Consider the following 144,179-nt stretch of genomic DNA (forward strand, 5'->3'; position numbering starts at 1 on the left):
CTTAGAAATCAAAATCCTGAACTACAAATATTTCACTATATGGATGATGTATTATTAGCACACAAAGATAAAAACACATTGCTAGAATGTTATGCCACACTTACAAATTTATTAAAAAATTATAATCTAGAGATAGCAATAGATAAAGTACAATTAAATTTTCCAATTAATTATTTAGGAGTTCTATTATCCTCAACCATGGTCTGTCCACCAAAAATTCAAATACAAGTAGATCAACTCAAATCACTTAACGACTTTCAAAAGTTATTAGGAGACATAAATTGGATAAGGCCTTATCTAGGCATACCAACAGGAGAGTTGGAACCTTTATTTGATATCCTAAAAGGTCCATCAGATCCAAATTCACCCCAAATGTTAATGTCTGAAGCAAGAAAGGCATTAAAAATTATTGAAACATATATGGAAAATATGCATTTGGATAGAATTGATATAAGTTTGCCTTTATTATTTATTGTAATACCAACAAAAAATATTCTACAGGAGTATTTTGGCAAGAAGGTCCATTATTGTGGATACATTTATCTTATTCTCCTAACACTATTCTTACTAGGTATCCTGAGGCTGTAGGACAATTAATACTCAAAGGAATAAAAGCAGCAAAAGGAGTGTTTGGAATTTCTCCCAATAAAATTATTACTCCATATACTATGGAGCAAATTGATGAGTTAGCTAATGAGTTAAATACTTGGGCAATAATCATGTGTAAATCTAATGTTTCATTTGATAATCACTTACCATCTAATCCTTTATTGTCTTTTGGTCTTCGCATCCTGTAGTTTTTCCAAAAATGACAAGAAAAACACCTATCATGAATGCTCCAAATATATTCACTGATGGGTCAAATAATGGTACAGCAGCAGTAGTTACCCCTGATCAAACTTTTACATTTTTAGTACCCAAACAATCAGCTCAAAAGGTAGAGCTTAATGCAATATTACAAGCTTTTGTGATGTTTAAAAATTCTGTATTTAATTTATTTTCTGATAGTCAGTATATAGTTAATGCTATAGTATCCCTTGAAGATGCTGGTAGGATTTCCCCTTCCTCTACTGTTTTCTCTTTGTTTTCCACTATACAAAGTCTAATCTGGGACAGAAAAGATTCATTCTTTATAGGACATATCAGGGCACATACAGGATTGCCTGGAGCCCTTAGTTTGGGCAATGATTTAGCAGATAAAACTACACATGACATATTTTCTCTACACTAGAGGAAGCTACAAATTTTCACAAAAGGTTCCATGTCAATGCTAATACTTTACAAAAGCGTTTTAAAATAACTAAGGAACAAGCTAGACAAATAATAGAACAATGTCAAAATTGTGTTACCTTTTTACCACATGTTAATCTTGGAGTCAATCCTAGAGGACTGATACCTAACCATATTTGGCAGATGGACGTCACACACTTGCCAGAATTTGGAAAATTAAAATATTTGCATGTTAACAGTTGATACTTCTTCCAGATTTTTGATGGGCTCCCTTCATGCCAGAGAAAAAACTAAAGATATTGTAGCTCATTGCTTACAAAATTTTGCCACTGTGGGTGTTCCAAAACAGTTAAAAACAGATAATGCCCCTGGTATACCTCTACCTCTTTTAAACAATTTTGCTTATTATTTGGCATTACTCATATAACAGGAATCCCATACAATCCACAGGGACAAGGCATAGTTGAAAGAGCTCATCAAACTATTAAAATGTACTTATTAAAGCAAAAAGAGGGAATTGGAAAGGGATATATATCCCCCGAAGATAAACTTAAAATAACCCTTTTTACTCTAAACTTTTAAAATTTGGATTCATCAGGGCTTAGTGCTGTGGAAAGGCATATGTGTCCAAAAAATGTACATAAGCCCAAGGTACTTTGGAAGGATATTCTAACAGGACAATGGAAAGGTCCTGACCCAGTGATTGTCTGGAGTCGGAGGTCTGTTTGTGTGTTTCCACAGGGAGAACATCAGCCAATTTGGATTCCAGAGAGACTAACCAAAGCGATTTCTACAGACCAAAAAGAAGATGATTTGACTCAAATCCATAACAGCTGATATCCAGAACTCCAGCTTGGCTATTCTTACATCTGCGACAGTGATTCTCCCACACCTGGAAGATAATGAATAATGAACACCATTAAGGCCTATTTCAAATGTAAAAAACCTTGGGGCTTGCTTGTGGGAATACCTTCAGACCCATATGCAAGTTATAGGAAGAAGGATGGGATAACAAACAAACAAAAAAAGTCAAACCCAGGTGGTAACCAGGATGCTTTTTAAAAAATATCTATTTTATTATTGCCTTTTCCCACATCATAAAGTTTTATATTGTTTTTTGAGCTCATACAGACCTAGGTTAATGTTTTTCTGATCAGTTCTACTTTTTGACTGTGGAGTTTTTAAACATTGCAATGGAGATTTCACCTGTGAAAAGCTACAAGGCCTTTACTATTATATTATGTGTTGTATGTTATGTGTGCACACTTGTGTTTTGTGTTGTATGTCTGTATATGCATATTTCATATATCATATATGAGGAACGCTCATGAAAAAATTTTTTCTTATTCACGTGATTTAAATGGTTTAATTTAAATTGGGTAAACAGCTGTTGAGGATTGTTTTAATATGTGAACAAAAAAGGAGGTTAACAGATCTGTTTGTTTACTTTCACCTTTCCTTTTCATTATATTTAATAATTCTGTTCAGGATAATGTAAATTGCTCAGAAAAATGTTTTCTTAGTGCCTGCTGGAATGTTACATAATTTTTTTTTATCCATCATTGCTAGAATTCCTATCTTCATCCCAGTGCCAGTGAAGACAAAGATAAGCTTCTACTATAGCTATTACAACAAACTGTATAAACTGATGCATCAATGAATAATAACTCAACAAGTGATGCTCAATCAAGGAGTCGATTTACTTTGGGAGGAAATGGACATATTGACAGATTCCTCTGCTTTGAACTGCTTGTAGAACTTGTCTGGACTATGTATCACTTTTATGCATTGTGAACTATCTGTTGGTGCAGCGAATTGTGGTAGTGTTGGGGCATCTTTGCTGATGGTGTCATCGGTGGTACAATCTTTCCAAAAGGAACCGTCATTTGACTTGGTGTCGTGGCATTTCTGTATCCTCCTCCCTTCTGCCTGTGATGGTCTAAAATTTGGGAGCCAACTGAGGTGAGGCAAAGAACCTCACCCCCCCACTGTTGCAAAGGCCTATCCACAAGTATGGTTGTATGCTGGACCGATAGTCAATGACGGGTAAGATCCAATTGCAATGGTACCAACCTAAGACAAGAGGCTGATGCCTTGAGGTCAGCTCATCTGATGACAGGTAAGGACCATATGTAGATTTGGACAACCTAAGACAGGCACGGTCCCTAAGCCACATGCTCGATGTTTAATTAAACAGAAGTGGGGAGATGTTGAGAGCCACAGCCGAGTCAGAATGATGCCTGGCATATTGCCAGAGGGAATGGTTGAAAGGTGATGCCAGCGAACCATTGAGATGATGATTTGAGTTAAGCTGTATATAACTGCTGTGATGCTGGATTGATTGAGTTGTATATGGACCCTGCTCCTGGGGAAAGGGCGGCTCCGGGACCTCGGGCGCCCGCTACTTTGGAGTTCCCATGCAGTCCTCGTGGGGGTTTGGAGAGATTGGGCGTGCGGAGCCTGGTGGAAGGAGTGTGTTCCCGAGTAGTGTGTGTGCAGTGCCGGTGAGAGTTGGGGAATAAAGAGTTGCTGTTTGAACCTATAAGGCTTTGTGGTGGCTCAGTTATTTGTGCCCAGCCAGACTGTGACAGCTCATTTTATTACTATAGCTCTTTGTACAATTTAAGATCTGGTATTGTGAAGATTCCTCTGTCATTTTTCTCACTGAGGATTTCTTTGTGTATTCTGGGCCTGTTATTTTTCCAAATGAATTTCATGATTTCTTTTTCTATTTCTATGAAGAATGTCATTGGAACATTAATAGGAATTGTATTATATCTCTATGGTGCTTTTGGTAGTATGACCATTTTGACAATGTGAATTCTGCCTCTTCAAAAACATGGGAGACCTTTCCATCTTCTAAGGACTTCTTTAATTTCTTTCTTTAGTGTTCTGTAGTTTTCATTTGTAGAGATCTTTCACCTCTTTTGTTAGATTGAATCCTACCTATTTTTGGCTATTTTAAATAGGATAGTTTTCTTAATTTCTCCTTCTGTTGATTCATCACTAATATATAGAAATGTAATAGTTATATGGGTGTTGATTTTATATCCTACTACTTTGCTGAATTAATTTATGAGTTCTAGAAATTTTCTGGTGGAGTTTTGGGGTCGTTTAAGTATAGAATCATGTCATTGGCAAATAGGGATAGTTTGAGCTCTTCTGTGGGAAGCCATTCATGAACTGTATGTGAACTAAAGCGATGTTCAAGCCATTGCACAGGAAGCCTGGTATCAGGAACTCCCAGGAGAAACTCACTGGTTTGAGAATGCTTGGTTCATGTGGTGTCCTGCCTAACCCACCACTCAAGTTCTAGCATAGCACTGGAGGTGGGCGTGACCTGCTAAGAGCCATACAGTCTGCTTACCCCTGCCCACATCCTGTTCTTTGTGAAGAAGCAAGCATGGAGTCAAGATTCCTCCCACACTGAAACCTTATGCCTACCAATCCCCTTTGATCTGTTCTGTTATTAATAAAACAAGCTCAAGCTCCATCTTTATTAGATGTTGCACCCCTCTGGTTGGCTTAACCCATAACTGCACCTGCTCTACAAAATATATTTCTGGTCTTTTGTGTCTATTTTGTGGTTCTTCCAGAGCTTTTATTTTATAGCCAGCCCATCCCTCTAATCAGAACCCATTCCCTGGCCCACATGCAACTTGAGCAAGACTTTCCATTTCCTATTCATATTTCTTTAATTTCTTTCATCTGTCTAATTGCTCTGACTAGAGTTTCAAAGACTATGTTGATTAGAAGTGTTGAAAAGGGCATCTCTGTATTGTTCCAGTTTTTAAAGGGAATATTTTTAATTTTTCTCCAGTTAGAATGATATTGGCCTTGGGCTTAGCATATATAATTTTTACAATGTTGAGGTATGTTTCTATAGCCCTAGTTTTTACAATGTTGAGATATGTTCCTAATATCCCTAATTTTTCTAGTGTTTTAAACATGAATAGATGCTGTATTTTATAAAATGCTTTTTCTGTATCTACTGAGATAAATATGTGATTCTTGTCTGGAAGTGTATTGATATGATAAATTTTACTTATTGATTTCCATATGTTGAACCAACATTGCATGCGTGAAATTAACCCCATGTGATCACAGTTCACTAATTTTTTAATATGTTTTTGCATGTAACTTGCCAATATTAAGAATTTTTGCATCTATGTTCACTTGGGATATTGGTCTGAAATTTTCTTTCTTTGGTGTATCAGTATCTGGTTTTGGTATCAGGGTGATGCTAGCTTAATAAAATGAGTTTGGAAAGTTTCCCTTCTTTATTATTTCATGCAATAATTTGAGGGGAATTGGTGTTAGTTCTTCCTTAAAGGTCTGGTAGAACTCAGCTAAGAATCTCTCTGATCCTAGGATTTTCTTTGTTGGTAGATTTGATAACATCTTCAATTTTGTTGCTTGAAATTAATCTAGTGTAGTTCTTTCCTTTCTGGTTTTCATTTTTATTTTTCATTTCCTCTTTATGAGATATCTTATTGGGTATGTTTTGGAGAGCAGTCATGAATTCTCTAAAGCTTTATATATTGTGGAAAGTTTTTATTTAATCATCAATTCTGAAGCTTAATTTGGTGGGTATAGTATTCCTGGCTGGTCTCCATTTTCTTTCAGAACTTGGTATATATTATTCCAAGACCTCCTAGTTTTTTTTTTTTTAAAGGAGAGAGAAAGAGAGAGAGAGAGAGAGAGAGAGAGAGAGAGAGAGAGAGAATATCTTTTTTTTTTTTTTGTAGATGGACACAACACAATGCCTTTATTTTTTTAATGTGGTGTTGAGAATCGAACCTGGGTCCTGCTGGTGCTAAGTGAGCGCTCTACCGCTGAGCCACAATCCCAGCCCATGACCTCCTAGTTTTAAATATCTGTTGATTATGAAATTAGCTGAGATCTGGATTGGTTTCCCTCTAAATGTGATCAGTTATTTTTCTCTGGCAGTCTTTAAAATTTTATCTTTATTCTGTATGTTAGTCATTTTTATAATAATTTGCATTTGTGTGGGTCTGTTGTAATTTTAGAATTTGCGGTCCTATAAGTCTGCTGTTTCCATTTAATTCTGTAGGTTTGGAATAATTTTTGATAGTATATCATTGAAAATAGTGTGCATTCCTTTGGTTTGTATTTTGGTTCCTTCATCTATCCTAATAACTCTTAAGTTTAGTCTTTTCATGTTTTCCCATAATTCTTGGAAGTTCTGTTCATGATTTTTAACATCTTTTCTCCACAATTAACTTTATTTTCAAGATTATTTATTTTGTCTTATTTGCTTGAAACTCTATTTCCAAGTGGTCTAGTCTGCTGGTGACACTTTCCATTTAATTTTTAATTTAGTTTATTGATTCCTTCATTCAAGGATTTCTGTTTGACTTTTTTTCCCAGAATCTCTCTCTTTATTGAAGTGATCATTTACTTCCTATATTTTCTTTCTGATTTTATTCCTTACATTATCCTTTAACTTGCAGATTAGTTTAACTATGTACATTCTAAACTCCTTCTCTGGCATTTCTTCCACTGTGGTGCCCATGGATTCTGTTATTGAAGTATTTTGGTTTGTTTGGGGTGATTTTTCCCCTTGTTTTTTCATGCTTTTTGTGTTTCTACCCATCTTACACTATGGATCTGAGGCATCAGAGTTTCTATCCTGTGTACTTAAAATGTCTCTGAAGGTTTCTAGTACCTCACTGTTTGGGGACAGATAAACAGCCAATACAAATCATACACAGCATTAAGCCAAATAGTTCTGGCTATGACATCTGCAATGTTATTTGTTATAATAAGCAAAATGATGTGATTGGTTATTGTGCAAAGTAATAGCAATAAGTTTGCAAAAGTGTTTATACTTTCAAATGTTGAACAGGGAAGGGAGAGAACAGAAGAGATATAAGATGTGATGATTATGAGGGATTAGAGAGAAAATATAAGTAAAAATTAAAGGAAGAATGAAAGAGAACAATAATGTTTGGATGTTAGCAGAATAAAAAAAGAATCTAGGGAAACAGATAAATAAGAATATATATATATATATACATATACGTATATGTATACATATACGTATATGTATATATATATGATTAAAATTAAAAAAAATATATAAATATAAAATAGAACCAAAATATACTATTTAAACATTCTAGTCCTCAAAATACTAATTCATAAAAAATAACTGCCTTCAGAAATTCTAGAAATGGGAAAATAGAAACAAGTATGCATAAGTGTTCATGAATCATTCAGGTCACAATTAAACACAGAAAAAAAATTGTGATTAAAAATTTAATGCTTCCTTTGGAGTTCAGAAAATTCTCAGCTTCCTTTCTCAGCATTGTTAGGTGGGGTGGACGAGAGTGTGATATCTGCTTCTCCTAAAGGGTGGGGTTGCTAAAGTGTGAGAAGAAATCCTGTTAACTGGCTTCCTGGTGCTGGGTTTTTTGCTTAGGTAGGCTCCAGATCCTTCATTTAAGGGCAATTTTTTTTTTTGAAGATTTTAAGTCAGTACACTAGCAGGGCTGAGCAGTTGCTGGTCCACACTAGGAGACTGCACCTCAGGAATCTCCCCTGGGTTCCACTCATGTGGTGGAGGTGCCAATCCTTAGTCCTCTCCATCATTCACAGACCCCCATGTTTCCTGGTCTCTTGGGTTCAGTCTCCAGACTCAATCACTCCCACCCCTGCCCTTTTGAATTCCTGGCCAGCCACATCTCTCCCAGCTGGTCCTGAAAGCCACTGGACTCAAGGGGTTGGGAGTCCTGGGTGGGTTTCCATGATCTGTATTCCTCTGTGTAAATCCCTCTCCATGTTTGATTTTCTCCTGGTCACTTAGGCACTGTCTATGGCATGCAGTGTGGGTTTGCCAGGCCTGTATTTTGGCCCCACTTTTGATTTTCCAGGAATTTGGCTCCCCCACCTGCTGTCCCCGAGCTGCAGCTGCAAAATGGCTATTTCCTCTGTCCTCCATAGGCAGCCGGGAGTGATGTGGTTTCTTTCCTGCACTAGGATATTTTGCAGCATGCCTTTCAGGTTAGTCCATACCCAGATAAATCACAGGCCTCCTAAAAATGCATGCTCCTTTAATTTCCTTATCCATTCCCTTTTCTCACTGGGGAACCACTCTAGCGGGCACCACTACTGTTAGGGGAAGCAGTGGCACTGGGGATTTTTTTCTTATTATATCCGACCTTCTGAGTCCCCAATTTGTTGATCATTTTGAATGTCCACTGTTAATTCCCAATAAAGCTCCCCTTTTATTCACCCACGTTGCTGAGAAACTGCCCATCTGCTTTCTTGGTTTCATACCACAGAGAAGCCAGAAAAGTGAACCTCCTCTATTCTACCATTTGAAACTCCTCTTTCACTTTCTTTGTGTGAGTAGTAGTAGTAGTAGTAGCTCTTGTGAGTGAATTTCTTTCTCCATGAATTAATTATTATTGTATACAAAAGCTACTGATTTCTGTATGTTCATTTTTGTGTTCTGCCACTTCGCTGAATTTGTTTATCAGTTCTAATATTATTTTTCTGTATGGAATCTTTAGGCTTTTCTACATACAGAATCATATAATCTACAAACAGGGATAGTTTGACTTCCTCCCTAGCTATATGTCTTATTTGCTTTGGCTGAAACTTCTAGTACTATATTGAATAACAGCAATGAGAGTTGACATCCTGGTCTTGTTTCTGATCTTAGAGGAAATACTTTCAGTTTTTCCCAGTTTGGTGTTTTCTGTGGGTTTGCCATATACATACAGCCTTTATTATTTTGAGGTCTGAAACTTCTATTTGCTCAGAAATTTTTTTAATGAAGAAATGTTGAATTTCATTGAATGCTTTTCTGCATTTATTGATGATCCTATGATTTTTATCCTTCATTTTTAAATGGGATACTGATTTGTGTATGTTTAAACATCCTTATATCCTTTAAACATACCTTGCATCCCTGAAAGGTAACCCACTTGATTATGGTGAATGGTATTTTTGATGTGCTGTGGAATTTAATTTGTTAGTATTTGGTTAAGAACATGTATATCTATGTTCATCAGGGATATTGGTCTATCTAAAAGTTTGTTGATTTTTGTTTGTCTTTTAAAAAAACAAAACTCTTTGTTATGCTGATATTTCATATATATGTAGTTTTTAGTTTATATATTTCTGCTCTAATCTTTCTTCTACTTATTTTGGGGTTGGCTTTTTCTTTCTTTTCTAAATCCTTGATATGCCTTATCAGTTTATTTGGAATCTTTTTTTTTAATGCAGACACTTATTGCCATAAATTTCCATCTTATTACTGCTTTTGCTGTATCCCTTAAGTTTTGGTATGTCATCTCTAGCAGTCAGAGAAATGCAAATCAAAACCACCCTAAGATACCATCTCACTCCAGTAAGATTGGCAGCCATTATGAAGTCAAGCAACAACAAGTGCTGGCAAGGATGTGGGGAAAAGGGTACTCTTGTACATTGCTGGTGGGACTGCCAATTGGTGCGGCCAATATGGAAAGCAGTATGGAGATTCCTGGGAAAGCTGGGAATGGAACCACCATTTGACCCAGCTATTGCCCTTCTTGGACTATTCCCTGAAGACCTTAAAAGAGCACACTACAGGGATACTGCCACATCGATGTTCATAGCAGCACAATTCACAATAGCTAGACTGTGGAACCAACCCCGATGCCCCTTAATAGATGAATGGATAAAAAAAAATGTGGCATTTATACACAATGGAGTACTACGCAGCACTAAAAATGACAAAAATCATGGAATCTGCAGGGAAATGGATGGCATTAGAGCAGATTATGCAAAGTGAAGCTAGCCAATCCCTAAAAAACAAATGCCAAATGTCTTCTTTGATATAATGAGAACAACCAAGAACAGAGCAGGGAGGAAGAGCAGGAGGAAAAGATTAACATTAAATAGAGTCATGAGGTGGGAGGGAAAGGGAGAGAAAAGGGAAATTGAATGGAAATGGAAGGAGACTATCATTGTTATACAAAATTACATGTAAGAGGTTGTGAGGGGAAGGGGAAAAAATAAGGAGAGAAATGAATTACAGTAGATGGGGTAGAGAGAGAAGATGGGAGGGGAGGGGAGGGGGGATAGTAGAGGATAGGAAAGGTAGTAGAACACAACAGTTACTAATATGGCATTATGTAAAAATGTGGATATGTAACCGATGTGATTCTGCAATCTTTGTTAATGTTTTGAATAACCAATAAAAAAAAAACCAAAAAAAAAAGAAATGAAAAAAAAAGTTTTGGTATGTTGTATGTCCATTTTTATTTGTCTTGAGATACTTTAAAAAATTCTTTTTGATTCCTTTAATGATCCTTTTTTCATTCAAAAGTGTTGTCCAGTCTCTATATATTACTATAATTTCAAAAATTTCTTTAGTTTTTGACTTGTAGTTTTATTTAATTGAGATCATAAAAGCTACAGGAAATTATTTTTTCAAATTTGTTTAGACTTGTTCTATATCCTAATAAATGATCTATTCTAAAGAATTTTTCATGTTTAAGGATGTGTAGTCTGAAGCTGTTGGCATGTTCTGTAAATGTCTAAATTCATTTGATTTATAATATAGTTTGTTTCTTTATTGATTTTTTTTTTTTTTGGCTTCATGGTCTGTTCCTTGATGAAGATGGGGTATTGAAAGCCCCCACTGTTAGCATACTGTAGCTGTCTTCCTTTCTCCCACCCCCACTTTATGAATACTGCTCTTATTCCCAAGAAATAGACCAAGATAAAACCTACCTGCCTGGAGACATGCTGGTCTCTCCCTGTTCTCTCATTGAGAGATAGCAGACAACTTACAGGCCCCTGAGATGGGGATGTACTGGTTTCCCTGTTCTTTCCTTGAGAAGATAAAGGAACACGCCTATTTCCTTGTTCCCCTTTCTGAAAGATATGAAAACTGCCTGTCTCTGTTCCCCAGAAACAAACTTGGCTTCCACAAGATCTGGGGATGCTTAGTATATCAGTCACTAAACCCGCCTCTAGTGCTCAGGGATGATTCTAGCCTATAAAAGGTAATATTCAAGAGGGGAGTTGCTGCTGCTCTCCCTCCCTCCTTGCTGCTGCTTTCCCTCTCTTTGTGCAGGGCAGCCTTGTCAGGCTCCTGACAGTACACCTGCTTCTTATCCCAGGTGTGTGAGCAGTCCTGCACCAGTTTTCTTTCACTCACTATTATTGTATCGGAGCCTATCACTTCATGTAGGGTTTGATTTGATAAAACTGGGTGCTCTGTCATTGGGAGCATATAGATTTACATTTGTTCTGTCTTTGTGTTGAATTGTTCCCTTGATCATTATATAGTGAATATCTCTGCCTTGCCAGCCTGTTAATTAGAGAATTTAGTCTGTTTATGTTCAAGGTTATTATTGATAGATAAGGATTTACTCTTGCCATTTTATTTTCTTCTAGTTGTTTTACATATTATTTGATCTTTTCTTCCTCTCTTGTTCATATTTGTGCTTTGATGGTTCACTGCATTGATGGGTTTTGATTATTTTCTATTTGTTTATCTAATCTAATGGATTGTACTTTCACATGCTTTCATGATAGTAGCTATCTTTCTTTCACTGTTGGATGCAAGACTTCCTCAAACACCTTTTGTAAAGTTGGTTGGTGACCATGAATTACCTGTTTTTGCTTCACTTGGGAAAACTTTATTTCTGAAGGGTAGCCTTGCTGGGGATAGTATTCTTGGTTGGCAGCAATTTTGTTTCAGGACTTGAAATATGGAATTCCATTCCCTCCTGGCCTGTACAATTTCTGCTGAGAGATCTACTATTAATTTAATGAGGATACCCTTAAATGTGACTTGGAGCTTTTCTATTGCAGATTTTAGATTTTTTTTCTTTGTCTTATACTTTTCACCATTTAACATGGAATCCTGTAAGCCTACTCTACATGGATGTCTGTGTCTTTCCCAAGATTAGGGAAGTTTTATGCTACTATTTCATTAAATGGGTTTTCTATGCCATTAGCTTTTTTTTCTCCTCACTTTTGGGTATTCTAGAAATGTTGATATTTATTCAGTTAACGTGTGTGACTGGAATATTTCAAAAGACTTGTCTTTAAGTTCTTTCTTCCACTTGATCTAGTCTGTTGTTAAGGCTTTCAACCGTACTTTTTGAATTATTGATTTTTTCATTTCTAAGATTTCTATTTGGTTCTTTTGTAAAATCTCTCTTTGCTGAATTTCTTTTTTATATCCTGCATTGTATAGTTTTCTTTAACTGTTTATCTGTATTCTATTTGGTTTCCTTGAGTTTTTTTTAAAAATAATTCTTATAAATTCTTTTTTTTAAGAGAGAGTGAGAGAGGGAGAGAGAGAGAGAGAATTTTAATATTTATTTTTTAGTTATTGGTGGACACAACATCTTTGTTGGTATGTGGTGCTGAGAATTGAACCCGGGCCGCACACATGCCAGGCGAGCGCGCTACCGCTTGAGCCACATCCCCAGCCCCTATAAATTCTTCATTAGACATTTATTCATATTGATCTCTCTGGGAATCTGTTGTTAATTATTATGTTCTTTTGGAGGCATGATATTACCTTGTTTTTTTCTTGTGTTCTTGTGTTGAGATTTTCACATCTGGTAGATCAGGTATTTCTACCACTTTTGTGAAGTGGCCTTAGCAAGTGGATTTTTCTTGGAAATGTGTCTGGGGTATTGGTTTGTTATGCAATTTGGCTTTATTTTTAGCCAGATGCCATAGTGTAGTCTCTCTATAGCTTCTTTGGCTATGATTAATGACTTTGGGCATGATGTGTATTATGGTGGAGTAAGATCTACTGTCCTTGCAGCTACACAAAGGTGGGGACACTCTAGCCATTCAGGCAGGTGTGCTACAGATAGCAGTGGATATGGGGTTCTCACTGTGTGACTACTTTGACAACAGTAGTGGTAGCCCTATAAGGTCCACAGTTACCTCTGATTTCCTCAGGCACCACTGATGTTAACTCTGCTACTACTAAGGGCTTCTGGCACTATTGCCAGTCCCAGCAGTGGTGGGGGACCTGAAGCATTGTCCTTTGAGCAATTAGTGACGGGGACCCAGACGCCAACGGGTGTGGTAGAAACCACAGTATCCTTCCTGTGTTGCCCACACCCAGTCCTGATAGCAGTGGATGTGGAGGAAGGATGTCAGCAGGAGCTATGATGTTCCTCTCTGCTGGTGGCAGTGAATGCCCAGGAGTTGGACAGTGGCTGTCAATAGGCAAAATCCTCTTGGCTCTCTGACCACATTGCCAGGGCTGAGGGATGGCTGAAGCTGGGGCTCCTTCTCCACACTACTGCAGCAGTAGCTTGTATCTGGGGGTAGGTTGGCAGCTGGAGCCATGAGAGTTGCTCAAGTCTCCCTAAGCATGCTCCTGTGGGCAGGGCAGTGGAAACCACTGTGTTCCCTCCCTGTCCTGTCAGTAAGAGAAACCTGAGTGAGGTGCAGGGAGAGGGGTGGCAGGAACTATGTGGGTGTCTGCCTTCAGTCCTAGCACTGGTCTCAAGGAACCAGACCTTGTTCTCCGGGGTGGTGCTTTCCATTCCCCTTTGCATCAAAATACCAGCCCTACATTGCAGGTCACCCAGATGGCTTAGGTCACCTAGATCAAGTTAGGTTCACAAAGCAGGCAATCCTCAAGCCAGTGTGGTGGAATGTCTATGAAGTCACAGAGATGGAATATGTGGGAGTTTCTGACCCCTACAGCAGTCTAAACTCAGACAGTAGCTTACTTTTCAAGATGACTCTGGGCCACTGACAGATGATGTGAGGTCCTTTTCCAAAGCAAGGCTATTGTGCCATTTTCACGTTACTTATCTAAGTGGGCTGCCAGCCTGTGAGGATTGTGTAACTTTCTGGTATCTAAAATTGCTAACATCTGCGTCAATGGAGTTTTCTGGAATTCTCTTTCACCCTTATCCCTGTGAAGAGGAGATTGCCCTCCCCTGGCTGTGGAGCAGGGTGGCAGATGCTGGGATATTTTGTTTCTATACTGTTATCCCAGATCTCTGAATCTTAGAAGGTTCTGGTCTCTCTTGCTGACTTCGCGTTCTCCCATGGTCATTCACCTTGAAATGTAGCTACATACTTGTTAGCTTTAGTTCTCCTTTGTGGAGGAGGAGATGAGCGCTAGGCACATCTATTTTACCACCTTGGATTGTCCCCTTTACTCCCAGGAATGTTTTATGTTTTTCTTGAGAGCACACTGTACATGAATCAACATCAATTAAATGTTCTTCCAGAAATAGGAGTTGATCCAAATGTCGCAGCACATTAACAGACAAACCTGGGAGTCCTGAGTCCATTACTTAGTTAGCACTGTGGCTTTCAGGAAACTACAACTTTGCCAAGCTTCAGTTTTCTCATCTGTAAAGTGAGGATCATAGTTCCTGCCTCCTAAAAGCAGTGTAAGGTTGACATAAAATCTTTGAAAACAAAGCAGAGTTCCTAAGATGAGTCTAGTTTGGCTGACATTTTCATTCCACATCAGCAGTCAGCCTATTAATAATATGCCTTCAACATTTAAAAAATTTTTTTTCTTGTAGTTGTAGATGGACAGCATACCTTTATTTTATTTGTTTATATTTATGTGGTGCTGATGATTGAACGCTGTGCCTCACACTTACGAGGCAAGTGCGCTGCCACCGAGCTACAGGCCCAGCCCCTCAGGTTAACTTTTGTATCTCTAATTAAATCTATCTCATCACTCATGAGCAGCCAAATTAACAAAGTCCAAACCATCCACCCATAATGATGGCAAAGTGAAATAAAGCCACCTCTGAAACATCCAAAATCCCAAGTAGGCCCTGGCCTGAGGTCAAGTCAGAATTCTGCTGGGGAATATACACTACCACAGTGTGTGGGACCCCAAACTGCCATCACTTCTTGGACAGTAACAGAATCCCAATGCTCTAAATCACAAACACATCACTGGGGGATCACATTAAAACAAAGATTCTAGTTTAGCACATCTGGAACAGGGCCTGAATTTTGGCATTTGTAGAAAGTGTTTAGTGTGATATTTTGATGCGTTCTTGCTCAAGACTAAGGATAAACACATTGAAACTGTTTATAAAAGTTCAGGGTAGATATAAAACAAGAAGTATATTTGTAAAATTATTTATTTACATTTTAAGCTCACATTAAAATCTTTCTAGGATAGAATGGCTAAGATGAAATATACAAAGCTGATATAAACACATACACTCAACTTTATTGGAAGAAAGTTCTATGGATTTTAGATGAATTCAGGTTTTCTTTTACAAAACCAGTGTTTTCTTAAACCATGCTGTGATAGTGTGTCTCCTCAATGAGAATAAATCGAATTTGTATCATTTAAAAAAGTTGAGAAACAAAAAGCTTTGACTTGTTGAATAGTTATCCATAAAAAATTATGCTGTAAAGTCAAAATTATTTTACAGTGCTGAGATGTTTAAACAGGTCCAAACAAGATATAATGAATATATTTTAAACATGAGTACTTTGGTTGTTAGGCTTTGACTTGGTTTTGGCATTACTTATATAATTACATTATTCAAATGAATCATTCATTACAGGTAATCCATTCAAAACATGACTTGCTTAATATTACAGTATTGCAAAGCACTCAGACTTGCCTTGATTTGGAATACCTTCAAAGATGTTGACAATAGCTACATGTTTCCTTTTCTTCATTTAACAAAATAAAAAGAGAAATCACAAATTCGTTTTCCATGTGTTAAAAAGCCTAAATCTGTCACAAAACCTTATTCATTTCATTAAAATTTTTCCCCTCAAAACAATACCTGTTCTAGGTACTGGTGCATTATTAAAATACTAGACCCGTAAGATCTCTTTCTATGCCTCAAAAGCCTATTATTTCATGATCTATTTATGTAAAATGCACTGATGAATATATCAATAGTACACTGATACTTCAGGGGTGGATTCACATTTAAAACAACTTTCAAAGCCTAGATTTACTAAGAGTCTTAGAAAAATAAATAAAACAAAATGCTGTGGTTGGTTCTACACCTCTCCTCCACTTTTCTCCCTTCATAGTTCTGAGCTTGAATTCAAACTTCAAAATAGCAGAAGAAAGCAAAATAGGATAATAAAGGCTTTACTACCCACAGTTTCCTTTTCTTATGTAATGTATTATCCCCAAGGTAAACTTGATTTTTCTTTAAAATGAAGATCTAGTCTTGTAAGACTATTTTAAATAACTGTACATAGATAAAAATAAAGTTTAAAAAACAGTGCTTTTAATAAAAAAGCAGCTGAATGCCTATAAAATACAGAACTTGTGATTATGAAGAGTGCCATTAAGAAGTCTAAAAGCAGATGGGCACAGTGGGTAACATCTGTAATGGCTTGAGAGGCAAGGAGGATCACACGTTTGAGGCCAGCCTCAGTAACTTAGCAAGACCCTAAGCAACTCAGTGAGACTCTTCTAAAAATAAAAAAAAGCTGTGCATGTAGCTGAGTAGTGAAGTGCCCCCTGGCTTAAATCCCAAGTTCCAAACAACAATAACAACAAATCTGTAAACAAAAGCTAAACATAATTTGAAGTTTACATTTAATCTCTTTGAAATTCTGTTTAAACTCTAAGTTATATCATAAATGATCTCTTAAAACTCCCACTCTAAACTTTCTCAAAAATAAACTGTCACAAAAAAGTATAAATTTAAGGTATCCCTGATGTTTCTTATATTCATCTTTTTTCCAATTTTGTGGTGGAAAAGCAGGAAATTAAGTTCCGATATGTGGCTAAATTTACTTGCATCTGATTTTGGATTAAGTATTTTGTATAAAGGGATTCTATGTGCAGTCTAAAACTTTCCCCAAAGCCATATTTACATTAATCATACAACATTTTATATACACATAATACAAATTCATAGGAAACAAATTAACCTACACTTTTCATAATGTAAAAAATAAAAATAAAAAATACAAATGTAACCACATGCTAAGTTGACTGAGAAATATGCGTGGTGTCTGGTTCCAGTGGTTCCTGGGGTAACTTCAAGCATGTCACATAAACACACTACAGATGCTTAGTTTATTGTTGACCTCAGCCTAGGCCAACCCACAGTTTTAAGTGAAAAGTTTTCTGTTAAAGCTAGTGCCATATAAGTACTTGAGTTTGCTGAGAATATCTGCACAGGACAGAAAAGATTTAGGGAAGGCATGATAGTAGATGGCAAATGTTTGGAAGCATATTATAGGGAAGGATTAAAATTCTTTTTCCAGGGGGAAATCAGAGCTTTCCAATAAGAGCTATGCAAATCCTGAAAGTTCTGCTTCACCAGTGTGAACTCCTAGTCCTGTGAGTAGCAGGGCCTTTTCAAGGGCCTGGTAGTGAGGACTCCTGGACTGACAAGTGGTTAGCCTGTTAGGATCTCTGAAGTTCCTTGATGGAAATTATTTTGTTGAGATTGATTTTCTGGCATTATATGACTTCTTAGGCAGCTGGCTTTATCTTGTGTTTCTGCCTATAAAGCAGTGTTTGATTTCTGTTATACTCTTTGTAAATAGAAAGAACCTCCTGAAATAGATCAAAGTAAAAATTTCTGATCTCATTACTCTCCCATGAAGACAAGTAGGTGGCTGTGATGAGCTTTGGTAGCATTCTGCACCTTGTAAGTCTTCCGCCATCCACTGAAGGAAGTAGGCTAGAAGCAAAGAATTAAACTGGAGGTGGTGGGGGTGTTATCCAGTTTAAAATGTTTACTGTTCCATGATTCCTGATCTTGAGAAAGAATGGGAAGTCCTGTTTGACATTCCTTTGCTTCAGATGCCATGCCAGTACTTACCACAGTAAGGAATTCTTAGGGTCAGATTTGAGGTATAGTAGAGTAAGAAGCATGGACAATTTTGACCTATATTTAACAAACAATAACAACTCTCCTATAAGTTGGAAAAAGTTTTTAACTCTAAAATCAAGGCCTTTTTCAAACACTTAAATGCACTAAAATGTACATGAAAACCCTATGGCTGGAAATATATAAGACAAATAAATAAGGTCACATGGTTTATACATCTCAAATTCTTAGAGAGGCCTGGCAGTAGTTCAGGAAGACAGTTTAAAGAAATGTTCCCTGAGTTCTTGAGGCAACCTCATAGATAAGTCCATGACCTCCAAGACTCTTGAGATAGGAAAACTCACATGGACCGCATATCCCTTCTCCAAGAGTGAGTGTGTAGTCCAAAGTGGTTTGTTCAGTGCTTTTCCTACAGTTCAAATGCTTTAAGAATGTGGCTTTATCCATTTTTTTAGAAAACGAGGGACCAAATGAAACTTCTAAGAGGAGGAAGAAAAAGACTGTTTAAAGAAAAGTGAAGCTTCACCATTAGTTAAGAGTGCAGTTGAATAAATCAGTTCTAAACCTCTCACATAGCAAGAGTAGTAATAGTAAGTGGAAGAAGGTAGAGCTCCATGGACTTGGGTTTTTCTGGTCTCAATTACTGAGCCCAGCCTTCCTATCAAAGAACCAAAACTATTAAAAGCAGAATGATTTTTCAGTATTTAAATGTGCAATACCTAAATTTGTTTTTAAATAAAGTCCCTAATAACCATTTTAGTAAGGTCTCAAACTTAAATATATGGAATTTATATGTATACATATTGGCATACAATGGTGCTTTAAAAACACATTGAAAACTGGGATTTAAAGTTTCTTAAATTGTTTTCATATATTAATTTTCTTGGTACCTACTAGAATACTTAAAAAATAAATTATTTGTAAGTGTTAAATTTAAACAGTCAAATTGTTACAATGAATAGACTCCAAAATTTAGGTTGGCTTAATTTTAAGCCATTGAAAGTTTTTTTTGTTTTTGTTTTTTTGTTTCTTTTTTTTAAACAGGGTTAAGAGATACTACTGAAATGTTCCTTCTCTTTCGTAAAGTGCACAAAAATGAGTGCATCCTTTGGTGTGGCTATGACCTCAAGGGAGGCATAGAAGTCAGTGGTGCTGGTGTCAGGTTCCTGACTATAGTACTGAGGCTGGCAATCTTTTCTTCTAGGAGGTAATTTTTCTTCTCTGCTGTTTTCTGTCGCTGTTCGGTCATTTCCAGAGCTTTCAGCAACTGGGCATTTTCAACATACAAATCCTTCACCATTGCATCAGCTTTAGTATTCTTGCAGAGCTAGAAACAGAACCAGAAACACTGTGACTCCATTTCTGTAATTAATCTTTTAAATTTAAGGAAAGATATCAGGATATGCATTATAAAGGCAAATCATGCCTACCAGTTACATGATTATCTTTTACAGTACAGCTTTAACATCAGATTCAGCATCAGGGAAACAAGAACAAACCCACTTTTTCCAAGCTCTTTGCATGTTTGTAGAAGTTACTAATAGAAAGAATAGATTGCTGTTCGAAGGCTCCAAAATGAAAGACTTGTTTCCCACCTAAATAAACTAGATGTATTCCTTTATTTCTTTAAACATCACAAATATTTTTGTAACTTTAATTTTTGAGGTGTAAGGAGTGAGTGAATTGTATTAAACTCCACTCTTAATAGTAGAGCCTGAAGCTTTCCATTCGTAACTACAGCCTATTATTCATTTCAAAAACGGGCTCACAAATTACAACAAAGAGATGAGATGTGAGCAGTTGTTTTTCGTCAGCTTCTCCCTTTTTGCATGGGGCCTTGCTTAGAAGGTATATACTAATCCTTATGGTTAGAACATATCATCTAGGTTGGGGTGGGAAAACTTTTTAGCAGACATGGAATACTTTTACTTTTGCTCCTTTAATATCTTCAATCTCCTTTCCCATGTTAACTCTTCACTCGACTCCCAATTTCAAGCAGAGCATCTTAAAGAATAAATGTTTAAGGGAATAAAGACCAACTACAAAATGGCTAAATTATTAGCATTTCAAAGGTCAATGATAATTTAGATGACTGGCAGGTATAACATACTAGCATTTCAGAACCTACTCTCTTTTGAAATACCACCTGTCTTCTTTCCTTTTTCCCTCCCTTCTTTCACTTAGGAAACAATACAATGGTTCCTCATGACCTACAGAATAAAATTCCCTTTTGGGATACCAAGCAAGGCCCTCTTTTCCTGTCCTTTCTCGTCTTTTCTCCCAGGACAGTAGGAACTTGCAATATCCATGTATCTATAGATATCCACACCCCACATGGTGACCCAACTTCATGATGCTCTCATAGCCTAGAACTGCCCTTCCCACAGTTATTCACTTGTTCAAATCTCACTCAACCCTCAAGATTTGATTTAAGAGACTTCAAGGAAGCTTTCTTTAAATCTCTGGGTTTTATCAAGTGTCTCTTCTCTTGTGTGCCATTTACTGAAACAGGGCTGACCCTATTTTATATATTTTTGAACCTATCATTTGGTGGAATACTTGGTACCTTGTAGGTGTGATAGAATTCACCTTCCATAGGGGCAGGGATGTAATTTTGTTCACTGCTGCATCTCTAGTGCCCCATATAGGACATGGCCCAAAGTAACTATGTGTTGAACAAATGAGTACTTAAAGGATTGAAGGGGAAAATGCTCACTGATAGGACTTTCTCTTTCTCCTCTGTTCATTAAGATATAGGGCAAGGAACATTCCTGTCTACACCTATTTCCAGACCCTCTCTTGGGGTTATCATTCTCAGGTTTTATTTATCTAGAAAAACAAGTTGGGCAATTTCCCCTGCCCCAGTCTGTCTCAATCTTGGTTTCCAGAGAAGCTGATAATACTTTCCTAGGAGGTGGTTCTCTTTGCATAGTTTTTTTTCTTGGGGAGGAGTTTTGGGGATTGAACTCAGGGGCACTCGATCATTGAGCCACATCCCCAGCCCTATTTTGTATTTTATTTAGAGACAGGGTCTCAGTGAGTTGCTAAGTGCCTTGCTTTTACTGAGGTTGGCTTTGAACTTGTGATCCTCCTGCTTTAGCCTCTCAAGCTGATGGGATTATAGGCATTTGCCATGAGTTCCCAGCTCCCTCCTTGCCTCCTTGCATAGCTCTTTGGAAGATGCACAACTAACCTCTAACCACTGAAGTCACTTCTGCCACCAGCAGTTGGAAAGGATAAGGCTTCTTAGTGGTCTGGCATTTGGGGTCCAGACTTTATACAAGGCACATCCTTTTAGGACAATGAGATACTTTTTGAGTTTGTCATAGCTGTTGGAAACAGGAAAGCTAAATCTCCATTCATTATCCACCAATATCATTTTTCTGTTTGTTTAAATGGCATATTGCTTATGTTGGACAGAAAAAGATCTGTTAAGTATTCATTTTGAGCCACTGAACCTCATCAGGAATGCTTTAGATCCATGTTAACCACTGTTAGCAGATATTTATTTTTTAAACTTGGGGTGGACAAACATATACCTAGAAGAGTTTTGGAAAAATATAGAATATAGAATTTACCTTTTGTGGGCATGTGAGGGAGAGTGAATCCTAAGTTCTTCTAGACATCTATAGAATTTGCCTTTATTAGACAACACGAGTTAGCAAGTTAATGGCAAGAAAGGAATGTTAAAACTGGAATGTGGGGTGGGTGGAAGATGTGTCTGGGGAGGCTCACTTGTTCTTTGAGCTGATTCACTTTCTCTTGAAGAAGCCTTTTCACCAGTTTCAGTTTCTGTTCAACTTCTATCATTCGTTCCTCCATGACAGTTACCAGCTGTTCCTGGCTTCCCTGAAGGGAAGAAAAAAAATATATCATCATTTGAAAATCATGCTACATTTAAAGCACTAGTTGTTTATTCTCCCCACAAGATGCCTAGAGGAAGTACAGCCAATGTTTCACCTTTTAAACAGGAAGGATGGATTTCTGATGAAATGAGGGAGTTCTGAGCACTGCATTGATTGCACATGTCAGAAAAGTAGTCCTATCAGAGAAAGAATCAAAGAGAAAACAAAGAATCTTACCTGTGGTATACCATTGTCCCCTGATAAAAAGAAAAATTCTTAAAACCCATAGTTGAATATCTGTGTGCACTTCATATATAGTAAAATGGGTATCCAAAGTAAATTAAAAGAGGGTGATCAACTCCCATCCTGATTTGGGTATTTATAATATTGTGGGTCTCTCGACAACAAAACAAACACTGAGTTTATTCAGGGTTGCTTAATGTTTCCATTCAGCTTGCAACACATGTCTGTTTTTCTTCAGAAATAACTGATTACTTTTTTGAGGGTGTTAGGGTTTTTTTCTTCATAGTAATCATATCTTCCTGACAGTTTTTCTAGTCATCTGTTGACTTGTCAATGTGAAGCAAACATCTGGATTGGAGGATAGATTTATCATCAGAGTAAATTGAAAATTAAGAAGCTTCCCTCCACAGACAACTCCTAGATAAAACCATTGGGCAGGAAGGGGCCCTAACTTTCTCCCTCTCCTCACACAACAGGGCTAGGTGTGTGGGTTTCTGGAAGCAGAGTGATGTAAACAGAGATCAGAGTCTGACTGATTGTCCCTCTCCTCTGCTGGCTCCTAACCCCTCAAAATTTCCAGAGAAGGAAGTTCATATTTCAAAAGGTGCTTCAAATCTTGTAGTTCAGGTGTTAATGGCTGATGGAACTTAAATATTCCTTTTTTTAAAAATTATTTTTTAAAGTATTGGGGATTGAACCTAGGGGTGCTGTACCACTGAGCTACATCCCCAACCCTTTATATTTTCTTTTGAGACAGGACCTCCCTAAGTTGCCCTGTCCTTGAACTTTCCACCTCCTGCTTCAGCCAGTTGCTGGGATTACAAGGGTGTGCCACGCCACATACTGGCTGCTCTTAAATATTCTTAAAAAGGCATACTTTAAAAAATACTCAGAATGACCAAATGTGTTAAAGCCAAAGTTTGCTTGGATATTAAATAATTTAATTATAAAAGAAATAATTAACTCATGTGACTAATTTGAAGATAAAAGTTATAGGAGGCAAAGTCTAATGCAAAAAACTGAATTTCAATAAATTGGGCCTTGAACATCTAGGCCCAACAACAACTTTAAAAAAGTTCTATTTATTTTAAAAGACATATGGCTTTTTAAAGTTCAAATACAAATAAAAATGTTTGATTCCACTTGCATAAAAAATCAAAATATAAAACCACAGTTACAGAAAATTCAAAGTATACAGAGTACAGCAAAAGAGTGGGGGAAAAGAGGAAAAACAACGGCAGGCATATATTTAAAACTTATTTTATTGTTTCATCAAAAATTTCCTTTTTTTCTGGCAAAAAAAGTATTATACATCGTATACAAAACAGTATAAATAACCCTGATTCTCTTCAAATTCCATATATAAAAGTAGTACCTTTTGTTAAAAATAATTACAACTTATGGAATGAGAAAATATATAGAATACATCCTTTCAAGAATCTTAAATCCACACTCTTTAAATGGTATAAATAAAATGATTTGTAACAAGCAGAAATTTGTGAATTTGATTCACAAGATCTGTCATTTCTACATAAATAAATAATACTGCAAAGGCTTAACAGTAAAAATCATAATAGAATAATTTTAAAGAGCACTTATTTCATGTCTCAGCTTATGCCTCTGTTAGTGTGGTTTATGTGTGTGTGTGTGGGTGTGTGCATTTGAGAGTCTGCCATAGTAACAAATGCCATCAATAGCAGCCCAGTTTTCACAGGTGCCCAATCCTTCTGTAGGAATCTGCATGCACTGCTCGCTGCTCCGGTAGCAAGGCCTAGAGAAAGAAGGCAAGTGGTATACTTCACCCTGATGTCAAGATTATGTATTTTTAGGGAGTCTAAATTCACACATTTATGATGCAATTTTTCAAAGCACACACATTAACACTACACTACACTACACATGCAAGCAAAGCAACACAAGGCAGAAGACATTACATCACTCCACACAGACAACGTGCAGATTCCAATAATATTTTGTATTCTTAGAATTAGTGTCAGCTGGGCGATCAGAAATGAGAGAGTCTGAAGTGGTGATCTAGTCAGGGTAGCAGCACCCTTTGCTCTGGCTGGTTTTTTTTTTTTTTTTTTTGATATGAAAATTTTAAGTTTTGGTCTAATCCTGAAGCAAATAGAGTAAAAGGATGTTTTTAATTTTTAAATACGGGTGGGTGGGTGCGTTGGGAAGAGCGTGCTTTGAAAATAGTATTTATGAGAAGTCAATGAATAGAATCTTAGTCAAATCATTTAGTTTAGACAGTCCATTAGAAATGGAAGTTAAGGTTGTATAGTTCAATGATATAATGAAGAGTTGAAGCATCGACCATTGCAATTTTAATTTGCAAATTTAATTTTAATACTGGGAAGTTGAAAGCATAAACTTTAAAGTTTTGTTAGGAAGAATAGGTAGCAGGAGTACCAAAAAAAAAAAAATACTAACAAAGCCCAGATATATATTAGTAGTAGAGAAAAACAACCGTTCCTATGGATAATTACAGTGCTCATATAAGTTTGCCAAGCTACTCTGAAGGGATTAAGAAAGAGTTGGGAAATTCCTTATCAAACATTTTTGGAGAGGTAAGGTGTATAGAAACAGAAGTGCATCTAAAGCAGAAGGAATTTAGAATCCCACAAAAAAATATTTGTTCTTTTTATTCCTAATTGTGAATTAACTACATGGGCAAGACCAAAGAGTTATGAAACTTCTGAAAAAGGATGATTATGAATGAAGCACCAAAGAGAAATAACTGTTTGAAAACCTAGGTAATATAAGATGGTATTTGGTAGTGACCCAGAATAAGGCTAATTCAAAGCCAATGGGAAGATCTTTATTTTCCTAAAAATAATTTTTCAAACTAGATTATAAAAAAAATTGAGCTTAATGATCATATCAACTAAAAAATGTCACCAACTACACTTTCTTCTACCTTAATTGTGAAACGCCCTACCTGTAAATTCCATGGATGTTGGTGGGCCCCACCCGTCTGCTGCAGGAAAGTTAAGTATGTTTTGTTCCTAATGTAAATCCTAGAGCTACACTTGCATTTTTGTAGTATTTTTGACATGAGATGAGAATGATGGCCAAGTGTACACTATGCTCAAGTGATTCTGATGCTTTGTCTTCTACTACAAGTATGCAAAGGAGACCCAGAACATCTTAGAAGTGAAGAGCTGGAAAGTAGTGCTACAAAAACAAAACAAAACCCAGCGCTGCAGAACTCTGGATTTGTGATACAGGGAAGTTGTCACTCTCTGAGAGTAGATTTAGGTTTGTTGTCCCCACCTTTGAACTAGTTTTATTTGAACTTTCAAATAAAAGTAAAATTAATTAGGCGATCTGAGTTTACTACTAGAGGAAAAGAACACTTCATACCTGTGGTGTGTTGGTTTCGGAGGTCCTGTTGTCAAGTTCCTCCTGTAGGTGCTCATTTCTCCTTTCTGCCTGTAGTAGCTGGTGTTGAAGCTGCAGAAAGTGCTCCCTGGGCACCATCGGACAGGCTTGCTGCTGGAGCAGCTGCAGATCCCAGTGAGGGGATGGGCTAAGCATCACAGTGGACCTCAGGTGCTGCATCTGAAGGACAAGGGCAAAAGCCTGGTCAGCAGCAGTGCCTTCTATCACAGAGCTGCCCTTGAATGTGTCAAGCAATAGTGAAGCCTATAAATTTGTTAATGGCCCCACACCCACCCATATCTTGGAAACAGGACAGCACATGAGCCCGAGAGAGATGTAAATGTGAAGAGCCATTTTGCTTAGGAACATAATATAATCAAGAGCAGGCTTTCTCAAGATTATTAGACTTTAAAAAACAGCACTTCCTCATCTTGAGTGACTGTGGGGGTCTGGGGCACAATAGTATATCTGAATTCCATCTCATTTTTTCTTATGTTTGATAACCCTCCTTTAAACAAAAAAAACCTGAAGTTAGACTAGGGAAATAAGGGGAGTAAGTGATTATGTTTTAGGCTTGTGCTACTTTACTTACCATTCATAAAGATTCTTATTTTCCAAACCCAAGTAAACAAATTTTTAAAGAATCTTTTCCTGAACTTAAAATTATTTTAACCCATCATTGATTTATCAATAGATAGTGAAACCCTTAAATAGCACAAGACAGGCAATTCTGGGGTATAAGGCCATATCCTAGAATATCTGGGAACTGGAGGACAAGACAATGAGGAAATGTTACGTCAACATGAGAATCAAATTTAGGGAGAGAAAAAGGGGGAGACTGCATTTTGGCCAATGGAGCACGCCACCTCACATCTGTCAACACACACAACAGACACAGGGCTCAAGGGAAGGCATGCAACAGCATGAGAAGAAGCACCTCCAGGCTTGAGTGGGGAAAAAAGGACTTCTAAAACTCAAACACAATTAAATGCTAAGATGAAACTTCAGAGCCACTATTCATTTCTTTAACTTTCTGAGGTGTGCCATTACCCATTTTGAAATACTTCTAGTTGATTCAGAAAAGCTACCACTTTATTTTCATGAATAAAAAAAATATGGAGAACTATGATCCCATGATTTTATACCAGTGGGATAATTTTCTTCATATAATGTTTTTAATACTGATGAAAATCCTAATGTAAATGCAGAAACGTATTCTATAATTAAAACAAAATAAAAATGAATACTGGCTCTTACCAGAAGTATTTATTCACTGGTATAGTCATCAGAAATGATTACATGAACAAAGAGTTTAATGAGATGGCCCCATGCTATGAAAATTCATTGAAAGAGAATGTTCTACCTTCACACACTATCTCAGGCAGAGCACTGCACCCTTCTCTGCCACTTCCAACCACTGAGTTCTAGATACAGGTTAGCCATAGACAAAAACAAACAAAAGAAAATCACAGGAGTTAGAAAAAGAGGAAGAAAAGTAAGAGTTACAAAAAGAGAAGGAACAGTATCATTTGGTTATGTTATATTCATGAATAAGAGCATATGAAGAGCCAACATTTACATTTTCCTATACATAAATTAAATAGACATTAAAATGTCTTAATAGCTTTACTTTTGCAACTGCATCCTCATTGTTATAATTTGGTTGATTTTGTGTGTGTGAGAGAAAGAGAAGAGAGGAGAGAGAGACCATGGGGTATCTATCCCACTATAATTATTTAAAAAATTCCAGGTCTAGTATGGAATGGATCTGATGTTAAAACCCTTGCCACTGGAGATGCAGAATTTATTTATTAAATTTTTTTTTGGTTGTCAATGGACCTATATTTTATTTATTTATATGCGGTGCTGAGAATCAAACCCAGTGTCTTGCACATGCTAGGCAGGCACTTTACCACTGAGCCACCACTCCAGCCCTAGAATTTAAACTAAAACATTTTTGTTCCACTGTCTAAGTTATTGGCTCTTACAGTGGTATATAGCAGACTTGAGAACTGCTAAGATGGTCTGTACCACCTCCCTCTTCTTCTTTCAATGTTCAAACTGAATTGTTTATTGAATGCTGCCTCATCTAGTTAAATCCCTGGAGTAGAAGTCAAATTCTAGCCCTAATTCTTCCATCTTCTACTCTGGTAATTTGCACACTTTCATTACACTGGAGTAGGATATGTATTGGATTACATCAGGGACTTTCCAACTTGTATATAGAGAGGAAGAGAGACTTCCCCTCAAGGGAACTTGTACATCAGTTTGCTCAAATTCCTTTGCTCAAATTCCTTTGCTCAAATTCCCTGAAACCACAGACGTATCTCTGATGTAGACACATCTCCTTGCCTGCACACCACCCCTAACCTCACCAGGTGAGAATCTCTGCCAGAGAGGAAGGACTACACAGATCCCTCAGATAAGCTTAAAAAAAAAAGATGATGTGAAAGCCATGGCACATCCCCAAACTCGCTTAATGTATAAATACTGTACTCTAATAATCTAATTTATAAGGCCAGAAGTAGGAATGGTTAATGCTTAATGGTTATTCTGTTTAGAGTGATAAAAAGGTTTTGGAAATGGTTGTATAACATTGTGAATGTAATTAATGCCATTGAATTTTAAACTTAAAATTGGTTAAAACAGCAAATTTTATGTTATGTACATATTTACCACAGTTTAAAAAATTAATAAGGTAATATACCCCAAACCATTTAACTGTTTACTTTAAACATGTGAACACCATATGTGAATTTATAGCTCAACAGAGTTGTTAAAAAATCCAATCTGTATAAATCTAGAGTTAACAGTTCTTATTTCCTAATGGAAGTTTCATTAGAAGAGTGTACGAAATGTTCTCTTTAGTGTTTGAATAGAACATTCATGCTTTTTCCTTATTCAGTTCCAGTGCCAAGAATACTCAATTTTCCTTATTTATTAGCAAATATTTACTACTGATCAGGGGAAAAATCATAGGGAATTGATTATGATGGCTAATAATATAAAGTGGGACTGAGAGATAAGGGGGCTTCCCAGGCTTGGGGAACAGGTGGAGAATCAGCCTCTTGGCAGAGCATTTGGAAAGCATCCAAAGGTGTAATCACCATAGTAAGTATACCCTGTTACTTCTGAATTTATTACCAGACACATTGGGCTTGGCTTCAGATATCTTATTCATTGGAATATATACTTATTTTGTCAGAAAAAAATACCTACATCTAAGTGTAGCCTGCAACTCAAGATTCTGAGTGCATTTATTATATGCTGTCAGAAAACATGGTTTGGGTTTCACTATTTATAATTTCACTAATCTCCCTATTAGTGGATAAATCGGAGAACATAAAATTGCCAGAAACCTCAGTGGTCATTTAAATGCAAATGTGATATGTTTGCCCTTATTTCCCACATTATAAAACTAAGCATTAATTTTTAAAGTCAGCTAGCATGTATTCAGCCTTATAAAAAATATTTAAATATCTCTTCTGTTCCATAATTCTGGCTTAAAGATATTTCTAAACAATTTTTAAGAGCATAAAAGATATTTTCTATACATACTTCTCTACCTTATATAAAATTTACAGTTAACTAAATGTTGGATTAATTAAAATGCTTTTATCTATCCAATGCAAAATATCTCAGTCTAAGTTTTACTTATTAAGGAGGGCTTATATATAAGTCGTTTTCAATGGTATTCAGTATGTATCACTAGGTAAACTGACTGGAATTCAATGTCCAAGCTGATAAGTTTTCCAAACATTTTTACATTGATCAGATGTACCTCCCAAAAGGCAGTGCTGTGGTATAAGTGCAGTAATGAACAAAGGCAATTCCCGCCCCCCCGTCCCCCCAGGGCTTGGGAGTGAACCTAGGGCCTTGCACATACTAGTGAACCTCGGCCTTGCACATACCCAGTCCTACAATGGCAATTCTTGAAAATGAACTTAAAAATGCAAATGCTCTCGGATTCCCTGGATAGATTTCCTAACTGAAGAGGTTGTTAGTGAAATACAGGAGTATCAGGACACTGTTAAACACACACCTATGCTGAGAGCTCTAGGCCCCTTGGCCAATATCAGGCAGAAGTTATTGCCACTGAATTTGTTGAGGTACAGGTCTTGGCATTTTAGGATATTATTTCCTCTTCTGAAAAGCATTATGGAGTTACCTGATCATGTAATTAAGCAAAAATGTCTATTAAACTTGCTAAGATAGATCAAAGAATGCAGCTTGGAAGTATACTCAGATTTTCAGGACAGGAATTCAATGCCAGGTCTAGTTTCTTCCAACAAATGGCTCATTCATGGATTAAAATATTCTTCATAGTTAAGGCCATTTGCTTAAAAACTTACCTCCAGTAGCTGCTCATCCAGTTTCACTTGTTTCTTTTTCAGGCCTTCATTTTCCAAATGAATTGTTTCTAATTCTCGTTCAAGGGAATTCATCTGATTAACCTGTTAAAAAATAAAATTCTTTAATAAGAGAAAACAAACAAACATGAATCGCTCTATTTCATTTTGGTAAATTTGTATTAGTCAGAAATCTTGATTCTTGGAAGAAAATCAAGATAATTCAGCAAAGAAAAACAATAATGCAATTCAGTTCAATGCTGATATTTAAGTCATCTGGGTTGAACTAAAATTTAAGTAATGTAGATATCTAAAAAAATATATTTTTAGTTGTAGATGGGCACAATACCTTTATTTATTTAGTTATTTTTATGTGATGCCGAGGATTAAACCTGGTGCCTCACACATGCTAGGCATGTGCTCCACCACTGAGCTACCATTGCAGCTCCAGTAATGTATGTTTAATCACTACTTCTTGCATGTAACAGATTCTTTAAGGTAGTTGACTTTTAACCTCTGTGTTATCCACTGTAAGAAATACGTTTTATTCTATAACCCCAAACCCACACTGTATGTGTATATGTGTGTGCGCACAGTTACTAGTACATGTCACAAAAAGAAAATGTTTATTAGGTAGTAATTATCCTTACCAGGATCCCTATACTGATATTTCCCATTATATTTCATTAATAAAAAAATGCTGATTTTTAACTCAGTTGATTTAATGATCCTCTACTATAGATCTGCAGTGGGGAAATCACTGTCTTGAGAGTATATAAATATTGGTTTATATAACTCCTTTTTCAATTTTAAAGATGAAATTATAAGATTTTATGGGTATCCACTTTTGGAATTCTCTTTATTACAATAGAATCTAATAAGCTACAGGACACTGGGATTCAGAGGATTGCTAAGTAGAAAACATGACACTATTCTAGATGATTTTTGCTTCTATTAAAAAGAGCCAAGGACAGCAGCTAACATTTCTAGGTCCATTTAATATTCACTGTTATTTTAAAACCCATCTTAAGATTATAGATGAAACCTACTCTTTTTCTGACAACTTTACTTAAAAGTAACTGTTATTTCAACTGATATTTCAACTTAGCATACCAATTTTCTTACTACAAATGGTTATACTTTCACAAGTAAAAAATATGAATATAACAAAATATTGCTCATTCTTCCCATAATTTTAAGCAAATTTTTTAAAAATATGCATCTGTTCCATTGGCTCTTTTTTAAAAATATACCTTTATTTTATTCATTTATTTTTATGTGGTGCTGAGGATTGAACCCAGTGCCTCACATGTGCTAGGTAAGCACTCTACCACTGAGACACAACCCCAACTCCTTAAATGGTTTTTAAGAAGAGGAGGGTATTAGAGAAAACTGAGTTTAAGTTTAGGAAAAGAAAAACAAGTAACAACAGAAATCATGAGAATAACATGATCTAGAACCCTAACTCCATGAGAAAAGTATAGAAAGCAACTGGAGCTGGGCTACAAAAGTTTGGCCATGTGGTACCCAGCCTCTAAGATGGCACCCAATGGTTCCCACCTTACAGTCTGAATCTGTCATGTAGACTTCTCTCAGACCATATCAGGACTAATCTGGGTATGTACAGACAACAGCAAAAGTGATGGTATGCCACTTCCAAGATTATGTTATGAAAGGCAGTATAGCTTCTCTCTTGGTCTTTTGGTGCCGTCTGTCTCTTATCATCACCTCAAGAAGAAATCAGCTGCCACATTTGGGCTGGGGTTGTGGCTCAGCAGTAGAGGGCTCACTTAGCAGGTGTGAGGCACTGGGTTCGATCCTCAGCACCACATAAAAATAAATAAATAAAATAAAGTCATTATGTTCATCTACAACTAAAAGAAAAATTAAAAAGAAAAACAAATAGCCCAGGTATACACATAGTGTATACCTCCCCAAACTCACCTTCTTATTAGTAGGAGATTGTTCTTTCTGAAACTGATCACATTCTCTCTTTAAGTTCAACTTTTCTTGCTCTGTGGGTTTCACAGTACCTGATGGGTTTAGATGTTTTTGGTGCTTGGAGGGAAGAAGGTTGGATTCCAACTGACGAACCTAGCAAAAACAAATATTAAGAGGAAAAAATGGTTATGTAATCATGTAGCCAGAAAAAAATAAAAAATAAACATATGGGGCTGGGGTTGTGGCTCAGTGGTAAAGTGCTTGCCTGGCATGTGTGAGGCCCTGGATTCAATTCTCAGCACCTCATAACAATAAATGAATAAAATAAAGGTCCATCAACAACTAAAAAATATTAAAAAAAATAAACATGCAAATAAAGTTTTAATTCAGTACTTGGGTTCTGTGTCATTAAAAGTCTTTTCTTAGCAGGGTGCCTGTATTCCTAGCTTTAGGGAGTCTGAGGTGGGAGATCATTTGAGCCTAGGAGTTGGAGATCAGTCTAGCTAGGCAAGATAGCAAACTTGACCACATATCAGAAACCAAAAATGAGAGCAATAAAAAATGTTTTTCAGTCTAGCTTGCCAATTTTTTTTTTTTTTTTTTTTTTTGTACCAGGGATTGAAGCTAGGGGTGCTTAACCACTGAGCCACATCCCTAGCCCTTTTTAAATATTTTTTTTAGAGTCAGGGTGTTGCTAAGTTGCTTAGGGCCTCACTAAGTTGCTGAGGCTGGCTTTGAACTTGTGATCCTTCGGCCTCAGCCTCCTGACAGGCTGGGATCACAGGCATGCGCCATCGCACCTGGCTTAGCTTGCCAATTGTTGAAGCTTACTTTTATGGATTTCCAATGATCCTTTCTAGGTAAATCTGGTTGGGTCTATAAACCCAACATCGGACAAGGTAGAAGGGATCTATCAAGACTCCAAGAGTCAAATTGTGATGTGATTATCAAGATCACAGACATAGCAGTCCTAGTCCCTGCAGCTCTGGCATGAGTAAAACTTTCAGAAGTGAACAGTCCCATCTGTTCTGTATCAGACTGCTTGTACCTGAAACAGTACATTCGCACTATTAAGTTCCATGAGGACAGGGACCATGTCTCTCTTGTCCCCCACCATGGCTTCAGTGACAACAGTTTCTAAAGGAAAATCTGTGACTCTCTAGTTTTTCCTCAGTAGAGGTCCTGAAGCACAGATTAGATATAAACAGTGAACTTAAGAGCAGAGGTAAGGAATTCAAGCATAGTTTGTTGGTTGGAAAAGATCTTTAAAAATCACTTTAACCTTGAAATGCTGACTCTAACTAACTCCTTATAAGGAGCTAGACCCATAAGATCTGAGTCTAATTTTGTCATTTTTGTAACTTCTGGTCTGGGCAGCTATCCAATTGGAATAAGAACTATATGGTTGACATAATTTCTACGAGTCTATATTTTTTATAACAGGATTAAAATCACAGACTTATTTTAATATAGAACTCCTTATACAAAATGAAAAAAATATTTTCTAAACATACTTGGATAAAATTATATGTAAGTAAATGATAAATGATACACTCTTAAAATAAGTCTTCTTTCACAGGCTACTCAAATCTGTACCCTAGAACCACTTCAATCATATCACACATTCATTTTCATATCAAACTAATCCTTTTCAGACATATGTCATGATGTGCCAGCCTTTGGAGTTACCTTTTCCCGGGAGTGTGTGAGTTCTGCTTTGGTGTTCTGTACCACAGTCTGGAGTCTCTCATTCTCTTGCCAAAGCAGCTGTTGTTCCTCATTTATCAGATGATCCAACTTGTCCCAAGACAGCCTTTTCTGCTGGCTATGGAGCCCTGATGGATGGGTGGCTTTTTCTGGGTCCCAGTTCTTAAGAGAGAATTGCAGAGGTAAGCCTTAAAATGACCCTGATGGGTCATTTCTGTTTTAAGAATTGTATCCTATTTACCTAATGACACCAATACTCATTAAGCACCTTTCAACCTTTTTTGTGTGCCTAATGTGTATAGATATGAATAAACTATATTCTTAGAATATAGATATGATATGAATATAGATATGAATAAAACTATATTCTTGGAATTTAATTTTAAAAATCAGGATTGGAAATTCTCTGTTAAAAATGGCCTTTGGGAAAACTGGCCAGTCAGGTTCAATAGCAAATAGGATTATAGAGCAAATCCCAGTTACTAATAGGACCCAAGTATATGGAAGTTGGTGGCATGAAAATTGCCTTGTTCTTAGGAAGTTATCTTTGAACCCATATAATACTCTTTTTCAAAAAATATACATATATTTGGATAGATATATACAAATGGACACAATGGCTTTATTTATTTATTTAATGTGGTACCAGGGATCAACCCCAGTGCCTAACGCATGCTAGGCTAGTGCTCTACTACTCAGCCCTAGCCCCAGCTCCTGAACCCAGATTATACCCTTTTGACTAACAGAAAACACAAAAGGAACTCTGAAAGGCACTTCCAACCTGAAACCTTTTACCAGCCAAACTTTTTTGTTTTCACATATGCAATCATATCCCTTTTTAGAATCCCAAAACACATATTGTCCATGTAATTGAGGCTTGGACTCAGGAATGTGCTTTAAATTACCAGAGAGATATATTTTTTGAATCTAAAAATAATTTTAAAAAACAAAAACAAAAAAGCATACACCTAAGTAAGTCTCCTGCCTTTTAAGCTAAATATGAAAAATAAAAAAGGTAGAATCTCATTTAGAAAAAGTCAGCCCAAAAGTAATTTTTAAAATACAAACTACATTATTTTTAAAAAGTACCACCAAGAGATAAAAATAACTGAATTAGTGCCTACTTTCACTATAGACAAAATCTTAACATCCACCTAAAGACTAGCATCTATAAAATTCTTAATTTACTTGTATACAGATTGATTAGCATTTGTGATAGTTTAAGATGAGACACTTTTTTTTTTAGTTGTTGATAGACCTTTATTTTGTTTACTTATTTTTATGTGGTGCCGAGGATTGAACCCAGTGCCTCACACATGCTAGGCAAGTGCTCTACAACTGAGCCACAACCCCAGCCACTTTCTAACAACACTGTAATGTGCCAGCTAAGGCTTTAACTAGCTCTTCCTGGTCTTCCTGGTACCATAGGTGAAACCCATTAGGTAGCAATGAATTATCTCCTGAAATTCACCATTGTTGTATTATGCAATAGTTTTCCTTCTCAGGAAAAGCTTACTTTTCTTGCAGCCCTTGTGTGTGTTTCTTGATTAATTTCTTGTAATGTTTTTCTTGACTTAATTTTTTTAGTCACACTAAAAAATAGGATGCTCTTACATATCAAAGTTTGGAAGTGTTTTAATTTCATTACTACAAAACTCAACTCAGCTATGGTCTTTTGACTTGTTCAATACCAAAAAAATTACCTTTTGATATACTTTATATTTTCACTTATATGATGTTCAGAAACAAGCATCTCTGACCTATGGTGACAGAAGGTACATAAATCCGTCCCTTCCCAAGAGCCTCTCCTCTCACTGGTTCAGTGGGCACCCACATGGAAAGTCAGTTTGGCCCCAGAAAAGTGACCGTGAAACATATTTGCTGAGAACTTTAGGCAGTGGGAAGAGTGATCTGCTCGGCAGAGGGAGGCAGAAAGTGCTTCCATTCAAAAGTGTAACTTTGCCCTTTGTGACAAGGAGTGAGACTAGCTGTGTGTGGATCTATGAAGGGGCTGGGACTGGTGGATGCTTGGAGTCCCTCAGCTTGCCACCCCAGCTCCCTTTGGCTTGGTCACCTCCTGCAAGCTTAGAGGAATTCAGAGGCTACAACTGCTGTAGTTTGGACACTTGCCATATCCCTGAGCACATCGACTGGGGGTCTCAGGTCCAAGAGGGCACAATCCAGATAGATCCACAGGCTTGTTTGGTGGCCATGCTCCACCTTCAAAGTACAAAAAAATAAGCATTGGGAGTGAATGTAGCTGAGCTGTGGATAACTTTGCCCTAGCACAAGCTAGTGGGCAAGGAAGGGTGGAGCTCAGCCTACAGACTGCCCTAACTGGTTTGGCCCCTTTGTGTTGGAGCTGAGGAGGAACACACAGGACTGAAGCTGTAGCCTGCAACCTCACCCCCCCATACCTGGTGGATTCCAAAATTAGAAATCCCAGAAAAAAGTATATCCACTTAAAATACTTTGGACAAAAGGAATCTTAGCCTCTTTTTGTTTCTGCCTTCATTATATTCTATATTGTTTTGTTTTCCCCCATTTTATACTTTTATCTAATTTTATATTAAATTTAAATTTTAAAAAATTATTTAATTAGATTTTTTCTTTCCTTCTCATTTTTATTTCCTCTTTTCTTTCTTCTTCTTCTTCTTCTCATTTCTTCTCTTTTCCCTCCCTTCCCCATTTTTCAATATTTTAGTACTAATTTTACTTTAATTAATATGTCCTAGTGTAGCTTATTCTATATTATTTCCTCTCTTTGATTAGTAGACCTGTAGAGGTCATTTCTAATAGGTTTTTTTTTTCTTTTTAGATGGACACAGTATCTTTATTTTATTATTTTTTTATGTGGTGCTGAGAATCGAACCCAGTGCCTCATGCAGGCAAGGCAAGCGCTCTACCACTGAGTTACAATCCCAGCCCTCAAATAGGTTTTTATTATATGTTGATATCTGATTTGTTTTTAAATTGTTTCTGTTTCTGGTGGTAATTCTCTTTTCTCAAAGTGGTGCTGGGGACTGAACATGTTGGGTAGTTGCTTTGATACCAAAATATACCCTAAGCCCAGGGTACATTTTAAAGATAAAGCCACTCACTAAAGACCCCAAACATGGTAGTGGAAGAGCTATCCATCTAAACAGATGCATACATCTCAACATGGAAACACACACACACATACAAACAACAACAACAACAACATGAGAAAACAAGGGAACATAATGTCTCCAATTTACTAGCTCTTGATAACTGATTACCCATAAATACTGAATTAAGTGAAATGCCAAAGATATAAAAAAGATTGTTAAAATGACTAAAATGTTCCAAGATATAAATAAATAGATGAATGAAGGAAGGAAAACAATGAAGGATATGAAGGAGATTATGAAAAAGCATCTAATAGAAATCTTGGCAATGTAAAGACATTAAGTCAAATAAAAACTCAGTTGCAAGTCCAACCAATAAATGAGATCAAGTAGAAGAAAAAATATCATGGCTTGAAAATAAGGCTGAACTAGAACCATCAGATGATATTAAAGAAAAAAATATATAAGAAACTATGAATAGAATATACAAGATATCTGGGACAACTTTGAAATACCAAACTCAAAGATTCATATGTCTTGAGGTAGGAATGGAGATACAGGTTAATGGCGCAGAAAATTCCCCAAATCTTGTGAATGAGATGGACATTCTGGTACTGAAGACATTTATAATAATAAAACAACAACAACAAAAAAAAACACAAAGAAAAATACCCCTCCACAACATATTAATTAGAATGTTAAAAATTCAGAATGACCAAAGTATTAAAAGCTGTGAGAAGTGCCAAATAAATAATAAAGGCAAACCTAATAGAATAACAGCAGATTTCTCAACAGAAACTCTAAAGGACAGGAAGGCATGGAATGATGTATTACAAACCCTGAAAGAAAATAAAAGTCAACCTAGATGACTATCTGGCAAGGCTATCCTTCAGAAGAAATAAAGACCTGCCAAGATAAGCATAAACTAAAGGAAAGCATGACCACTAAGCCAGTACCGCAGAGATACTTAAAGGAGTCCTACACAGAGAAGAGGAAGAAAGAATATCAGGGCTTCAAAATAAGGTGGATGAACTAGAACATTCACACAGAAATGAAAAAAAAATCAAGGAAACACAGGAAAGAATAAATCTCATTAGAAGAATAGATGAGCAAATGAAAATTAGGAATGAAAAAAAAATTAGAAAAAAAGAAAATGACAGAAATTAGTACATGCCTTTCTACCATAACCTTAAATGTAAATGGTCTTACTTTTCCAATTAAAAGAAACATACTTGTGGATTGGATTAAAAATGTTTCCTAATGAATTGTAAAAAGTCATCTGAAAATAATGGCAGTTGTATTTCTTCCAATATAATTATTATGCGTTTTAAGAAAATGTTGCCTACAAGAAATATCTCACCAGGATGGAAAATAATAGTCTATTCAAATGAAATCATAAAGCAAGAAGGAGTACCTATGTTCATATCTGACAAAACAAACTTCAAGCTAAAATTAGAAGAGACAAAGAAGGTCATTACATATGGCAAATGGAACAATCCACCAAGAACATATAATGATTGTAAATATATATACCCTAAATACAGGTGCATCCAATTTCACAAAACAAACACTACTCAACATAAAAGGACAAAGAGACCCCCAACTCAATGAAAGCCGAAGACTTTAATACACCACTTTCACAAATGGATAGATCATCCAGATAGAAAAAATCATCATCATCATCAACAACAACAAAAACAGTTAAGCTGTGCCCTACATCAAATGGACTTAACAAGCACCTGCAGAATATTCCATCTAAGGACAACAGAATAAACTTTCTTTTCAGCAGCTCATGGAACTTTTTCCAAAGTAGATCATATTTTAGGCCAAAGCAAGTCTTAACAAATAAAAAAAATTGAAATAACCTTGCAACTTATCAGAATACAATGGAATGAAATCAGAAATCAAATGCAAGAGAAACAAATGAACACATGGCAATCAAACAGTACATTTCTGAACAATTAGTGGATATTGAAGAAATTAAGAGGGAGCATTGAAGAATTCCTAAAACTAGATGAAAAAAGAAACAATATCCTAGTACACATGTGATCTTGAAAAGTTCACATACACATATTTTATAGCTATGAGTGTCTATATTGAACAAATCAGAGAAATCTCAAATAAATAACCAATGCTACACTTCTTGGTCTTTAAAAACAAGAACAAGCCAAATCCCCAAATAAAGAAATAATAAAGGTAAGAGGTAAACCTAATGAAACAGACAGAAAGAACAATAGAAAGGATCAAGGATACAAAGAATTGGTTCTTTGCAAAAATAACTACCGATAAGCTCTCAGCCAAATAAATGAGAAAGAAAGAGAAAAATAGATTAAGAGAGAGATTGAGAGATAGACAGAGAGACCCAAATTAAATAAAATTAGAGACAAAAAAGGAGATACTATAATAGATACCACTCAAATCCTGATGCGCATTAGGGACTACTGTGACTATTCTAATAAATTGGACAGTCTAGTAAAAAGTGAATAAATTTCAATACCCTACAACCAACTAAAATCAAACCAAGAGGATATAAAAACCCTAAATAGACCAAGAATAAGCAATGAGATTGAAATAGTAATAAAAAGTCACCCAACAAAGAAAAGCTCAGGAACATACAGATTCAATTTTGAATTTTATCAGACCTTTAAAGAATATCAGTGTTCCTTAAACTGTTCCATGAAATTAAATGGGAAGGAATTCCTCCAAATTCAGTCTACAAAGACAGTAACATCCTGATACCAAAACTAGAAAAGGATACAATAAAATAACAAATGAAAACAACAGACCAATATCTTTGATGAACATAGATGCAAAAACCATCAATAGAATACTTACAAACCAAATTTAATTACACATTAAAAAGATCACATACCATGATCAAATCCCAGGAATGCAAGGATGGTTCAACATAGGCAAATCAATAAAGGCAATACACCACATATATAGATCAAGGACAAAAATCACATGATCATCTCAACATATGCAGAAAAAGCCAAAAAAAAAACAAAACCCAAAGTTCAACAAAGTTCAACATCCCTTCATAATAAAAGCCCTGAAGAAACTAGGTATAGGAGGATCATACTTCAATATAATAAAACTATATATGACAAACCCCAAGTCAACATCATACCAAATGGGAAAAAAAAAAAAGTGTTTCCTTTAAAATCAGATGCAAGATAAGGAGGTTCATTCTCACCAATCCTATTCAATTTTGTACTTGAAAAGCCAGAGGTATTAGATAAGATAAAGAAATATAAGGAACATAAATACAGAAGGAAGAAGTCAAATTATTCCTATTTGCAAATATGATCCTATGCTTAGAAGACCCTAAAGACTCTACAAGGAAGGAGACTTTAAGATTTGATAAATTCAGCAAAGTAGCATATGAAAAACAATAACTTTCCTATACACCAATAACAAATCTGATGAAAAAGAATCAGGAAAATAATTCCATTGACAATCATTTAAAATAAATAAATAAAACAACTAGGAACCAACCTAACAAAGAAGGTGAAAATTACAGAACAGTGAAGAAAGAAATGGAAAAATACTGTAGAAAGTGGAAAAGCCTCCATATTCCTGAATCAGCAGAATTAAAACAGTTTAAAAGTTTGTATTACAGAAAGTAATATACAAATTCAATGCAATTCCTATCAAAATACTGATGACATTCTACACATAACTAGGAAAAACAATTCTAAAATTCATATGGAATCACAAAAGGCCCACAATAACCATAGAAATCTTGAGCAAAACAAGCAATGCCAGAGGTATCATTATACCCAATTTCAAAATATACTACAGAGCTATACTAACAAACACAACATGTTTGTTATTATAACAAAATAAAAACAGACATGTAGATCAATGGTATAGAATAGAGGACCCAGAAGTAAATCCCCACAGCTATGGCCATCTGATCCTTGACAAACGTGTCAAAAACATATTTTGGAGAACACACAGACAGCCTGTTTAACAAATGGTACTGGGAAAACTGAATACAGACATGTAGAAGATTGAAACTAGGTCTCTATCTCTCAACCTTAAACAAAAGTCAATTCAAAATGGATCAAAGTCCTAAGTATAAGACCTGAAACTTTAAAACTTCTAAAAGAAAACATAAGGGGAACATTTCAAAATATATGCATAGGCAATGACTTCCTGAAAGGACTCCAGTAACTTAGGAAATGAAAGGAAGAATCAACAAGTGTGATTACATCAAGTTAAAAAGCTTCTGCACAGCAAGAGAAACAATAAAGACAGACTTAAAAAATTAGGAAAATCTTTGCTAGTTACTCTCCCAACAGAGTATTAATATCAAGAATGTGTAAAGAACTCAAAAAACTACCCCCTCCAAAAACAAACAAACAAACAAACAAACAATACATGGGCAAATGAATTGAACAGACACTTCTCAAAAAAAAGTACAAATGGAATAATTACATGAAAAAATGTTCAACATCTTTAGCCATCAAGGAAATGCAAATCAAAACTACACTGAAATTCCATCTCACCCAATCTTTTATTTTATTTTTTTAATATTTTTTAGTTGTTGGTGGATCTTTATTTTATTTATTTGTATGTGGTGCCTCATGCATGCTAGGCAAGCGCACTACCACTGAGCCACAACCCCAGTCCCTCACCTGATCTCTTATATCTCAGTCAGAATGGCGATCATAAAAAAAAAAAAAAAAAAAAAAAAAAAGAGAAGAAAAAGGAATACAAAAATTAAGTACTGGAAAGGATGTGGGAAGAAAGGAAAGGAAAGAAAACCCTTATACACTGTTGATGGGAAGTAAATTAGTATAGCCAGTAAGGAAATTGAGCACGGAAGTCTTTTTAAAAAAATGAAAAATAGAACTATCACATCATCCAGCTATATCTTCTTGATATATACCCAAAGAAATTAAAGTCACATACTATAGTGATACCTGTATACCCACATTTATCAACATACAGTTCATAACAGGCAACTTATAAAGTATTATTCAGCCATAAAGAAAAATGAAATTATGACATTTGCAGTTAACTGAATGGAATTGGAGATTATCATGTTAAGAGAAATAAACCAGACTCAGAAAGATAAACATGCATGTTCTCTCTCATGTGGAATGAAGGGGAAAATAAAAAGATGACACGAAAGTAGAAGACTGAGAGGAGGAAGCATATGAGGGAGGGGAGAGAGGTAGATGCATATAGAGGAGGGAGACAGGAGGATACCGGGGGTAATGGGTGGGTAGAAATGCACAAAAATATGTTATATGCATTTACAAATACATCACAATGAAATCCACATAAGTAATAAGCATTAATAAAACAACTATTTCAAAGGAACTTCTCTTTATAAAACAAGTGGGTATCAGTATTATCAACTCAAGAGGACACAAAAGCCAGCTGGGTGCCAGAAATGTTCTATATTTTGACTAGTGGTAGTTACACAAACACATTCACAAAAATACAACTATATGTAAAATTATATATATATCTATATGATCACATTATAGAAGAAAAAGGTGTGCCTCAATAAAAAAAAAAATTACCTTGTCACCCACATTCTGAAGTTGTTTGTGTAAAGACATCACTTCCTGTTTCAAAGCTTCCTTTTCCTGCTGAGTCACTCGGAGGTCGGATTTAATCCGAGACATTTGAAGATTCACATTCTGCAGGGTTTCCTCTAAATTCTGAACCTGCATGAAAAGAATAAGCTTACACTGCTACCCAAACCTCATGGTCTTACCGCCACCATATCCAGGAACGAATAAACAGGGACTAGAGAACTCCAAGGCTCCTGCTTCTGCTTACTATATCCAGTTCTCTTTTCAGTAGTTTGGTGGAATCCCAGGATATTATGTAGGTTTACAAGATGCTAAATTATGTTTAGGAAAATGGTAAAGTGTGCCTGGAGCAAGGTAGTGCTGATAGTCACCTGGTAGATCGCCAAGTGATAGCTGACAAAGGAGAGTGCCGACTGGCATCACAAAAGGTGGCTTCACTGTGTCCTGGAGAAATCGAGTTTCAAGTTTACCAGCTTGTGGTATTGGTTTGTAAATGATCTCTTCATTGAAAATAATAATATATGCTTGTAGAATCCTATTTTGCACTGATATCTCATATATATTTCAATTAAAACTTTAAATTTTGTAAAAGGAATGTTGATAGAGATCTTTAATAGGGCATGGACGTGCTTCAGAAATCCTATTTCTAAATTGGGAACAAACACTGATTTCAATATACTATTCTCAAGGTTTCATAATAAGTAATCTCATAACTAAAGAACTTTGAAGGAAATGTTGTTTGCAATATATGGACATACTATATAACATGTATGTAAAATTGGATACTATGTGATCATTCTGAGCCCACCTGGAGTATTCTTTCCACTGGGATTTCTATTGGAAGACATAGGAAAATATTCATGTGGTAATGAAACAGGAATTGTCCACATACCTTTTCCTGAGAAGCCACCAGCTGTGACTTCAAGCTCTCGCTCTGGTGCTCCCAAGACTTTTGTTCTTGCTTCATTGTAGCAATTCTGTGCTCTAAACGTCTTGATTTTGCCACCTGTTTTAGGAAGAGAAGCAGGTGAGAAGGCATTTTTGCAAACATACCTAGCCTCAGTTTATCACCCTTTGCTTACACTGTCAAGAACAAGTACCACCTACATGGGAGATCAGGGAAAGGAAAAATAAAGTAGAAGTTTTCCTGACTCTGTTCTACTTCTAATTTTGAGCCTTTTCATTTTTGGGTTTTCCCATTGTTTTTTCCCCCCTTACTGCCTCATTTTTTTTTTTTTTGTAGTTGTAGATGGACAGAATGCTTTTATGTTATTTGTTTATTTTTATGTGGTGCTGAGGATGGAACCTAGTGCCTCATGCCTGCTAGGCAAGCGCTCTGCCGCTGAGCTACAGCCCCAGCCCCATGCCTCATATTTTGATGGTAGGAAATGTTGGGCTGGAAGGCAATTAGAAATCTCAGGAGTGTACTGTAACAGGAAAACACAGAATAAGGCAGGTAGGGAGAAAGAAAGAAGAGGTTTTGGATCTGCTAAGGAAACTAATAGAAAAAATTGTCTATGAAATAGATTTCAGATTATTAAAAACAATGTATTAGTTATAGCATACAGAACAGTATCATTATTGTATGTAGATATTATATATATTAATCAGTATCCCAATATACTAAAATGAGACAAAGTCACAATCTTGGCTTCATGAGATCTAAGGTAATGTAAGACCAGCTGAAATGCTGTTCCAGGAAACTCTGGAACAGGAAGGCTAACATGGGAGGCCCGTGGTTGAGTACCTCTAGAGAAATGCTCTTTAGGGAACACATTCCATGATGTGGTAAAGTCTTATTGTTTTTACTACCTTATCCACGTAGCTATTTAATTCTTCACTCAGAGCTTCTTTTTCTTTTAGCAGTTGTTCATTGTAGCTTAGAACACTAGAAATTTTTTGCTGGAAGTCAGAGAGATCAGGACATCTGTGCAGCTGTAAGAGATAAACAAATGAGCCCCACCATCATCTCCTGGCTGTGTTCATAAAGAGGTATTTATAAACAGGGAGTTTTCATGACTGCTGAGATTTCCCTATCTGTAGATATTTCAGAGGACATATAAACTCTTGCAGACTATAATTAACTCTAACAAACCGTTCCCTGCTGGCTTCTCTTTCACTCCCCAGTTCAGTGCTGCAATGTCTGCTCAGATGGACTCAGACAGATGTTGTTAAATAATGATCCCAGCTTTCAATTTCACCTTCAGGGTAACATAACTGTACTGCCATTCTGCCATCCATCTAACTTGTGCACAGTGACACATTATATTGTCCTCATGCTTTTTCAACTAGAAAAAAATCTTTTTTCAAAAAATGTGGGTCAAGAATATAGCATCACCATGAAACAAATACAAGGTATCAACACAAGGGCTGTTTAAGAATATAACAATCTGTGTTTTCTAGCTTGTTTCATGTGCCCTTTCCTTTGGAGGATGCTTAAGTTGACTTCCCAGTAGAGTGTTGCTAATGTGAATGCTCGGGCTTCTTCCTCTCCACGTTACAAACCAGGAGGTTTCTTTGCAGCATCAATGTTGGTATTATTGACACTTTGGGCTGAATTAATTCTTTTGGCAGCAGGAGTGGGAGGGTGGGGAAAGGAAAACTGTTCTGTACATTATAGGTTGTTTTACAGCATCTCCAGCTTTATCCCCATTTGTGAAAACCAGAAGAGTCCTAGACATTGCTAAATGTGCCAGGGTCAGGGAATAAGCCCCCCATCTAATCCTGTTGATAATCATGGATTTAAAGAGGCCACTTGTTTCTTACACCTCTTAACCCTTCCCCACATTTTATAAATGTTTAATTTTCCACCCTTGCACTTGACTTTCACATTTTTCAGTTCTTTAGTATCATTCCAACAGGGCCATCTTTCTATGTCCTGCTTGAAGTTGTTTTACATTTCGCTTTAGAAATAGTTATGACAAATAGATTTTACTGGTTGAAACTTGTCTTCAATTGGCAACAAATCTAACATACTTTGGAAGAATAGGCCAGAAGGACATATTGGTCTAATGAAGAGCCTTCTCCTTTAACCAGGACCTTGCAAATTCCCAGAAAGCTTATTATCATTCTGGATGTCTACAGACTCATGTGATTTCTGCGGATGCTATTTGTGTTTCTTTTCAGTGCAGTAGGTAGAAGGCATAGAAGTGCTTGCAAGCTATGATCCATGATATCACATAGAATGGCACATGCTTTCTAGGTCTGAGCTGAAGGCAATGACAATAGGCTGACCTTCCCTTACTCAGGGTTTCTGGCGCCTGACAAAATAATTACAAGGAAGAACGCTCAGAGGCACCACCTTCACCTGTATCCTCACAAATCAGAGTAAACAGAGTAAGGAAAGTTAGGAGCAGAAGTCACCTCCTTTTTAAACAAACTAATGCTACTTTTTTTCTCCCTGGCCAGGAGAAAGTAGAACTACCAATTCCTTGGGTTGAAATGGTTGGGCTTCATTTACAGTAATAGAATTTTGGAGTCTCCAACCTAACTAGAAAGAAATATGAATAATTACCAATAAGAGCTCTTGCAAATGGACTTGTCCCTTAAATCCTCAGCTTTACCAAGCAATAAGCTAGTTGAGGGGAACAAGTGCAAAGGATGTTTGGTGGCTAGAAACACCAGACTAGGGGGGCACAGTCTGCTCCCTCAGCCCCTCTAATGGTATGCAGCCTTACTTGTTTCATTTTCTCCAGTTCATCTTTGAGAAGGAGGTTTTCCTGTTCCACAATATGAGTCTGTATTTTAACTTCAGAAAGTTCTGCTTCCAAAGAAGACACTAAAGTGGAGGACTAAGAGAAAAATAAAAACTCAGATAATAGACACATTCACTCAGGCTGGGGAGACAGATCAGGTTCACAGAGGGCAGTAAGTATGAAGGAAACAATGACACCAATTCAACCACAGGCTGCTTTATGAACTTTGTCCTTGTTTTTAAAGGAACTCACTAAAGCCATCTTAAAAGGCTTTCCCCTTAAATAACATGAATAGGATTCCTAAGGCAGTTTTTGTACATTTCTCCACTGTGGGGTTACTTTTTCTTGTCAGAAAAGCTTTTGAGATTATGAAATTTCTGTTTTCCAATTTTCTGCTTTATTAATGTCTGATTAGTGGATTTGAGCTACAATAATTATTACTTGGGTGTTTTGCCTAGGGATGATTTTCTGTTTTTGTCTTTCTACATTTTTTAATTACCATTCTGAAATGAATTCTGTAAATTCTCCCTATTTAATCAATTTTTATGTTAATATGGACTCAGGTATTTATTATAGTCTGTGTTTACTTTATTCTATTATATATCTATTTTGTAGATCACTTAATTCTTTTTTGCCTAAAATATGTTTCTAGTTATAGATGGACACAGTATCTTTATTCATTTATTTTTATGTGGTAGTGAGGCTTGAACCCAGTACCTCATTCATGAGGGGCAAGTGCTCTAACTCTGAGCTACAGCCCCAGCCCCTCCCTGAATTCTTTTCTTCCCCAGTGTGGCTACATCCTGCATGCTGTTGGGCTCCTGCAGCGTTTATGTTCCATTTTGGTACCCTCCCTATCCCGACATCTTGAATGGATTCACTTATGCTTTTCTTGTGAGAGTACTGGAAGATGTAAAACACTTCTGGGGATGAGCAGCTTCATGAAAATGAGTAGGTACATGGGTATTTTCTAATGTCTCCTTTCTCACATATGTGGAGGCACATAGAGATACTCTTGAATATTTTTTTCACTTAACATTGTGTTCTGGAAATTATTTCACATAGAGAGCTTTCTTATTTTTTTCTCAAACAGTACTACTGTGGTATGGATGTACCCACCACATTTCCTCTACCACTCCACTGTGTAGGAGCATCTAGGTTGTTTGCACTATTTTGCAATTACAAACAATGCAGCAATGACTAACCCTGTGTATATGACTTTTGATATTGTTGCAAGTATACCTGTAGGGTATATTCCTAGAAGTGAGATTGCTAGGCAAAATTTTGTTATTTATTGCCAAATTTACCTGCACACGGATGATATAATTTTGCATTCTCACCAGCAATGTATGAAAATGTTTGTTTTTCAGAGCTTTTGCCAACAGAATATGTTGTCATATTTAAAAATTACTGCTGGTCTTTTAGGTGATAAATTATGCATTAGTGTTGTTTAATTTGCACTTAACTAATTATGACTGATTTTGAACACTTTTTCATAGATTTGAAGACCATTTTTATCTCTTTTGTGAATTGTTTGTTCATATCTCTTTCCAATTTTGCTATCAGATTTTATATCCTTAATTTTTAAGAGTTCTTTACCCATAGAGGTATGAGCTCTTCTCTCTCTAGTTATGTTGTAAATATTTTCTCCTACTTCATCAGTTGTCTTTTGACTTTATATAATTTTTTTTTGCCATGCAAAATTTTTTTTTCTTGTATTGCCCTGTTTTAGAGTCATAGTTGACCTTTTTAAAAATGATAATTAAAGACAAATTCACCCATCATGTTTTCTTTTAGGAGGAGGAGGAGGGGGAGGGGGAGGGGAAGATCCATCTTTACTCCAGCAGTTTGAGAAGCCACCTTTGTCACCTACTGTTATTTCTTGGCATGTGTGGGAGACTGGCTCCAGTACTCTCCACAAATACCCAAGCCCCCAGATAACCAAGTCCCTTATGTAAAATGGCATAGTATTTACGTATACCTATTCACGTTCTCCTGTGTATTTTAACTCATCTCTAAATTACTTATAATACCTAGTAAAGTGTAAATGCTATGTAAATAGTTGTTATAATGTATTGTTTAGGGAATAATAATAAGAAAAAGAACTCTGTTCAGTTCAGATGCAATTTTAAAAAACAGTTTTGATCAGAGGTTAGTTGAATCTATGGATGTAGAAACCATATATTAGAAGACTGACCATACTAGGTATCCATTAGTATTTGTATCAAATTCAAGACTTTCTAGTCCATTTATCTGTCTGGGATAGGGATTAATGTTCCAGTACCACACTGTTTTAATTATTATATTTATGCATAAAAAAATACAAGCATTTCTTCTAGTTCTTGAGATTTCCTTAAAAAAAAGGAAAAAGAGAGAGGGGGGAAGAGAAGTTGTAGGGTGGCTGCAGATCATACCTGCACTTTACAGTATTCTAGTTCTTCTTTCAGATCAGACTTTTCTTGTTCCCATTCCTTGAATTTACTGTTTCCTGGCTCTTTTTCCTTCTGGCATAGCATTGCTGCCAGACGTTGATTAAGTTCTTGCAATTCTTCCTGGTTTTGAGAGTTCTTTTGGCTAAGCTCTGCATTTTCCAAATCCAACTGTTGGTTTTTGATTTTTAAATCTGAAATCTAATTAAAATTGAAATACATTTTTAAAACTTGCTACCCTGCTTCTGCTAAAAAACAGATTTAGAAACTAATTCTTTTTTCCTTTCTATATAAAGTTTAAAAGTAAGTATAAATAATAACAGAAAAAATATGTACCCATTATTACAAATTCGGTCATTAAGAAGTGTATGAGACACAGCTTAATCCCATCCTTTAGGATGATCTATTGTTTGCAACTGGATATGTAAACCACTAGATCATTTTCTATGAATACACATTTCTATGAATATATAAAACCCACATACACATAGAGATTCTTTTCTCTTTTTTAAGCAAAAAATTAGATCATTTCATGTTTGCATAGCCTGCTGTTTCCACTTATAATATCTTACAGATGCTTACGCTTTCCATGAGTGTTTGGAAATTATGTGTTTCTTCTTATGGTTGTAGGATATCCCAAGTAGCAAGATTTTCCATAATGTATTTAGCCATTCTGCACTGATAGACATATAGGTTTGTTATAATTATTTCCTTTAATTATGAGGAAACAACCCATCTGTATCTGGTATCATTTTACATTTAGGATAATATCTTTTAGAAGCAGGGTTGTTGGGTTAGAAGGTATACATAAACATTGTTGTTTTGATAGATGTCTCCCAAATCTGTTCTTCAGAGTGCTACCAATTTACAATCCTATTGGCAATGTATTTCTCATTTCCTCACAACCTTTTGAATCCTAGATGATATCAACTTTTAATTTTTGCTAGTTCAATTGAGAAAAAAAGAAACTAATTTATACTTCCCTCGTTATTTTGAGGATAACCATCTTTTATGTGTTATATTATTTTTGTATAATTAGAGCATTCAAATTGATTACCTATTTTTCAACTGGGCTTTACCATTTTTCTACCTTTTTTTTCTTTTTTTTTTGTGGTGCTTGGGATTGAACCCAGAGTCTTGTGCATGCAAGGCCAGCACTCTACCAACTGAGCTATATTCCCAGCCCTGGTTTACCATTTTTGTGAGAGTACAAAATACATTTTGGATGTTAAAACCCTGTACATTTCAAGTGCTGAAAATACTCTTTTCCCAGTATGTCCTTGTCTTTTGACTATTTCAGACATAATCTTAAATGTTCTTCACGTGCTCAACTACATGTTACAAGATTATATAAAATGAACATTGAATGGCACAAGCTATCTGAATAAATTATGATTCTGTGAAATGATATGCTGATTAGCTGGCATTCTATATCTGTGAAATTCTGTCCTTATCTTTCTGCTTTTAATCATGATGAGGAAAAAGAAAGGAACTGACATTGACTGAAGCTGCACAAGGGCTAGAGCTAGTATTCTAGGTGTACTTTAGAGGTATCCCAACTCCTGCTGGTTATAAAGCTTGCATTAAGCACAGGATCTAGAAACAATATATACATTATTTTCTAAACAGAAACCCAGTTTAGAGTCAATGAGAGGTGAGTTTCCATTTTTAAACTCAGAATTTACAACTTTACTATCATTAGCAATGTACTATTCTAGGAATATATTTAATTACTATAAATTTGTAAATTTCAAATAAAAAAGGAAATTTCAGAATCAAGAAACATTGGGCAATACTGTTTCCTTACCTGTTTTTTTAAATTTTCAACCACCTTCTGAACTTCAGCTTTTTCCTGTTTTATAGTTTCTATTTTTTGCCTAAAGGAAAAATGAAAATTTAATTTGGGGGCTAGGCTTTAAAAGTTGAAGTTAAATAGTTTTTTAGTCCTTACAAAATGTCTTAAGAAAATTCAAATATACTCTGTCTTACCACAGTTCTTCCTGAGATCCACTTAATTTTCCTAATTTCAGGCTAGAAATGCTATCTTCTTCATTTAAAGTAGTAATTTCATTTCTCAAAATAGAATTCTCCTCTTGAAGCTTTTCAGATTCATATCTGAAGTACAGAGATTTTTTTAAAAAGTTATAAAGCAGTCATCTGGCATCTTTGGAAAATATTTTTTAGTAACTTCCAATAAAGTAAGTATTGCATGCCAGTTAAAAAGAAAAGTCTAAATTAGTGGTCTCTTGGTCCTTGGAAATCAAGTTTTGACATAAAGATTTACTTCTTTTGGGAAGTAAGAATTTCACTAAAAGACATCAGGGGAGTGTGGCTAAAAAAAAACTTGAGCATGGAGATGGGCATTGAGATTCAATATCAATCTGGTGGTTGATTTTCTCAATGGCAGGCATATTGCTTTGAACAAATGGCTTTATTTATCTCAGTCTCAAGGCCTCCCTGCTCTGAATAGACATAAACCAAATTACTAAGCTGTATGAGTTTTAGTTTTATGCCCACAGGGACCTACAGAAAGAAATTTTACTACATTAATCAAAGGGCCACACTGAAATATGTATACTGTTTACTTTGAGATTCTATTCATCTCATTATATGCTGATGTTTTGAACTAAAAATGGCCTGAGGAAGGAGAAACTATCTCAGAATTTTTTTGTTTTATACCATTAAGATATTTTAAACATGATGTAATATTTTACAAGATGTTTTTAGATTTTGCTAGAAGACTCATATTTCATAAAATCAAGTGGGCAATAGTTTACATTAGTTCTACCTTTGTCGCTACTCTTTAAGCATATTTATTAGAAACTAGGAGCTCCTTGGTAAGTATACGCTCTAAGATAAATTTCGATTGTTTTTAGAATATCAACATGCACTTCAAGTTATCTAAATGAAAAACTATAAGCCACAAAACATCTTTCCTATATTAGTATAAGATAAGAATTTTTAATCTACCAAGAGAGTTAATAATACACAAAAGCCATTCATGCTCATATAACGTGTTTCATCAAAATGAGGAAAGTAATTGACATTGAGCAAAATAATAGCTATCCATCCAAATAAAGTTAAGTGCTAGAAAAGAGGTAAAGTTGTACAGTGGTGACGTATGTGGTTAAACAGCAAACACTCGCCATTTTGAACTTTCACACTCCATATGAACACATTTATTTGCTACAAGAAAGAGAATGCCTCCAAGGCAAGGTTATTTGTTAATATGACATAGAAGCAGAAGGAAGTCTAGGGTACTGCTCTTTTCTTGAAGACTAACAGGTTAGTTTCTCTATGCACAGAAAGCAGTGCAAGTTAGATTCGATCAGGTGCTCTGTGGGATTCCGTGAAGTCTAGAATGTACATACGTTACCTCAGAAGTTCAACTTTCTGCTGCATCTCACTGCATGTGATTTGCAAGTCATGCATCATTGCCTTCAGCTCTTCCTCCTTCTCTCCCTGAGAAGGTACATCTTTCTGCTTAACTAAGGTAGTGACTCTCTCCCTTAACTTTCTAGTCAGCTCCTGTAGCTTCTGTTTCTCCAGTTCTAACTCTGCTATTGTGGCCTGACGCTGAACATGTTTATCTTGAAGGCCTAGGAGAACAGGGCTTTCCTCCAGTATAACTTGAGTCCCACCTCTGGAATTTTCTTGATGTGTCTGAACTGTTCCATACACCTGAGGGATTTCATGTGCTTTTACTTTTTTGGAGATTTGCGTTCTGCCCTGCTCAAGGCCCTGGTTTTCTTGGTTGCATTCTTCTAAAATATGGCATGCCCTCAAAACCTCAGGCACACACTCTTCCAGCGTCTGATTGAGTTCAAGTACCTTCTCATCACACTCGGCCTTCGAGTTGTCTGAACAGGCTTCCCACAAGGAGAAGGAGCCACACTGCAAGGCTGCTCTTTCCTGCAGTTTTTTAATCTTCCCTTGAAGCTTCAAAACCAGAACGTTTAGCTCCTCGTTTTCTGTTTTGACCTCATCATAACTCTTCTCCAGGCTAAGGAATGTTTCAGTCACTTCTTCCACTTTCTTTAGCTCATCCTGCAACCTGAAAACCTCCACAGTGAGCTCTTTGTTGCTCTCCAGGGCCTCCTCGTAGCGTGTCTCCATCACTCTCAGCTCTTCCTGGAGGCAGTCATTTTCTCTGCTTGCATCTTCATATAGCAGCTTATACTTGGGAGAAGCCTCAGGGATTCTCTCAAGCATTTTTAGTTTCTTTTTTAGCACAGAAACATCAAAAAGCAGGTCCTGTTTCTTTTCGGAAGCTCGGTCACAATCTGCGCGTAAGATCATCAGTTGCTCCCGAAGCTGACTAATCTGATTCTTCAGGTCCCAGGATCCGGTCCTGGTCTCTACACTGTTTTCTAGCTCAGAAAAACTCTCTATGGAAGCTTCAGACTCCTCCATTCTGACCTCCTGTCTCTGAACAGAGCTTGTCGCAGTACTCCCCAGGTCCTGGACCTCATCATCTTGCAAGTCACTTAGCCTGCATGGTGCAGTTTCACCTTTTTCTTGCTTCATTTGGTTTGGGGATGAAAATGATTCTGTCTGTTCCATAGAATTTCCAAAAAACTCAGTAGTTGGCTCCTCTAAACAAGATGACATCACCGACCCTGGCTCTAGTCTTTGCAGCCTCTGCTGCAATCTGGAAATCTCAGAAGCCATTTGCACATTTTCCTTCACTGCGCGTTCATGAGCTCTCTGCAAGCTTACAAGGACATCTCCGTTTTCTTCCAACAGCTGTTCCCCTTGCTGAAGCAGGGACATGGTCCCATTTCCTTCCTCCTCATCCTCTCCTGTTGTTTGGCAGCTACCCTGAAGCCTGGAGAGAGGAATTGCTGCCTGCTGCATGTCCTTAATTTTATTTTGCAGTCTGGAGATTTCTGTGCTCATCTCAGCCCTCTCTCGATCTGCTTTCTCACAGGTCACTCTGTGGATGGTCTCCATGGCCAGAAGCTTGGCCACCATTTCCTGCCTTTCCTGTTCACGTTCCAGTTGTAACTGTTCAAGCTGCTGGCTGGCCAGCTGCTCTGAGGCCCCTGCCTGGCATAGGACCTGCTCTCGGTCTCTCAGTTCTTTTTCGTGACTGCTCTTCAGCTCAAGTATCTGGTCAGACAGTAGATTTTGCTGACTTTCAGATACATTCCTTAGGTCTTCCAGGTCCTGGAGCAGTTGCTCTCTCTCTAGAACCATGCTGTTTAAATGTTCTTTGTATGTTTTCTCCAGCATCTCTCTCTCCTGGGACAGGACCAAAGAAGTTGCTTTCTCCCTCTGAAGAGTCTTCTTAAGCTGCTCCTGGGCTTCTGCATACTCTTGGGTGAGCTCATCCTTCTCAAACTGCCACTGAGATTTCTCCTCCAGTTGCTGTTCTAGAAGGTCCCTCAACTCTTTGCTGTAGCGCCCCTCTAGGCTTTGAAGAGCATTTTCACATCTCTCAGTGACTTTCTGACAGTCAGCCTGAAACTGGGCTTCTATCTGAGAAGTTCTTCTATTATACTCTGTTTCCATTTTTTCCCTAAATGTGGTCAACATACAGTATTACTGAAATTGCCACCAACTCCAGAAACAAACAAAATACATTGTTCCATGCATAGAGGAGGCTGCCAAGCAAACAGTTAAAATTCTTTCTAAAAATGATCTTAACTTATTCCTCCATGTTTCATGTGTACCGGGGAGGAATCACATTTCTAAAAGTTAAGAGTGGCAACTACAATTAATTTGGAAGACAGCTCTCTCTGAAGTTAGGAGAATATTTATGAAACCAAATTCTTTGGCATAGACCTGGATGTACTTACAGATTTTTAAACCAAAGTCTTAAACTGGTATTTCATATGAAATGATGAAATATGTATTGACCTAACCCCTAACTTGGGAAATATATAACACTGCTTCATTTTAATTAAACATGCATTGCAGGATATTAGTCACTTAAATCATACATATTAACAAATTCATTTTGGGTTTGTTTCTTATTTAATAAAATAGCAGTATGTCAGGGAGTGAAGCACCAAAGCCCTCAAATGAACTGGGATTTCACAAAAGGAAGGTGAGCACAAATTGTCATTTCATAACTCTGGGAAGAAATGGAAGGTTGCTCAGAATCTAGCTTATAAACAGCCTTTCTTAGAAAGTAACAGAACCAAAGTAGGAAGAGACCACATTTTGGATCATCTTATCTTCATCTGGAGCCTTAGAAGATAGGTTTTAATACCAGGACGACTTTCCTTTTTTTAAAAAAACAAATAGTTCCAATACTTTCCAAGTTAAGCTTAGGTGTAAACAAGGTCAAATCAGTTGGAAATTTTAAGAAGAATCTATACAACCCCTGGGCTACTCTGCCTTCTGGTTTTTCCAGGCCTCCTTCACTGACTGGAGCTTCTGGTGCCCTGAGAGGACGCACCTGGGTTGCTTGGCTCCCCTCACATCCTTACCTTCCCTCTTGAAGTTCCCTTTGGTGCTTTTCCAAGAGCTCTCTCCTCAACTCCTCTTTCTCAAGAGTGTGCTTCTCCACCAGGCTGGTCAGCTGCTCCTGGTGAGACTGCTCTAGGTCCTGAGTCAAGCCCCTCACCTTCTCCTCTGTCCAGGTGCTACTCTGGATGAGTCCTTCCCTCTCTTGGCTAAAGCCTTCTTCCACCTGCTGCAGTCGGGCCTGGAGCTCCAGCTCGTGCTCCAGCCTGAGCTCCTCCCTCAGGCGAGCCTTCTCCTCATCCCACGTCACCTGCAGTTGCCTCTTCTCCTCCTCATGCTGGCAGCAGGTCTCCCGGTGCGCCTCCTTCAGTGCCATGACCTGCCCCTGGAGTTCTGCAATTTCACTTTGAAGGTCACTTATTTGTTTTTCCAAGGTGTGCATGCCATGCTCGTACTTCTGCTTCATGGTCTCCTGCTCCTTTTCACAGGTGAGCCTGGTCTCGTCCAACTGCTTTTCATAATGGCGCACCTACAAGCAAGACAGGAAACCACCACAAGATTGTTCAGCTCGAGCCCATGGAAAGGAATGTGATGGGGCAGCAAGTATTTTGTTCTATAATCATTTCTGAATTTTCATACTTTGAAAATAACTTATTTCAAACACCTTAAATAAGATATCTAAATCTGGCATAATTTGTTTTTTTTAAAAAAAAACTTGGTTAAATTATACTAGTTTCTGAGCAACTCTATTAAGAACTGGGAAGACCCTCACACTCACACATAGATACTCTTTGTCTTCCCATGAGTCCTTTCCAACTGAAAACTTAAGGTCTTAAAATATTTAATTAATTCAAATATTTATTGATACTACAAGGTACCCTGAAAGCCTCAAGGCAACATAAAATCGATTAAGACATAGTTCCTGCCATTGAAGAGAAACTAGTCTGGACATGGATAAGACAAGTTTACAAGGCAGAACATCAAATATAAAAAGCCTAGAAAAAAGAACTACAATGTAGCATAGGGAGTTAGAAGAGAGAAAAATCAAATTTGTTTAGAAAATTCTGGAATGACTTCCTGTAAGATGGCAATGTTTGATGCAAACTCTGGAGGGTAAGTGGACTTTCAAGAGGCAAAAAGCAGTAATAACAGCACAGTTTGTAATAGTGTGAGCTAAAGGGGACCGAGTTTAATGGAGAACCACAAACCACCCAGTTTGGCTAGAGGATAAGAACTTGCATGGCAACAGAGAAGACTGGGAATGTAAATGGAAGTCCCAAGGTGACTTGTTGGGAGGCCAAGGATCATAACTTATACTTAATTTAGTACATAATGCTACATCAAAGGGATTTTTTTGTGGTTTTATTAAGATGTTGAAGATTTTTTAGAGAAACTCTCTCAGGAGGAAAAGGGCTTGCCCTCAGCCTGAGGAAGTAGGCTTCTGGTAGCCACCAGACATAGGAAGAAATGCATAGAAAGTCCTGTTGTGTGAGAAAGACTTGGGAAAGCCCCACATGAAAATGGTTGTCAGAGATCAAAGAAATTAGGGATCTGGGTTGGTAAGAGAAACTTACCTTGTCTTCAAGCTCCAGTCTTACATGACACAAGTCCCTGTGATGTTGTTCTTTCATCTGTTCAATGACCAGCTCAGCCTCGATGCTCATATTGAGTGGATTGCATTCTTCAGAACCCAGTCCTAAAAACAGAGGGGACCCACTGATCCTGTGGCAGGTTCTTTCAATAACACAATCTGGCATCTGAGGAGGGACCCCCAATTTACCTAAAGCATAACTTCCAGCCTAAATTTCCCCAGATGTGAGCTACTAGAAAATAAGAGAAGCCAAGAGAAGTCTCTTCTCTTTTCAAACATTAGGAGAAACAAGACACTAAGATGAACAGATTCTTTCTTGTATCGGCAATGTACCAACCTCAGCAGAATATACCTTTTTAAACAGTAGGTAGACATAGGTGTGGAATTACTGCTTAAACATGACCTCCTCCTAATGAAATGGTATGTGGTGAGTAAATAGTGGGAGAAGTTTGGCCAACCAGCTTTCTATCCATCCAGCAACTACTGAATGACAAACTGGCACAAGGGCAACGGGGCTGGGGGGTGAGTGGCCAGCATACTTGCTGCCAGGCTTTGAGGAGTGGACATCATGAGTCAGGATGTTCAGCTCATCACTCAATAAAAAGGAAGACTTGGTGTCATTGAGTTTCCTGTTGATCCCCCTCTAAAACTGTTGGCTGAAAAATAGGACATAATTTGGAACCTGGATATAGGCAGGGTTTTTTTTGGGGGGTGGTGAGGGTGAGGATTCACAACTCCACCGTGTGAGTGTACCTCTGAAACTGCCCATGATGACTGATGAGGACATCGAGAAGGAAAAGACTAAGTCGAAGGTTGAGCTAGTGCCAAAACACTGTGTGTCTACAAAACAAAGTCTACTATTAGGTAGCAACCTCTTAAGGCAGGGAAGCCCAAGATAGTTTTTCATGTGGGAATATATAGGCAGATGGGAGAAAGGGACCCCTCTTGGGCAGAGACCTCACAGCTAGGATTGACAGTCTTGACCTGGGCTTCTAATCATATGGCATATCCCCAGCTGAGAATCAACACATGGATATAGGCCACCCAAAGATAGCCATCTGTGAAGAGCACAACCCAACTGCTGGATGGAAAAGCTGCTGAAATGTATCATATAGTCTCCACCCTTGACTAGAGTATATAGGCCAAAAATCAGAGAAAACGGCTGAAGACCTCTTCCACTCCTCTCCTCTACCCCCTGCTGATTCTACAGTAAGTAGGTGAGGGAAGCAATGAACCATATTTGTGAGAAAAGTACTTTCACCCAAGTAGCAGAGAGGAAAGCTATTTATAACAAAAGAACTGATTTTGATCCGTTTCTGAAACCTGAACTCAATGCATCTGAGCAAAAAGGCAGGCTATCAAGATGGGGGAAAGAGCCAGGAGTAAAGGTCGCATGGTTCCCAAACAACTCTGACTTCCAACCTTGCCCCTGGAAATTTTCCTCAAAGGCACAGGCAACCAACCCTTATTTATCTTATTTGTTGTTCTGCAGCGGCAACAGAGGCATTTAGCATAGCCAGCATAAGAAAACCAGTTACAGATTCTGTGGTTTGCGGCTGGCTCACCCTCCAAAACCATCTTCATACCAGCCAGGCACTCCCAGAGAAAGGATTCAGCAATGGCTCTGTGTCTGAATTCTAACACTCCAAAGGCATGGGTTCTTAGATTTGCAGTCAGTTTGTTTGTTTTAAAGAAACATTCCTTTGTTGATGCATATAAAAATCAGATGGACATATTCTCATACAGACTTCAACAATAAGTGAAAAACCTGACCGCAAGTGAAACAGCTCAACATGAGAATTGACAAGGGCTTTTTTCCCTTCAGATTGCCAGTTTTGCAATTTCACATTCAGTCACAGTTCTTGCAAAGGTTAAATGCAAAGACTCTGAAAAGATAATGTCTGAATGTGTTTACCCTGGTCAGGCTCAATGCCGCGGCTATTAACATCAAGTTCTTCTGACAGTGAGTTCTTCAAGGGAAGCCTGAATGCTTTGCCTTGTGCACGATACTCTTCTAGCTCGGACTGGAGTTCATCCACTTGGTCTTGTAATACCTGGGGTTTAAAAACCCACACAAGTCTTAGAAGTGACACCAAAACACAAGCAACAATAACAACAACACACACACAAAAAAAAAAAACAGATGAATTGGACATCATCAAAATAGACACTTTTGTGCTTCAACAGGCACCATCAAAAAAGTAGACAACCCACAGAATGGGAGAACAGTTTTGTTAATTTCAAATCTGAGAAGGGACTTGTAACTAGAATATATAAAGACTATTATAACTCAATAATAAAATATAAGGAACTCAATATAAAAATATAAATATAAGAAATGGGCAAAGGACATAGGATCCTTTAAAATATCTTAAGAAATTTCTTAAGATACTTCCCCCAAGAAAATAAACCAGTAAGTATGTAAAAAGATCCAAAAAATCATTAAACTATTAGAGAAATGCAAATAAAAACAATGAGGGATGTCACTTCATGCCCACAAGGATAGCCAAAATAAAAAAGATACAGAATAATAACTGTTAACCAAGACACAGAGAAACTGGAACTCTCATACTGGTGGGAATGCAAGATGGAAGAGATTTGCCAGTTTCTCAAAAGGTTAAACACAGAGTTACCATATGCCTCAGCAGTTCCACTCTTATGTATATGCCCAAGAGAAATGAAAATCTATGTCTTCATAAAAATGGGCACACATATTTTCATAGTAGCATTATTCATAAAGCCCCTCAAAACTCAAATGTCCATTAACCAATGATAGATAAACAAAACACAATATATCCATATGATAGAATGTTATTCCAACATTAAAAGGAATGAAGTACTGAACTGAAACACTTAACAACATGAATGAACCACGAAAACATCATGCTAAGTAAAGGGAGCCAATCACAAAGGTACTCACATTATCTGATTCCATTTTTTTTTTTTTTTTTTTTTGTGAAAAGCAAAGATTAGGTAAATCTACAGAAAGTAGAACAGTAATGGTCTAGGGCTAGTGATCATGGGAGTGACTGTGGCTAGGTAGATCAGGGATTTCTTCTTGGGGTGAGGAAAATATTCTAAAATTGACTGTGGTGATGGTTGCACAATTGTGTGGATATAATAAAATACATTGATTTGTACATTTTAGATGGGTGAAATATATGGTATGTAAAGTTGTTTAAAAAAGTGAATAGACTGGGATGAATTTTATTGATGAATTCATTACATTTAAAGACGTTGAAAGCAAACAGTCCATTTGATTAGGACCAAGAGCTGTAACTTAATTATAAAAGCAGTAGAAATGTTTCTTTTCTCAAAAGTGCACGTGCACCTCCTGAGAAGGCAGCCCAGAAACAAGCTCATCAGGAGGGATCTGCTTTCCCTACCTCCGCTCAAGTGCAATTTTTATCTAAAGCACTTAGAACTCAGTTAACCTTGTTAAAATAGACTAGTATTTCTGGCTTAAGGGGGGGAAAAAATCCCAAATTCCTAAGCTTATGGAAGTTAATTTAGGAAAATAAACAGAGATTCTTCTAAAAGAGTTTTTTTTTTTATCTCTCCTGGTAGGTATTGGGAATAGTTTATTATAGAAACACTTGAATGGTTTCTGCTTCATTTGTTTTGTAAAAAAGGAACTTATTCAAAAATTAAAAAAAAAAAAGAAAAAACACAGGACAAAACTAAATTACGCCACATTAGGCTGCAATGATCAATCAAGAAAGGCTAACTTTGGAAAAAGCGCATCAACAAGGCAATATCATATTCCTCCACTTGGCATAAAATTATATTTTCCTCTAAGCACTAGAAACTTCTGACCTAGATAAAGCAGACCTAAATGCAGTTTGCAGATTCCCTGATGCAGGATATTGACTAACAATATATATATATATATATAAAATTTGTTCTAATTACTTTTACATGACAGTATAATGCATTTGACTCATTGTATACAAATGGAGCACAACTTCTCATTCCTCTAGCTGAACACTGACTAACAATATTAATAGCCAACTTCAACATTGGCTCCTTGAATCTTCACAACCACCTGATGAGTAGGTAGGTACTCTTGTTTTCACAGCCCTCTAGAGGAGAAGGTGAGGCACCCACAGGTTGAAGTGACCTATTCATGGTCATGTAGCCAAGAGGCGGTGAGCTGGGATTTGCATGCATGCCCCCCTCCTGCACTCACGTGTTCTCTCCAGCCACTCACCCTGCACTGCTGCTCATACTCATTTCTCATCTGAGTCAGCCTTTCTTCTTGCAGAAAGAATTCAGCACTGCTGGGATCTAGGTCACCAAACTAGAAGGTGAAAGGGCAAAACTGTCATTTTCCCCAAATGCCCTTCTTTGACCTATCACATACCTGTCACATACCAGTTTCTGTGTCACCCAGGCTCTTGAGCATGAGAGGAATGCAGTATTTAAGCAGAAACATCATCAACCAGAAGACAGGGAAAACATACAAGAACAAAGTGTTCAACTCAGGCAGGGATGACTTCTTGGTGGCAGGCAATGTTTTCCTTCATAACCACTCACTAAATTATATCCCTGCAAAGTTACAACTTCCTTTAGGTACCCAAATAATTCCCTAATAAAAATGTTCTTGGCATTGCTTCTGTTCTTTTGAATAAAGACACATTGGGCAGCCCATCAGGAAATCAGATTTAGACTGATTTACCTTTTCAGCTAACACATTGTCCAAATTTCGCTGAAGTTTGTTTGTCAGATTCTCATACTCTGCCAACTTCTCTGCATTTTCCAGAAGCTCATTTTCCAGGCGACTGTTTTCCTGAAGAAATTTAGAAAAATTAAATATGGCACAGATTAAGAAATAAGCAAACTGTTGTATCATTTTATATGAAGCATAAGTCAGTGTTCGCTATTAACAAAATTTGCCCATCTTGAATGGAAACGAAAATAAACACAAAAAAGTTGATATCTAAATCACAGCCCAAACGTCTGCCCTTTTTAAAAGAAATCTCATAGAACACGATGTCCAATATGTTAGCCAATAACAGTCACATGTAAATACCGAGTGCTTAAAATATGTACAAAGATGAGTCGTAAGTGTAATATATACACTAGATTTTGCAGAGCACAAATATATAAAATAGGTCAGTAACTTTTTTGTATACTGATTGCAATTTAAAACAATGCCTTTGAGATATTGGACTAAATGAAATGATTTGAAATTAATTTTACCTTTTAATGTGGCCATTTGTAAATTTGAAATTACATATCTGGCTTGTATTCTATTTCTACTGAATAGCACTGCATTAGAGTATTTTTTGAGGATGTTTATTATACTTATTAATGCATATGAATTAAATAAGTGGGTTTCACTTGTAGTGAAACTTAGGGAAATTAAATGAAATATTCTCAATGTATTGTCAAATGAAGGAAGACTTGTTACAAAGTAACTTGTCCAGCCACCAACAAAAGAGAACTCAGAAAAACTATAAAAAGTAGAGTAACTCTAAAATCAATTTTCATTTACTGGTATTATAGTTTGATTTATAAATTAATTTTGGTTTAAGGACATAAAAGCTATACATTTAAGTGGTTCATATTTATACATTTTTTTTAATGTTTTTTTTTTTTTAAAGAGAGAGTGAGAGAGGGGAGAGAGAGAGAGAGAGAATTTTTAATATTTATTTTTTAGTTCTCGGCGGACACAACATCTTTGTTGGTATGTGGTGCTGAGGATGGAACCCGGGCCGCACGCATGCCAGGCGAGTGCGCTACCGCTGAGCCACATCTCCAGCCCATATTTATACATTTTTAAGTTATAAAAAGATAACATCAACCAAAACTTACAAAAAGTTTTATTTAATTTAAAAGGATCTGTACATAAAGTACTTTTTAGAAAGATTTCTACTCACATTGAAAAAAAAAAAAACCACCAGACATGCTATTTGACATATTTTCTTCTCCAATGGTAAAGACTGATTGGAAGAATGTTATTTCCAAAGCACATTTTGCCAAAAGAATATGGAGCCAGTATATTTTTAACATATTCTTGTTCACACCCTCACATAGCAATATGGAGTAAAGAAAAAAATGTACTTGAAGCATTTAAAAAAAAATACTACCTTCCCCTAAAAATGCCAGTTCTATACTATAGCCTTTCAAAGTGTACCTAAACTTATGATGCTAAAATAATAAGGAACAACCTTTATGTATCAGGCACTGTTCTGGTACTCTGAAACATGCCTAATCAGACACAGATACTGACTACAGGGAACAATCAGGAGCTCAGGGAGAGAAGCAGATGTGGATACAACTATGATGCAAGAGTTAACTGCACTATGAAGACACAAGAGTAAAGGTAATGGGAATGAAAAGGTCCAGCCCACAGTATCAGGGAAAACAGTGAAGGAGCATAAAAGTGTTCTGTCTCTGAGTGCAGTGGGGTAGGGGCATGGTTCTGGGAGTTGCTGGCAGGAGCTGAGGCTAGAAAGGTATGAGGATGGGAACTCTTTCAGTGGCCTTGAATATGAGCACTTTTTTTTCTTTTGACAAAGACTATCAGCATGATTATAACTGATCTTTACGGTAACTGAATGGCCATATGAAGGTAGGAGAGATGGGGAAAGAACTGTTAGGGCCCATAAAATCAGCTAAGAAATCATGATGAATTCAGAGTCTAATCAGAGGCTAGGGAGATGCAGAGGAAGGAGATAAAACTGAGAGGCATTTCAGAGCATCAACACAACTTAGAAACTGATGAGTGATGATGACTGAGAATTTTAACTCCTGGAACTTATAGTGCATGGTGATGACATTGATTAGGGAGAAAATTCAGGAGATGAAAGAACTGCATGATTAGGAGTCATAATTGGCTCAGTTTTTGATGTACGGAGTTTCAGGAACATTTCATAACAGCAGCGGTAGCATTTCCAAAGTACTTATTTTCCAGATACCATACACATATCATCTGATATAACCCCCACTTCAAAGGGTAACTGTTATTATGGTGCCCATCTGTACATTAGGAAACAGTTTGAGTAATTTCAGCAAAGTATACACTGACACCCATGTCTGAGCCATGCCATCTAACTCTAGAGCTCCTGCATCATATTTTCCATGTGAGTCCAGTAAAGAGAAGGAAAGTCCACTCCTCCACCGAGAGAGAGAGGAAAGCAGGAAAGACAAATGAGAGAAGAGGCACATATGGAAGCTAACAGAAAACAGAGGCCTCTGTGTGGCAAGAGGTAAGTTTATCTGCAGAGAACAAGGTAGGTGGGCAGAGAAGGGGAAGTAGGACCTGAAGATACAGACAGGCTAGGAGGACCAGATACTGGAATGAGGGTGTCAGTTAAGTGCCCAACATCCCTGAGGACCCAATACAACACTATCAGCACACCAGAAGCCTGCATAACCCTGAAATCCAGGGTCCTAGCAGGGTCCCTGCCATGTCTGGATCATGACATGGTGGGGCAAATGTATCAGAGTGAGCCCTGTGTGGACTAGCCCTCTCAGAGCTAAAGCTTTGCATGTGGCAAATGCAGAAGGGATCCCAGCCTTTAAAGAGATTACCTTTAAAGAGAGGGCGAGGCGGTCCCGAATGTAGTTCTCCTCTGTTTTTGCCTTTTCGATTTCCTGTTCGAGTTCCAAGCGCTGCTTGCCCACCTGCTGCAGGATCTGCTCCCTCTCTCTTCGGAGTTCATTTTTTAAGGCTGCTATACGTTCCTTGTACTCTTCATCCAGTTTTCTGTAAGGAGGAAAAATTGACAAGCATCCATCAGATCCCCTGGAGTTCCCTACGTGGATCTATCAAACATTGGAAACAGAGTTAATGAGATTGGAAGCATTTTTGAGAAAATATCTAATGTGTCTTGCTTTCTTTGAGGCTTGACCACATCTGAATCTCTGCAGCCAGGTGTGGCCCAACAGGCAGGCGGGCGGGCAGGCAGGCAGGCAGGCAGGCAGGCAAAGAATCCCTTGCTCTGTTCTGGCCCTATGCCTGGCAGGTGGGAAAGGATCTGGCCCTTGCCCAACCATTCACACCTAAGGTTGTACTCATTCCGCCGCTCTATGGCCGCATGGTGATCATCCACTTCCGAAGCCATTAGTGACTTAAGTTTCTCAGCCTTGTCCAGGTCTGACCGTAGTTTCTCTTTTTCTCTGACCACTTGATCAACTCGTTCCCTAGAATCAGAAATACACTGCGTTAACAGAAAACTATTTCTAAGCAACAAGTAGACCCCAAAGAGCTCTTATCTGGCTTGCTTAATACAAAAACAAAACTAAGACAACCAAACCCCACCCCAAACATAAAGCTTTTCCATAGTTCCCTTCAAAAGCCTACATGCCAGACTAAGTTCCACCTCATTTTCCTACAGTTTAAGGAAGATCTGTGCAATAGATATGGAGGACTAGTCACATTATGCACACAGAATGTAAAACTGTTTACTGGACTTGTTGGACAGGTGGGAAAGGGAACGGAACAGGAGAACCTTCCACTCAACTTACAACAAATGCCGGATCTCAGCCTTAAAGCTGGCCAGAGCTGCCTGGTGAATGCTGTTCTTGGTGACCAAAAGTTCATTTTCAAGAGCCAGTGTCAATTCTGTCAAGTTGACATTTCCATCAAGGCTGAAATCCAAGGCCTGGAAATCAGAACAGCACAATTTCAAGACAAACCATAAGATCTACCTTCTGAAAGCAAAAAATGTAAAGGTTACATAAACTTGGAGAACTGAATACAGCTTAGATATTGGGCAATTACATTTCTTTAGAAACTACTTCAGAATAATCTTCAATCCGGAACAGAACAGTTTTTTCCTAAAGAAAATATAACATGTTTATTTGTTTCTCTTTAAAAAATACTGATACTATAAATAAACACAAATAATAGAGCTCTCATCTTTACCAGCTAGAGATCAGTTAAGCATATTTCTCATGTCAAAAACTCTGGGGTTAAAATTATGGAAAGTAGTTAGCAACAGGGGGGTAGGAAAAGTTACCTCTTATCTGAGAGCTTGTGAACAGAATAATCATTAAAGATAAATCAAAATGAATCAAGAGTTTCAAAAAAAATTGAAAGTTTCCAAGATTTGCCATTTTTCCTCCCATTTTAACTGCCACACCTTTAGGATCTCCTGGCTGTTCTCAATGCCCTCTTCCTGCCAGGTGTCAAGTATTCTCTCTACAGATGCATGGCCCATCCCATCATCCAGGCAGGAGAAGACCCGAAAGCCAATGCTACTCGTCATCGCCGATGGGGTTGTGGTACGACGTCCACTCTCATCAAAGGACTGGAAAAGAGAGACTTCAGCAAGCTCAGCTGTACTCCAGGCATTTCAACTATATGCTGGTCAAGACTGAAACTGGTCAGTGCTGACCACAGAGAGCAGAATTTAATTTGTGCTGCTAGGAAAAAATACTTCATGCAGTGCCTTTGATCTGTGTTCCCAGGTGAGCCAAGACTACAAAGCTTATCAAAAACAACTATTTTTGACATAGATGGGCTGTCCCTCTACTTAACACCAGGTTTCTCTGACCCCGAGTTGACATCAAGAGACATAATTAGTGGCCTTCCCACTCTGTAATTTATGGTCATTTCTCAAACCCAAGCTTTCTTCCTGACAGGTTAGTCTTTCTTATTCTCCTTTTGCTTTGCACTCTCTCTTTGGCATTTTACTTCAGTCAACAGATTAATTAATTAGAAATTACTAAGTGGGTTCTAGCTTGCACTTATACAAAGAAAAAGCTTACCTGCATGGAGAGGTGCCTTTTCAGCTGTCTGTAAGGAGTAGAGGCTGATGGAGTAAGGGATTTTCCATTTTTAAACAAGCCATAGAAAAAATCTTCTACACTCATTGTGCCATTGGGATCAAGATTATGAAATACTTCTTCAAGCATCTGAAAGAGAGTCATCACATATTTTAGATGCTTCACTGAAAATAACATAAGGCCTAGGATCTACTTCTGGCCAACAGAAATCAACACCACTGTTGATTCTAAGACTCCAGAAATATAATTATGTCCCTTCACTCTCATTTCAACTAAATGCACTTTCCTTTCCAGTATTGATATACCTTCCCCCTCACACAAACTAAATAAAATTCCATTTTCAACATCTCCATAATTTAATAGAATGTAGCAATTAACTTTCTTTACTCCTAGAGTAGGCAATCTTTAATGATGCCATGTACTTGCAAATTAAAATTTTACTTAAAAAATAAAGATTTAGCTTCCCAGCATTATAATAGTAGAAATTAATAGGACATTCTTCATACCTGCAAACTGTGGTGACTCTAAGTGACGTTTGGCTTATATAAAAATTTGAAATTGGCTCACTAGCACAGCATAATTTGGTCTGGGAGAGATCGTAATGACTTAAGAGTTCGGGTCTGAAACCCATACTTGGAGGTTAGAACCTTACTTGGAACAACACTGTAGGTGCTGGAATTTTGTTTTAGCCCAGAAGAGACAAAGATTTGGTGAGACAGGTTTTGTGTGTGTTCCAAGAGATAAAAGACAAGGAAGCTTCAACTGACTCTTACACCCTCTGAGAATAATCAAGTGGTCCTCATCATATAACAAGGGAAACTGGACCCCAGCCCCATCCAGAGGCTTGCCTTGGAGATGGTCTGTTCCTTAGCCTCACAGGCAAGGGAAAGGGGAACAGAGCAGTGTGCATCATTGCAGCCCCAAGAAACAGATTAAAGGCAAAGATCTCCTATTGGAAGTCAGTGTCCCTTTATTTTATAGGGTAGGTTTTTTTTTTTTTTTCTAAAGGAAAACACCTCCCATGAACAAAACAGAAAGCACATGGGGTTCTTATTAAAATGCAGAGTTTGCTATAGTAAGTCTGAGAGAGGGGCCTGAAATTCTGCATTTCGAACAAGCTCCTAGGGGAAGCCCAGGTCACTGAGTAGCCAGATTCAATAAACACAAATTTACTCTTGTGGCCTTAAAACTTATAACTAAGTCCATTCTAACATAGGCTTAAATTCTCTGTGACACATCCTCAAATTTTTAATATTCATTTCTTAAATCTGAACTATTGCTATGATTTGTGTCATCTCATGATTGATGTTGTTCTTTATGTAAGTGCTCCAGGCATCTCTTTTATCTCAATGCTCCCCCCCACACACACCCCTCACACCAAATAGGAAACATCTGTCTCCATTCTGGAGAGGACTCTGAAACAAGGAAACTATTCTAAAGGGTGGAAATCTTTGGAACAAGTAACAGTTTCTAACAGAGAATCTAGTAATCAAATCCATGGAAAGGCATTTAGGACAAGCTGCAGAGGCTGCCAAGATCCCTTAGCTTTTTGGTCATTCTCATAAACCAAAAGAACACTCTCCGATATCAGTATGGAGGATCCTCCAAAAACTAAAAACAGAACTACCCTATGATCCAACTACATACACCACACCTCAGCATTATCCAAAAGTGTCAAAGTCAGCATACTATAGTGACACATGCATTCCCATGTTTAAAGCAGCACAATTCATCATAGACAAGCTACAGAATCAGCCTAAGTGTCCTTCAACAGATGAATGGATAAAGAAAATGTATATATAGTGAATGGAGTTTTAGTCAGCCATTTGCAGGAAAATGGATAGAACTGGTGAATATCATGTTAGGCAAAATAAGCTAGGCTCAGAAAGACAAGTTACACATATGAAATATGACATGTGGAAACTAGAGGGAATAAAGGGGATCTTATGAAAATGAAAGGAAGACCATTAGGGAAGAGGAAGAGGATCAGGGGGAAGAAGAAGGGGAGGGCAAGAGAAAGTCCTGGGGACTAAAATTGATCAAATGCATAAACAAATATGCCACAATGAAAACCATTGTTCTGTAGGATTAATATTGCCAATAAAATATATATATATGTGTGTGTGTATTTATTTATTTATTTTAAAGAACACTCTCCTGTAGGAGGAGAAGGAGGAGGAGGAGGAGGCTTTCAGAACCATCAAACAAAAGTTATGATGAAATCCAGGTGCCCTGACCAAAGCTAGCAAGGCACATTTTACCTTAGACCCACACTGCTTGACCTTGTGATGTTGGCAAAATCAGCACAGCTTCCAGGTGGCCTAAACACCCATCACTTACTTGGTCCATTCAAATTTGTGGAGCTGGTAAATCCTGCCTTTTTTTCTTTTTTAAAGTTGGGGGCAAGTAGGCATGTGGTACATAGAGAAGTGAATTCCGAAAAGGGGGAGATGGTCAGGGATGAGGAGGAAAAATACAGGTGAAACAAGCAACTGGGTACCACCTGTGCATGCAGGACCCACATCTAGAACTGCAAGGACATTTTTGCTCCCCATGATGCATTGACCAGATCTTTAAATAGTTAGATGATTTTCCAATGTGTGAGTTAGGAAATAATGTACCAGGATAAAGATCAAAAACCCAAATATGAGCAGAGGCCCAGAAGATGATGGAGACAATGGAGAGGGTGGTTTTAAGACATTGGAAAGTGGTGAGAACTCACTGGACACCTGACTGCATGTCCTTCCCAAGGAGCCTACTACATCTCATGGCCTGCAGAAGGGGGCAAGATCTTTGGATTTTTAAAGGAAAATCTCCCAAACTTAAAGTGCACCACACAATTCAATTTTTAAAACCTTGAGCCAGCCAAAGAAAATGACTTTGGGATTAGATGTGGCATCTGGGATGCTGGTTTGCCATCTCTACCTCTTAGTTGTCCTCCCTTCTGGAAAGCAAAGTGCTAGTTAGAGCTGTAAGACAGGGGCTCCAGTTCCCCCTCAAGACAACAGTGGGCAGCAGTGACCTTACTGTCTTTATCTATACAATGAAGGGGTGACTAAAGCTCAAATGGCTTTCAGTTGTGAAATCTAGGATTCCAAGTGGCATGTTAACAACATCATCCTTAACTCTCAGCTCCTCTGTGGCTTAGAGCAAATCATAAAAAACACTACAGAATCGCACAGTTTTTCTTTAGGAGAAAAAAAAAAAGAAAGAAACCACTAAATAAAAGTTCTGTTTAATAAGCAATCCTTTATTCATACTCAAACCAGAGGAAAAAAATCTTTATTTCTTCTCCCAGGTTTTGGGAACTCTACCACTCTTATATAATGACTACGGTTTATTCCAAGAATTGTTTTTGGATAAATAATCCAAGTTTGTGCAATATTTCTTGGCAAAAACAACCCCAGGTTCTGGGTACTGCACTGGTTTATAAATTAGGAGGATGGTTGAATTTTATGGCTCAAGAATCACCATTGAGGGCTGGGGTTATGGCTCAGTAGTAGAGCGCTTGCCTCGAATGTGTGAGGCACTGGGTTCAATTCTCAGCACCACATAAAAATAAATGAATAAAAAAAAGGCCCATCAATAACTAAAATAATATTTTTTAAAAAGCCACCATTGAAAAATAAATCACCACTATATACATGAAAAAACGTTCAACATCACTAGCAATTAGAGAAATGCAAATCAAAACTACTCTAAGATTTCATCTCACTCCAGTCAGAATGGCAGCTATTATAAAGACAAATAACAATAAGTATTGTTGAGGATGTCGGGAAAAAGGTACACTAATACACTGTTGGTGGGACTGCAAATTGGTGTAGCCAATATGGAAAGCAGTATGGAGATTTCTTGGAAAATTGGTAATGGAACCACCATTTGACCCAGCTATCTCTCTCCTTGGTCTATACCCAAAGGATTTAAAAACAGCATAGTTCAGGGACACAGCCACATCAATGTTTATAGCAGCACAATTCATAGTAGCTAAACTGTGGAACCAACTTAGATGCCCTTCAATAGATGAATGGATAAAAAAAAAATGTGGCATATATACACAATGGAATATTACTCAGCAATAAAAGAGAATAAAATCATGGCATTTGCAGGTAAATGGATGGAGTTAGAGAAGATAATGCTAAGTGAAGTTAGCCAATCCCAAAAAACCAAATGCTGAATGTTTTCTTTGATATAAGGAAACCGATTCATAGTGGGGTAGGGAGGGGGAGCATGGGAGGAATAGACAACTCTAGATAGGGCAGAGGGGTTGGAGGGGATGCGAGGGGGCATGGGGTTATTAATGATGGTGGAATGTGATGATCATTATTATCCAAAGTACAGGTATGAAGACATGAATTGGTGTGAATATACTTTGTATACAACTGGAGATATGAAAATTGTGCTCTATATGTGTAACAAGAATTACAATGCATTCTGATGTCATATATAAATTTTAAAAAGCAGTCAAGTAGTGTACAACGGCTACATATACAAGTGAGGAAGAAAACATTAAAAATAAAATAATAAATTTTCTGCAAACCAGGATACTGGGAAGTTTTTGATTATAAATTTCTTTGGAAGAGGGGATTAGGAAAATACTACCACTTCTGGAGTGAGCAGAGAGCAGGGTTTCAAATATCATTATATTCAAAGACCCCAAAGCTACGACTGTAGCCCTAACCTCTAACTCCCTAATCTTTATTTTTAGCTTTTTGAAAGACATCTCTTGGAATTACTTACATACTTATGTTTCACAGCTATTCATGAATTCAGTCCTGCAGAGCCCTTCTTAATTTTTCAGAAAATGTAAAGTTTGAAGTGTTACCAAGTGAGACTCTTTGGGTGGCTCTTTTAAGATTCTGTACTTTCAAAACAACCAACTTACCCTTTTCCATTTCCTCATGACCAGAAAATGGTAATGACCCCTGGTTGTGACAGCTAACCCAAAGCTCTTCTCATACAATAGGCAAAGGCAGCTGAGACCATCCTTAATTCCCAGCTCCTCTGTGGTTTAGAACAAGTCATATAAACTTTTCCCATATATTGCTCAATCTGCTTAAGGATCCAGGGATGGCATTGAGATATTCTGTCTAAAAACCTAAACTTAACAGCCTGGCTTTCAAAATATTCCCCCAACTTAAATGTGTGAAACTCTCTGCTTAATTTTTCCTCCATGCTTTCCCATGTGTTCCTTTGTGATTGACAGCTTCTAACATCATAGCTCAAAGAGATAGGGTCTGATAGTCTCATCTAGGGTAACAGGTTTAGCACTGTAAGGGGTACACAGTATGCACAAAGTATCAGTTTTTCTTTCTCATAAAACACTATGAATTCCTCAAAAGACAATATCTTCAAGAATGACTTCTTAGGAGGAAAGAAAATAGTCTCTAACAAGCTGCAGGAAGCTATGGTATGGCTGTCCCTGCCTGTGGCCAGCTAGGAGCTTATCATCATTATTGTTCTTGAATCAAAATACACTGCAATGCTTACCTCTCCATCAACATTCTGCAAACCATACTGCTCGCAGATGGAGACCAGCTTCTTCCGGTTCAGGTGACCATCTCGGGTGATTCCCAGATCATCACAAACCTCCTGCAGTTTCTCCTCTATCCAGTCTTGGGGAGGGGAAGACCCACTCTGTGAGGCAGTCAAGTCATCTGGGTTCCAAAACCGTAGCTGGCCTGAAATCAGAGAGCACACAGTATTGTCTCCAAAGGAAGTGCAAAGAAAGAGTGAGTGCCTATTCTCAAAAAAAAAAAAAAAAAAAAGTACTTTTGAAAATAAATATTGTATTTAAAAAGTTGAATATTATAAGAAATGTTGGCCCCCTTCTTATTTGATCCTGATGTTCCAACATAAACTTTTTTTTTTTTTTTTTTTTTTTTTAGAACCAACAGGTAATTTTTTGCTCCATGGCAGTCAAACTGAGTAAAGAACATCCTTCCTATGCAGTACCACTCATAACGCTTTATTCCAACTAATAACATCAGAAGCTTAGGTGGTCATCTGATCACATGAGAAGGCTGGTTGAGAGCTACCCTAAAGTGTTCCAGGCCCTGAACAACTATAGGTTCCAGTTTTATTTCTACTGTCTAAATACTAGAGCATCTTTTACTAAGAAAAAAAAATTCATGATGATCATCTCAAGATTTGCCTCTTTCCAAAGTCTGCACATAAGAATAATTCTGATCTATAGAAAACAAATAATCCAACTTCAAAGAATTACAGGTTGCAAGTTCCAAGTTCCTATTATCGGTAATATAAAGGGTAATTTCTATTTGAAGACAGAGATCAAACTACTTACTTAAATATCAAGAATATTTATCCTCTATTAAAAATCCCTACTTCTAAATTGTCCACTTACATATTAGAGAGTCTGTAAAGTTGTCACTTAAACATGAGATAATCACTAGCACAATTTTGTGTGCCGGAAGAACGGAGATCTAGAGAGAACATGTTGTAAACACATTTAAGCACAGTTAATCCCAGATAGGTAGTGAAGTGGCTTGAGAGCTTGTCAGCTGGACCTCAGTGCCACCTGGTGGTCAGAGGATCAATTGTGTTCCAATGCTTTTTATATACATTTGAAATTGCAAGGGATGCATATTAAAATGCTATTTAGGTTAGGTTACTATTTAGGTTATGGCTGTTCAATTAATTAAAAGGCTTGTATCAAGAGAAATTAGTCACATCATAGTTGCTATCCTTTTCATGATGTTAAAAGCCAGGAGTTTAAAACTATGAGCTATCAACTGCAATTGAATTTTCTGTGGCTTCTGTTCCTAATGTTTATTCTCAACTAGCCTCCAGCATAAGATGCGGGAAAGTAGGGTATGGGAAGTGCTCTATGAATGGCAGCCCAGCCCTCCCCTCCCCAGCAGGTCCCCACATGCTCAGCTCTTACCTTCTGCTTCGTACTCCTCACCGCGTTGCGTCTTCCAGTGCTAAGGAGAACAAGAGATGATTAGTGTGCTTTTGAAATTATTCAAAAAGAAATCCTAGCTTTTCCTAGACCAGATTACATTCTGGCTCTGAAATCATCATCTGGGTGGGCCACATGATTTTAGGGCCTGCCAATGCTTCTATCCAGGAGGGCTCTCTTCAGTTAACCAGGTGACTCCTATGACACTGAATATGGTCTTCTGCAGACTTTTATAAGGATTTGTCCTTCTCATCTGGGAGGTAACTTATTCAACAGCAAAAGCTATCAAAACCCATTAAATTAAGCTGAAGTAAATATTCAGAATCCATTAAGAAAACAAGATTTTGTACACGCATTTATGAACTTCTTGTTCAATAAATGTGTATTGAATGCTTATTTTTATGCTAGGTCTTAGTAATGCAGTCATAAAGAGAACCAACACATTTCCTGCCTCACAAAGTGCATATGCTAATGAGGACAAGCTGACAAGAAAACAGGAAGTACACAGGAGGATGTTTTAAATGCTGTGATAGGGAGGGAATTTCAGGATGCTGTGATGATGCCTACATGAGACACTTCAGACTCACTAGACAGGGTAGATTTCTTAGAAGAAGCAAGGTCTAAGCTGAGACCCCCAAGGATGAACTAGAGAGAGTGAAAAAAGGCGGCAGTTATTGTTTGCTGAAGCAAGCGGGTATGAATAAGCTTTGTGTGCCTGTGGCACAGTGAGCAGAGAAATGCAAACCAAAGAATGGGAGGCTAGAAAGCTTGAGCTAAATAAAATATATATTACCAGTAAATTTCAGTAAAAGTAGTAAACCTTATCTGAATTAGACCATTTAGCCATCTTATCATGCTATGTTTCTACTTTTTAGTGAGTCTTCCCCAGGGTCACAGCATGTAGTTTATGTACTGGCAAAACCACCCAGCCAAAGGCACAAGTCAGGACCAAAATCCACCATTGCCCACTTTACAGATCTTCTTCCAACCAGCTGCAAACTTAGGTCTTCAGTGGCTTTGGCCTTTCCAGCCAGCTGCCCAATGCTCCCACTTCTACTGGGAGGTTTTGTGACCACTGGCAAAAACATAACTCTGTCAAGGTAGTTGACTTTGATAACAAAAAACCAGCCCATTCTCTGAGGCGGCCAAACTATCTAAGATGAATTAATTTCTTTGAATCCTGAAATAAACTGAGCAGTAAAAACAGGCCTTGTTGCCACCTGTCTCCAGACCTGGATTCCTCATGGCAGATGGAGTGCCACCTGAAAAATCCTTGGTTTAAAACACTGTCTTTCAGTAGTTTGTTCAAATTGGCCTGAGCTGAGGTTCTTCTTTTGGGCCACCTAAGCACATCTACTTCATTCTCCACACTCCCTGTAGTTCTCTGCTTTTAAATGAGGGTCAAGTAGCTACCATGATTTCATAGCTCCTTATTTCACTTACAAAAACACTGAAGATAGCACAGATTCAGGAGCTGGCCTAAATGTAAACCTCAAATTGACAATGCTCAGACAGAGTGTTCTTGTCACACAGAAGGCACCAAAAGGCTATAACTCCAAATGAGTATGTTCACCATGGCTCATTCAGGTTACAATTGAAAGTCACTAGCATACAAAGGGATGATGATGAATCAGTAGATGTGATTTTTTCACAACAACAGTTTTATCAGCTCACGGTGATAAAGGCAGGTGGTGTGCAAGGCAGGGTGGGAACAAGGGGTGAGTGGCAGAATCAACAGTCCTCCATGGATTTCTTTACTTACTGCTGGTCAGAATTCAACTGTATTTTATATATGAAATTTAAATCAATAAAGCCCCACTAGTAAAAGTATCTTGCCTGCCTGTCCCTCCATATTTATTTCCTATCCAACAGAGCAAATTATTTAAATACTCACTCTGCTGTGGTATCCACAATTATGAAAATTCATCATTCAACATTTGAACACCCTAGAACTAAATCCATTAAACCAACCTATAACAAATCAAATATGGTTTATGATCTAAGAAGTGTAGGTCAAAATAAAACCTCTCAAACCACAAATGAGAAGATTTTTAACAGCAGACACTGATGGGAGAAATGGTAGGAGATATGTTATCACTGCACCCAAACCAGAAAGAGAGTTCCAGCTGGGATTCCTACTTAGAAATGTGCAAACCTGCAAGGAATCCTTGGTAACACCTTCTAAAGCAATGAATTATGTGTTGTTAAACAAAAGTTGATTTATTAACTTTGTTCATTCACATCTTAATTCATTTTAAAATTGAGTTCAAAGAACTAAGGTGCATAGAATTTCTAATATACTGTTTTCCAACATATCACCATCTATGGGACTGTGTGCATATTTCAGGTTGACAGGGACAGTGCGTGCTTGCTGGTTTCTTTCTTCAATTCTCACTCCCAACTAATAAGAGATTAAGTGTGGAGACCACAGCATAGATCTAGGAGCCAGACTGCCTGGCATCGAATCCTGGCTTACCTATCAGGTTGACCTTAGGCAAGTTTCTTGACCTATCTACAAAATGGGAATAAAGTAGTATAGTACAGATTTCACAGAGGTAATGGGAAAGGGATTAGAATTGTGCCTGTGCAATGTAAAATTTTTATTTTATTGGCCAGGTGTGCGCATAATAGACATGAAATTTATATTTGTAGAAATATTTTTCATTACTATGTTTAAACTTAAAGTAGGGGCTGGGGTTGTGGTTCAGTGGTAGAATGCTTGCTTAGCATGTGTGAGGCACTGGGTTTGATCCTCAGCACCACATAAAAATAAATAAAATAAAGGTCCATTGACAACTAAAACATATTAGAAAAAAAAAACAGAAACTTAAAGTAGTCTTTTGGGTAGGCCTGAGGATGTATGTATTCCCCTATTCATATAAGAAAAAAGTCAAGCCTCCAGCAGAGGTGTGAAGAATATTGACCATTCACATAAGAAGCAACAAAATTAAATAAATTTGGGGAAAGGTTTATCTCAGTACCAATCAAAGTAGTATAAATTTAAACCAAGAAATCATAATAGTTTGTACTAAATTAGCAAAAGATAAGTTTAAGATAAAACTCCTATTACAACTATTATAGTTTAAAATAGGCCTGTTTAAGATGAATGCATAAAGAAACTGTGGTACATATACACAATAAAATATTACTCAGCTCTTAAGAAGAATGAAAATATGGCATTTGCAGGGAAATGGCTGGAACTGGAGAATGTTATGCTAAACAAAATAAGACAGACAACCCCAAGGAACCAAAGGCTAAATTTTTCTGATACGAAGATGCTAATTCATAATAAGGTGGGAGTGAGAATAGAAGTATTTTGGATTGGAAAGAGGGGAGTGAAGGAAGGGGAGGGAACATGGGGGTAGGAATGACAGTAAAATGAATCAAACATTATTACCCTATGTGCATATATGATTACATGACCTGTGTAACTCTATATCATGAGCAGCCAGAGGAATGAGAAGTTATATTCCATTTATATATGTCAAAATGCATTCTACTGTCATGTAAAACTAATTAGAACCAATAAAAATATATTAAAAAAGAATGTAAACAATAGATTTGTTTGTATATTACTTGTAGCAATGTAAATGGGTATTATTCCTTTATTAATGAAAATGGCATTATGTGTCAAAAGCAATAAAAATATTCATACTCTTTGACCCAATAAATTTACTTGCTATCCAAAGGGAATAAAATCAAAGATTGAAAGCAAAAAGCCATAGGCATAAATATGTGTATTGTAGCACTTTTTGTAACAATATAATATTGAAAACAGCCTAAATATTCAACAATAGGGGCATAAAATATAATGATACATCATAATGTAGTCATTAAAAAAATAATTAAGAAACCGTAGGAACATGAAAAAATCCTAACAAATGAAAGAGCATAACAAAAATGCCATCTACCCTATGGTTACTGCTGGCAAAACTATTTACACAAACACACAAAGACTGGAAGGAAATAGAGATAATAAAAATAGATACATTTTGGGCCGGGCACGTTGGCACACGCCTATAATTTCAGGAGCTTGGAGGAGGATCGTGAGTTCAATGCCAGCCTCCACAAAAGCGAGGTGGAAGCTATTCAGTGAGACCCTGTCTCTAAATAAAATACAAAATAGGGCTGGGGATGTGACTCAGGGGTCTAGCGCCCCTGAGTTCAATCCTTTGTATACAGCACCCCAAAGAAAAAATAGATACATTTTGGTTGAGGAACCATGGGAGACAATTTTCTACTCCTTCTACTGTTATAAATGCTGTTGATGCAATATAAATAGGCATGACTTTCATTCTTTCTTTTGCCCAACTGCCTTCAAGTTCTCATTAAATTAACTCTTGTGACTTGGGGATGGGGATGGAGGAAGGAAGTTCTCCCCTTTGGTAAGTCCCATTCTGCAACACCTGCAATGCCATCCCGTCTTGTGACAGAGGGAGAAGTATTGGTGAGAGCCTGAATGCAAAGTCTACTAATGCCAGTGCCCCCTAAGCTTAGTGGCAGGTAGAAAGATCTGAGACACTCGCCTGAGACTTGTCTGGGGGGACTGAGACTATCCCCCTTGAAATAGCCCAACCCAAAGTATGGTACAGGTTTTGAACCCCAGGCAGCACCTTCACTTAAAAAAGTCTTGAATAAACTCTTGAGGCAATTGGGGGTGGTGAGGTAAGGGGTGATTTAAACATATTCTGAAGTCTAGGGGAAACAGTTTCCCAAGCACTTCTCCCACAGCCCTTTGTAAGAAACAGGAACCATCCTGCTAGGAGAAGCAAGCTTATGCTAATGGCCACATTTTCATTCCAAGACCACCTCAGCTGGAGACGAAATTTATTACTCAGATATGATATATGCTATGCTTCTCCTGAGTCTCCACTAAGGGTCTTCTCCTTTAACAAGAGGGAGGTAAGCACATGGCGGCTGGAAGTTTGTTATTAAATTGCAATTTCAGGAGGTGGGGTGTGTGTAGGGGGGAGATCCAATTCATTCACAGCTCATTTATTTTCATTCTCTTTGCCTGGAGCCAGTTATTCCCATTAAAAAGCTGGGGAAGGAGGGGAGAGCAGGTTAGAAGGTTGGGGGATTAGATCATTCAGCTACTGAACAGCACCAATAAAAGGAGGCATCATTCTGGAATCGGGTCCTTTAATTGCTGATGGTTTCCCCAGCATAGTGAAAGCTGGCAGGTGGCCTCTAGACACTGATCTGCCAGAAGCACGGAAGGGATATAATCATGAAAATCTTTGGATGAGCCAGGCTGAAGGGAGGGACAGTTGCTGGATGCATTCATGAGGAAGGATTTTCCATTTCTTCCCTTGAAATCCTAGGTAGCCTCTCACTGGAGAAAGAATGGCTATTAATGTACTTAAACATTATTCTGTAGGACTCTAGCCCCTCCCAACTCTGTGGGCAATGGATAAGCACAGGGGCTTGGCAGAGAGACTGTCTGGTCTGGCTTAACCACTTCCTGAGACCCCTCCAGTACTTCATCTGCCAAGTGGGATGACACTCTTACATACTTAGGGACATGGAAGCATGTGCTTGGCACTTAGGAAAATCAGCTATCATTACCGTTTCAGCTGGAACCATGATGTGGTTAGGCATTTGGACTTCAGAGCTGTACTCCTTGGGTTCATTTTCACCTTTGACCTTTACTGCCAGGGTGACCTTGGGCAAGTTACTTAATCTCTGTGTGCCTCAGTTTCCTTATGTATAAGTAACAATACCTATCTCCAAAGTTAGGCTGCATTTTTGGAAAGCACTTGGAAGAGTGCCTGCTATGACTTAAGCACTAAGCATTTGTGAAGTAAATAAGAAATACAATTATGAATCCTAATGGGATGTTCAAAAGTAGGACAAGGGCAGAAGAAACAGCAGACAGACCACAGTCAGCTGTAAGAATAACTCAGAAGAGACTCTTTAAAACTACTGTTTTGATATGTTGATTGACTTGATTTAATCATCTCACAATGTACACATATATTAAAACATCATGTATATTATAAACATATAGAATATGTACATTTATGTATGTTTCATCAATTCTACCGTAACAAACCAAAATCTACAGTTTTGACATGGTGATTGTGATAAAGCAATCAACTTTGATTTAATTTAGGATCAGAGCCTCCCCTGGAGACCTTCGCCTACAGACAATGTCCCCTGGGCTGCCACAGCTGGCAGGGACTGTCCTGTGCTTCCTCATTACCATGCCAAGTGTACTGGTCAACAGCCCCATTGAGAGAAAACACAGGAGAGAGGGTCAGAGGTTGCCCAGCCCTAAAATGTCTGCTTCAGAAAGCAGTCCCCAACCCCCCAGGAAGGTAAAGGGAGCCCCTACGCTCACTGTGCATCTCAGTGTCATGCTGGTCATTGTGGCTGGCTCTTGGGTTGTCTACAGCTGGACGAAGGTGCCCTGCACACTTTAGTCACATAGACGACACCAATTTCAGGAAATGTTTTTTTGGAGAGACACCTGCTTTGGTGGACTGCAGAGCAGATGGCTTGAGTTTCCTCAGATCCCCAGCTTCCAGCCCCAAGGCCGGGCCAGCATCTGCAGGCTTTGGATCTGGTGCGGCCCCTACCCACAATAGCCCAGTTGCCACCCCCCACACGCCATCTGCTCTAGTGCAGACCTTTGTGCCCCACAGAATGTACGGCTAATTAAAATGATTATGGGGGCACACACAGGGCTATTCTTTCCCGGCAGAGGTTGCTTAGCTGATCTCAGCAGCCCCAGAGCATGAAGCAGATTCTTTTTTGAACAGGGAGGGCCTTGCAAGCCTGAAGAGAAGAGGAAGGAAACTTACTAGAATAGCAAAGGTCCCCAGAGAAACTGAGCTGGAATATCCCTTTTAAAAGGGGAGAACATTTAGCAAAATGAGTCACTGACAAAAAACAGCAATCTGTTTAGGGAGAATGCTTATGATGAAAATTTTAGGACTTTTTAGTACACAGTGTCGGTGGCATGGTTCACTCATAGTTCTACATATTTATAAAGTCTGAGTTGGATACTGGAAGCTAAGTGTGCCCAGGAGGCTATTATTGTTTCAACAGGACACACTTTTCCCGGGACTGAGACTCATTTCCCACTCTGCTGCCTTTGAAGGCAAAGGCAAAGGAGGGCCTGACAGCTCAGCTCCCAGTCTCTATTCTGAACTCAAGGACAAGCTGCTCAGTGGCAGGCTGTCACAATCAGAATGCAAATCAATGCCTTAATCTTTAAAAGCAATTAAATGCTACAAGTAAGTGCTGGGGATAACAGGAATGAATGCACAATTTTTAAATGCATACACATCCTACTACATTGCCAAAAATTCTTTAGTACTGCGGGTGTATGGAAATGTAGAATCGAAGAGTCTGAGCTGTAAGCCTCTTCTGCTGTCAAGGTTGGGAGACTGCTTTAGCTTATTGGATTTCAAAGTCCTCAAAGGGAAGGGAGACATTTTTATATCTTTCCTGCTCATCAGAGTTGCTCAATGGCTAGTTAACACTATTTTTCTATGTGGAGCATAATTAATAGGAGAGTTGGAAAATGCTTAATTATTATTAAAATTAATTTGATTTGTTATCTAATAGAAAATAAATATTAGAAATTGTTGATCTGGCCAGGTATAGGGGTGCATGACTATCTATAATTCCAGCAGCTTGGGAAGCTGAGGCAGGAGGATTGTGAGTTCAAAGCCAGCCTCAGCAACTTAGCGAGGTCCTGAGCAACTCTGTGAGACCCTGTCTCTAAATAAAATACAAAATAGTACCAAAAAATTAATTAATTAATTAACTGTTCTGGAAGAAAGTGGGACTAGATTCCAAGGGAATTCTTTCTGGGATCAAGTCAGGAAGACTCACTGGGACACGGAAGTCCTAAAGTCTTGTGTATGTGTGTGTGTGTGTGTGTGTGTGTGTGTGTGTGTGAGAGAGAGAGAGAGAGAGAGAGAGAGAGAGTCTGATTATAAGCTTCAAAGGGGCTTCTCAGATCACTTTCAGGTAATCTACAATTGCATCTTGAATGAGTGTTTCATTTCTGGAAATAGCCAGATGATCTAATCAGACTAAAGAAACATAAAGGCAAGGACTAGGATGTCACTAATAAAAATATCCAAAAATCCTAGCTGGGCGTGGTGGCACATGCCTGTAATCCCAGAGGTTCCAGAGGCTTAGGCAGGAAGATTGGGAGTTCCAAGTCAGCCTCAGCAATTTAACAAGGTCCTAAGCAACTTAGCAAGACCCTGTCTCAAATTAAAAAAATAAATAAATAGGGCTGGGGGGGTGGTTTCAGTGGTTAAGTGCTCCTGAGTTCAGTTCCTGGTACCAAACAAATAAATAAAACAAACAAACATCCTGAGGATGTCACAGCATTTGATGGGGTAGATGGCATAGTAATAAACTGCTTGCTTTGTCAAAGACTGGAACAAAAAATGTTAACATGGATAAGGAGAAAATAGATGTGCTTCCACTACAAAAGATCTCAGCAGAAATTCTGTCAGTTAAGAAGGGTTTGCTCCATAATTAAATATTGACTCTATACAATGTAAATGAATAATTCATAAAGTTTAACTACAAAGTTATGCATATATGAAAATGAACATAAGGGGAAGATAAGTTAGTTTCACACTTCTTAAAGAAGTTTGACTTTTTGTAGGGTAGCAAAGTCAGCTTTTGGTTTTGGTGTGGGTGCTTTTCAACAACTTCCATCCCTATCCTCTCACCCCTGTTCCAACACAACACCTGAATCCACTTGTCCATCCTTGGGCGAATGTGGAAATCAGCTTTAACTTTTTCTCCCAGGTTCTCGCTTAAGTTGCAGTGTGTGAGCCAACAGTTTTAGCTTACACTGCTACTGTCTACAGTTGAAGAAATCATTGTTTATGGACCCTTGTTCTTGATAAGAATCTTACTAGACCTGATCTATTCCCTGTGGAGGAAAACAGTTAACAAGGTGTCCCCTGTTTTCAACCAGGACAGAAAGCAAAGTGGCCCTGCCCCAATTGTATTAATTGCACAATCATTGCACAATCTTTCCTACCAAGTCTGAAGAATACAGAATAGAATAATTGAGAATTTATTTTCTCTTTTCCTTCTTTCCATCTACCTCAAAAGAAACATGAGCATAAAATTCAAGGTCAGTTCAGTAGCTCCTGCATACAAAAGGAGAAAAAATGCTCATTTCCAAACCTAAAAAAAAAAAAAAATCTCACTTCTGTTTCTTAATGAAGTAAAGCACAAACAGCTACTATCAAAACCTTCTCATTAATTGCACCTCAGTTTGGAATCGAGAATGTGTCCTTTGTTGGGTTAATTCAAAGTAGATTGTCCTGTTGAATTGACTTGGGTGAAAATGACGTCACGAAAAAAGAAAAATCACCACTTTTCTTTCAATACTACCCAGAAGAGAGGTCAGATGCCCAAGGGATCCATTTGCCACATAAACACACTAAATTGGAAGGCAAATGCATGTTGCAGCCTGCCAGTGGGACCTACCTGTCACTTGTGAATTAGTGCATTCTGCTTCAGGGTTTCCAAATGAAATTCTGAAACACCACACTTCAGTGTTGAAAATTTAGCTAGATTACAGCAGTCTTTTCCCTACAGAGGGCTTTATTGCCTTGTAAACTAAACTTGGTAGGGGAGACATGCTTAATAGCTAGGTTAGATAGTCTCTGTTTCAGCAGGAAAGAATCAAATTGCCTGATAAAAGCACTGGGGGAGGGAGAGGAGGCAGGATGGAGACTATTAAAATGTTTACAATTTATGTCAATGCTTTAACATAGATGTACTGAAACAAAAGTCAAACATGATCAAAAACACCTTGTAACAAGGTTTGTTTTCATATGATCTGTGCAGGGAGGGAGCTACCCCACAGTAACAATGTGGGTTCTCACCCACAGCAGCACATCACAATGGTGCACAGTGAACAGTCACCAGATGAGCTCCGAGTTGCTTGCAGCTAATGAAGCCTGAAGCTTCACATGGGACTTACATTAAATATAAATATAGTTGCTTCAAAGCAATCTCCATAATAGCCTCTCTCATGCTCATCTGCATTTCTATACGTTTTCCTGAGTGGGAGAGAAAGAGTGGAGTTATAGGTAGACTGCAGAGAATTATGACTGCTGAGAATTACTGATTTTGGTTTTGCTTGTGGGAAAATGTCTGTCAAATAAGGATTCAGAAAAACACTGGGAATCACTAATCCAGGAGCCCAGGAACAAATTCCTGTCACTGATAGCAACCTCCCTTACTATGGGGTAGCCCTGGAGGGCAAGGAGGAAGAGGTATTGCTTTTCAGATAAATACCTCACTTACTGTGATGGGATGAGTTCCTAACAGGAAGCAAGCCACATGGGGACAGCTTTTGACAGCTGTAACACTGCTTCATCCTACTGCCCACCCTCTGCAAGTCCTCAGGTAAATAAAACTAGTATTAAATTCAACATGGACTAAAATTAGTTTCTTGTTGCTGGGTGTGGTGATGCACACCTGTAATCCCAGTGGTTTGGGAGGCTGAGGCAGGAGGATCAAGAGTTCAAAGCCAGCCTCAGCAAAAGCAAGGCACTAAGCAACTCAATGAGACCCTGTCTCTAAATAAAATACAAAACAGAGCTGGGAATGTGGCTCAGTGGTCGAGTGCCCCTGAGTTCAACCCAGTAACCCCCTTCCCTCTAAATTAGTCTCTCATTGCATAGACCTCCCCTCTTTTAATTTCTGACAATAGGTTCAGGTTTTGGAACTGTCTTCATCCAGAAACTCTGGAATTCCTTCCAGATACTATAGGCCTAAGGCAAGCCAAGAATCTTACCTTCACCTAAGCCAGGGCCCAGGAATCAAAGGAAACCCAGGACTTAACTAAGATAGCTGTCTCTAGCTGCCCATCTGGTTATTCCTTATAAAATATTTACATCTGGGAGAACGAGGCCCACACCCTCCTTCATTATTGCCTGGTTGGGTGGGCCTGTGCCTCCCAAAATGTGAGCTTCTGTTGGCTGACTGAGTGGCTCTCGATTGCTGAGGCTAATGCAGTAACCGGCCAGGAGGAGGTTGCACATTCACACAGGGCGAGCAACAGGAACGACACACTGACAAAAGGACAGTGTGAGGCGTTGTGTATCAGCAATGGCATGAGTATGATCTGCATCCAGGGTTGCTGCACAGGGCTGGGATTTGCCCTTTCGACTGCCAAAGGGAATGTTGAAAATGCTACATGAGAAGCTATTCATTTTTTTAGAGATGAATTGTTTTGAAAAATGATAGGATCCACTTATAAAACACTTCATTTTTAGGCAAGAAATAGGTGGTTGAGCTTTGGTTTGAACACTCCTTTAGCAATAAAAAAAGGTGGGGTGGGGAGCAGGACAAGAATGGTTGAACACGCTATCAAAGCAGGATTGCTGAGAGCAGAAATCCAGAGAAATGACCCTCTCCAGGCCTCTATCTGCAGTTCTATTGAAGGAACATGGAGAAAACTACAGATTCTGTATATAGCATCAAGAGGTCACACCCAAGAGGTTTCTGGAGGATAAAGGGAAGCTATAGGATGTTGGGGCTGGAATGACTCTCCCAATATATCCTTTACAAGCAGAAAGATTGTACCCAGGCTTAAACTTCGGCTCTTCTTTTTGTTTATACATGAAACCAAACTTTCACTTTTTAAGTAAATCTCACTAAGAGTCCAGTAGATAAGATAATAAGGAAATAAGAAATGCAGTACCAGCAATGGTCAGATCTGCCCAAGAACTTATTGGATATCATATCAAAAAATAAGTAACCACTTAATCTCTTAACCCCAAATAATAATCTCTTGAAAACAGTTGGAGAACTGGGAAATTAGACTTAAAAGTGGCTTTCAAATAAAACATATCCACTAAAGTGTTGGAAACATTTTAAACACCCCCCCCACCCCGAGAAGCATCTCATTTATTTCATACTACCCAGAGTCATGAAGCAGACTTTATGTAGTAAAATGATATTCTCCCTGATGCAAGACACACACAGTGTTATGAACACTGCACTCCTTGAAGTATGCAAATTACTCGCCTCTCTGAAATTGTATATGTGAAGTTTTGTGCGTGTGAGTATGTGTGTCTTCCTGGGAAAGGTCTCTATCTGGATTTTCAAAGGGACCTGAGACAAGGGGAGACCACCAAAACTGTACCTGAGATGGGAAGCAGCCCCTGCCCAACTGACTGACCCACCCAGGGAACCATGATATCCCAGGAAGTGTTTCCCTTCTCCTTGTTTTCAGCCATCATGTCTCACCCACACCCCCCTTTCCTACTTGATTTTCTTCTCTTCCCACTCACAGTTCTGTCACTTCTGGGGTGAGGACAAATGGCATTTGTTTTAAAAAATGATGCAAACTTCTTCTGTTTGGCAGACTGCTTGTGTGTTCTTGTAAACTTCAGTATTTATTGCCAGTTTCATTTCTGCTCAATACTTGGGTTTCTAGTTAACTCTGGGTTTGTGCATATTCTGGAACATTGAGCATACCAGATGTTTGATTGCTGGGGACATATTGGGAGCATGTTTCCTGTAGATTTTAGTAAGCTCAACATGGGTGTTAGACAGCCATGAACACACACACAATCAGCCGGCAATCTATAGACCACTTTCAGGAAGCTGAGGTGCTGTCTCTTTCCCAGTTTATATTAGTATCTGAAATATTTGCAGCCCCAGTCTGAGCTGGGATTTGCAAGAAATATTTAGAGCTTGCTCAGCATGGCATTTTCAATCATATTCTGTAAGTGGGATGCTGGTAAATGAGCCATAAAGAAAGAATAAAGAAAATGTTACTGTTTATTGGTAGATTATGGCAATATGCAAAGTAAACAGAAGGGAGTTAAGGGAGGGAGAAGTGCTGGAGAGGACGACAGACCTGGGTGTGTCAGAACCAGTAGGAAGAACAGTGGCAACTGCTGAGCAGAGGGAAAGTGCCCCTGCTTGGTATCCTGAGGTAAGAATGGAGTATTAGAGCTGCTTTAGCACATCACAAAAGATAAGATGCAGGCTCTTAAACTGCCTAAAAATTTAGCTTTCATTTTCTACCTATAACAGAATGCTGTTTTATAGTTTGGAGTGGGGGGAAAGAGAAAGATTTTGCTAGATCTTTAAGTTACTAAAAAAAATAATAAATAAATAGCTGCACCATTGGGATAAGATATATTCCCAGGAAGAGCTAGAAGTAGAAGACCCCTGGCAATATAAATCTAATTGAAATCTAAACATATAAGCATAAAAATGTACAGAATGTCAGCACTCACTCTGAAAGCTGAAACCAAGGAGAAAATATTCAAACAGAAAGATTAATCACTATGTCCAAAAGACAAGTAATAAGATTAATGAGAAGTTGATAACTCAGAAAAGCCTGCATTCAGTCTTAAGTGCCCTTACTTCTCCCAGCTCCATGCCATGCTGAGGAGCATATCCTAGATGTGCTATTCCAACTACTTACCTCATTGCAGTCACCAGCTGGGATGTGTGAAGGTCGCGCTTCTTCATCTAGTGGCTCAATTACTGTCACCTCTGCAAACTCCTCCACAGATTCTTGAAACTCAGGCAAGGACCTTCGTCCATAACGCTTCCCACCTCTAACATATTTGGGCTGAGCTTCCAGGGAGCAGTCTGGACAAGGAGACAAGAGTTGAGGCCACATTACATGAGAATCTCAGCCCTGAGCTAACATTCACAGCCGTTGGATACAGCCTCTTATACCAGCCCTGAAATAAACCACCACTGTTTGCCAGCTGTGGTGGCCGTGGGCGTATGTGAGCTACTGGGTCAGATGCAGAGCACAACTTCTAATTCTGAATGATTTATAGCAGCCCAAGTAGATATCTGCATATCGTAGGAAAGATGCAATGGTAACAGCAAAGCATTCTAACTCAAAAGTACAGAAGATCAGGAAAAGGTGAGGGATCATATTTGTTCTTCTGTTTACTTAGCTAATGTTCTGCAGGTTGGAGATGCAGAAGTGGGTAGAGAGGGGAAAAAAAAAAAAATCCTAACCAACAGACATCTTGGAGGAAGTCTTGGAAAATGGTAATGCAACAGACCTCACACCAGCACTGTAAAGTTAGCATCCACATCAATTAGAAACACCCTCCCTTACCTCAATGACTCCTTGGTCAATTATTCTACTTTATGGCCTATCAGACAAGTAGGAAGGTGAAGCAAAGAGATGGACACAGCAGGATCTAATCAATTAATGGCAGCTAGTCACGTCTATGAAGCCTGGCATCAAGATCTCATTATCAAATTAAAAGCTGTGGAATAAAACAGCAAATGTAAAATTCTATGAAGAAAAACAGTGTGTTGTATTTTTTTTTCCTCTTTATGAGCTTCAGTGTTGTACAAAATGAAAAGGGATGTGAATAAGGGGAGGGCCATCTCTTGGCCTTAAAGGAGGATTTCAGCATTTTGACACTTTGACATGGAAGGTTCAACATTCACCAACTCCACCTTTGCCACCACTACCATTGCTGCTGCCATCATCACAGCCACCAACACCATCACCACAATGACAGACTAACCTCTTTCTACTATGAACAGCTTTAAAGCAACAAAATAAATAAATACTTCACTCTATTTGAATGTCACCTTGAAGATTTATAAAGTACCTGTGCAGTATTAGGAGAATAAACAATTCAATTAAAATATAAAAGACTGGCAATGCTTTGATTTCTGTTGTCTTTTTGTCTATAGACACACTGTCTCTCTGGAGAACACAATATGGATTCTGTTTGAACATGACAGTCCTCACAAAATATCTCAGAACTCGAGACATGTCGATTTTTTGGTGAGGTATGTAAACATAGCATCAAAATGAGGGTGGCTGATTAGATAAGAGCTGAAAGAACAAAAGCCTTCTTCTACTACCATTGAACCATGGTAGGTTAGCTCTCACTTTATGGCTTTCCAGGGAGGGCCGATGACCCTGTTTGACTAGCCCTTTCCCTTCCTCTGGCACAAGCTCAGATTTCATGAGACTCACAAATGTGGCCAGAAGCATTCTGAGAATGCTCAGCAAAGCTCAGAGTGAAGTATTTATGCTGGCTATACAATCGCTAGTGATATTTATATCCAGCTTTTAAAAAGTCCCAGTCAAGTCATTTTTATTAGGTCGAGCGATTCTCTTACAGGCAGTGTTCAAACATACAAAATTTATATTGAAAATTGCATGCATATTTGAAGGTACCTTTTCTCAGAAGGGAGTGTGTCAGCTTGTGGGGATTCAGGAGCGGCACAGACACCCGAGCTACTTGGCAGCTGACACCCACAGATGCTAGTCAGATAAGAGGCAATGCAGAACCATCCTTAATTTATTAGATATTTATTAGATATTCTTAAATTTTAGTGGCAGACAACAAGATACACCATTAGTGATGAGGGGGTGGGGGACTTGAAAAAGATTAAAAGGAAAACTTAAAACCTCAGAAAACAGGATTTTCCCAGTATGAGAACAAAGTCACGTCCAGGGATGGAATTGACAGAGGACCTCTTCAATTGCAGGCTGGAATAAAGCCTCCTCCGAAGGAGAAAAGCAACATTCTTAAGAAATCCTACTGTGACTAATCCTAAACTTAACTGTGAATGAAATGATTCCTTGGTTATTAACTACTAACTACCCCCTACTGCAGGGAACAGTGGTGCATTCCAAACAGCTCTTTCTCTAAGCAATAAAAGACAATAGATTGTGAACCATTAGAGACCCATGAAGTTGTGCTTTGCTTACCTACTCACTTCTGCATTGCCAGGAACTTAAGACTTTTTTAAATGTATTCTATTATAATAACCAATTTTAAGCAAACTTTAATATCTTCTACAGAATATACCTATTATAGTCAAACTCTAGAGAGATCTATTAAACTGTATAATCTTTTAGAATAAAGACATTAGCACACAGAAAAGAAAAATAGATTATTAATGTTTCCTCATCACTGAATTTTCAAAACCATCTGTGTGACCAAAAGAGAATTAGAGTCCACACACCATTTAAAAATAGTTATCTCTTAGAATTATACTTAGACATTTCTATTGAGAACATTAATGTCATCGAAATTATAAGAAGAGAAGAGAGACCACAAGAATAAGGAATTCCAGGGAGAACATTCATAGCCAACAGCCACTGCTGTGTTAAGCATCCGAAAATCACGATTCTCCTTATTAGTCTCAACCAGGGCTTCAGAAGTCAACAGCAGCAGTCCACCAGTCAGTCCATGGCCAGGATATTAAGACTAAAGAATGCCTTGGGCTGGGGTGAGGCCCTGGGTTCAATCCTCAGCACCACATAAAGATAAATGAAATAAAGGTATTGTGTCTATCTACACAAATATATTTAAAAAAAAGAAAAAAGAGAAAGAATGCCTTGTTCCTTCTTACCAGGCATAGGAGCAAAAACTGAAGCACTGGGGCAGAGTTAGTTCATTTACTTTATGTAATTTATTCAGATGTGATTTTTTTAGGGTTTTATTCTGAAACAATGTACCCATGCCAGATGACATGGGGTTATTTGGTTGGTTAAGAAATAAAATTATTTACATCCCATAGTTTCCTTTGACATAGATGTAAGGAATGCTCTGATCATGAGCTCCAAGAAGAAATGTGAAATGCCAATTAAACAAAGTAGAACTGCTCTGTCTTTGGTATTTTAGTTCCTTGAAAGTGTATTTATGATTCTGCCTGAGTCTCACTTCTGAGTCATTTTTCTCTTTCTCCCCTTTTTCATTTCTCCTATTTAGCATCACTACATAAAAATAAAGATAGTCTCTGAAGGATGCACACCAGCCTGCCTTGGGGAGTCTCAGATCCATCCTGGGAGAGGTTATGGTAAGGTAGTTGAGATGCTCTAGGTTTAATTCCCAAAACCAAACAATTGGTTATGAGTAGGGGACAAAAGAGAAACCTTGGTTTAATCCCCTTAAGATGCTTGAGTAATGTGGAAGAAACCAATAATCTCTAAAAAGCAGGTGGAGTAAAAGATCTGATTCAAAATTCAAAGGATGAAAGGGGGAAAAAGCCCTATCCTTTTTAATCTTAGAAATAAAGGCTGGGTGCTCATTCTTCACTATACATCTTATTTGTCCCAAGAAGAAAAGCTGCAGAGATGTGGTAATTTTCCCCATCCAGATCAGGATGAACTTCCACACACATGTATGACTTGTGACCAGAAGGTCCTGAACTTACAATAAAAAGAAAATTGAAACACAGCATCAGGGAGAAAGATACTTCAAGTGGATGAGCCAACTGCAGGCAGGGAAACAAACAGTGACATGCCCATTCCTCTTCCAACTCTTCCCAGGAGTGCTGATGGCAGGAACAGCTTTCCAAACCTGACCCCGGCCACCAACATGATGCAAGTGTCTGCTTGGAATGCTCAGGTGTCCTAAACACACTGCATGGATGGCCAAAGGCATAATGACAAGACACTAAGGGAGGCTCCACTTAATCAAATGCTTTCTGGGCACAAGTGCAAGCTTAGGACCGCAGATGAAGTGGCATCCATAGCACACACATGAGAAGTTAAAGCAGGTTTTCAAAGCTGCCCTCTAGTGTTACATTCACTTCACCTCATATTTACTGGACACCTGCCATGGGCAGGGCATTATGTTATACTTGTTGAGACACAACATGGACATTTTATCATTTTCTGAAGCAAACTTCTTGGATCTCCCATATCACCTGATGCTATTTCCAAGGATGAAGAAGAAAGCCTGGCCCTGAGGGTGCAGCCATTCTTATTTTGGAATTGCTACTGCAGACTCTTGCTTTCTGTTTGCCTTCCTGACCCACTTAGCCTAGGCAGTCATTCCCAGTGACACCGCCCCCTTCCAAAGAATCTCAGCAGAGAGGACGCCAATCCAAGCCTGTCATACTGCACTCCTGAGCTCACAGGATTCCTAAAATCCATTTGACATTAACAAAGGATAAAAAATGAAACATGTGCAAACCTCCAGACAAACACCCCCAAGAAGCTTTCTTGGGAAAAGGCAGTCGTGTGGCAAATGAGCACACCCTGCTCCACTGAGCATCCCCACCTCCTCACCGGTTATGAATGTGCCATCACACAGGGACTGCAAATCCCCATCTGATTCTAAATAAGAGAAGGAATCAAAGGACAAACCAAGAACAAGACCAGGAGAGAGATTTACATATTTAGAGCAAATGACAAAGAGGCAGAAAGACTGAGAGAAAGAGAAAGAGAGAGAGAGAGAGAAGGCGGTGAGGGCACAGGAGATGGCAAACTTAAAGGCTTGAGGAGAAATGCAGGAGGGAAAAAAGAGAAACAAAATGAGAAAGGGGATCAAGAGGCAGGAGAAGAGCAGAGAGGGGGACGAAGGAGGAGGGTTTAGGTGAGTTAGGGCCGTGGAAAGGTGTAGGGAGGAGTAAGAAGGGGGAGAGAGGCCAACAGAGAATGGACAACACAAAAAAGACACTAGCAAAAGCCTTGTGACATTATCTGCCATTCCTTTTGCTTCCCAGTATGCTCCCCGTCCCCAGGAGACATCGTCCCAAGCAGCCTTTTCTCCTCATACTTTTGTGTGTTGCAGGCCTTTCCAAGACAGCTGCCTGGGGGTCCAGAGACATCAGCACCTCACTACTCACCATCTACTCCCCTCTCCTGGAATCACCCCAAGAGCTGCAGATGTTCAATTGGGTCTTTCAGGTTCTCCCAGTGACAAAATTTTAAGAGCAGTCTCCATATCAGTTCTTATGGGTAAGATGCTTCTTACTAGAACACAGGGTTTTGGATACAAAGGTAATAAGGGTGGAGAAAGGCTCCAGGGAGAAAGGCTTTGAGAGGAAGGTTAGCAGCCCCCAAAATGGCTGAAGGTGGTGAGTGAGTGTGGTGTGCCCAGGACTGATCAGTGTGACTACTTGGTCTATCTCAGACTTCCAGCAGTTGACAATCAGTCAACAGGAAAAGATCTTTGAGTGGATAATGATTATGATTGCTTCCCCAGCCTCAGCATGGAAGGATCAATTGGCTGATCTCTGTTAGGAGGTCCTGCATCAGAAGCCACTTGGAGGAAAAAAGCATTACATTTCATCTAATTGAATCCTCTCCATTGTTTAAGGCACAACCCAATACTCATTTCTCTCAAGTAACTTCTTTTTTTTTTTTTTTAAAGAGAGAGTGAGTGAGAGAGAGAGAGAGAGAGAGAGAGAGAGAGAGAATTTTTAATATTTATTTTTTAGTTCTCGGCGGACACAACATCTTTGTTGGTATGTGGTGCTGAGGATCGAACCGGGCCGCACGCATGCCAGGCAAGCGCGCTACCACTTGAGACACATCCCCAGCCCCTCAAGTAACTTCTTGGCACAACTCTACTGGAACCTTTTTTTCTATGCATTTGGTGTAACTCTTATTGTCCATCGTTTCCAATTTAATAATGATTGTGGTCATATTTTTTCTAAAAGCACTTTTTACATGTTAAGATTGCTTACTGGGCTGGATGTACTGGCTCACGCCTGTAATCCCAGCCTGTCAGAAGACTGAAGTAGGAGGATTGGTAGTTCAAAGCCAGCCTCAGGAACTTAGCAAAGCCCTAAGCAACTCAGTGAGACTCTGTCTATAAGTAAAATATAAAAAAAGGGCTGGGGATGTGGCTCACTGGTTAAGTGCCCCTGGGTTCAATCCCCAATAAAAAAAAAAAAAAAGAAAAAAAAAAGATTGCTTACTTATCTTACTTCTTACTAGAACACAGGTTTTTAGATACAAAGGTAATAAGAGTAGAGAAAGGCTGCAGTCCATTCTTCTGAATTTATTGGAATCTTGCATTTTTAATTGAGTTATTATTGTTATTGCTTTTTAGGGTGAAAATGAGTCTTAAAATCACAATTGTTACACTTTCCAGGACAGCAAGGCTTTGTGGAAAGAGACTGGGCCTTGTACCCAGATACTCAACTGCTGTCAGGGTTATGAATACTTCAACTCAGGAAGGCTTGGTTTCCTCATCTGGAAGGAGTGAAAAGAACAAGAGCTCCATGGAGCAAGGTCTAGCAGCTTCTATCCTGGGAGCTCTGGCCACACTCTGGTTCTTTCAGACTTCTACAGAGCCAGTGGCAGCCCAAAGCCAACAGGCCAGGGACAGGTACCCAGCAGTGGGTGCCTGGAGGAGCAAAATCAGGAAGAATATCCCAGCCCTCAACCTCACAGTCGATTTCCTCAATTTCATTTTTTTTTTTTTTTTTTGGTAACAAATAAGATCAGTGGCAAATGTATAATGACATTATGCAGTTTCTCATCTCAGAAACTGGAACTGTTCTGGTCCTGATCTTGTGCTTGTCCTAATTTTCTCTTCCTTGTTAGTTTACTTTCCCTTCATTTGGGCTGATGCAAGAGGATGGGCTGATGCAAAAGGGACCCACTAATTCTCTGTAGAAAACCACCATTTTCATGTCCTCTGTTTGGAAACCTTAGAGACTCACTGATGTTAAAATTAAAATATAGGCACAACTTCCAAGTAATCTGCTTCATTATCAAAATTCTCATAAGTCCCATTTATTTAATTTTAAATAACATGAACAGCTCTAGCACAAATACATATAATTTTAAAAGATTGCTTTTGATCCTTAGTAAAATTACCATAACAAGGAATCTTCTATGGCAAAGTTTAATAGCTGCTTAGTCTTTGATTATATAGATATACCACAATTTTCTTTTGCCTACTAATACACTGCCAATTTTTTTCTCTTGACACATGCACACACTGACATGAATACTTATACATAGCTCTTTACACATATTCATAATTACTTATGTTGCATAAAATCTGAGAGTTGCACTGATTAACCAAAATCATTATTATAGTTCTTGGTATCTATTATCTTCTATAATTCTAGAAAGGTTCTATCACTTTATGTGACCACCGGTAGTAGGCATGAGTGTTTTCAATTTTATGATATTAAAAACACACTCTTGGGCTGGGGCTGGGGCTCAGCGGTAGAGCGCTAGCCTAGCATGTGCAAGGCCCTGGGTTCGATCCTCAGCACCACATAAAAATAAACAAACAAAATAAAGGTATGTGTACAACTAAAATATAAATAGTAAAAAAATTCATTCTTAACACCTTCTTTCAATTGTATTATAATTGGTGGTAATGTTTTATTTCACTCTTAACTTTTGGAAAAAATTTTTGGTCCTCACTATTAGCATGTCATCAACACCAGGAGAACAGAGATTAAGTTCTCACTTATCTTACTTAGCCAAACAGAGGACACAGAACATGTCTCTTGGGCTATCTGGGTGTAATGCCTCCCCAAAACAGAGATGTTAGCCAGACTTCAGAGGTGGATCCAACACCTCTGAACACAGTTGCAAACACAAATCTTCCATTGCTGCAAATCAAGATGGAACCCAATGCCTTACCATAGAACCTGCTTCACCGCATGTTTACTAAGTGAATGAAAAGATAACTGTTTATTATACTGATGGCTTCTTCAAAGTATAAGAAAAATAATTGTGAGTAGGGCAGTTCTTGGAATTAGGAAGGTCTGTCACAAAACAAAACAATCACCTTCACCACAACACTGCCCAGCCCTGCTTTTCTAATGAGTTGGCTTTTCCAAACCTGAGTTTCTCTCCCTCCAATAAACAAAGGAAAGACACTTTCAACGAACCATATCAGGGAAAGGGCTTCCTGCATTATGCTAACATCTACTATAAAACAGAAATCTAATGCAAAATGCATCAAATAAGAGCAAAATCTCTGGGGACTAGATTCAGCCAGCATGCTGATGCCATGTAGCTGAGAGCCTGTGGCAGCATTTCCACTACAAAATGCAATAATCCAGAGCCGTCACAAATTGAATGAAGAGGTAATAATTAACTTGTTGCACCTCTCTTATTCCAGAAAAATAATTTAAAAATTAAATTGTACATGTAGATATGAGGGGAACTATGCCACTGGCAATGCTGGTCAGTTTGAAACTTACAAAGGACTCCCCTACATTTGCAGTCCATTATTCTGAACTTATTGGAATCTTGCACTTTTTATTGAGTTATTATTGTTATTGCTTTTTAGAGGAAAAATGAGACTTAAAATCACAAATAAGAGAGTTATAAGATGCTGAAAGTAATCTAGTTCACAACTTCTCATTTTAAAACCTCAGAGAAGTAATAAATAGCAGAGCCAAAGATGATGGAAATAATGACTTAATTTCATCTCCTTTGAAATCCCATTAGATCTTTGATTTTGTTCTATGTAAATAATTTCTTTTATTAGAGGAATGTAAAAGATATTGAGCATTCGTCCTTAGGAAGAAGCACTTTATGTCAATTTATGTTAGGTAAAATATTATAGAAACACAAAAGCTAGCTTTTTTCAGAGATTTAGATAATGTCATTTAGATATTAGAAGACAACACAATTGAATCTTGGAGCTTAAAGGGATTTTAGGTATTTTTTAATATGTCCAATTTTAGATAGGAGCTGATTGAAGACAGCAGAGATGAGACATATAAGGGCACACGATCAGAGGGGCTGAGTCAGTGTTTCCTAACTCCTTGCTCAAGGTTCTGTCTGTCTTATCAAGTTGACTTTTCTATATTACAGCCTGGTATGGCACCTGATAATTTAACTCATAAAAATCCTAAGTGTTATAAAATATGCATGGGCTATCACTATGGCCCTCTTATTTTTTCAGTCTCCTTCTATTGTTTAAGGGCAGCTTTTTCTCTTCAAGTATACCAGGACCACTGATTTTAAAAGCCAAGGCAAAAACAGTCCTGGCCCTTGTGGTAAAATATGAGTGGAGTACTGAGCACTCAACAATGAAAGACATATCCTGTCACCAACCATCATCCCTGTATCCCTGTCACCAACCATCATCTGCAACACATTCTCATTCACTTCTTGATGCCTCTGGCCACTTGGCAGCCTTGTTGGGCCAGGCTGCACTGAGGACCAACTCATCCATTGAAGGTTAAAAGACCTTAACCTAAACCCAGTACGTCCCTCGTACCCAGGTGATGCAATATTAGCATCTTCCTCTGCTATTATCTGTGACACTTCAATTAGGCTCTGTTCCTCCTTAGGCTTCAATTTGTTCTATGATAAAACTGCAGAGATCTCTGCAGTTCTAAAATGCAATGGTCTGTTATTTAAGGGACAGTTATTGTTATAAAGGGAGAGAGAAAGCTGAACTCAGGTGGCTTCCTAATGCACTGCATTGGAGTCCTCACTCTTTTCTGTCTCTGCCTACCCAAACCAGTCAGTCAGAGTGGTTAGAAGAATGCTTGAGGGAAAGAATTGCTTGATCCTCATGAACAACTGGTGAAGCCAGGGAGAGATGGACAAAAACAAAGCAGAGATATTTAGAACAAAGCCGGGAATGTGGGAGGAAGGGCTGATTCATGTCTCTTATTAGATAAAATAGTCTTAAGGCACAGACTCAATTCTAGATTTTATCCTGGCAGAACAAATGTTAGGGAAGTCATTTAAATCCTGGCTGAAATGCTATCAGTAGATGTCTTGCTGCTGCTTTACACTAATTTGGGGGCAGTTCTATCACAAAGCTTGCTGCAGTCTACCCCAAGGACAGGGCACATGGCAAGACTATAAAAATCTCTTCTGTGTTATCCTGGGAGACTGGTCCAAATCATAACCTCTGCCCACACAGCAGCAAGATACACACATAACTATGAAACCACCATCTGCAGCTTGATGTATCTGCTTTACTTCCTGCTGTGACCAAGCTCAAACAGCCATGTTCTAGCTCATTCTATTGCTTATATTACAACCCAGCACAAGTCTAGGGGGCAACCTCCACATTTGTGATCACCATAAATCTCTATCTTTATTATGACAATTTTCTGGCAGGTGACAGTACAGGTTTTGAAGAAAGGGCGGTGAAAGGACCACGTGGACTAGTAGCAGGTCTACCCCTTCCAAATCCATACAAAATCACATTATCAGCCCAGAGAAGGCTGAATTTATGTCTCTATTACCTATGTTCATATGAACTGAAATGTACATCAGCAGTGATATCACCATTGTCCTATCAGAGTTCCTAGATCTTGTGTAATTGTTATCAAGATGAAAAAAAAATTACCTTTAAAAAGTAAAAATACCAACAAAATGTGACATCCCATAATTAACAAACATCCTTGTTCCAGTAGTAGTCACCTACAGAAATTTTACCATCTGTCTGGAAAAATCTCAAGAGTGTAATACCCTCTTGCTCAGGCTCACTGGGGGCTTCTGAAGGAGAGTGCTGGCAAGCCTCAGAGTTGAGACTAGCCTTCCTAGGGATGGTGAGCATCAGCAAACGCGGGGACACAGTCCATAATCCAAGACACTGTGGAAGGCAGAGTTCAGATACCTGGCACAAATCTGGAACATTTCAGAAGGCACAAAGAAGAACTAGATCACTGGTGAGGATAAGAAATGAGTTCCCATCTGTTTCATCTAAATAGGTCACACTGAACAAGTACTGGTAGCCACAAAAATGTCAATGATTTCTCCTTGGTCTCAAACCTCATTGTATTTTTGATGTTCTCTTTTTTTTAAAGTCAGGTTTATTGTGATGACACTTACTTTGAGAAAATTTCATCCTTTTAATGCACAATCTACAGGTTGGAAAGAGCTTACATAATCATGTAAACTAACATTACTATTGAGATATAAAAGTTTCATCATAACCAAAATTCCATCATGTAGGAGTTTTAATCAATCCCTCCATCTAGCCTATGACAACCACTGATTTGATAAACCAGACTGTACTTTGATACAAATTTCTGTACTGTCTAGACTTCCCTCTTAAATATTTACCATATTTTATTGATTCCAACACCAGAATTGAGCACACTGTAATCAGGTCATATTTCAAAATCAATGGCATCTTAATTTATCTGGAAACATTTTTTTTAAAAATTTATTCTTTTTAGATATACGTGACAGTAGCTAACAACAAATTTTAAGAAATACCTAAAATAGCAATGCATCTCATAATGTATAGTACTTTTTAAAAAATCAGTGAAGTCTTTTATTTCTTAACATTCATTGACTACTTACTATGTGCTAAGCGCTCTTCTAGACACTGGAAACATAAAAATGAATACACAGCCCTCAAGGAGCTAACACTTGAAAGGAGGAGACATAAATAATAATAAAAATGCCTATGGTAATGTCTGTAGCAAAGGCCTAGCCACTCACTGAGACTAAAAAGAACTATCTCTAGGTCAGAATCTTTCTTTAGGAAAAATGTCCCCCAAATCACAGGCTTCCATGTACACAGGAAATAAGAATGAGGGTGGTCACCATTCAGCTTCTCCCCACTCATTCCAGGAGTGAGTTATTGCCATACCATATGACATATTGCCTAGGAACAATCCAATTATTTTTCCATAATACGCTGCTATAGTGGAGAAGTCTCATTTTAGTGTTCAACAGCTGCAAGGCTTTTATGATAATATCGAGAGAAAGAAGTCACTGGAAATAACTGCTCAATCTGTGAAAGGCAGATGTCCCAAATCCTTCACACACATGCTTCAAGGTCCCCACATTTTTCCCTGGACAACTTTTTTTTTTAAATATTTATTTTTTAGTTGTAGTTGGACACAATATCTTTATTTTATTTATTTATTTTTATGTGATGCTGAGGATCGAACCCAGGGCCGCACATGTGTTAGGTGAGTGCTCTACCACTGAGCCACAACCCCAGCCCTCCCTGGACAACTTTCAAAGGGAAGGTAGAAGAGGAACATCTGTGTCCTTACCTTGTTCTTGAAAGTGCTCCTCATTAGACAAAGTCCTAGACAAGATTAGTATTAATGCTTCTTTGAATTGGTCAAAATGCACCTAAAAAATAAAAATAAAAAATTTAAAATTATTTCCACAGTGCCAAGATATCTATGAGATACCAGAAGAGTTTGTTCCCATCCTGACAGCCTTGAAGTGAGTCATTGCACACCTTTGTCCCCTTTTTTCTACATTTCTCTAAAGTACAGACGGGACAATGGGCTGATCATTTTGATATTCAGTGCCATAAACAAATTAGTATTATATCAACATTGATATTTATTCAACCCCCAAGGGAAAAAGCTGTACAGCAAAACCCTCTTAAAAGCTCAAAAGCTTAAAAGATATATATATATATAGTATATAATATACATACATATATATGTGTGTGTGTGTGTGTATTTAACTCTTAGCTTCTTTTATTTTTTCAAACAAGAACAGAAAAGAAAAACGTTATGTTAGATATTAGGAAAAACTTCCCAAATAAAGTTTTAGCTTTTAAGATATTCTAGAAGAGGTAAGCTTTCTTTTGAGGATGACTGGACTATGGTCTTGCCTGGGGCAGGAATATAATAATTTATCTCCCAGTTGCCCAAGAGTCTATAAACAAGCATAAGTCAATAGCAAATACAGGAGATAAGAGAATCTTGAGAAGAATTTTCATGAATCCATAATAATACAACTGCCTTGACTGTAGTGTGAAAGAATCTGTCTTATTTAAGGAAATAGTCAGAACTGGGATATTATTTTGCTTAAAAGCATAAAACAATTTTCTTTATGGCCAGCTAGATTTTTCTATAACTTCAACTTAAGGGACAGGAAGAAGAGATGGTAGTTCTTCTCATCATAAGGCTTCTTGGATAATGTGGCACCTATTTACTCCATAGATAAATACAAAATGAAAGTTTGATAAATGTTGCAACCTTTGCTGTTGTGGATTTTTCTGGATGTCATTACAAAACACTGCCTAGAGGCTTAAACATAGGTGACAGATTAAAAAACACCCCCTAGTTAAATTTGGAAAAGCAAGAAACCTTATTGGTTATCTAAACAATGGGGGAAAATCAGATAAGATATTACCTGTGCAATGGAAGCAAAGGAGAAGAATCTATCTTCATTTATGTCATAAAATTGTGTTTGCTTACAATTTAACACAAACTTCCAAGGAATATATGACTGCCCGATCACATGATTTTAATTAAATAAAATTACTTCCCCAAATCATATTTATTTTAGACTGAATGTTACATATTTAAAAATTTTCAATTGCATATATTTAATGTGTACAACCTGGTGGCTTGATTTATATTTATATACTATAAAAAAATCACCATAACCAATCTAATTAACATATCCATCATCTCATAGGTTTATTACTTTTAAAACTGCTTGTTGTCACGAGGACATTTAGGATCTATATACTCTTGGCAAATTTCAAGTTAGATTTATGGTCTTGAAAAATCAACAATCAAAGGAGCCACAGTAGTCTGTCATGGGAGGCAGGGCATCTGCTAAAGAGATAGTGGGATACAATCCATGGACAGTTAAACGGTTGCAGAAATGCAAGCTCTGCTAACCAGGTTTCACAACTGACAAATTACTTCAAAACCCCTGGGAGGGAGGATCTGTGGTCCTAGTTTCAGGAATGGGCTTTAAGCACAGTGTACCCCAGCTCTAGTTCACATGGCAACACCATCTTCCCTACCATCCCATACCCAGGAACTTTCCCATCCGGGCCACTTAATGGGCATCTCCTAATTCCTAGCAGAAGTATTCCTTTTCCCAGGGCAGGCAGCAGAGGGTTTGGAAGGACACAGAGAGGCTCTGGTATCAGGCAGGTCAAGGTTCTAACTCTGGTGCTGCTGATCACTTCCTGTTGTGAAACTGCTAAACCTCTCTGAGCTACACTTTGCTCATCTGTCAAATTGAGGATATCTATCAAATAATATAATTCACTCAACAAATGTTTATTGAATAGCTGCTAAGTGTCAAGCACTGTCAGATACACTGCACAAATCTGGAACATTTCAGAAGGTACAAAGAAGAACTAGATCACTGGTGAGGATAAGAAATGAGTTCCCATCTGTTTCATCTAAATAGGCACTGGTGATAGAGCAGAGAACAAGAGCGACAAAAGACTTGGCTTCATGGAACTCCGGCTCTCAGGAAATATCACAAGGAGTCAGGCAGGTACTATGCTAACAGCACTGTATGAATTTTATGGTTTTTAGAGTAACTCCTCTCTCATCATGTTACCAGCACTCTAACTCAGAGCCCTGACTCTGGGGTCCTAACTAACCAGTCTCAACCAACCTGCCCCCAAAAAAACCAAGCGGAAAAGGTCATAGTGAAATATAGCAAAGGGAGCTTTAGTTCATATGGCCATAATGGGAAGGCAAAGGGTGAGATCCAGCATCTCAGCCCTGTCTTGGGGCACTGATGGGTGATTTAGGTTCAAACAGGAAGGATTGGGGGTCAAGAGGTAGGCATAATTAAACAGATTTGGTCAAACTTGTCTGGTTGATCATTCTTTCAGTTCTGGTTCCATGAAGTGGCACCAGAGAAGTCCCTATCACTTCACGGGGGGCAATTTATACTTGTGGTTCTGGATGTTTATCAGGCAGACCTGTGATCCTGGAAAGTGGGAACTCGATTCTCATGAAGTGACTGCTCCTGGTGTTCCTGGAAGGCGGAGGACAAGGATTTAAAACTTCTAGGTGCTGCTCCAGAGATCTGAAACTGCATGCCATAGACTTCCCTGCAAATTTGGCTTCAGTCTTGAAGAGGGATGAGACATGTTGGCTAAATTTAGGACAAATAAACCTTGTATTACTAGTTTTAGATAAGTACTCCTTAATTGATGAACATGCCTATGTTCAAAGCTGAGCAGGGACCCAACCCAAAGTTTAAGGAAATAAAGGAGACAGATACAAAACCTGTAGGGCTCAGTAGACCCAGGAGGTCACAGCTTTTAGCAAAGACGTTCTTGTTTCCAAATCTATTACAACAGCAGTGTTAGAGAGGTAAAATGAAAATCATGTAAAATATCTAGAACACCCTAGAATTTCCTAAGTATCCCACAAGTGGTAGTTAATACTACTAATAGTGGGGGTGACTGTTCCCACCACTATTACAGTCAAACTGGGCCCATATTTTGAAGCGAAGCAGCTGACTGTGGGAGCAGTTGAGACAGATGAGTGGAAGGGTGGGATGGAGCAGGGAGTTTGGGAGCCCACCTTCCCCCAGCCCCAGGACCTGTGGAATTGCCCAGAACCAGAGGAACTGATCTGGTCTGCTGTGTGTGGGACCCCCAACTCTGGTTTCTTGCTCTTAGATATTCATGGAGGAACCTGAATGAGCCTAAACTTACCCTGGCTTCAAGCTGAATGGCAGGCTTCTGTTTCAAATCCTTCATATTGACTGTGTAGGTCTCCCTAGGATCTTTCAATGGTCTAAGTTTTGGCCAGAGCAATGGGAAAGAGCCCTTCTGAATTATGTCCTGACACAGTTCAATTCAGTAGATGGCAATGGTGAGGATCACCCAGGGGTTTACATACTTCAATTTTATTCCCCTGATAAATGACAATGCACACATAATTTGTACTTCCAAGGCTTTATATGAGGCCTAAATCTCCCTTTTATAAGGTATAACAGGCCTGGGGTTGTGGCTCAGTGGTAGGCACTGGGTTCGATTCTCAGCACCGCATACCAATAAATGAGAAAAATAAAGGTCCATCAACAACTAAAATTTAAAAAAAAGAGAAAAAAAATAAGGCATAACAAACACAAAAATGCTTGAGATGGTACAAACTTCATGCATATGAAGGCTGTTCATCCTGTAACTCTATCTACCTAGAGTCCAACAGAAAATGAGGAAACTTACAAGGGAGGTGTAATGCTAAGCAGGGCCCTGCAGAGCCCTTAGCTCTTGCCTAGGAACAGCCACAGGACCAACACAGGATCTCCTTACTCTTACACTACCAGATTTATTAGAAACTTCATTATCTACTTCCCAACCCACTACAGAGCAGAAGTAGCAAATAAAAGAAAGGGGCATTCCACGGTAAGACCAGGAAGTAACTACTGACGTATTTGAATTGAGAAAAGACATTAGCTATATTCCTTCAAACAAAAGTGATGTATAATATTTTTATGCTTTAAAAACCATTTTTTAAAAAAGCTTTTTAGCTAGAGTTGGACACAATACTTTTATTTTACTTATTTTATGTGGTGCTGAGGATCAAACCCAGTGCCTCTCATGTGCTAGGTGAGCACTCAGCCGCTAAGCCCAACCACCATTTTTAAATCTACGTAACTGATTAAAAAAAAAAAATGGCATGTCCATTCAAAAATAGATTGTGGACATTAGTGTTGGAATAAGGATTAATAAGCTACTGAAGGAATCCTCAGGGTATCATTCTATTATATTATAAAAGAAAAGCTGATAGATCAAGAAGATTTTATGATCAAGGACAATCTAAGTTATGTTTAATTATTCTTTGATAGGATAAAACTTCAAAAATCTCCAGTAGTCAACATGTTGTATTCTCTCTCTCTCTCTCTCTCTCTCTCTCTCTCTCTCTCTCTCTCTCTCTCTTTTTCATCTGTCATTATATGGGGTAAAAGGTCCAGTTATCTCCAGTTAATCAGAACATTTTATTAACATGAGTCCTGAATAATACCAAGTGAATGGGGGTATTTTTGAAAGTTCATTTTTTCCTAGAAATTTTGTCCTTTCAATTTCACAACATCCATGTGAGATAGTCAAAGCAGAGAGTGCCCCTCCCCCCTTAAATTTTAAGAGAAGTAGCACAGAGAGGGCACATGCTTGAGGCCATGTGTCTTGAAAGTGATGGGGTGACTTGGAGACCCAAAGTAAGCTAGGTCTTCTGGTGGGCCTCTTCAAGGCCCAGCAATCCTGCCTGACCCAGACCCACTTCCCTCCTGATCTGACCTCTCTGGGAAAACCCCTGCTGCTGCAAGTCAAACCCTACCCTTCATACAGAGTAGTTGGGTGTAAGATGGCAACAGGGGATCGGTCATCAAAAAGATGCATAACCTCGGAAGTTTATCAGCTGCACTCTAGATTCTAGAAAAATAGGAGAGTGACATGCAGAAGAAAAAAGAAAAGTGCATTCATTATTACAAACAAGAATCTGGTAAGTGCCTTGAAAGAGACACAAACAAGCCAGCAGAGGCCTCTGGTAATTCAGCATGTCCTACTGGGCCAGTACTGAGGGAAACTGGGATAGGTTTTGACTGCTCTAAGATATTCACAGATGGAGTTAAACATTTCCAAAATGGACTAATGATATAGTTAAATAAGCCTCATTTTAGAAGAAAAAGCATCTATGTGGTTATTAACTCAGAGGATCTTCATAATCTAATAACATTTTTCTAGCTGTCCCCCTCCTTCCTCAACAATAACAAAAAAACCCCAACACCAGATACTATTCAGCAGCTGATAAAAATAATTGGAGTAGCTTTAAGTCTTACATTGATCTTTATTTCTTTCTTACAAGGGCATGTGGACACTGGGCCCCTGGATTTTAAATAGCAGTAAATGCCACATCTTTGATTCAAGGAGATAGTTCTCTAATAGAGGCAGGTGATTGCTATTTTCCATCAAAGCTCATGAATACTGATGTGGCAAAAAAAGCCCCCAGGGCACAATCCAGAACCAAAATGTTGACAAATGCCCTCTATTGTGAAGAATCACATAAAGAGTGGGCTGACTATGTTCAGTAACCAGAATTTTTAAGTAACACTTTTCTTATCCCAGGGAGCTTTACTATTGTATTATGTTAAAATTTAGAAATCTTCACAAATACACAAGGCAATTAAATCTCACAGGGTAACAAGCTTCAAGGTTGTGCACATGCTGGTTGTACCTCCTCATTTGAATAATAATTGCTGCCATTCATTTTACAAGAATCTCCATATCTTGTATGCCTCAAAGGGCAGTTTGCAGCAATGGGAAAATTACAGGACTGACTAAAAACACACATGACATTTAAACTAAATTAACAGGAAGACTAGTCAAGTCTGATATTTTTTTGTCAGGTGTCACCACTGCTTAATAGAATTTACCTCATCATTTTTCCTCTCTACATTTTGTATGAATGCTTTTTTAAGAAATAAGATTTGCGTTACTGGGGGGAAGAAAAGAAGTTTATATGCCCCACAAGAAGCAAATGCTAATTCAAACCACAAAGAAACCTTCAATAGGAAGTGGAATAAGGAACCTAACGTTGCATAAAATCACCTTGAGCAATCATGGAGATCAAATGCACCCAGTTTGCACATGTATATAGGCAGTACTTCAAACAGACCCCAGAGTGAGAGAACTTAGTTTAATGAAGTGAGCTTATTAAACAAGGCTAAGTCCGGGCAATTGTCATTAAATTTAGTAGGTTTATATCTAGTAATACAAAGGGAAATCAACTAGAGAGTATTCATAACATTGTTAGGAAATGGGTATAGAAGTATAGACTTATCAGAAGGTCAATGTATAGGAAAATAATATTCATAGCATTATGCAAGGAGAAATGACATACACTGACGAAGAGATATAGTTTTACAGTGAAAGATTCAGTTATGAAATGTTTTATTCTATATGAAGTCTTTGGGCTATTGTAGCCCAGCAGTCATTTATTGCAGACAGTGTAAGGAGACCAAGACCTTTTTAAAAGGTAGGTTTTTAAAACTAACTATATGAATTTGTATTCCATGACTAACTCAAGGAGCCCTGCCTACAGATGGAAATGGACACAAACTACCACCAAACCAAGACAACTTCTAGCAAATTCATTTTCTATTCTAATAAGTGTTCTTAGAAACACATTACTTTGAATCACTATTTATTAAGGACCCCTTCTGGGCATGCAGTGGGTGGAGAAGAGGAATGTACAGTGAGATATGGTGGGTAAACAATTTTTCCTGGCTCTATGATAAAATTTTGCACACACAATCTCAACCAACTTTCACTGCAATCTTGCAAGGAACATATTATATTTCCATTATACAGATGAAGAAACTGAGGCTCAGAGTATTTAAGATGACATGCCATCATGGCTAAAAAACTGCAAGAGCCAGTACCTGAATCCAGGTCTCACCTCAAAGACCATGCTCTAATAGAACAGAGTCTCCATGTGATGGTGGTGTTGATAGTGTTTGGAGGGGAACAAAGAATGAGACTTATTTTTGCATACTGGAATTGGAGGAAACTGGATATGTACATTTAAAAGCAGGGTCTTGGAACTCCAGTATCCCACGTGGAACTGTCTCAAATGAATTGTCTGACCTTGAACAATTCTCTCCAAGTGCTGGGTTTCTTCATCATACAGATGAACCCTGTCAGGTAAAATCTGTGATTGACATTGAAGAACATTACACAGACAGGAAGCAACCCATATTGGTGAAATCTAATGAGCATTCCTGACCAGTCTTCTCTGACATGGGCATTATTGAAATAAAGTAGATTGAAGACAATGGCCATCTAATGCTTGTCACTTCCTGCTTTTACAGAGTTCAAGGCCTTCCCAATAGCTCTCCCTCTCCCCTTGCTTCCTGTCACACAAAATACCTCAGAGACTTAAGAACTTAAGATACTCAAAACCTAAGTAAATCTCACAATGAGTTTGACAAGAAAGCATTAACACAGAACAGACACAAATCTAACAACCCCCTCATTAGAAGGTCTTTTCTATAAATGCAGAACCACAGACCCACAGGAGTTCAGATCAACCTCAAATGAGACTCCTGTTCAGAAGGAGAATGATAATTCACCTGGAGTCACAAGACCAACGGAGGAATCACACATATAATCCTCATGGCTACAGGTTAAAGTGTGGTAGTTTAAGAGTAAGAAAAAGGCAAAGGGCCAGGCATTTGAGAAATGCAGCAAGGAACATTTCTACCATTCCCTGCAGTAGGTTTGAAAGGTCTCAGATCAATAATATGATATAGTAGCATGATCACAGGATAGATACAAAAAATAGGCGGTGATTGATGACGAAGTGTAATTTTGCACACAGAGAATAATCACTGCCTAAAAGCACTTCTCTATTTCTGATTTTCTCTTCAAATGATTAAATATATATTAAAGAAAGAAACCTTAAAATGCTCTTAATGAATTGGAAACAAAGAAGTAAATCTACCATTTGAAATTAATCATGACATTTATAAAAGAACCACAAGCACTTTGAAATGAAAGGTAGAAAGCTGAGCTAAATTATATATTTGTATAGCTATCAAATTTTAATACTAAAAATTTCAAAGTGCCTTTGATGGCCCAAGTTCACACATCTTATTTGGAAGCCAACGGTGAGTTCTACTGCCAAGTGGCTTATTCCCATTCAAAAGAGTGGGAATAAGGACAGAGAGATATTTTAGCATTCAAATTCATATGAAAGTAATAACATAGCAATGAAATACTTTAGAACTTCAGGGAGCTGTTTTTTCTTAAAGTAGGTATGTAACAATAAGAAAAGGAAATGCATTTTTAAAACTGAATATAATAAAGAGCTTCAACAATACCAAAACAAACTATCTTCTTTTTATGCCTATTTTCTTTTCTTTTTTTTTTGGGGGGGGGGGGTGGTGAGGGTAGGGGAGTGTATTAGGGATTGAACCCAGAGGTGCTAATCTACTGAGCCACATTCCCCAGCCCTTTTTATTTTTTATTTTGAGACAGGGTCTCGCCAAGTTGCTTAGGGCCTTGCTAAGTTGCAGAGGCTGGCTTTGAACTTGTGATCTTCCTGTCTTAGCCTCCCAAGCCACTGGGATTACAGTTATGTGGAAGGGAAGGGGAAAAGAGAGAGGATTGTTTGAAAGGAACAAGAAACAGGAAGCACATACAGTTTAGTATCAATTGCTTGAATGATACTTTGGCCCAGTGAGAGAGAGCTAACATGATTCTCTTTCTTAAAAATTTTGTAGTACTTTCTCCCTATAGTATTCACCTGCCAGTTACACTACCCAATTAGACTTTAAATTCCTCAGTGGCATTAAGAAGTCCCTTGTGTCAGGGCCTTACCCACCTGACAGGTGCTTGGTTGATGAGAAAGAGATGGATGAACTCTTCAGATTATCAAATAGGAAACACAAATCAGTAATGTCCCCTTTCCTTCCAATTAGAAATCGATAAGCATTAAGCATTTCAAACACTTGTAAAGTAACCACCATGCTTAGGGGAATATGGACTCAAATTATAAAGAAATATACATGATTTGAAAGATGATTTGGGAGGAAATGACCTATTATGCATAAAAATTGCAAGTGGATTTGAGTTACTTAACACCTATTAAAAGAAACATTAGGTTTAAAAAATGTTATTGCAGATGGACTGCCAAATACAAAAATAAATAGACAGTACTCATATTCTTGGTTGAGGGAGAAAATGCTTTTTTACTTTCTTATTTCTTTTTCAAGAATTCTGCCTAATTCCAATAGAGGTAAAACTTGGAAGTTTTATTGCATCTAAAAAGTATGCTCATTAAGATTTAAAACATAAAATTAAAGTCATAAGTATCCAGGAAGCTGATGGGTCCTAATGCATTCAAAAGCTAATTTAACGGAGAACTGCAGCTTGTAATAAACATAAATAAACTGTACCAATACCATGAGACTAGTGGAATGACTGACATGCAGGACACACACAATTCATATTTGTTGAATTTACAAGTAGATGAGCATATGCAGATTTGTCATGCTACCTTTTCCCCTTTTTTATTAAACCAAGCTGCTAACCCTTGAAAGCTTTTCTACAAATACCTTCCAAAGAGAAAAAAGATGACTGGCATTAAAAACAACTTATATGATAACTATGGCTGACAACAATTAATTTAATATTTCAAAATAGCTGAAAGGATTCTGAATGCTCCTAACAAAGGAATTGATCAATGCCTGCAGTGACAGATATGCCAATTACCCTGACCTAATGATTATATATCTTATACATGTATTAAAATGCCACACTATACCCCATAAGTATGTAAAATTACTATGTGTCACTTAAAAAATTTTTGTATTTATTAAAAACAACTCATCTGATCCCTATTCAACATACATGAAGGTGAGAGCACTTGGATTGCTCCAGTGAATTCTAAGGATTTTTTTCTTTATCATTTAAAATCATAAACCATATAGGATATCTTAACAGCATATGGCCGAGTTTATATGATCATCTGAGAATAATTCAATTCCATAAAAAATGCAAATTTAACAGTAGTGTGTTAATTCATGCCAACACTGCCCTCAAGACAATCACCAGGGACCTCCCACATGAAATCAATATGCATACATCTACTTAACTTTTATCACTGGCTCACTAAGTAAATATCACACTATAGTCCACTTAGGTATTCATTATTCAGGCAAATATCAAACATAAAAAGCAGGCTGGTGGTGTCAAGTTGTTAACAAATCAATCGATAGCTGTTCCCTGGTTTTAGTCTACCAAATGAGGGCAGAGATGTGCAACATCTGGAGAGCAAACTATTAATCTGCTGCCAAGGTGCAGTCTGTTTGCAGCAGAGGATTCCACATTAACGCTGACTCTGAGGAACCCTCTCAAGGAAATCATCAGGCATATCATGTTTTCTCCTGCTTTCGTACCATTAAAACAGATATGTCCTTTGATATCCCTGAGATATTCAAGGACCGCACTGGGGGATGCCACTCTTTTGCTCCCCACCTTGTCTAAAATTGAGGCAGAACTCAAAAACATTTGAGTGCATTATATGATGGGGAGCAAATGGCTGAATATTCAAAGCATCCACTTTTATTGCTTTCAAAGCAAGATTTTGGGCATTTTTTTAGGAATCATATATATTCACAAGCAGTTAATCCCCCAAAGTGGCCAAGAATGGCCCCAGTTTTGTGAAGAACTCGGATTGCTCTTGACACCACAGTCATGGGACTGTCACCTCCTCTATATTAATCTCAAAATAAGCACTGCTCTTGTGTCTTTCAGGTTATAGACAGCCACTACATTGCATCTCAGGCTATTTACCCACCTTGTCAGCCAAGAGACAGTGAAAATAAAATGAAGAAGAGGAAGTTCAGTCACTAGAATAAACTTAAGCTTCATGACTGCTTCCTCAATCTACACATGATAAAAACTTCTGCCTACAGAGAGGCAGCAATGACAGCAACAAAGCTCAAAAAGTACTACCTTTTATTCTCATGCATTCCAAAAACCAACAACAAAGATTCTGCTGGGGTTGTGGCTCAGTGGTAGAGCGCTTGCCTAGCACATGTGAAGCACTGGGTTTGATCCTCAGAACCACATTATAAATAAATAAATAAATAAATAAATAAATAAATAAATAAATAAAAGAAACAAAGGCATTGTGTCATCTACAACTTTTTTTTAAAGACTACCCAAAGCAATGTAAATATTGTATTACATTGTAAATGATCCATTAATTATAATTATGAAAATTGAAGAAAATCTCAGGTCTTGACATAAAAAGTCCTTCCCACTATCAGCACAAGAGTGGGGGATGTGAGTCCCCTTCCCTCCTCTCACTCACATCTGCAGCAGATCTATGGGGAAAGCGTGACTATTTGTTGTCAACTGTAGAAGTTAACGTTGGCAACGCTCACACATCCCTGCTGGAAGCAAGTCGTGCTGGGTTTTAAATGAGGCTACACTGTATTTACTTACCCTCCTGTCTTACTTCCTGGGTGGAAGGTTTAATTAATACTTCACCCAGAAACAATCCACACAAGAAATAGTTTTACCAGGAACAAAAGTCATAACAGAAATCTGCTCTTCCTGTGATGGGCGGTTTTCTTGCTGTGTTTTCTTTATCTTCCATGGAAATCTTGCCCCCTCCTTTCTGTCCCAGTGATGAATGTGGAGTCAATGAAATGATTCACAAAGAACAATAACAACAAAAAGTGGGAAATATCTTTTTTTTTTCTCTCTATCTATGACGCTCAGTGCACAACATGATTCCACAGCTAAACTAAAGCACCCAAGCACACTGCACTGCTCATGGCCATTACATTTTTCTTTTCAACGGGTTAACGGCTAAGTTGCAACATATGGGGCTTGCGCCACCCCAAGCACCCAGACAGAAACCGCACCCCTCTTCCCACAGACTCATAGTTCTTCCTCACATCTTACCCTGCCCAAGAGGTTGTCTTGAAGCAGTGTCTGTTGCAGCACCGGGGCCACTTCCTCCAAGCTTAGCATGTGGCAAAGGTCAGTGAGCTCTTCCTGTCCAAGGGACCCGGTGCCTGTTGTGTCAAAACTGTCAAACAGCTCCTTGAGTCGGGCCTCATGCTGGTCCTGCTCCACCTCATCCATCCCATAGCCCACAGCGCTCACCTGTGCAAGACAGAGACAAGGACAGGTTGGGGCAGGTCAATTCTTGGTGCACCTATCTCTCCTGGCACAACGAGCTGCTTGGGAATACTCTTCTATGTGCTGCTTGGGAACACTCTTCTATGTATGACATTATATTTCTGACACAACCCGTGGCAAGTCCAGGACCTCATTTTGGCCGTTAGAGCTCCCACGCACACTCACACCAGGGGTACCTCTCGATCACACTGGGGGTGACATTACCAGGATGAACAGGTCATGTAGGCAGAGAGACACCCTCTTCTCCTTCCTGCTCCTTAGGTGGATGTCCGGTTTATCAAATTCAAACCCACAAGTGGTTCTCTCCCTATCAGTTCATCTGCTCAAGACTTAAAGAAGGTGAAAGGCCGCTTCTGACAGCCAGTCCAGTGAAATGAGCCAACTGTTAGCACCACCCAACTGTGCAAGCCAGAGCCTCCACACAAGTCTGCATGCTCCACACAACCTGCCTAGATGCTAGGATCTGGCAGTGTGGCCAGGCTGATTAGTTCCACTTCGTTCAGCCTAGATGCCGCCCATAATAGTTACAAGAGACACTGGCTGAACATATTTGCTACAAAACCATGTCCCTGTTTACATGAGACCAGATGCCTTTTACATGAGAGCTTCACAAAGCAACTCAATTAACTTTGTTGGTGCAATTACATGAAGTGTGACAGGAAGAGTATTCCCTGAAGCTCACCATAGTCCCAGGGAGCTTTAGGTAATGCTTAGTTGCCTAGAGAAAAGGGAAAACACCACTCCAACCCTTGTGACAGAAAGGTCTGAAAGGAGTCACAGACTGGCTTCTGTGAATCAGAGACTCTTAGGGAACCAGAACTCTCTGGAGCAGCTCACCCCTTTATGCCTGGTTAACCTGTCTTGCATCTCTGTCTCACCCCAACCCCAGGACTTTCCATCTTGCCACTTTCCCTCAGATTGGTCAAATACTTAGAGTTATCAATAGCTCTGAGTCATATTTTTGCTAAAAATATACATCATAAAATTCTAAGAACTTCATGCTTTAAAATAGGTTGTTGTTTTTTTTCTTGCTCAATTATTCATTTCTAATGTGCTAGGTCTTTTGATGCAAGCCTGAAGCCTGAACATCTGGAGGAAACTTCACTATGATGTAATGGATGCCAAATACAACTGCATACCCTTGAGACAGTGATCTCAGCCACAGACATCAAGCTCTCAGCCTAGGGGCTGGGGTATAACTCAGCAGTAGAACATATGCTTAGCCCTGGGTTCAATCCCCAGCACTGCTATCCATCTCCAACAACAAAGGCAGCATCTTCAACTAAACCAAGCACTGGGTCAGAAAATACTCTGAATTAGAGGTGATGTTCCATAGAGACAATCATTACTACCTGGGGAAGAGGTAAGCTAGCATGTTGAACAGAGCCAGTAATGAAGATAAAAGAGCTTTCTGTAGCAAATCAGTGCTTCTCTCAGCTGTGTCTGCTGGGTGTTCATAAACAACTTTACAACATGACAAGCCCAAATAGATCCACGACCTTAACAAACTTAGGTGGATTCAGAAGAAGAGTCCTGATCAGCTCTGCCATACAATTCAATTTTTATGAGGACCACTCATTAAAACAACATGCCATGGTTTGGGTCCAAGTCCCTGTTCTTGAGGAGGTCTCCTCTCCTATTAGCAGTTTCCCATTACTAAGGTGCTGTTGGCTCTGGCTGTCTTCCCAGGGTTGGTCTGTTGGGTTAACTAATCACTATGCAAATATTTTCAAAATAAGTTGAGAGTGCTATATAAACATCAAAGCATCAGAAAAGGAACACAAAGGTGTTAGGCAAAGTAACAAGAGGTAGGAATTTAGACAAAGCCAAGGCTTGGCTAATAAGATTCACTCAGTGTCTGCCAGTTAATTGTCAACCAAGATTTGCTGAGACTCCCCAAAGTGCTCTGGGATTTTTGGTGTTGCGGTGTTGCTATGGCTCTCAGGCTCAGTCTGAGGTTTACAGTCCCCTGGGTTGTAATCTGACCACCTTCAGAAAAGACAGACATTCTACCTTTGCTTGATTTTGCATAATATTTAAAAGCTCAAAAGTGAAAAAAAAAGTTCTAACACTTCCTCTTTTTAAAATTATTTTTAAGGTGCAGCAATTTATCCATCTAAGTCAATGAAGGAGAGCAGTAGAACTCAAAATACACTGAAAAGTCCTAATCTGATGTGCTGCTGTGAATTTTTCTTTCTTTTCTTTTTTAATACTGGGGATTAGCCAGGTGTGGTGGCCCATGCCTGTAATCCCAATGGCTCAGGAGGCTGAGGCAGGAGGATTGCCAAGTTCAAAGCCAGCCTCAGCAAAATCGAGGCACTAAGCAACTCAGTGAGACCCCGTCTCTAAATAAAATCCAAAGTAGGGCTGGGGATGTAGCTTAGTGGTCAAGTGCTCCTGAGTTCAATCCCCAGTACCCACACACACACTACTTCTATATCTATATCTATCTCTATATATAGAGATGGGATGTAACTCAGTGGTAAAGCTCCCCTCATTTAATCCCATCTATAGTTATAGATACAGATATACATATATAGATGTAGATGGGATTAAAACAGGGGAGCTTTACCACTGAGTTATATCCCATCTCTTTTTGTTTCTTGAGACAGGGTCTCACTAAGTTGCTTAGCCTGAGCCTCAAACTACTGAGGCTGACCTCAAACTTGTAATCTTCCTGCCTCAGCCTCCAGAGTTGCTGGGATTATAGGCATGCAACTGGCCTGCTGCTTTGAATTTAATAAACTATTATGCCCCACTCTGGGGAGATCATTCAACTTTGCTAAATTGAACTTCTTTTGTTGTGTAGCAGCCTTCCTTTCTTATGTTTCCATCTCCCTCCTTCCTAAGATACCAAGCTTAGGAAAACATTCTTTGGACTGAAGGGGGGGAGGCCCCACCCCTGTGAAACAAATGCTCACAATAAAACATCCAGGAGCTGCTATGCATGGTGACAAGCTGCAAGCACTCATCTGGCACAGAATGTATTTTTTTCTGGTTGATATTATTCTCCAAATGTTCATCAGCAATTTCATGTGCAAATTTTTTTTTTCCTCCCCACTTAGCAGAAAGTTCCTTAAGAGTAAGGTCCATACCTACTATTTTATTTTTATTTAATTCTATTTCTTTTATGCCTTCCCTCAAACTGTTCTTCAGGCCAGGGACTTGATCAACCTCATGTACTGACTTACTACATGGACATTCCCTGAGAGGAGTCTTACCCTGAATGGGGAGATGTAGGAACAAGCATGGGAAAAAATTTGAAATACCTATTTCTTCCACACATACACCTCCACTTCCCTCTTCCAGTTCTTTTTTAAGGGCATTTTTAGTCTTGAACATACTAAGCAGAAGTACAGAGCCAGCAGTGACTACTAAACCACTCTCTATAAAGCCATCTGAAGCTTAGTTCAATGGGTTAGTAATTAAACCAATGGATTCACAAACTGCAGCTACGTTTTGTTGTTGTTATGGGATAAAACTTTGGAGGAAAATCTGTACTAAAACACTTTCTCAGGTCTTCTCATTTATCCTATGAGAATAACAATACCCCTCTGGAGGGTTGTTCTGAAGGTTAAATATGGCAAGCAAAGTGAGAATGGCTTATCCCAGAGAAAGGTGATATAAGAGGGGAACTGAAAAACAACCAAGAAAACACCCAAGTCTCACAAAGGAGGCACAAACTTAGGTGAGTAACTTAAGTCAATCAGTCATAAATCTACCTTCAAAGAAGCAAAGCAGGAAGTGTGGAAAGTCATAGAACAGAGCTTTAGAGCAGGCACTGAATGTATTATGCATATAAACAGCATTAGATTTCTAAATGATAATGGCAGCAGGTAATGTTCATGCTTCCTCAATCTTCAAAGGAAGATTATTGATCATTTAACATCAAATAAAAGCAGAGAGGCTGAAATGTAGCTGAGAATTCAGAAGAATTTATTATAATTACTGTTGCTGTGATTAATCTCTGAGCATTCACTATGAGCTGGCCTATGCTAAACGTTTCAAGTTTATCATCTTATTTAATACCCTCCCCACCACCCCCATTCTTCAAAGCAGAATCCCCATTTAAGGTATTAAAATTTGGGGCTTGGAAAAATTAAGCAATTTGTTCAAGGATACAGAACTCATATAGGGGTAGAGCTGAACTTAAAATCTGGTATGGCAATAAATTATCCCCCAATGCACAAAGAACACATGAACGGGACCACACTTGGAATGATACCACTGACAAACTTAAACTCCACCTTATGTGTCAGCCAGCTGAACAGTACTCAGTATGAGAAGCCACCATGGAATACTCCCTGGCCACAAATTTTTCCAAATTAGAATGGGAAGAAGTGAAATCCTTACCTGCTCCCTCCCTTGAACCCTTTACTGAATGAGTACAGGCTGCAAGTCTCTTGGGATACACAGATAGAATAAGCATGCTTTTTTCCTAATGCACCTTTGGGATTTGGGCATGGAAAAAATACATTTTTATATAAAATGATCATAAAGAGTCTCATCATCAATATGGGCATTGCTGAGGAAATGATAATTGTTCAATTAATCTTCCCAAATAAATACTTAAGTATACAATCTAGTGCACTCCAGAGCCAAAGCCTAACTGGCATCCATCAGTGGCAGGAATCTTAGAGATTTAAAAAGTTGGGCTCGAGTGGTAAATCCTTCAAATTGCAAAGAACAATTCCAATTTTATGAAACTTGCCATAAACCTAAGCCTTTCCTCACCAAGGACCTTCCCAATCATGTGGTTTGGGACCTTTATGATTCTTTTGGAATAAAAGGGCCAGGGTGGGTAATATTTGGGAGTTCTAACTAGGGATAGTTAAATAAGAGGCAGATGCACAGAATCATTAATCAAAACATTTACCACCCAATAACCAGCTATAATGACAATTGTTCAGAACATCTTTCTTCCAAATAATTCAAAATAAGGCAGCCAAAATGCTGCAGACTCTGACAGGGATGTCCATTACAGATCTGCATTGTTGTGCTCCACTTGGCTGCCCTGGCTGATGGAATTACAGGACCAACTGGGACTGCAAAAGGAATAGGTGGAGGTGTGGCAGGAATAATGGAGTGCAGACACAAGGCCAGGATGAAGTGCTTATGTGAACTTATGAACTTTCCAGCATCTGAGGTACAGAAAGGAGCTTGAAAGAATGGTACCCCAGCCAACAGGGACGTCTGTTCTGGGCTGGAGGGAGTGAAAAGGAGACAAAGTCTAGCAAGTGAAACCCAAATAATAAATAAGCACAATGCCAGAGCCCCTAGCCCAGGCCTTTGATTTCCCCTCCAGATGGTCCAGCAGCTGAACAGCTCTGTGGAATGTCTGGATGCCCCTCTCGGCTCAGCCGCTCTCCCTTCTAGGACATCATAATAGATGCTTTCGGACCTGTGTTCAGACATAGCTGTTGGGGGTCCACAGACTGAGCAGTGACCACCGAGTGACTAATTAAGTTACTTGGGGACTGAAGTGATGAACACAGACAAACTGCTTGGGGAGCCTTTTCATTTAGGCCTTTAGCTTTCACCCTGTGGCAAGTCAGCCAATAATGCCCATGATCAAATTGCAATGTTTCTCTCTCTTCTACAAACTCTTTAATCTGTTACAAAGATTTCCAGGCTTACTATTTTGGACTAATTTCAGCATGAAAGGAAATAGTGATGAGAATAAATTCAAGTTTAGCAAAAAGCTCAACAACAACCAAAAAAAGCTATCGCTCCCATTTGCATATTCATTAGGAGAACCCTTCTGTCCAAAAACTATGGCTGTTCAGCAGCAAACCAATCACAATCAGCCTCCTCTCTGCTCCAATAGCCCCTCACACCAGGCTGGTTACCAAAAGCAACATGGTGCTACCAGGAATAAAACTGTGGTATAAAAATATACTATAAAAAAATGTAAGTGCCACTACACAGGAAAAAGTAACATTTAAATAAATCTGAAAGAAAACAGTAATCTGTGCTAAATATACTATAAAATTTTATTGAACTAAGGGTGTCCTATTAGCACTTAAACCAAATCATAAACAAGCTTTAGTATTTTACCACCCTGAAGGTTACAGCAAACCAGGCTTTTGTTAAACCTAACAGCAGGTGGATTACCCAATCAAGTAGTTAACTCAGGGCAGTAGATGGGAAAAAACATCAGCTTAGCACAAGGTAGATCCAATAACCTATAATCAACTACTAAGTAAAATTATGGGAGCAGAAAACAGAGTTGCACGTTGACTACTTCTTTTCTAAAAGAGAAAGCTTATAACAACTTTCAATTCTTGAGCCATATTTATTCAAATTAATTTAGGATGCCTAAATCTATGAGTACAGTTCCCTGGGGTATAAGTGAAGCGCTTCTATTCTCACATCCATAAATAATATTTTCCCAACTTTGTATTTTAAGTGAGCTTTTAGGTACAGATGGCTTTGTAGTATTTTTTTTTCCATCCAAAAGCTTGAATAAGTGCTGCTACAAATAATAATAATAAAAATACTAATCTCAATGTTGTTGACTTGTATAATCCCATAATCTTTTCAAAATTCTATCTTATTTGTAAGTGGGATAAAAATATCACTTTGCAAGGTTCAGTAAGTCTCCCCACAAGCTTCTGCCTAACAGATGCAAGATCAATAGCCAGAATTCAAACTGCATTATTTATTGGCTTACAAATGAATTGGCATCTACAAAAATAAGCCTTCTGAAAAGGCTCTGGGCTATCTGAATCCCTCTAAAATGCTTCTGGCTAAACTTGCCAAGCCTTTATCAGTGTAAGACCGATAAAATGTATTTTCATTACCAACATCAAATGGAAGCATCAAGATTGGTGAAATGTTAGTTTAGAAAATCATTTTCAGTGACATTTAAAACAATTTACTTGAACAACATTGGATTCATGATAAGAACATTGCCTATTAAATGAAGATTGGCTGTTCAGAATTCATTGGAGCCAGATTCTCCCCCTGTGTGAGTTAACATCTTTTGATATTAAGGGTCATTACATATCTAAAATGAAAAAATAAGAAAAAAGAAGCCCATGTCATTCTGGGCAAGTGCCTATTAAAATGACTGATCCTTGACATTTTAATGTAAAGTCCATGCTTATGATGGCTTCTTCTCTATTGCCCCAGTAAAACCTCTCCCTGTCTTGGCAAGGTCTTTGCTTAAGTATAACTCATTTGCTTTATCTACATTGCGGTTCAGGATGCTTCCCTGTAAAGAAGCACCAGATTACAGGTGAAAATAAACAAATCTGCAAACAACCCTCCATCCCAGCAGTTCTCATCACCTCCCAAAGAGGAACACTGACAACAGTTGAAGAAAACACACAAACTCATTTTCAGTCATCCTGCAATGTTACTCTTACAACCTGGGAATTTCACAGCTACTTTCAATTCAGAGCAAGATCTACCAATATTCCAGATAGGCCACCAATATAAAATGCTACAACTCAGGCTGGGGTTGTGGCTCAGTGGTAGCATGCTAGCCTAGCACATGTGAGGCACTAGGTTCGGTCCTCAGCACCACATAAAAATGAAATAAAGAATGTGTGTCCACCTACAACTAAAAAATAAATATTAAAAAAGTAAAATGCTACAACTAGAGAAGACACAAGATAAAACTATGCTGACAGAAAACAAAATGTATTTCCTGTAGATCATTAAGCCTTAGGAAGTATGTAAACACATACAAATTCATGTTAAGGTATCTAAGGGAACCCAATTAAGAAATCTTCCATGGTCCTAGGAGCCTATCTTATGTGCCCTTGTGGACTTTAATCAGGATTCTTATACTAAAACTACCTTGACACTCACAAAGACAACTATCAATCTGCTTTTATTAGTAGTAAAGTCAAGAACTGAGTTGTAGGACAAGCCCATCTCAGTAATTCCTCAACACCAGGAGGGGATCTGTCCCAGTGAAGTAGAGAGCTGAAGACCTCATAATAACCAAGTTGTCTAGAAACATGACATAAGGTAGAACAATAGTTTCAGCTCCCATTTTATTCTCACCTTAACCATGGCTCATCAGGTCAGAGGCTAGGAAAATCGCCCCTTTCAGTCTCTCTTTCAAATTCGGGGGTGGGGGTGGGGTGGGGGCTTTAAGCAGTAACTCTTTCCATCAGCTTTGTCCTTTTGTGGGGGCCAGTTTAGTAGCTGTAGAGTTCAGCTGGAACCCTGGAAGCTTCCTCCCCTGACGTTCCTCACTTTCATTAGACACTTCGATCTCTCGGCTCTGGTGACTTGTCACTGGAGTCGTTTCCCCCTTTCCTAGTAATTGTATTGGGAAAGTCTCTACATGTATTGATCCTACACACCTAAAATCTCCACTTTAAAGGCTCCAAATAGCTGTGCGCTACACAAACAGCACAGGCTAACATCTCGGGGTACCTCACGCAGCTTTCTCTTCAGCTTCTCAATCACAGGGCTGCCTGGGCGGCACATACCAACAGAACAGCAACCCTTTTTGCTGCTTCTGGGACTCAAATCTGCTGCCTGGACCAACAGACAGTAGCAGCTTTCAGCTCCAGGCTTGCGGCCGGAGCCAAGAGGGCGGCAGAGGCGCTGCAGGTCTGGGAGGCTGAGGTGCGGCCAGAGGGCAGGCGCGCCGCCCAGGTCCCTGGCAACCGGCAACGTGTCCCCGACCCACCTGTCCATCGCCACCACCAGAAGCCTGAGACACTCCATTGTGTCACCAGGCAGCACGCTCTCTCGGCCCCCGCCGCCCTCGCCTACCTTCTGTCGGCCTCTCCGGAGCGCCCGCACACCCGGCTGCCTGCCTCCAGTGCTCTGCAAAGCGAAGGAGGGCGCTTTGTTAGGGTTCAAGAAGCCGGACAATACTTCGCAGCCGGCGCCGCGGTTCCGGACGGGCGTCCTTCAAAAGGACGCGAATGGGGACCCGCGCGAGCGTCATTTCCATATGTAAGGGGCCAGCTCTTACAAAAGCGCTGCGTTCGGGGGCCGCGGGCTGCCGCGCATCCTCCCCGCCCGCCGGCCCGCCCCCCGCGAGCGCAGCCCGCTCCTCCGCCACGGCCCCTCCTCTCTGCCGCCAAAGCCGCCCCCTCCCCGCCTCGTCCCACGGAGCCACTGGGCCGGGGCCGGCAGTCCAGTCCCCGCTTCCTCCAGGCCCGCGGGGTCAGCGAGCGCCCTGACCCCTGGTTCAGAAGGGGAGCCCCAGTGGGTTTCAGTGCCCATTCTGCCCTGGTGCTCAGGGCCTCGCCGACGGCGCGCGGGCAGCGCAAGGCCTCCCCGCACCCTCAGGCCGGGGGGTCGGGGGACTCTGGAGCTGGGCTCCTTGCTTACCGCGTCCCGGGGCTCAGGCTCCCGGCGCTACCGCGGAGAGCATGGCCGCGGGCGCACTCGGGGCTCGGCGAGGGCGGCAGCGGGACGGCCGCGCCCAGCGCGCTCAGCTCCCGGCTCGGCCTCAGCCACCCAGAGCTTTGGACGCCCGGGAGGAAGAGCAGGGCCCGCGCGGGGAGGAGGAGTCAGGGCGACGCCGACCCGGGCGCGGCTCCTCCTCCGCGGCCCGCGTGGCTTCTGCAGCCGAGGGAGGAGCGGGTGGCGCTGTCTGGGCCCTCGCGGACAAGTGACCCTTCTGAGCCTCAGCCACGGAGATTTGAACTTGGAAACGCCAGGGCTCAGGGTGCGGGCGGAGGTTGCCCAGGAGCTGGCACGTCCGCCCCTCCGCCTCCAGCCTGCCAGCCACCCTTTCCTTCCAAACGTTCCCACACGCACCCGGCGACTAGGACACCCTGCAGACAACGTCTGCAGCCTGTGCGACCTTAAACTGTGAATTCAGGTGCCTCTTTTACCCGCAAGTGGCCTGGCTTTCCCAGCTCTGGGGAGGCCCCTGCTATCAGGGGAAGAGGGGTCTAGGAGGCAGAGACCTCCGGGCTTGACTCTGAATCCTACGAACCTCTAGATGGCATCAACACCTGCCCACGGCATCCTCATGGGTTCCTGCCGCCTGTGCAGCCCCTCTGAGGGTACATCCAAACCTAGGTCACAACCGAGCAGAACAGAAACTCTGGAGTTGGTGGTCCCCGAGCCTCACCCCCTTGCATCCTTACTCTACCCGCCCCGCCAAAGTAATGGTTTTCGCACCCTCCGCGTACCTATGCTTCTGATCTCAGTGCAGACTGGATCTCAAGTCTAGGCTAGAGGTGGCGGTAGCTGTGGGCCCCAGGCAGCACCGATGGTTCTTCAGCTGCAGGGTTAAAAGTGCTGCCCTTGAAGAAGGATCCGCCTGACTTATTACTTCCCACAGTCTGATTATTTCAGCAAGAAAAGGAGATCAAACCCTTTGCTACTAAGGGAAAGAGCAGCAGGAAGAACAAGACAGGAAGGAAATCAGCATTTATTGAGAATCCAATGTGTTGAAGACGCAACAGATTTTTTTTTTTTTTACCTAATCCTCCCACCAACAATCCTGAGGAGGCAGACATTATAGCATTTAATATATGAGGAAACTGGGTCTCCCAGATGTCAAAAGAGCTTTTCTGTGATCACAAAGAAAATGCTTAATAGAGCTGACGTTCAAAAGCAGATCACACAAAAATGCAGAGAACTAAAAGTATACACAAATAAGAGCCTGTAAAACCAGTCAAATTTAAATAAGATCTGATTGTTTATGTTGATTTCCTCATTGTGATATTGTATAACAGTTATACAAAATTTTACCACTGGGGAAAAAAATAGGGCTAAGTACTTAGGGGATCTCTGTATTTTTTCTTCCAACTTAGGTGAGTCTACAGTTATCTTGAAATTTAAAAAATATGAAGCAGATCAGTTATTTTAAAACCCAGTGTCTCTTCCTTCAATACAATGGGCCTGGGGAGTAAGAGGAAGCTCTTGGATCTCTTTGAACACTCTTGGATAAACACACAAATAATCATATATTGTAAGCATAGTTATACAACAGACATGCACACACATGAGCATGCAAGCGCACACACACACACACACACACACACACACACACCGTTCATTAATCTGTTACCGGAATACTTACATAGATGTCATCCTATAAATAAGAGAATAATGCTCACTGGGCACTCAAACAGACTTAGAAGGTAAGGATGAAGAGGTATCTTCTTTGTTTTGCTCAATCTCTGCCATGGCAGCCTTGTCCTACTGGATCTCTCTCCAACCATCCCTTTTTAACCTGCAAGAATCCTTAAGGATGAGATAGCTCATTAGTTTAAAGCACTGATTCTTGGGCACAGGAGATAATTGGAGGTGATATTGGCTCCTTGTGGAGGGAGATCAGAATTGCTGGGGGTGGGGTGGGGAAGATGTTGTAATTAGAAAAACATAAGACATACTTTCTTGAGAGGAGCAAATTGGGTGGAGATGGGGGGGATGACTGGGAACTGGGATCATCTCCAGCCTTGCTAGAGGAGGGGAAGCTTGCAGCTTGGCTGCTGAATGGTACCAGTTGGCAAGAGCAAGCCTGCAAAGGCAGACCCTTTCTTTAACACAAGGTGTCTGTGGCTTGGGTTGCACAGGGTGAATGGTTATTCTTAGCCCAGCCTAGAGTCACTGGAAAAAAAAAAAAAAAAAGCAGGGACATCACTTGAACTTTTCTCTATTAAATGAAAATACAATACAACACAAATAATAGCAGAAATTGCAGCCACCTTCAATTTTACATTATATGCAATATAAGGAAAAAGGAAAAGAAATGTCAATATTTGCCTAGAGGTATTACCTTCACAAACCAAATTTCACTCTTATCTGTTGCAGTTTATCTACTTCTGGTTTTAACTCTCATTTTATAGAGCCTTGTTAATGGATCCTATCTTCAAGTACTTGTACATGACATTTTTGAGTGATTTTCTGCTACATTTCATGGTGTAGGACTGGCTTTCTAAGGTGGTTCAAACTTTTTAAAAGTTAACTAAAAAAATCCTGGGAAGAGAATGATACTCCTTGTTTCTTCCTGAAGTAACTTTGTAATTATCAGTTTAGAGTCAGGACAGCAAAAATAAATTGGAGAAAGAAACAGAGAATGTGAATTCAGGCTTTATAAATTTCCTGGGATCTCCCACCCCTGGTGCTGGAAGGGCTATAGCTCTAACCAAATTCAACCTACCCTCTCCCAAGTCACAGTTTGGTATTATATATTATTCACAGAATAACCAAAAACTCTTCTGTCTTTCTGGTATCAACTCCAAGACCTTTGAAACTGTGATGGATGTCTTTTGATTCCTTAGACCATTTGAACGCAGCAGAATAGTGGTCAAGTAAGTTGTGAAGCTGGGTTGAGAGAGCCCATTGGTTAAAACAGTTGATCAGTTACAGTTCAACCCAAGCCATGTTTGGGTGAAAGAAAAATATATCATACTTTTTATAAGGCCCTAAGGAGGTTGAATGTTGGAAGGAAGATGGGGACAGTTTGGATTCTAGACCTGCAGGTCAAGAACTAGGAGTTTCAGCAACAAGACATTGCTGGTAAAAACCCAGGAAGAAGGGAGACAGTGCACAGAGAGGAAGGGGAGGAGTCAAACTGATTTACATTTTGCCCCTAGGGGACTCTCATTAGAAATTAGGATTCTTTTTTTTTTTAGTAGTAGTGGTTGGACACAATACCTTTATTTTATTTATTTTTACGTGGTGCTGAGGATCGAACCCAGGGCCTCGCAAGTGCTAGGCAAGTGCTCTACCGCTGAGCCATTACCCCAGCCCCAGGATTCTTTATTCATTTTCCCCTGTGAAGTATATGAAAGAAGAGGAAATAGATTCAGTACATCATTTTAAAAAGCACTGAGCTCCTATTCTTTGCCTAGCACTGTCTTGATGTTCAAAAGAAACATCAACCTTGGTTCTGGCCATAGAGAAAGAGGAATGTAACATTCTCTTTTGGGGGAAGCAAAAATTTGTATGTATGAGAGAATAGGAAAACAATATGGGTAGCTTTGGATTCTAATAAGTCCTCCAGGTGAGGAACATCCACATATTGTTGCATGATAGCGAAGAGGCCAAGGACTCCTCTCAACATGCTTCTATCAGGTCACTCAGACCCTTGCCTTTGACATTCAGCCCTAGGTCTCCTTGGCATTCAAGGTCCTGCCCAATCATTGAAAGTGTACATATCTTCAATGTCTGCAGCCAATCTACCCCCTCCACTCTGTTCATAAGTGCTTCCGAATCATCCCTCTTCTTCTTTCTTCCCAGAATGTCAGTCCTAAAACACATTTGATGCCTTATCTCTATCCACTGTTCTTCATTTGGCCCAGAAGTTAAAGCTCAGCAGGATGTGAGTTAAACTTGAGCCTTTTGGATCTGATAAGTTAAGCAGTTAGTTGCTTTCAAATCTTGGCATTCCCATGTAGAAGAGATGTTATATGTATGTGCATAGGGTAGGGGTCTGATTTTTTTTCCTTTTTGTACTGAAGCTAGAACCAGGGGTGCTTAACCACTGAGCCACATCCCCAGCCCTTTTTATTTTTCATTTTGAGACAGGGTCTCCCTAAGTTGCCAAAGGTCTTACTGAGTTGCTGAGTGCTGAGGATGACCTCAAACTTGTAATCCTCCTGCCTCAGCCTCCTGAATCACTAGGATCATGTGTCACCATGCCTGGCTGATTTTCCCTTTTGGTTGTCACTAAAGTTTTATTCAGAGAAGAAGGAAATAAAATTTTAGCTAAAGAAACATTGATGCTGGTTGTGGTGGTACATGTCGGTAATCTCAGTGGCTTAGGAGGCTGAGGTAGGTGGATTGTGAGTTCAAGACCAGCTGCAGCAATTTAGCAAGGCCCTGAGCAACTTAATGACACCCTGTCTCAAAATTTAAAAAAATTTAAAAGGAAGGTTGGGGGATGTGGCTCAGTGGTTAAGCACCCCTGGGTTCCATTCCTGGTACAAAAAAGAAAAAAAGAAAGAGAAAGAAAAAGAAACATTGATGGTCTTTTTCCTAAACTCTGTCAATGTGACATGAAAATCTTTACTTTTTCTTTTAAAAGAAATTGAATTGAAAAATGATGTAACATTACTTTTTCCAGGTGAGACTACTTGGAGTTTTCTAGAATTTGATGTGCTCACAAAAGAAGTATAATGTGAGTCACGTGTATAACTCAAAATTTTCTAGTAGATATGTTTAAAAAATAAAAACAAACACATAAAATGAGTTTTTATATTTTAATTAACCCAATATATCCCAAATATTATCTTTGCAACATATCATCTGTTAAAATTAATGAGATATTTTATATTTATTTTGGAATAAAGTCTTGAAACCTGGTGCATGTTTTTCACTTGCAGCACATCTCAGGTCAGACTAGCCACATGGGACTAATGGCTGCCTTATAAATACAATGTTAGAACAAAAAAGGGTTCTAAATTTGTCTAACCCAATTCTCTTATGTTGAAAAGAAGCCTGTACTCAAGAAGTGTTTATGCCTTGTTCAAGACCACACAGTGGATATATCAGACCCCTGGGCCTTATTCTGGGCCTGGCCTCCAACACTCGCCTCCTGGAAAGTTTTTGGGCTGACCTAAATAGCTACCTTGGAATAAAGCACAGTGTTGAAAAACATTTTTAAAAAATCACCACCTTCTAAAAGCCCTTGAAATTTTAAAAATAAAATTTCAGATGAAAATAGCCCAATACATACTATTTTAATACTTAGAAATGACAACTTGGTAGAACATTTGTTAAAGTGTACCCCACCTGTTTGTTTTCTGCTCAGCTTTATCAGTGTCTGTGGGGTACCCAGCAGAGAGGAGGCTGAGAACAGGAAGACAGTGGCTGCTGTGCACTGCTGGTCCTCTAGGGAAGGTGGGAGGGAGGATTATGCATCATCTGTCCGTCCTCCATACCACCCACATGAGCTCCTGCCAGCATCCTGAGGACCCATGTTGTTCTCCATGATTAATCTCAAAGGCCTTGAAATAACAGTGACCTTTTTTTCTTCTAGGATGCACATTTTGCAGTGCCTTATATTTTGAGCTAAGAAGGAACCTGAAATACGGGGGGGGGGGGGGAATGACCATTTCAAACACAGAAAATGAGACCCATATGAAAAGAGCATTGCTTCCAGTAATGAGGACATCTGGGAGTAAACCGAATAATGAAGGCATCTTTACACCTGGATTGATGAGAAAGCAATTAGATATTTCAAAAAGCAGCATAAAGATCTTTGATTTGCATTTTGTTTTCAATTAGAAGAGAAGGGGTATGGTTTTCTATGGATTTAATTCAGATCACTTTGTACCAAAATGCTGAGGCCACAGTGATAATAAATCTCTATGGCAGTGAGCTCTGTGAGTCATTTTGAATCTACATAAAATTCCATCTTAGAGGCTGATGTATTGGAGCTAATGCGGAGAATGCCAGATGCCAAGCTCAGAATTTAATCAAAATGTACTTTGTCTGATTTTTTATTATTAAAGTTCCCTTCTCCTACATTGTGTAGCCTATCTCAGGGTCCCCCAAGGTGCAAATGAGGTAGAAGGAAACAAGATCTGTAGAGAGGAAAAGGCATGTCTAATTATGTGTATCTGGTAACAGGGAGATATCAAGAACAGGGGTATGAGTGTGTGTGTGTGTGTGTGTGTATGTGTGTGTGTGTGTGTGTGTGTAGAAAGGAAATATGCTGGATGGCCTCTGTTTGTCCTTTCAGATCCTCCCTCTGCCCTTTTATACCTGCTCTGTGCCCTAAGAGGATAACCTAGAGGTTACTACATCAACAGGCTTCCCCAAGCCCTGGCATCCCTTTAGGTTCGCTTGATGGGGGTCACTGGCAAAAAATTGGAGGAAGCAGGAACATGAGGCCAGGGTACTTATTTGCCCAACTTGCTCCTTATAGGGTCTCTATCACATAGCCTTCTCCACACAACTCGGTCACCAGCTCTCAAAGCCATGTCCCCCTGTTACAGTGAGGTCTAAGGTTGGTAAGGGCACCCTCTGTTACCAACTGTCAGGCAGGCATGTCCTTGTTTCTCTGTACCTGCCCACACTTTGTAAATAGAACCTTTGTTATGAACTATCCTCTGAATGCCTAGTTGGAGTTTATTCACTACTTTCTTCTGAAATCTTGATTGATAGTATGCACACATTCCTTGTTCTACCAAAAAAAAAAAAAATGCCTTTTTCTCTATTAACATGAGACTCCTTGAATTTTTCCATTGCCCAGAATCATATTAAGTCTGTTCTCTGGAAGCAAACCCTGAGATAAGGATTCAAATGCAATAGTGTTAAAGATAAACTCCCAAGAGAAATTGAAAGAGAGTATGGTAGTGAGGAGCAGCACGACAGAGAAAGAAGGAGTGAAGAATCCAGGCAAGGGTGTTATTTCAGGCAAAGCCCCAGCATTAACCTCATGTTGAATGGAGCTGTGGAGCATAAATTAACTTCCAAGTTTGCCCTGACTTGAGTCAGGGGACCTAGGCTTTCAATCTCTTGCACCACTATGTTATTGGCTAGTTGCACCTCTGGGCCACAGCAAACTCTCAGGAACTTCCAGCTCTCTGTGGAAATAGATTAAACTCCAGTAGTCCAAGAGCAGTCCTCTGAAGATGGTTGTGGGAACCAATCATTAGAAAGTAAAACACAGACTTAGTATGGTGGCACACCTTGTAATCCCATCCCAGGAAGGCTGAGGCAGGAGGATTCCAAGTTGAGGCCAGCCTGGGCAACTTATCAAGACTTTGTCTCAAAATAAAAAAAATACAAATGAATGAGTATGTGGCTCAGTGGTAGAGTGTATCTGGGTTCCATTGCCAGAACTGCAAAAAGGAGAAGAGTAGAAGGAAAAGAAGAAGAAAGCAAAGCACATTGAATGTAGACCAAAAGTAGAAGGGCCTCTGGGCAGAGCATGATTAATTTATACTTTACATATATTCCCCATAATTTGCATGTATTTAAGGAGGGAGATACATAGGTTATCAATTGGCTTAACAGTGGAGCTATTGGTGGAGGGGCAAGTGTTATCTATGATGTTAAGGGGACACACACTTTGAAAAAGCACCGTATGTTAATCGAATAGTATTCACTTCAGTGCCCTCGGTTAATATAATTTAAAATAAGTAAAAATCAAATAGGATCTTTAGTCTTCTTCAAAAGCAAAGGAATCTTTGTAGGACTCTTGGCTGCCAGATGCAAGTAGTAGTTCTCTGGTATGTGTGCATGTGTTTGGCGGTGGTGGTGGGGGAATATCAACACTTGCCATTTTCCTCTGAAGCTTCTAACACTTGGAAATTTGTCATAGAAGCTTTTCTCATCTGCAGTTCAAACACTTTTCAGCAGGAATTTAGCTGAAGTTGAAATCACCATCTGGCATCTCATATTGAACCAGGTACTTTGTGTGCCAAGAACTTCTTCTTTTGGCAATGACGCTGACTGTGATCTTTCAAAAATGTTTCTTGGGTTGGCATTCTTGACTGAACAGAGCAAGCAGCCTGTCTTGGAATTTAGGAAGAGATGTGCTGAGCACATTGTTGCCAGAGGAAGAGAAGTGCAAGGTGAATAGTTGATCATTAGGTCTTGGAACCCCAGAAGCCACATACCTTTTATCAGCTAAAACCAACTAGCAGGAGAAATTCAGCAAAATAATCAATAGCAGCAGAATGTTGCAAGAGAATATTTAGTTCAAATCAATAAATGCTGTTTAAGAACTTATCAGGTACAAAGTGATATTCCACCTGCTGTAGAGATGTAAAGGTGACTAAGATTCGGACCTTGCCTCCAAATGGTTCACCATCCACTAGCCAGAGGTGGGGATAACTGTGGTTCATTAGGTGGACTCAAGGAAGGCTATACTAAGGCACGTGGATGGCACTGTCCGACTCCCCCCAAATACTCTGGCATCCCTTTTATCATTTCTGTGCACTGCAGTAATATCCACTGGCCTGCACCTGTGACTCTACTTCCATGGCTGCCCTTGGACGACTGTGTACATTATAGGTAGCAGGAAGAGCTTGGGAATTAATCACTAGCTAGTTACTGCTTAGTGTGGGAGTTTTTGAGAAAGCATGGTCCCATGCCTCAGAAAAGGATATGAATGAGTATCCAGAATGTCCCCATGGAAGGGAACAAGAAGGCTAAGCCTTGAAACTTTGAGACCCTTCCTTAGTCTCTCTCCCTTTCCTGTCCTTCTTTCCTTGTTCATTTGCTGATCTCTTCTGAGAGTGTTTGCTTAACAAAACCTTGTCCTACAAATCCATCCGTCAGAGCATGTCTTTGAGAATCTGACCTAAGACGGGGTACAAGAAGAATACAAATAAAATGCCATCAAAGCATAGAAAGAATGATTAATTCTGTCTGGAGAGCAAGGAATTTTCCATAAAAGGAAATGGTGTTTGAGGGAAATCTTGAAAGGTAATTTGGATTTTACCAGACAGAAGAAATTGAGAAATATCATGATACATCTGGGGAAATGTATACGTAAAGAAATAAAGAGGGCTAGGGTTGTGGCTCCATAGCAGAGCACTTGCCTAGCATGTGTAAAGCACTGTGTTTAATCCTCAGCATCACATAAAAATAAATAAATAAAATAAAGGTATTGTAACCATCTACAACTAAAAAAAATAAAAGAAAATAAAAGAAACAATGAAATGCTAGTGAACTGAAGCTGCTGGAGAAGGTTGGGACTAAATGAAAAAGAGTCTCAAATGTCACTAAAGAGTTGGGGTTTTTTAAAAATTGGTGATAGTGAGCCATTGTAGGTTTTTGAGCAGGAGAGAAATATGATTTCTCAGAAAATAGAAAAGATGAATTAAAGACAGATAGCAGAAGCTAGTTGGGGCACCATTACAACACTCCAGGAGAGGATAATGAGGGACTGACTTAGGGACATGAATCTGGATATTGAATAGAGTTCAATTAACTGGATGCAAGTGGCAAAAAAAATGAAAGATATCAAACATGGCTAAGGTATTGGGTTGAATCAGAGAGTGAATGATGGTGCCATCCCCAAGGACAGAGAGTCAAGAAGAAAAAGACAGACTGGGGAGAGAAGTCAAGGAGATCATTTTGGGATATATTGAAATTGGAGGAGATACCTAAAAGACAATCCCCAATAACTCAAAATAATTTGAATGAAATCTGAAAGTAATCTGAGAATGAAGAACACACCAAAGAATTTAGGATGTTCAGATACTCATAAAGTTCTAGTTCAAGGTTAGACCAAATGTTTTAAAATGAGAAATTTCAGAAAAGTACCTTTTTGGATAGGAATCAAAACAATAAAATCAACAATAGAAAACTTGGATACCCTTTAGGAAAAACAGCACTCAGAATTCACTCATGACAAAGCAGAATGCTTCAGTTTCATCATGATTTACTTTGCTGATCAAGTCTAGGGTGGGGAGTCTAGGGACATGAATCTAAGTCTAGGGATATGAATCTAAGGGATATGTGGTCTAAGTATTAGACCTGATATGTTGAAACTGTATAGCTGTTTGGAGCCGTCTCTGAAAGCAGAGTCCTATGATAATGGCAATAAAAGCAAGAAGAAAAATAGTACTTGGAGCGTAAACAGGCTTTTATGTATCTAATATAAAATGCTGATTGTGATGGGGCTATGTACACAGTACTTCCATCCACAGCAGTGGCTGTTTCCTGGCCCTTAATTATTGCTGTTCATTTACTTATGACCTTCCATTGATTAAAAAAAAATCAATATGTTCATGTTGGAATTGGCTTCCCTACGTTGTGTTGACATTTCAAACCACATACAATTAGAAGAAGAAGTATAATTGCAGGGCAAATTCTTTTAAAAATCTTTCAGATAGAGGAAAAACTTAACTCGAGACAATGTTTCAAAAGCCAAATGAATTACAGGACAGCTAAGAGGCCTTGCTACTCTGTAACAAAGTTACATTTAAACTTTCTGGGGAATCCTTGATGCTTAGAAACTAACATTTCCTCCTGTCTTAAGCCAGATGCAGATTTCAGAATAGAAATAACAGAAGAGGGGGTAGAGAAACTAAGAAGCAAGAGAGAATGCATTAGTTGTGTTTATTCACTCAGTTTCTTCCTTCTTCCTTTCCTTCCTCTTTCCATTCATTCCTCCCTTTCTTTTTCTTTTTCTTTTTTCCTTTTCTGGGGGGAGGAGGTACCAGGAATTGAACTCAGGGGCACTCGACCACTGAGCCACATCCCCAGCCCTAATTTGTATTTTATTGGAAACAGGGTCTCACTGAGCTGCTTAGTGCCTTGCTTTTGCTGAGGCTAACTTTGAACTCATGATCCTCCTACCTCAGCCTCCTGAGCTGCTGGGGTTACAGGCATGTGCCACTGTGGCCTGTCTCATCCCTGCATTTCTATTCTATTTCTAGGAGTACCTGAGTGACCACTGTGTGCCAGCAGCTATGCCAAGAACTGGAGATACCATGTTGTACAAAACAAACAGATTAGATTTTTACTCATGGAACATAGTTCTATCACACTTGATTCGATTCTACATGTAAGCAAAAAATATCACTTTATGTTTTATATTAAAGCATATTAATTTCGCCAATTTGTTGGGAAAATATACCCAAACTACCTGAAATCTAACTCTTGTACTTAATAGTTGCACTTGACTTGTCAAATGATTTAACATTTTGACCCTTTTTCTCTTTATCTATAAGCCATAGATAATAAAAGCACATTCTTTGTAGGGTTTAATGAGTATTACAAGAGTTAAGTTATTTAGATTTACAGTGGGTTTTGGCACATAGGGAGTGATCAACTAATAGCAGTCATTACCATTTGCTGGCACACATAGGAATGAAAAGATGAAACAGTTTTTATTTTCAAGGAGCTTACAGTCTTGCAGGTGGGGACAGACAGGAATACAGATAAAGACAATCAAAGGTGAAATGATGAAGAATGTTTAGGCCATAAGGGAGGGGGTCACAAAGATGGGAGCAATGAAATTCTTTTGGTCAACTCTTTTGAGATGGATGTAATATCAGCCCAAAGAAGTTTCTTATTTCCCTGACCCTTGGGTAAATGATCCTTCCCTATTAAATGCCTGCTTTGCTTGCTTTATTTGCCCGTAGTTATTCCACTGTGAATAATTACGTAAGCACAAATGAAAGCTTTTCTTGAAGGGACATTGTGGTCCCTCTTTATCTACACTCTGAACAAAGGCTCTTACCATCTTTGGTGAGAACAGGTGATATTTTCCTGATTGTTTATGTTCAGTGCCATGTTTCTTACAGAAACCAGGATTTGTACAAAGCAAAAACAGGCCTTTTCTCACTCCAGAAGGTGGTCTTATTCTTTTTGCCAGTGATTAGAAAGTCATGAACATATTTAATCTGGCCAAGGGGACCAAAGGGAAGTAAGCTAAGGGCTCCAGGAAAGATTTTCTTAATAATACAGACTATCGGGAGGAAACCCTATTATTCTTTACTGGGTGTTGTGGGTCTACATATGATGTTTGGTGCTGCTGCAGTTCTTTTGTCATCAGAAAGGGAAACATGGCTGATATCCTAAGAACAGCAAATTAGAAATCAAGTAGGTCTCTGCAGGCATCCTTGAGCTACTGAATTTACCAACCTGGGCCTTGATCTGTCTCTAGACTTCTTATTTTGGAGAAAATAATACTTTGGTTATTCAAGTTGCTTTTAGATGGGTTTTCTATTTTTAATCAATTCCTTCTTATAGTTGTCTGTTTTATTGTTCCCAAGTGTTTGAGGAGCTTCCCCTGGGAAGATCATACATACTCCCCCCTGGAAGGCCAGGCATGGTTTCATTACTTTGACTAGTAAAGCATGGGCAGCATGTTGCCAGGAAAAAGCTTCCAGAGCCAACATATGGTTCGTTATGCTTCCTTTCCTCGGCGGGCATCTATGAGCTGAGATGCCAGCCAGCCTGGTTCCTCAAATGACTGCAAGGACTGGGGCCCTCCCATATCCAGGGGGCTTGTGGCATGGACAAGAAATAGATTTAATAATTTTAAATTGCTGAAATTTGTTGTGGTTGTTGTTATACAGACAAATCTAGTCTATTTTGACGTATGGACATCCTAAAAACTGTGGTAACTAAAAACAGGGAAGTGGAGGCAAGAGCTTGAGATGCAGAACCTTGATTTATTGCCAGAGAGCTGGCTGGGGGCAGTGTATGCCAATGACTAAACTGTGGCTGTCAAGGGCAGACTACTAATTGCCCATGCCACACACTTCCTGGTTGGGGAGATGAGACTTGGAACAATAAGTAATTTAATCCAAATAATGCTGTGAAAATGTCCTCACTTCAATGCATTATTCAGAGTAAATTAATCACAACTTATTAAGTGTCTCTTTAGTATCTCTGACACCTCATCACTCAGCTTCATCAAACTTCTGCTGCGTTTTTTTTTTTTCTTTTTGGTAATGACCTTGCTATGTATACCCTGAGCCATCCACTCCACAGACACCTACCTAGGGAGCTTTTGGAAATGGCTCAGTGGTCATTTGGCTGATGTTCGGTGATCAGGACAGGAGGAAGATGCTCAGGTAGCATGTGCTCTGTATCATATGCCATTCAAAGCACTTTGTATATAGTAACATACTTGGTCCTCACCTTACAAGACAGGCATTATCATTACCTGTCTTTTACAGGTGAGAAAATGGGCACAGAAAGATTAAGAGTCTTACCCCAAGTCATCAACTGAAATGTGGCGACACTTCATTAAGTGGGGGGCAAAGGGACTATTCTTGGAGTAGTTGTTGGTGCTGCAGTGGGGCCTGGTGGTTAAGAGCCTGGTTAATCTCTACCTAACTTAAATCCTAGATGTGTGTTATTTCACAATTTGCAAAACATGTCCACATACTGATCTCCTTGACCATGAGATGGTGTTGCTGATAGTTCTGTCCTAGTTGAAAAGAGTGAAGCACATCAATCCCATAGACACCCTAGTATTGAGCTAGACCCTGAAAATCACCCCCTGAATGTCACTGTGACAGAGCCTCAGAGATTGTGGAATCTTGGGCTTGGGAAGAGCCATGCTCAAATACAAAATGGATTTTTTCTAGGAGTTTGTAGGAGTCTACTGGGTGTAAGTCCTGGGAAAGGCAAGCTGGAGAGTCACTTCAGGGCTCTGGAGGCACTCTGCTGGCTGGAATGTACTCAGGGCACTGATAACTGAATGATAACTAAAAAGCCATTTGGACCAACTGTGATTTAAGAGAGTAGGGCTTTTTTTTTTTTTTTTTTGAGACACAAAAGGAGTGTGCTGATATATATGATATGAATAGAGAAGAAAGGGCAAGGGGCTTGGATCTAACACTGTCTCAGAAAAATTTTGGAAATATAGCTCATGAGAGATAATATTTGGGGAAAATGAAATAATCTACCATAATCGACCAGCTAGTTCTGTAGGCTGTAAATAAATAAATAAGTGTATACATACATATACATTCATCTATATAATATATTATTAGTACTGACTGCAAATTGAACCCAGAGTTGCTCTGCCAGTGAGCTACATCTCCAGCCTTTTTTTTTCTTTTTACTTTTTTTGTTTTTAGTTGTTGATGGACCTTTATTTATATTTATTTGTATGCAGTGCTGAGAATTGAACCTCACACATGCTAGGCAAGCACTCTACCGCTGAGCCACAACCCCAGCCCATCTCTAGCTCTTTTTTATTTTTATTTATTTATTTATTTATTTTTTTTGAGACAGCCTTCCTAAGTTGCTGAAGCTGGCCTCAAACTTGTGATCCTCCTGCCATAGGCTCCCAATTCACTAGGGTTACAGGTGTGCACCATCACCACCACACCTGTCTAAACTGTATTTCAGGTCTGAACATCTCTCATCATCACTACCATGGCCACTGCCAACATGTATTTAAGAGTCTCCTATCCTTCAGCCTCCTAGCTGTCTCTCTGCTTCTTTCTTGTTCTTGCCTGTATAAAGAAGAAATAAACTGTCCCTACATGCAACATCAACACAGGAAACTCCTGGTCACCACAATGTGTGGGTTTTGTTTTTCCCCACCAACAACCAATTCTCTATCTTTGGGGATTACAGGCATGCACCACAGGGCTTGGCTTGTTCTTGGGTATTAATTCAAACATCACCTTTTCCAATTTCCTGACTGTCCTGTCCCCTGTCCCACTGTTCCCCCATCCATTCTCGGCCACCATCAATCCCAATAGCAGACTTAGTTGTACTCATCACCATTGGAAATTGTGTCATTTGATTGTTGGCTTATTTGTGGGTTTGATGCCAATCTGCCCTATTGGACTGAACGAGCCTGTTTACCGCATTCCTGGCTGTATCCAGCGCCTAGATCAGTTCCCAGTGTGTAGAGACTCCATAAGTTAAGACAGAAGTAATTTACATTTAATTTCCCTCAGTAATGTATTCCAAACAATTTATTTATATGTCCCAGTGGAAAAGCAAAAAAAGGAGAAAACATTAATTTTATTTATATTTAATTGAATATTGATGTGTTCTTTGGCTGATGGCAATGAAATAGTGATATTTGAACATAATTTTGTGAGGTTAATCTACCCCTTGAAAAATCTGAAATTGCATATGGTTCAGAATAAATTAGTTTTACATAGAAAATTAAAAACTCAGGAGCCATTATTGACAGGTTCCTATTTTTAAATATTATGAAAATATAAAATTTAAATATTGTGAAAATGCAAAATATAAGCTATAATGTTTCTATAGTAAAGAGCTTATAGTTGCAAGGATAGAGAATACAATGTTAAAAATCTAGCTAACTGTATTTTCTTCATAGATTTCTCTGAAAATCTTAATGGGAGCAAATGTTTATTTGGAATATAGTAATATAGTAACCTGGGTATTCATTGCATTTACTTATTTGTATTGTTTCTGGATACAGTCCAACTTTTTAATATTTAAAGATTATTAATGGAGAGCCTTCATTTTTCAGCCCACATTATGACTAAATTTGGTCACATTTGCTCATTGTATAAAGGACCCTTTCTGAGAAATAAATATTAATTCTGGCTGGTTTAGAAATAAGAACCCTTGGGGCACCTCTTCTTCTTTCCTTTTTTAGACACCTCTTTTCTAACAGCTCTAACACTTGGGTGGAAGTGTTTTTAAAGGAGCTTGTGAAGATTTGGAAAAGATTTTATTTTTAATATCCCAGATTGCATCCTCTGCATTTGGTTGGTTTTGTTACATGTGCTCCATCTGTCAGAGATACAGAAAACTCAGCAGGGGAAAAATGGAAAGGGCAAAATTGTTTCCCTAGTTTCATAAAATGTCTAAAAACGACTTTGCATGTAAGATCTAGTGTATGCATTCCTTCACCTCTAACTTCCAAAACACTACCCAGGAGCCTGTCAATGTGCCAGACCAGATGTATTATCCCCCACCTAACCCTTCCACTGCCCCTGCAAAGCTTCAGCTTTTCAAAGTAGGGAAAGGGGACATTGCTTAGTTACTGTCTGCTTAAAAAGTCTGCAGTAAAGAGCAGAAAGCCTTTTACATGCCTCTGTCCTAAAAGACTTCTGTAAGCCTTCTTATCAATTCAGGTGAATTTAATGAAACACACAAATAGGTTCTTTTATTATGAATTTCTTTAAAGGAGAATATAATCAACTTACTTGCTGACTACAGTTAGTCTGGGATTTCTGTTATCTTTTTTTTTTTCCAGTGTTTTAGACTAAGTAGTAGATGAAAAAATTTGAAAAAAGGGGAAAAATACAATAACTTTTTTTTCCTTTCCCTATCGTCCCACTATACTCGACAGTGAAAGAAGTTGAAATCTTACTCCTCACTGGGCATTACATGTAGTTTCAAGCTATTATGTTTTCTGCTTCAGCTACTAGATAATACTTCGTAAGTGTTTTTGTTTTGTTTTGTTTTGTTTTCCGAAAATCAGTTGGTTGTATTTGTAATTGGAGCACTTCATGAATTGGGTGTCTGAGAAAGCAAAGTGCTTTCTCCAGCCTATCATTGTTTAATGTTTATTTTTATATTTATTGAGTGTCTTGTAGCCTTAGAACATGATGAACTTCTAGAGACTAAAGATCTCTTATGATCTTCGTCCGACTACATAAAGTATTGTCTCAAAGGGGACTTTAGTCTGGAGATAGAAAGTAACACTTCTTTGATATGTATTTAATTGCAAGTGATTCTTTGAACAGAATCAAACCTTCAGCAAGTAAAACTTGGCTTCCAACTTTATCAACCTACTGAATTGAGATGATGCCAGGATCTTGATTTGTTAATTTTGGAAGGGTTGCTATTTTAAAATTATCAAAAATAAAGCATTTTCCATCAGAACTGGACTATTGGAGAAGGTAATATTCTTTTTTAAATCATATGGTGTTTAAAGCTAGCTTTACAGTTTGCAGATTTAAGTTGTTAAACCTGTGCATCAGTGCCTATCTCAAATACCGTCAAATTTTCTCCTGTCTCATGACTTATCTTAATTCTGGTCTCTTGCTACCAATGTCTCCTATCTTGTTACAAGAGCTCATCATCACCTAGAACTGCTTCACTGACCTCGGAAATGCTGAACTTTGAAATTCCACTCTGCCCTCAACTCCCTACCCTTCTTTCTCTCTGCACTACATCCTACAAATCTTCAATCTTTCCAAGGCATCTGACCTTCAACCTTCCCATGTCATAGCCCCTGGTGCTTTTGGCCTTAAGGACACTTTTAGGACAATCTTATCATTAGAAGCACACCCTTATCCGCTATGACTTGCTAAACCAACAGATCCTCAACCTTGGATCCATTGACCTTCCTGCTTTCCTTGGGGTTATGTTACTAGAGAAAATCACAGGATCCTGTAGTCAGATGCTAATTCGAATTTTGAATTTCAAACTTCAACTGAACTTCAAGACCATCTGAAATTCTTTAAGTATTCTTAGTTGGTTCTCTGAACAATTTACCTGGTCTGAGACACATGGGACTATAAGTCACCAAAACTAAGGATGAAGCTAATTATTTTATCGAAATGTTTTAAAAGTTCATCTTTTGTTGAGTATTACATGAGCCAAATTTTCCCCACTTGTGTGTTTCCTCCCTCTTTCATTTTCTTTTGCAGTCTGTCATGGTTTAGATATGGGGTGTTCCCCAAAAGCTCTTGTGTTAGATAATGCAAGAATTTTCAGAGATAAAATGAGTTATGAGAGTCTTAACCAAATCAGTGGATTAATCCACTAATATGGATTAACTGCCTGGTAACTTTAGGCAGGTAGGGTGTGGCTAGAGGAGATAGATTACTGTGGGCATGCCTTTAGGGTTTATATTCTGTCGTTGGTGAGCAGAACTCACTCTGTGCTTGCTGTGTCCTGAGCTGCTTTCCTCTGCCTCACCTTGGGCTGAGATATGGAGTTGACCATTGAAGGACTAAGACTCTGAAACCAGGAGGGTCAAATAAACTTCTCCTCCTCTAAAATTGTTCTTGCCAGGTCTTTTGACCACAGTGGCAAAAACAAACAAACAAAAAAAAAAAAACTGACTAAAATTCAGTCTTCCAAATAGATTACTTCCTGTGAGGAGTATTAAAGAGTTCAAGATAATCACAGAAGACATACTACGTGCCAAGCACTGTTTCAGGCATTAGCAACATAGCAGTGAGCAAAACAAACAGCTCTGTACTCACAGAGTCTATATTATTGGAAACAAGGCGGAAAATAATCAAAATAGCAAATTGCACACAGTTGGCTCTCATATTCACAGGTTCCACATCCATGGATTCAACCAACCAAGGATTCTGGACTATGCAGTTCAACATATGATGACTGCATCTGTAATAGACATGTACAGACATTTTTCATGTCATCATCCCCTACACAATACAATACAATACAACAACTCTTTATGTAGCATTTACATTGCAATGGTATTTTGAGTAATCTAGAGATACTTCAAAGAACATGGGAGAATTTGTGTAGGCTCTATGCAAATACTATGCCATTTATATAAGGGACTTGAACATCTGCAGATTTTTATATTTGTATCCATAGGCGTTTCTGGAAACTATCCCCTGAAGATACTGAAGGACAACTGTACTATAATAGAAGGTGCAGAGTCTGGAGGGGAGGCAGAGGCTGTGGGGGCTGGCTGCTGTGAAGAAGGTTCTAGGGGCATGCATGAACCAGATTGCCTGGATTCTAATCCCTGCTTAAGCACCTTACCTTCACTATATGTGAAATAAAGATTATCATAGCACCAACATCATAGGGTTTGTTTTGTGTTGATGTAACAAAATACCCGACACTGGGTCATTTATAAAGAGGTTTATTTTACTGATGAATCTAGTGGCTGGAAAGTCCAAAGAGCATAGTGCTGACATCTGATCAGGACACCTGGCTGTTTGAGAACACGGTAGAGAAGTGGTATGGGAACTCAATGTGCAGAAGAGGCATCTGTATGAGTGAGGAGGCAGAACCCAGGCAGGGGCCGGGCTCACTCTTTTATTCAACCACTCTCTCAGGAAGGAATCTGTTTATAGAACTACATTAATTCATTCTGAGGATGGAGGTATCATGCCCCAATCACCTTCTACCAGGCCTCACTTCTAAAAGATTTAACATCTCTCAATATCATTGCATTGGGGACTAAATTTCTAGCACATGAACCTTGGGGACAATCTATATTCAAATCATAGCAGGGGTGCTGTAAGGATTAAATGACTTAATACACACAAAGCATTTCCCCTGGCAGGCCCTATTGTAATTCTCAATTCCTTTATTTTATATAGTAGTTTTATCAGGCCCCCACATTCACAGCCCAGCACCAGAGGTGGAGGGAGATTCACCACTTGCCCAGCCCCTTCCAGGCCCTGGAGAGCCCCTACCAGTGTGTTCACAGGGTGCTTTTGTCACCTTTTAAAAAGTGAGACCTTTTAATCACATTGGTTAAGATGCCATCTGTTTCCATCTGTTTCCTTGTGTTGGCTAATGCTGAGGGCATTTGGGAATCCAGCTCAGAGGAAGTTAAGTTGGGGAAACACTTAGTTTGGGTTTAGCAGGGAATGTTCGAGTTTTTTGTTCATCTCCCTTTCAGTTACTTCTTGTTATGCTGGTGTTGAAGCAGTTCCCAGGATTCCTACCACCCTCTGAGCCATAGGTGCAGGGTCAGACATAGGGATGCAACTGTGTCCTGTGGAGCCTGGCAGCAGAGGCGTGAGGGTAGAGGAGAAAGCAGGTCTCGAAACATGCAGAAACATTCTCAGATGTTTGAAAGAAGAGGAGGATGTGGTTCTCAGGCCACAGTCAAAGCAGAAGTCTCTCCCTCTTAGGAACAAACCAGATAATGCAGCATTGTCAACAATTATAAGTGCATTGTTAGGTGCTGAATGTCTGTGTAACTTCCAGATTCATAAGTTGAAATCCTAACCTCCATTGTGATGGAACTTGGGGGTGATTTGCCTTTGGGAGGTAATGAAGTTTAGAAAAGGTCATAAGGTGTCCCTTCTGCCTTACTAAAAAGAGATCAGAGAGCTTGTGCCCCACGGCCTTCTTTCTCCCTCTCTCCTTCATAGGAAAAAACAGCAAGAGGCACCTGTACCTGATGCAAGCCAGGAAGACAGCCCTCACTAGAACCCTATCCTGAGCCTAGATCTTCTGCTTCCAGAACTGTGAGAAATAAATATGTTGTTCAAACGACCAGTCCTGTGGTGTTTTGTTACAGCAGTTTCAGCTAAGATATGCATCAAAAACATTTTACTTTTTTTTTTTTTGAAAATGAGAATCACATGAGATAGAATTGTAATGTCTGTGGGAGCAGAAACCTGTGTCATACTATAAGCAGAAAGATTTGCAAGGTTTGTGTTTGAAGCTGCAAGCTCAGTGCCTCTCAGCCATCAATATTCAAAATAAACTTCAAGCAATCACACTAGAAGAAATACTGAATTAGCTTTCTTGTCTCTCATTAGGAAAATATTAACAAATTATTGTGATTAAGGAGTGATTAGATAGTCAAAGCTGCAGGAAAAACAAAATAATGTAGAAGCATGTCAATTTGTAAATACAGATCTTACGTTATTTTCTGACTGTTATAAGGTTTGTGGTATTTGTCTGCCTTTAAAAATATTATTGGTGTGTTCCCTTTCTAATTCTAAATAAATACTTTGTTCCTAATTTTGATTTGGTTAATTTTGTGTTCTTTTTCTTAAACAGGCCATCGTCCCAAACAGCATTCATGTTATGACCCAAAGCGCTGACTCCCCTCTGTGTGGAGGAAACAAGAACAAGGCAGGATCCTCTGTGTTTCTTTTCTTCTCACTTAAGCTTAACTACATGTTCAAGTCCACCTAAAATCCCTTATCAAAGAGGAACAGGCATCTGGGTGTGGTGGTGCACTCCTGTAATCCCAGCAGCTCTGGAGGCTGAGGTAGGAGGATCACAATTTCTTTTTTTTTTAATCTTTATTTTTAGTTGAAGTTGGACACAATGCCTTTATTTTATTTATTTATTTTTATGTGGTGCTGAGGATTGAGCCCAGCACCTCGCATGTGTTAGATGAGCCCTCAACCTGCTGAGCCACAACCCCAGAATCACCCCTGGCTCCACCTCCTCCAGGATTGCAATTTCAATGCCAGCCTCAGCAACTTAGTAAGGCCCTATCTTCAAAATAAAATAATAAGAAGGGGGACTGGGATTGTGGCTCAGCGGTAGAGCACTCACCTTGCATGTGTGTGGTCCTGGGTTCAATCCTTAGCACCACATAAAAATAAATAAATAAAAAATGAAGGTATTTTTAAAAAATCATTAAAATAAAATAAAATAAAATAAAAAGGGCTGGGGATGTCGCTCCGTTGTTAAGTGGCCCTGGGCTCAATCCCTGGTTCCTCCCCAAAGGAGGAATAGGCCCTATTCCTCCCTCCACTTGTGCCTTCGGGGTTCCTGCCCCCTTCCCACTCAACCAGCTCTCTCTAGGAAGACTCTTTCCACTGACCACAGGCCGGCTGTTGGATCATAAGCATGACCCTAAGGCCAGTTCTCATTCTGTCCTCCTGGCTTACTGCCTACTTCATTTTAGAGGTTTCCTGATCTGCTTCCCACTCTCCCACCATTATATCTTTTTCAATTGTTTCTTATGCTGTACCCCTTTCTCTCCCCTACCCCCACCCCATATGTGTCACCAGCCTGGTCTCAGGCTCCTGGGCTCAAGTGATCTTCTCAGCCTCTGGAGTAGCTGCCACTACTGTACGTGCCACCCTGTTCCGCCCATGATATATCTCAAAAGAGCAGCCCATACTCAAGGCCTGCACTTTGTTTCTTCCAATTAACTCAATTCACTGGGATTTGTTTTCTGACAGCTTTGCGGGACTGTCCTCTAGAGTCATGCCTGCCAACTCTGGGGTCTCAGGTAGTCCTCATCTGATTTGGTTTTTCTAGTGCATCTGACAATGTTGACAATACTGTCCCCTGGCTTCCACGATGCCACTTCTGCTCTCTCTCCTGCCTCCCCTCTGATGACTTAATAGCTGTCCTTTTGGCCACTAACTCTCCCTGGAGGTTTCCTTGGATAGGTGCCCACAGATTAGCTCTCTTCTTCACCCCACTTTGCATTGCTCTTCCTGGATATGCTTGTTTACTTTGTAACAAGTCCATGTCTCTGAAATGAGATTTCTCTGCTTGTGGTTGCTCCTCGTCCAGCTTGTGGCCACACTGACAGCATTCCACTGGAGAGCTCCAAGTGCTTGTCCTGTGAGCTTCATACATGACATCTCCACAAATGAGCTCATCACCATCCTCTCCAAACTTCTGCTCCCTCTTTGTTCTCTATGGTGAAACCTGTTGCCATCAATCACTAGGTCATTAGCCAGCTGTTCTTGGAGTCTTCTAGTTTTCCTCCTTTTGACGCCTTACCCCTTATTTCCAATCAACAACAGGTGTAATTTATTTTACCTTAAGTCAGATGTTCTTAACCTTTTTTTTTTTTGGGGGGGGGTGCAGTACCAGGGATTGAACTCAGGGGCACTCAACCACTGAGTCACATCTCCAGCCTTAGTTTGTATTTTATTTAGAGACAGGGTCTCACTGAGTTGCTAAGTGCCCCACCATTGCTGAGGCTGGCTTTGAACTCACAATCCTCCTGTCTCAGCCTCCCAAGCTGCTGGGGTTACAGGTGTGCACCACTGCATCTGGCTTTTTTGGTGTATGTATGTATGTACTATATATGCATTTATTTATGTGGTGCTGAGGATCGAACCCAGTGCCTTGCACATGCTAGGCAAGTGCTCTACCACCGAGCTACAACTCCAGTTTAATCCCTTTTTTAAATCATTAAAACATTCAGCAGTCTGTGAAGAGTTTGTACTGCTTTTCAGAATAATGCTTTTTAATTCATAAAATAAAACAAAGGATTATAAGGGATGCCATTTTAAAAAATACAGTTTTCAAAATTATGTTGATACAGGTAGTAAGGTGCTAACAAAGAAGGAAACTGCTCAGATAGAGTGCCAGGTCTCATTGCCAGCATTTTAAAATAGCAATGAACACAAATGATACTTGCAGACCATTGCAACAACTGAAATATGATATGAAAAATAACATGAAAAGTCTGTGGTGTCTATTGATGGTAAAGTCATAGATATTGCTAACATTACTATTATAGTTTTCTTACATTAATAATGGAAGGAAATGGTAAGCTTTAGTAGCAGGAAAGTGAAAACAGAGATAGAATATTTTCCCCATTCAAGTTTACAGACCTCCTGTGTCTATCCAGGTGAAGAACACCTGCTTTAAAATAACCTGACACTTGCCTCTTCTTTTCCATTCCACTGACCTAATTAAGGTCTTTATCTCCATGGGGAGTTCCCACAGGCACCTGAATTGAGTGCTCCCCTTTCTTCTAAACCTGCTCTTATTCCAGTGTTCCCAGTATACCTGAGAAAAGCCACCCTCTGCACAGTCACCTACTCCAGATGCCAACCAAGCATCAGGCCGCCCTCTCCACAGTCTGTCTATAATGATGGATCCAACCCGACACAACTGCAGCCATCTTGCCCACCAAGTGACCCTGGCACATATTACAAACCTTATAGGACGAAGACATTAAGGTAGCTGAGCATGCTGTGCTAGTCACTGATGTTCAGATGTTCTTAACTGATGTTGGACATGCTAATAGTTTTTAAGAAAACTCGTGTACATTCCAGTTGTCTGTGGCTCAGTTTTATGTAACTTAGCAACTTTTACAGACTCCTTCCTCCTGCTTTGGGGCACAAGGACCCTTCTGTCTCACTGCTGCCCAAGATACACTTTTG

At 38.9% G+C, this 144,179-nt stretch overlaps 1 protein-coding gene across 1 annotated transcript; it reads right to left on the reverse strand.

Annotated features, from left to right (window-relative positions):
* Nucleotides 1-15,332: 15,332 nt before the first annotated feature.
* On the reverse strand, nt 15,333-119,728 carry Nin (ninein). Its single transcript, XM_026391069.2, has 30 exons — nt 119,699-119,728; nt 110,806-111,009; nt 98,648-98,729; nt 86,382-86,551; nt 72,920-72,959; nt 71,506-71,696; nt 66,001-66,147; nt 65,373-65,540; nt 64,756-64,892; nt 64,291-64,431; nt 63,820-63,994; nt 60,959-61,069; nt 60,491-60,580; nt 58,196-58,334; nt 56,264-56,385; nt 54,713-55,218; nt 51,652-53,796; nt 50,265-50,390; nt 50,083-50,152; nt 48,261-48,476; nt 45,829-45,942; nt 43,964-44,086; nt 43,044-43,157; nt 42,137-42,283; nt 33,490-33,669; nt 31,804-31,953; nt 29,863-29,964; nt 25,493-25,690; nt 21,771-21,884; nt 15,333-19,362 (listed from the first exon to the last, which is right to left on the reverse strand). Exons 2-30 carry the CDS (start codon nt 110,986-110,988, stop codon nt 19,153-19,155), a joined length of 6,411 nt encoding a protein of 2,136 aa, XP_026246854.2. The 5' UTR covers nt 110,989-111,009; nt 119,699-119,728; the 3' UTR covers nt 15,333-19,152.
* Between the last annotated feature and the right edge of the window lie 24,451 nt (nt 119,729-144,179).

This window comes from Urocitellus parryii, chromosome 6 (assembly GCF_045843805.1).
Source record: "Urocitellus parryii isolate mUroPar1 chromosome 6, mUroPar1.hap1, whole genome shotgun sequence".
Lineage (NCBI taxonomy): Eukaryota > Metazoa > Chordata > Mammalia > Rodentia > Sciuridae > Urocitellus > Urocitellus parryii.

What these genes read in the sequence shown, in the direction of transcription:
- Nin (XM_026391069.2), bottom strand. Translation starts at nt 110,988, where the DNA reads ATGGATGAGGTGGAGCAGGACCAGCATGAGGCCCGACTCAAGGAGCTG. An exon ending in TGCAGAATGTTGATGGAGAG is followed by an intron (nt 66,148 to 71,505) that starts GTAAGCATTGCA and finishes ACTCTCTTTCAG; the next exon opens with ATGCTTGAAGAAGTATTTCA. An exon ending in GGATCTCAGGAAGAACTGTG is followed by an intron (nt 50,153 to 50,264) that starts GTAAGACAGAGT and finishes TTTTTCCTTTAG; the next exon opens with GCAAAAAATAGAAACTATAA.